This window comes from Thunnus albacares, chromosome 18, assembly GCF_914725855.1.
Source record: "Thunnus albacares chromosome 18, fThuAlb1.1, whole genome shotgun sequence".
Taxonomy (NCBI): domain Eukaryota; kingdom Metazoa; phylum Chordata; class Actinopteri; order Scombriformes; family Scombridae; genus Thunnus; species Thunnus albacares.
The window spans coordinates 23,718,770-23,840,665 of NC_058123.1; the positions used below are offsets into that span (position 1 = coordinate 23,718,770).

Consider the following 121,896-nt stretch of genomic DNA (forward strand, 5'->3'; position numbering starts at 1 on the left):
TCCTGCCATCAGCGGCCAGCTTCACGCTGCAGTCAGAGCCCTGGCGCAGGCCCCACAAGGAAATTAAAAGGGGATTAAGGCTGGCTGACACTTTGTGGCCGATTACTCATTTATTTTTCGTGTGAGTAGTGCGGTGTGGCAGGGTGGGGTGGCATCTTGTCTTGGCTGGGAGGAGCTGGGTGGGGCCTGGAGGTGGGTCAGTCTAAGGTAGCTAGCTGCACCCGATTTCACCCGATTTGACTGTATCAATAGGCTGATAACAGTTAAATCGGGTGCTAGCTGAAAGTGTGAGTGTGATAATATATAACTGAATCACATCCTTTGCAAGTGCATTAATGAACATATAAATCCATTATCTGAAAGTAGTGCTACCATTAAGTAAAGGTCCTGCTTTTAATATTCACTTACAAGTAGGCAGAGTATCAACTGTACAGGACAGGTACTCAAGTATCAAAAATAATGTACTGATTGAGACAAATGGTTCATGTCAGAAACTCATGTACATCACAAAAATTGTAGTCAACAAAATAATAAAAATGCCAAATTTGTTGTTAGCTATCATGCTGTCAGATCAGATACACGTCCTTCTATAAGTTGGGTAAAAGTCTAAAGCCACTTTCCCTTTAGAAAATTTTTCAGACCATGTCAAATATGTATTGTCATTAAGCTAAAAAATAAAATTACTTCCTGAAAAGGTTAGCCTCTCACCTGATGAAAGCACTATTTCACTATTTTATCATTCTACTAAATTACACATACCTCAAACTTGTACTCCAGTGGTACTTGAGTAAAAGTACTTAGCTTTGCTGATCTTACAACAGGTCATCTGAAATCTCATCCTCATGAAATTTGGATTTGCCCTTTATTTGACCTCTCTGGTGCATGATCCTGGCATTACGTATGCTTAGCAGCAAGTCCTGTTTGATTCTGATGCGCGTCAGGCAGCTCAGGTTTACTGCCTCTTTGTGTTAGAGCTCAATATCATCGCTGCAGGGAAAACAAACTGTACAGATGCCAGTGTTTGGTCTGCTAATTAGCAGTTTGTATTAGTAATTAATAGGCATTACCAGTCAACCGGGCTCCTGCTCGGCAGCCTCCAACAGCCTGTGAAGGAGATCCAGGCAGCGTGCTTCCCCTGCAGCGTCGCACCGCTGCGGCCCAAGGAGAAATTTCAGCATCATAGTCTTCAGTGAGAACCAGAGAGAGCTTGTGTGTCCTATGTAACTTTAATCAGTGTTTTTCAAAAGGAGAATGCAGCAAAAAGCCTAAAAAGCCTGGAAGCTAGGGCTAGGTATTGAACCTCATTACTGTTTGAGGACTGAATTGTGTCTATGGCACCAAGTATAGAAAGCTATAAAGTACTTAAAGCTGGCATTAAATTCCTAGTCTTGTTTACTTGTTTTTTGATCAGATATTTCCTGATTAACATTAATTAAATCAAAGTTCTTCTACAGATGTGAGGGTTAAGAACACAACATGAAGATATTTAAAAAGTATCTCATTAAATGAAAAAGAGTTTTGTAGAACAAGGTGTTTATAGTCCTAAAACTAAGGGTTCAAAAAGGTTACGTTACGTAAATTGTACCGAAACTTGCGTAGCCTATTATACTGGCACTAGTATCAAAAAATGTCAAACCATAACAAATCCTGACTGAAATACACAGTTAACTACATATGCACTTTTCACTTTTTCCACCCCTGCTTCTGGATTGAGAAATAATTTCCATAAAAAGTGCAAAACAACCTTACAAGCTCTAATATCTGTACTGTAATGTGTCCACCACTGATTTGGGTAGATGATGAGCCGGGTTGTGGTGGGCACGAGGTGAAGCGTGGTGTGGCGGGGTGGCAGAGTTATCAATTATCCAGAGCGCAGTGGCACTCTGGCTTCCTCCAGATCTGGTGTTAAATTAAGTTGTCAGCGCCGTCTCTCCGATTTCCCCCATCACATGAGCAGACGGTGATAGTGCGTGACGGCCGCTCGCTGGAGCTCCTCGCCGGCTGCCGCCCCGCATCTCGCCTGCAATTCATCAGCTTCTGAGCACACTGGCCCAGGCTCAGTCCACGCCAGCGCACGCCGTGTTGCAACGGAGCCAGCCAGCCCGCTAAGCACCGTGGCAGAGGAAAAAGGATCAGATCACCTTCCAAAAACCCGCCATAGAGGACGGGGTGCGATGGACTTTTGCCCCCGTGTCTAGGGCAGGAGTGGACTAGGTGCGCATTTGAACTTGAGGGTATTTGTGTGGGTGTGTTGGTTATGTTTGTGCAAAAAGAGAAGAAAAAGAGTGTGGAGTTGAAAGGTGTTGAGAACAGTGGAAGGGCATCGTCTTGGGAAGCGCATAGAGCACAATAAAGTCTCTGGCCCTGCTGTCTTGTAGGGGAAGGGCCTCAGGTGAGGGCAGAGAATATGGGACACAAAACAGGGGAGGCTTGGCACATAGGCACTAGCCACCAGCTCCCTCCCAGCACACTACTGAGTTGAAGGGCACCGGAACATTCAGTCACAAAAGGGAAAGAGAGGCAGAGAGGGGAGGAGACAGAAAAAGGACAACCAGGTGACAGAAATAATGGATAACTGTAAAGCAGCAGGGTGCTAAGCTCTCAGTGCTTAAGTATTTATTTGTGATGAATAGTAATGACGGCACACTTACAAAGCACTTGTATAATATGGAGAGGGCTCGAGAGGAGCGTGGATCGTTCCTGCGCTCCTTTAACAGGGCCGGCGTGCTCTGAGGCGGCCTCAGGGACATGCCAAACCCTGCCCAGCCCTCCACCTCCCTTCTGCATTCAAAAACACTTGCCGTCCCTTTACACTGTCCATGCCTCTGTGCTGAATAAAACATTAAACACCATTCTGAGATATTAACCTACTTATTGAAAAAAAAAAAGTCAGTGATTTATGTTGATTTGGTTGGCTTTCAATGCTGCCCAGCTGTCACCGCCGAGCCTGTAACCTAAATTATCCAGCGATGCTCTTTCACTCCGGTTAAGGGAATAAGCACTCCTTTAACACTTCAAAAGGCCTGACTGTGCTAACTCGGAGTTGTTGTTTTATTTTTTCTACACTTCTTAAGTTCAGTAATTATTCAATATGGGTGATAATGAGCGCCTGGTTGACCTTGAGTATAAAGAATATTTCCTTTTATGTTTATGCTTCATGTTTTCCAGGCTAATTTAAGAAAACAGTGCTTAATCTTTCACCAAAAGCAGCAAAATACTGGGCCCTCGCATCCTCAGCGCCGCGGTGGGAGGACCCCTCCGGTTAATAAACAGCATCCAGGCCCCGGTGAGTAACTGGCAACGGGTTCGGCGGCCATGGATCAAACAGTCATAACCTCCTGTTCCAAAGATAAGCTGCAATCAGATCTGTGGGGGATCTTTAACCAGGGAGGAGAGTGTGTTTGTGTGAAAAAGAGGCAGAACAGACGGGGGAAGTAAGCATGAAAAAGAATATGAGGGTGGGAGGAGTGCGTATATGTGAGTGTGTGTGTGTGTGTGTGTGTATGTGTGGTTCACAGGGAAGATGGCAGCCCGCTCATCGGTGACGTGCCTGAACGGAACCCAGAGGGGGGCGCGGACTGAGCCCCTGCGCTTAATTGGGCACTCAAATGTTACCAGGTCCCTTCCCAAACGACTTGGAGGTGACACATGGCCAAAAGTGGGAGTGGAGAGGAGCTTGTGGAGAGAGGAAATGGAGCAGAGGGTTTAGCACCTCCTGTGGCCAAGTTTTTTCTCTCCCTCTGGGTTTTTTCGGTCGGGACGGCGGACCGCGTGAGTGATAGTGCATTTGGCCTCTTGCTGTGCCAAGGATGACAGAGCAAAATTAACCCCTCAGTGGTGGGGACAGAGGGATATGAGGCTAGTTTCACTTTCAGTTTAGCGTTTGTCGCAGAGTGGACACGTTCATCTGTTGCAGAGGCATATGCAATTGTGGGAAAAAAATGAAATAATCTCATGACTACTTTAGAAGAACTCATAGCTGCCCTAAAAATATATTGTTGCTTTGAGACTGTGGGTGTAAAATAAAATTTAACACCCACACTCAATCGCTTGATCACACGGAAAAGAAGGAAATAAACAGTATTTTTCATTTACAAAGACGAGGACTTCAAACGTGCACTAGAGCAAGATGGGAGCAAATTCATAATTTTTTTCCAGTTCATCAAAGTCTCCACCAGCTAATCCCTTTCTTATATAAATAGCTCTTTTGGTGGAGAGGGTAGCTGCCGCATAGAGCTCTAACCCTTCTGTCCCTGAAGCTACAGCCAGGATAAGCTGTGTGTTGGATTGGCACATCGGGCTGCCTGGGGCCTGCTGCTGTGCTGGCCGCCAGTACAGATGGAGGGCAGGGCTGGGCAATGCCAGCTTGTCAGTCGGATTAAAACGACTCATTTATTCACTGAAGTATCGTGCAAAGCGACCGGGCCAAAGCGGGGTGAGGCGAAAGGGGGAGAGGAGGGTCGAACAGCGGCGAGATGGGGGCAGCTTGGATGTGAGAGAGGGTCCTCTGCTCTCTGGCCCTCGGCCCTCCCTCCCTCTTCATCCCGCTCTCCTGCCTTTTTGCCGGTTACTTATCTTTCTAGGGCTGCCAGAAGCCATTACTGCAGTGTACGGAAGGCGGCCGGCAGGGTGGCATCTCCTAGTGCCCGGGTGACAGATTGCCGCTCGGCATTGGCGGCGGAGGAGGTGAGGGGTGGAAAGTGATTGGCTCCGATGGTCAGGAAGTGGGCACCGAGGGCTGGAGAAGGAGGTGGAGGAGGAGGGCAGAGAGTCAGGGAGAGGATGACAAGACCCGGCTGCGTGACCTTTGGTATCAAGCGAGTTACTTAAAGGGGCACGGGCCTTGCTTTTAAGAGCATGCTTGGCAGTGGTGGCCGCCGTGGTGGTTGCAGGCCGAACACGGATGCCAGGTTAAGACGAGGTGGCCCCGATGCTGGCTTCTCTGGTCTTGCCCAGGACCCCGCTGGCCCTGCAAAACCTCAGTGAGGATAAGTAGAGGACGACTGGCAACGTCTGCAGATTCATCCAAGATAGTTCACTGTGGACGGACTCACCTCTGCAACTTCAGAGCCGCTGCCAGCATCGATCTTAGAGTCCTCAAAGTCATGAGGTGTTTTGGGGAAAGATGTCAGACTTTGACCCAAAAATAGAGAAGAGTGCTCAATATTTTACAAAGTATATAAGCCTCTAATCTCAGTTTAAATGTAAAAACAATTAAGACAAAGATCTACAAATTAAAACAATGATGTTTGAACAGAACAGCTCAGGGCCTGAAGTCTTCTAGCTCAAAATGGCACTCACTCAGGTCACTGACAGGCCAGAACTGTGTGTGTCTGTGTGTGTGTCACGGGGGGTGAGGCTTGGAAGGGTTTTATCGGGTCTAATTACTCCCGATAGCTGTAATTTACAGGTTGACAGCAGGGAGAAATCGGCAAGATTCACACTTCTGCGGGTCAGCATCTGTCGCCATTACTGCGCGGTGCACGCTGCCGGCCAGTCGGCGAGCGGGAGGAAACAGTAAACAACAAACGGCGTGTGACAGATTAGCAGCGCGGGCTAAAGGACCTTCCACTGACACATCATTTCTCTCGCTCTGCGAGTTTGTTTCGCGGCAGCTGTCACCAATAAAATGGAAAAGCAGGAGATGGGGAGGGGAGGTGGCGGCAGCGGAGGTGGCTTTTGTTCCAGATCCAGAGAGGTGGGTGGTGGAAGGAGAAGAAAGAGGAGGATGAAGACAGGGTGGTGGAGGAGGAGGAGAGAGAGAGAGAGAGGTGGAAGAAAATGGAGATGGGAGGGAGGGTTAGCGAGAGTGACCTGTTTTAAGTCTGGCCTCACTTTTTAATGGAGTATTAGCAGGAAAACCAGGGCAGGGCAACGTCAAACTGTATTTTTCCGCTGACTGTATTTACCCTCGTCATTTCTCTCTTTTTAGGTCTGCAGTACAAATTGCCAGTGTCACCCTGAAGTGGTAATTTTAGTTCCGTTTGCATCAGCCTGTGTGGTACAGTCAGCAAAGAGCACATAGTTATTCTAGAGAGTAAGCATTATCTCAGTATATACAGTATGTGGACACATTTGTTAACACTGCAGCATTGCAGACCGCTCCAATGCACTTTCCTCTCTCCTCCCATCCCATGTGGCTCTCCTTCCCCTGGTCCCACGCAGCTCAGAGAAGAGCCAGGTCGGTCCAGTGCCAGAGAGGGCTGGTGGGCTACACTGCTCTCTCCCGTCCACCTCATTGCATACACACAGGCTATCTGGCCAGCTCCTGTAAAAGGGGCTAACACAGTGTACATCCTGGCAAACCAATTTTTCCTTGACCTCCAACTAGAGGACGTTCTCAAAGTTGTTGGCTCGTTAACCTGACTGTTTTTGTCAAGAGACTCCGCAGAAACAAAAGTGAGGCCTTCTCAGAGTAGTTGCCGCAAATGAAACAGGAAGTCTGGTGGTGTTACTAAATAAAGCTGAGCTCTGTCCAGATAACTAGCATGTGGTTTGCATGTTTTGTACACAGTAACAATTTCCCGTTCAGTGTACCCAAGGACGCTTTACACATAGTGAAGCAGTCAAAACAAATAATACAAGAGCAGAAAATAATAATAATGCAGCATTTCTACGCAGCTTTTCTTTCAGTTCATGGAATTACAGTATGATAAATAACTTTGAGATAATCACAAAGAACATTTAGTCATCTTCATCTTTCTTGTATAATATTTACACTTCTGCCTTATGACATACAGCAGTCCTACCGTAGGTACCTCTGACACAATAACTGATTTATAGTTCCATATCAGATTTGCACTACAGCAACACTAGATCAATCCCATCGCCAGTTTTATCATATTGATAATGCAAAACCCTGGGTTAAGTTCAATGTCAATATTTTTTCTGTTCAATGCCAACATTTTTAAAGTTCTCCCTTTCTGCAATATCTGTGTATGGAAGCTGCAGTATGGTTAAGCTTGGGGAAAGGTTGTATTCATGGCAAATAAAATATGGTTAGGGTTAGGCAACTAAAACATTCAGTCAAAGTTAGAGAAGGATCATGATTACATGCAGTGACAAGCAACAGACTTCCTTCTCCTTGTTGATGGATTCAAACTTTGTATAGAAGAAATGACCATATTCACATTATTCTACTCACAATACTTATGTTTGGTTATTGTTTGTCTCCCAGTTTTGGTTTTCCCATAATATGCTTTTGTGGGTTGTTTTTCATACTGTAGTGAAATAAATGGAAACCAAAGGCTGCCTGGAAGGTAGGAAATCAATAAAAAAAACTTTAAGATGTTTTAATTTAGTAACAGTTGGCAATAACCAGAAATATTTTTGATTTGTAGTTAATGGAACAAAACATGCAAAAACAGCAGCATGGTCCTTGAAGGGCAGATGGAAGCCTCTGGTGCAGGTGTGTCTCCATCCCTATCAGCGAGCACATCTATAACACTGGGCGGGCGTGGGGTGATCACGTAGGTCTGGTCCTGTCCTGTTTAATATCTAACGGGAGACTGCCTGGTGGCTCCGCGTGTCAACCTCCAGAGCCCCCAGTTCTTCTCACAAGTGCCATATGGGCGGCCCAGCCCCGTTCCATTAGCGGGGCCCGAGCAGAGGCGAGAGCAGGCCTGGACCCCAGCCCTCCTGGCCTTCCCCTGGCACTGCCACAGGGCATGTCCTGCCCACTGCCAGCTGCCCACACTAGGTCAGAGGACACAACAGCCGCTGCCTACCTGAATCTGGCAGCAACCAGACACTACAGTGAGACAAAATCCATCAATGTGGAGGAAGGACCTTCCAAAGAATCTATTACAAAGACAAAACCAAAGCTGAGCGCGTTATTGGAGCCATCTCACACTATCAGCTTTGAACAGCTGTGGTTGAAGATTTGTCTTTTGCATTTATACACACACAACAAAACCTCAGGCTGGAGCAAACATAAGCACTCCCTGCTTCATGGACCAACCTGTAGCCACATAGTATAGTCGTCATACTCTGCTTCTATTCCTCCAAACAACCTTATGTCCCCTTTTAGCTCTCAGATATTAGTCCAGTAATACAAATTTTGTTGCCTTTTCTGTTTAAAAAAAAGGAAATCAAACATAAACAGATACTCATCAATGTAAAGAATAGGTAGAGGTATTGCTAAAATGTCCAAAGTAATAGTTAACTTAGGACCCTGTATAATGTTTACCAGCCTCTCTACAAAATGATGCACAGTAAAATTGAGCTTGTGGTGTGTTTACAAGCATGTCGCTGCAGCTCTGTGGAATATCTCTGTATCCACACAAACAAGTTCTACTTGTGTAGTGATTTTGTGTTGCAGACCCAATCCTATAATAAGTACTGCATGTTTAAATAACCATATAATTTATTTTAAACTAGAGTTGAAATGTCCAACTCATGCCAAAGCATTTAAAATCATAATCAGACAGTGGGATCCCCTTGAGTACCAAACTACAAAACCTCTTACACTGCTTTTTCAATTCAGAAATACATGGTAGAGTACTCACAAAATAGAAATATATTTTATATATTGTCTTGTATTAGATTCATACATGCTCCCATCTTATCTATATAAGTTAGAAACATCTATCAACGACCTTCGTGACAAGAATCATAAAAACTTTGAAAATGCAACTTGACCCTAGTCTGCTTTTACACATTATTATCGGACCCTAGTCTTTCACCTCATGTATTTGTGAATTGGGTTAAAGTGTTGGGTGCACAGGCATGTAATGAGTGTAAGGGCACCTTCCCTAAAGACGTGCAGAGGAAAGCAGGAGGAGGGCGGGAGGAGGCAGAGACATCCAGCACATCACATGGGAATGTCAGCGTGTGCCTCGGCAGCCTGTACCTGCCACAGGACCTGAGGCCTTTTTTAATTAATCATCACACAGGATGAATAATTCAGCCATTATCGCTAGGAATAAATAGAAAGGCTGGTTTTCCTCCTGAGTTGCACCCAATCAGTTTCCATGTTTCCCTTAATAACCTACAGATTGGGGCCTGGCCTCAGGTAAACACACCTTCTAACTAATAGGTAGTGGCAGGATTTTGTAAACTAAACAAATACTCCCTTGATTCAACAGTTCTAGAAAGTTACTTCCCCCATTAGTGTTCTGTGGATAAACATGATAAGGCAAATACCACAGGCTCATTTGGGAATACTATCCTGATTATTTTTTCCATTTGATATTTTTAATGAGGAAACAGAAAAACAGCTACTCCTTAGCTTAGTTTAAAGAAAGGTCTCTTTCGTCTGACTGAGTTTAAATTAAAAGGGTTGTCATGTGAAAACCTCACATTTTAGCCATGCTATGGTCATAGCTCTATGGATGGCATTGTCAGCCGGTCAGTCTGTTGACATTTTTGTTTTTTAATAAAATGTCTCAACAACTATTGGATTGATTGCCATGAAATTTGGTACTGATATCCATGGTGCTCAAAGATAAATCTAGTGCCACCAGGAAGCCAGAGTTTTCACTTATACTGACAACAATAAAATGCTCCCAAAAACTGTATTAGAATCCAGTTGTAGAGTCGCCCAGCAGCACTAACCACCATGTAGCCATTCCTCTACAAACACCTCCAAACAGTGCAGGGAATATATGCCCTCCAAACTCAGCAACCTGCCTAGTGTGCAGAAGGAGGGCTAAGATTTTTTTTAATCATATTTTGGAACACACACTCCTCTTGTTAAATGTTACGTAGTGATTATCAGCAGATAGCCATCAGTACATGAGTGTGGCTGATTGTAACAGCAGTTATAAACCATAGAACCGGAAGTTTAGATGATGTAAGGCAAGCTGACAGATAAACATGTTGATTTGAGTTGAAGTATTTCTGGAGTGTTTCGCTGAATGGAAAGTGTGAGGAGAAAATATGATGAATGCAACAAATAAAAGCCATGTTAAGCCAATATTACAGGCAATCAATCATTTGAATGTCCTCTGTGCAATTATATTTGTAATTAATACTAATTACTCTGAACTAGAGAGCTTACAGTGAGCTAACAGGAAGTCCCTCAAAACAACAAATAACCAAACCACTTTAGCTCAAACCACAAACACACAAACTGGAGTATTCATAATTCAACGCTAATGTAAATGACAGCACGAAAACATCGTAATGCTCCTTCAGCCACCTAATATCAATTAGAGTAGTAGGCTTTTCACACAGAAATTTGACTTGTCATTGTAGGAAAAGCTCAGGTGTTACTAATAACATTATGGCTTCCAGTAACTGTCCCAGTAAGCCATAACAGTGTGACAGTTAGCCAATACCAGGGCCTTGAAAACAAAGCAACATCGATTTCAGCCATCATTAAATGTATTATTTACACCTGTGCTTTTCCCACTAGGACATGTCAAAATGTCCTCTGTAAAAAAAGTCCTATGAGAGCAGAGATTAGCAACCAGTGAACAAGACTTCCTCTAGCTCAGTGGTTGCTAAGCTTTTTTGGCTTGTGACCCCTTTAAAATAAAGCAAATTCGACCCAGGACCCCTTGTTGCAGGTTGCATTGTTTATGAGTTAAATGAAAGAGGGCTTTTTTTTGTTTTATTTCAATAACTTTTAGAGGTTTGAGGAGATCAAATACAGTAATTCATAATAGATAAAGCAAAAATTTGAGAAAAGTTTTTCAAAAAGTCCTTTTCCAAATCGCTACCATGGCAACAACGTTAGTTCTGTATGTACATATGTATGTAATGTAATCCCAGATTAGAATATGAGTATAGGCGCAGCTATCCCTATTTTAGTGTGTTTTCAGTTCATGAAAATTAATTGTAACATTTTGGTTGCCTTGTTCAGCGTTTTGGTTGTACTAAAAGACCTTCTAAGGAGTCAGCTGTTCAGTTTTTCAGGTAAGTACAATTTGTTTTAAGTCTGTTTCTCGCTACCTAAAATTAGCATTAGCATTAGCAATATCACAGTTAACCATAGACTGTAAATGCACCATGCTAACCAAGCTAGCAGCTAATGCTAGCATTGGGGTCAGCTCCATCCTCTCGTCCAAATATGGTCATTTCTGGCTCCAAAAACCCAAGGTGGCAACGGTCAAAATACCGAACTCAAGGCTTCAAAATGGGAGTCCACAAACCAATGGATGATGTCGCGGTGGCTACGTCCATTATTTTTTTACAGTCTGTGGGCACATTCCAGCGAGAAGTGATGGCGAGCGGCGAGGGAGGAGCATATCTCTTAAATGAGGAAAAACATTTGCCGGCAGGAGGAGATGTGTTTGTATCAGCTATGTAGTTGAGGTAGGTGTTGCTTTCACTGCTTGAATTGAACAGGCCAACCACAGGCATACACTGGCATGGTAATGGTGCAGGCCAAGTGTCAGAAATATGTTTTTTTTCTGTTGTCCTATCCCATCCTATCATTTTGTGACCCCTTAGATTAATTCAATGACCCCTTGTGGGGGTCCTGACCCCCAGGTTGGGAACCACAGCTCTAGCTGATAGTAACAGGCACAGAAACCATGTGAACAGAACAAATATCCACTCAACATACATGTTAGCACATGCAGCAATTCACCTAGCTACTCACCTTGTTGAAGTGACGCATATCCCTCAAGTCAAAGCTAATTATAAATCCCTCTTTTACAAGACTCCCCTTCTATAGTTTTCCTGTCAAATCAGGAAACTCTGTCTTCCAGCTTAAAGCAGCATTTGAAAGCAATTAAAGCAAGATTATAGCAGAATTTCTAGCTTTTTTCCCGACATTTCTTAATGAGCAGAACTGACCAGGTGAGTGGGTGGGGCATTGGAAGGTTAAATAGTCCGCCAAATTGCGAGGGTGCATTGGATTTCTACTGCAGCCAGCTGACAATGTCATGAGAGAGAGAGTAGCAAATGCAGCTCAACCTACAACTGGACTAGCTTATGTCTTTCACACTGAAAATTTTAATTTAGAAAAATCAACAGCGGCATGTGTCTTTCCAGAAACAGTGCTGCCATTATGCTGCGTTATCCATAGAACAGGTGACTACTAGCATGATGCAACAAATATTTTTTTAGTAGAAAGTAGTTCCAAGGATATTGTTTACAACAATATTTTGCATGTTAAATTCCAGTTACTCTCATATGAAAACCAAGACATATACCTTAATTTCACATGTGGACTTTCATATGTGACTTTCTTGTTATCTGTGCTGATTTTGTCTGTTGACACTGTAAGTTGAGTAACCTGATTTAATGTGAAGTGGCCATTCTGTATTAACTGTATGAAATATGAATGTATGTTATTCTCTCACTAAGCATGTGGCCGATAGACGTCAGAGGTTTCTGTAGCAATTCAATATTAAATAGAACATTGCCGGAAACATGAATCCATTCTTATTCAGAAACAAATACACCCTTGGCCCCTGGTGTTATTTTTAACCTGTGATCATTGGTTTCTTTCTATCCTACAGTGTTACAACAGTTCACAGCATGTACTGTTATTCCTACACTGAAGCCTCCCCTCTGATCCTGACATCCTATCACCTTGACCTTTAACAGGTGACTGAACATCCCTGAGGGGAGCTAAATAAAAGGCCAGCACTGTGTTTCCTACCGATATCACTGATGTGATATCAGTGGTTTCTCATTGAGAGGGGGATTTGCTTTACTGGTGTATGAAGCCAAATACATCTCAGAGCATTGCCTGTTAGAAGCTGTCAGGATGTGTAAAGGGGGATGGGAGGTTTCCCTGCCCCAAGGACAGCATGGGAGGGCAGAGGAGCACTGATTGAGAGCAACACCTGTCAGGTGAGGCTTTCGCAGTTGACGGCGCAGAAGGAGCACCAAGTCGACTGCTATGACTGCTAATCTCTGACGTGGCAACCTGCCGGGCTCTGCCAGTCTCCAGAGGGAGAACGCCAGGAGCCTGAGCACTGAGCCTTTTCTAGGGCTGCAGTCCTGCTAATGTCTCCCCGAACAGAATAAACCACGCTGATATGCTCTAAATACATTTCATTATCATCATCATGATTATGTCACTAATTGTGTGTACTCGGTAATGCGCTGCAGCAGCCCTCTCCTGGGAGGTGTCTGAAAGACTGAATGATTAAAACATGTATGATGAACCATGCATCAAAACATCCCTGTGGGTTTCCTCACAGGATACATGTAAGCGGCTCCACTGACACTTGGAGCGAGCAAACAGAAGAGTATGTGGTCTACTGAGGGTTGAAAGGCTGAAGAGCAACCTGCAGGCAATAACAAGACAGCAGGTGGATATTAGAGATGGAGGGTATTGACCTGAGCTGACCCCATCCATATCCATAAACCCACACTACATAACCTATATACCTTCAGACATGACTCAAGCGCAGCCTAAATAATTCCACTACCAAACAATAAGTAAACCAAAGACTGAGGTTCAAATCATGGATGGGTTTCTTTGGCCTGCGCAGGGGCCTGTTTCCGTCTTTATGTGGTTGACAGGAGAGGATAAAGTTTTTGTGACAGCATTTGATGAATGTTTAATCCAACATTCATACATCCCAGGCTGGGATTGGGTCCCCAGTCAAAATCCACCAAAGACACACAGCAGGTGTCTGAAATATTCATTCACTACACGCTTCATTAAGAATGAAACATACCATGGTCCCCGTTCATTTATTCATTTCGATTATCGAAACAAAAGACAGAAAAATGAGAGATTAAAACATGGTGGGTGCGCTATTCTATATTTGTCTCACAGATTTGTAACAATTTGTTTTGTGACAAATAACTCTGCCTGTTGAAATCCCGCTGTCATCTTGCTGAGAGTCAGGCAGCTACTGCGAGAGGAGCTTTCATGTGAGGGCTGTGACAAATCACTATGTGCCTGGGAATCTCTAGCGCTGCATCCGACTGCAGCAGTTTGACCTTTGACCGGTCCAAGAGCGTCCACTGACTCACCGCATAAAACACGCTGATATATATCTGTGCCATCTACTGCAGACGGGATCGTTTTCATATTTTTATTAATTAACACTGAAATATGACAATTAATGATCTCTCTTGGTGACGAGTGACCACACTTGGACAGATGAAATGACTGATGTCGTACCTGTCAGGGACTGAATTCATTTTTTTTCTCTCTCAGACTGGTGAATATGTCATTGTGGAGTGTCAGTGCTGTTTCAACATAGGTCTAACCTCTTTGAATGAATGTGTCACATAGATTACTAAATTTCCCCATGGACATCATTAAAGTTTCATCTAATCTAATTTAATTAAAACAAGGATGTGCAAGTCCTGACACACTGTCCAAGTCTGAATGTGCTGTATTGTTCTGAGACATTGTGGCTTTGCCAAAGTCAAACAAACGAAAAACAAACAGACCTTATAGGCACATACATTACTATGATGTTAGAGAAAATGTGGTGTAAGCGTTCTATAAAGAAAAAAAATCTAATGTATGAAGACAAATATTTCAATAGAAATATTGCATGCATTGATTGTGATTCCTTTAGATGCATGCTGACAGTCTGAGGGGGAAAGTGATTGGCATTCAAGTGAAGTGAGGAGTTCAAAAGACAACATCTCAGAGATCAGTTATGGTATTTTCCACATTTGATCAGTGCTCATTGTTCTGACAGCTGGCAGGTCAAAAACTGCAATCATCATCTTGTAAATAGAAATGGTACACCTGCTTCACATTTTTACATTGAACTACTCTGTTTACTTATGGAGGCAGATGAAGCAGTCGTCCTACACATGTTCATCTGCTCCGTACATGTTAATGAGCTGAACTTCTGCTCTCAGACATAGTGTTTCCTGTTTGTTGTTTGCTAAAAAGGCTCAGTCTATTAAATGTTTGTTATCGTGAGTTGTGAGCAGGACCAAGGACTCAGAAAAAGGTTAAAGGTACATGTGATCAATGTGAATGGCAAGGTATATATTTGCATATATACTAAATTACATGCATATTCATAGCCTACATATGAATATACACATATGGCATTGGGACTGTAACTCATGTCGCTTGGTCTACAAAATGTAAGAAAACGGCACAAAATGTCTGTCACATTTTTTCAAAGGCCAGGCTGACATCACCAAGCTGCCTGTCTTGTTTGACCAATAGACCAAAACCCAAATTTATCTGGTTTATAATCACACAAGACAAAGAAAAGCATATTTTGACCCCACAGAATTATCTTGGGATGGGTTAAAAACCACTGAAATAAATTATAGCACCCAATTTATAATCCCTTTGTGGCCTTTGACAATACCCAACATTTTTCCTTTAACTATAATGAACTGACATTATGGATCATTCTGTACTCACATGTCTTAATAACTTCAGTCTGAGCTCTTTAGATCTGAGTTAACAATCAAAAGGAAAATCTCATTATTAATATTTGAGTGATTTGACTTGTGATTCAAAATAGAATAAAAATAAATACAATGTGACAATATGAGAGAAACCTATAGCTTTTTGAGTACATATAGAGACTGGGAACATATTTTCATATATGCAACATACAATAATATCCAAAAAATGAATATAAATTGATAATTTGGCATCTTTTGCAGGACATTTTAACATAGGTGTGGGTGTTTTTTGTTTTGCTTTGTTTTGTTTTTTGTTTTTACTTTTTACAATATATATATTACTCCTCCTAACAGCAGTGTTAAATGGATGTAAACTTGGTTGTTGACATCATCCACAGTGCACTATTTAACTCCGCGGAGGAAGTCCCTCCCTCCTCTCCTCCCGCGCGCGCCGACGTCACTTCCACCACACAGAAAACATGTCGGCTACCAGTCCGCCAGACTCGGCGGATTCACTTCCCAGAAATGTGGTCATAAAGACGGAGCCCGAGAACGACGGTGGGCTTGTCTTCGGGCCGGAGGATGTGCCGGTTAGGCGGGAGCCCGTCGTCCCGCTCATGGCCCCGGTCAGCGGGCTGCAGCCGCTCTCTTGGTCGCAGGACCACCGCCTGGCTGTGTGCACCACCAACTCCATGTCGCTGATGGAGCTGGTTTGTGACGTCCACAGCAACAAACAGGACCTGGCGCTACACAGGACCTCCATCCCCGTGCCCACTGAGGGGCACAGATTACGGGTAAATATCCACAAATATTGAACTCTCTAAATTAAGTAATATGCTGTATCAGGAAGCAATAACAACCTTACAGGCGTCTGCGCAGCTAGTTAGCACACCCCCTCCAGTTTACAGGTATGGAAGCAGTTAAAGGGAAACTTCACAGTTGTGATTATGATAATTTTTTAAAACTAGGTCACCTATGTAATAGAAATGTTCAATTATTTTCTAAATTGGTGCCTTTATGACTAGAGAAAACTGAGAAATAGGCTGCAGATTCCCAATATCACTCTTAAGGGGGAATCCCACCACAACCAGAATGCATTGCATGTGTTCTGGTCCAGTCTGCTACTGATGGTGTGTTCACCAAAGACAGGTGGATTTTCCAGCAGAGCGGCTGATAAGCAGCATCCCCCAGGAACAGTGCTAGGCTTTGAAGCCAATTTGACATAGTGGCCAAACCGTGTAATTACGGGTCCGTCGTGTGATGCACACTGGTCTAAAAATTATCTTTCCCGGACACAATCATGGGAAAAGGAGCAGCTGTAAAAACAGTGGATACTTTTTTTTTGGGCGTCACAACCCCACAACATGACTTGTTTCACTATCAGAATTTGATCCATTCAGTTCGATGACATTTGGAAAGTCTTGAAGAGCTGCACGATTGAATTTTTTTATCCTGTTCAAGTTAGCAGAGGGCTAAACCGGGAGTTAGCTGGCTTGTCTGGTGGAAGTCTCTGGTGTGCATGTTGTTGGGAAGCGAGGTTAAAGGAAACACTAGTGTGCTTGCTCTACGGGTGCAGAAAATCGGGGAAGTTTTATTCCGGAAAGTCGAACTTCATGCACCACTGAGCAACTTCCATTGGAATGAATGAGGCGCCACCTCCAATCCTATGTCCATTATCCATTACTTTATTTTTAAGTATTTAGTAGTATGATAATTTAGTGTCTGCTTTTCCTTCACTGGCGTAACTTGGTAGATGGAGTGTTTTTGGAGACCTGTCTTTGACCATCCTTGAAGGCACCCGACTGTCAGTCGGAACAAAAGAAGAAATTTGAGGATGTCATCTTGGGCTTTGGGAAACAATGATGGACATGTTTCACCATTTTCTGACATTTTATGGGCCAAACAACTAAACCATTAATCGAGAAAATAATCAACAGATTAATCAATAATGAAAATAATTGTTAGTTACAACCCTGATTGGTGTGGTTGATCATTTGTTTGGTTAATTGACAAATCAATTATTTTCACTAATTGATAAAAGTCTTAATTGACTGACAGATAATATTATTGTAAGAAATGCCCATAACAAGCTCCGAGAGTCCAAGGTGACGTCCTCAAATTGCACGTTTTCCCCGACCAAGAGTCCAAAACCTAAAGAAACAGCAAATCTGCACATTTGAGAAGCAGGAACCCATAAATATTTGGCATCTTTACCTGATGAACAATCAATCCACTAAGCATTTCAGTTCTACAGTTAGGTGTTAGTTTGATGATTTTATTAGATTGATATAGATAAGCACATTGTAGAAGAAATGACAACCTTAATACATGAGCTGAAACAATTAGTCATTTAATCAATTAGTTGATTGACAGAAAAATAAACTATTCTAGCCTCTCAAATGCAAAGATTTGTTGCTTTTCTTTGTCATATATCACTGTAAACTGAATATCTGCTGAAGATGTCATCTTGGGCTCTGGGACGTTACGATGGGGATTTTTTTCCCCCCAATTTTGTGACAATGCATAGACTAAACAATTGATCGATAAATCAAAAAAATATACGTCAGATTCATTGTTAATGAAAATGATTGTTAATTGCAGCCCTGCTTAATACTCTGGACATGCTATGGCAAATGATTGCTAAACCTTGATTCATTTGGTGCAAAAATCAGATGGTCAGACAGTATCTTACTTATCTGTGAACCACTGACAGATATTCTGACCTGCTAAAACACCAAATTAATTTTCATTTCTCCACCTATTATGGAAAAGGGGGCTCTTGTGATTTTAAGGAACAGTCCTGGGACACAAAAATAATTTTTTTAAATGGTTTTCACTCCCTTTAGATGAAGACGATGTGTCCACCACATTCCCAGTTGTCTGAAATGTTTAAAGCAGGACAGGAAAAAAAGTGAAGAAAGTTGAGCAAAATAAATCTCTGCTTCAGCCATCAGCTGTGTTTAATTTGCTTTTTGATTAATTTTGATTATTGATTACAATGGCAATTATTTTCTTGATGAATTGTTTTATTTGACAATAGTGGAAAATGTTCATTAATAACTCCACCTAGCCCAAGGTCATGGCTTCTAATGTCTTGTTGTGTCTGACCAACAGTCCAAAACCTAAATATCAAGTTTACCATTATGTATGACAAAGAAAAGCATCAAATCTTCCCATGTGAGAAACCAAATGTAGCTAATGTTTAAGATTTTTTCCTTAACAAAATACTAAAACAATTATTGGTTATCAAAATAGATTCTGATTAATTTTCTGTTGATAACTAGTTGATTAATTGTTGCAGCTGTAGTTGTGATTTTTGCAGTGAGTCTTGGTCAGCCAAAAATGATGATTTTAATCGGAGAGGAACAAGGGATTGATGTGACCTGATAGAGTTTAGTGCAGTGTTCCCCATATATGGCAAGTGAAGTCAGATTTTGGACATTATTTGCAACACAAGTGCCAGAACATTTTAAGTTACAGCCATTGTTAATAAGTTACATAGATGTGTCTAAAGAATACTCAGGTGATTAAAAATGACATCTGTGAGTTGTAGTAGTGTTTCTATTTGTGTACTTGCACAGCAACTTGTGTAAACATGCCTTAGAAACTCCGAGCTCAGCAATGATCAACCTGTGTGCTATTAGTTTGGCAGTGGTGGATGTTTCTGTATTTTCATTATTTACTTACTAAACTGGAAGTAAAATAATTATAGCTACGCAATACAAGTGTTGATGAAACGAGAGAGTGAAAAACTGACAAATGATTTTGCTGTGGGAAATTTGTCTCTGCGCAGCTGCTCTGGCGTACAAACATGATTGTTTATAGGTTCATCTTCTCTCCAAAAAAGGACTTGGCAGATAAACTGTTGGATGTAGCTGAATTTTATCATTCACAAGGCACAGTGACAGAAGGGAACATTTGTTTCCTGCTGTCATTTATACATATGATTAACTGCTCGTACATATGAGTGTTGCTGAACTGGGAGCAGTAAATGATGGCACTCAAAGCACAACTCGATTTTTAGAGACCACATATAATATGATGACACTGCTACATCACCCATCCAGGTGGTGGCTGTTGTGTTATCCTTGTTTAAGTGGCAGGATCTTCTGCCAAAACAGAGTGTTGGTAGTCATTTACCAAAACCATCCCACATGTGAATAGAAATCCCTGATACAGGAAATTAAAATACATTTTGCTACACTGCTATATTGTTATGTCAAATATCCATCTGATCCAGTTTATTTGTCGATGATGCACAATATCCATGAACCTGTAGTATCTTTCAGGTCATTATCACTTTACCTACAAAGAATACTTTGCAACTACTCTGGTTAATTTAGAATAATTACTTCTGCTGTCCAAAAAACACTTGTACTGATGTCAGTGTAACCCAAAATTAACAGAGGTTGACAATTAGTAGCAGAAATCAGAGATGCTTCTCAGACCTGAAGAATTGCAAGCATCACTTTTCAGGTTTTCTGCAATTTCTCAGTTTAAAACTATAACTCCCAAATACTACATGATTCTGAGTTTTTGTTCCATTTCAAAGTGTTTTGGGGTTCAAAAATGTGTCAGTGCAATCAAATGTTAATGTATGTTGCACATGTACAGTAGTTTGGATGACTTGCAAACTTTTCTTAAATCTGACCTTTAACCTTAATTATTGCTTTCTTTTGTGTTTTATAACTTTTAAGGTGGGAACACCCCAAGAGCAAACTGAAGCCATGGAGAAGTTTTCCTCACATCCCGACCCCACTGTAAGGCAAGTTTTTCTGGCGGACCGAGTGATGAACCCATCGTTAGGAGTGCACAAAGGAATAAAGTATGCCAGTTGGTCTCCGTTAGGTTGTGACTCTAGTGGACGCTGTCTGCTCGCTTGTCTAACACTTGACCATAGACTTACCATTCATAATAGCCACAAGCGTCTCGAGTGGAACATGCTCGTTGATCTCACCAAAAAGTACAGTGAGAGGGTGAAGGAGCGAGGCTACGCCAAAAAGGACAACAAGCCACCGCAGGCAAACCTGCTGGACTTTGACGAGCTGCAGCGGCGTTTCCGTATGCAGACTCCTCTGAGGATGGAGTGGTCGAGCGTTTACACGATCAAACAGGTTCAGTCAGACAACACATGCATAGACGTGGAGATGGTACTCCTCGCCATCTTAATGGAGAACGGTGACCTTGTTTTGTGGAAATTTGTGGTGCCCTTTTTAAACGGGGCAGATGTCGTGTTTTATGATATCATCGAATCAGGTGTGACTAGACCCAGTGACTTGGCGTGGTGGGAGTATGAAAGCGCAGATCGCCGGATGAGCGGCCTGATTGTTGGCAGTGAGGTGGGACCCGTCAAGATCATGCCGGTCAGCCTGTCGGGAGTGAAGGGCTACTTCACCCTCCGACATCCCGTCATCCTCTGGAAAGAGTGCGATGAGATCGCTGTTGAAAACATCAAATGTGTCCCAATGATCCACCCGATACATAAATCCAGCTGCAGCCTCATTGTCGCCTCACGCGGCTGCTACGTCTTTTGGTGTTTGCTCATGATTTCGCCAGCCGGATTAAATGTGTACAACTCTCATGTGGCAGGGCTCCACTCGCTCCCTGTGGTCTCACTAGCAGTCAGTCAACATGGCGTAGCAGTGTACACATGTTCCATAGATGGGTGGATAAAAAAGCTGACACCGACATTTACAGAGAACACTTTGATTTTCAATCAAGAGGACATGTTGCGACCTGAAAACCTAACAGGGAGGCGGATACATGGGATTGCAGTGAGCCACAATGGAGCGTATATTGCGCTTGCCAGCACACAAGGTATGGTTGGTGCCTATCACCCAGTTAACAGGACCTACCAGGTGCACTTTGTGACCCTGAAAACTCCAGAAACGGCAGCAGCAATGCTGCTCAAGTCCCCCATGCAGAACCTGTACAAACTGGCTGACCTGCTTGATATCGTGAGGTGGCAAATTTTGAAAAACAAGTGCATCCCTGCGTCGCTGCAGGAAGAGCTCGACCAAAAGATCCAGGAAGTAGACTCGCCCTACTTGTGGCGTTTCAAGCTCTTTTTAGTGCGTATACTTTACCAGTCACTACAGACACCTCCGACAGATCACCACTGGAAACCTACGCACGAGGACAACAAGGTGTTTGTCAGGGACGAGGAGGAGGAGGACGGAGAAAACGAAGAAGAAGCTGTGCAAGAGGAAGGCGAGTCCGGTGGAGTAAAACAGTTGAAGGAGGAGAATCTGGAGGAGCAGATGGCAGAGGTGCAGGCTTGGATCAATGCTGTGGAGACCCACCTGATGAGAGAGAACATGAAGAAGGTGCTGGGCGTGGTGTATCTCAACACCTGGATCGCTCAGAACACCAGCATACCTACCTGTGGCCTGGTGGAGTACCTCGCCAGAGACGCTAACGACAGAGCTGCAGAGGTAAAACTCACTGACTTACCTGATAGTTATTCACTTCTGCATCGTACCACAAATACTCTTATCAGAGCAATCCCAAAGTGATATTTATATAATGCAGCATATTAGCACAGTGTTCACTTAAAGCACATTAAAGTCAGTAAAGTTGGCTAACAAATGTTTAACGCCATTAAGCTCATTTAAGAAAATGGCCCGCATCACAATTTTACTTTAAAGTGAGACTACGTAACTTTTGATGTGTGTGTATGTATGTGTAATATATAATATACACACACACACACTTGTATAGATGTTGTTGTGTAACTGACATTTCATGAGTCAGTTTGCTGACGTTGAATCCTCACTATGCTACACTACATTGCCTTTCAGTATGTGAACAGCCATATGTCATTCCATAGCCATGAGCTTTATATGCTGATACAGCCTTCACTCCTTAGGGAAGGCTTTCCACAAGATGTGGGAGCCTGGCTGCAGAGATTTGCTCCCACTCATCCACAAGAGTGTTGGTGAGGTCAGGGCTCTGAGCAGGACAGTTAAGCTCTTCCACTCTCAACTGGGAAAACCATTTCTTTATAGACCTGGCTTTGTGTGTGGGAGCATTGTGATGTTGAAACAGGAAAAGGGTCTTCTTTAAAATGTTGCTACAAAGTTGAAAGCACACTATTTTTCAAAATATCAGTGTATGCTGTAGCAGTCAGATTTCCCTTCAGGGTCCCATGAAATGGTATCATTACTTCTTTAATGATGTAGTGATGTATTTCCTGCTGAAACAGGTCAGTGAGTGGTCAATCTTAAATATAAGCCAATGGGATTTCAGTTATTAAGAAAAAGGAGTTTGATTTGATAAGATGGGCAGATAGGTGGAATTGTTGAAAAATGTCTTATTACTTTACTGTTTTATTGGTACACTCAGTTGTGCAGCATGACATCCACACTGAATATGTACTGTTTCTTTAATAAGAACCAACTAAACCATGAAAACAACCCCAGGCCAAAAGTACAAAAATGTATGTGGACAGGGATCCATATAGTGTATGTTTCAGTATTTACAATTAAGCGCCTTTAATGCAACCCAAGGACACTGTATGCAGCAAAAAATACAAAATGTGTTGATTCACTTTGGCTTGGCTAAAAAAGGGAAACTTCAGTATTTTCCAACCCGGACCCTATTTTCCCATCTTTTTTGTCTAAGTGACTAATGGGAACACCAATTTTTTTGAAACTGGTCCAGTATTGAGTGAGAGCTCTTCAGCTGGCTGCTGCAAAACGGGCTGCAGTGTAATCTGACAGGGCCATTGCACCTCTTCAGTGTACATCTACTGAAAGTGCTTGTTTTGCCATTGAAAGGCTCAGATTGTTATTGTAAGTGTCTGACAACATTATGGAAAGGATCATACAGAGAACCAATTTAAAAAATTGTCCCCATTAGTCGCTTAGACACAAAAAGATTGGAAAATAGGGTCCAAGTTGAAAAATACAGAAGTTTCCCTTTAAGTCTTGTATAGTATATGTCATCAGGTGAAGATGCAGTGCATTTGGATCAAATAAACAAAGGACTGGATCTTGATATGGCTTTGCTCACCCAGAACTGAAAATATGACCAGATCAGCTCTGATATTAGTGTTTCAGATCAGCTCAAAATAAAAATGTTCCATTGAGCCTTTTATGAGATTAGAACTAAACTCACTTGTGTCTTCTCTACTGCCATCATGAAAGTTGGATTAAACTTCAGTGTTATATTTGCCTTCACTCACACCCTCTGGCTCCGTGTGTGTCATCCCTCTCAGGTCCTGATCGGCCACATCAAGAACAAGATGAACAAGCAGACGTTCTCGGAGCGCTGCAGCCTGTGTCAGGCCGTGCTGCCCTTCACGGACCACAAACAAGCAATCTGTAAAAACGGTCACATGTGGCTCAGGTATAGAGATTATCCTTGACTTCTGAACAACTTCCACAAGTTCAAATCTAATCCACTAAAGATGTTTTTTATTAGCTTCAGCCTCTGGTTCAGATAACACAGTTGAGCCTGACAGTCAAGACATGAATTGAATCTTAATGCCAAATGCCTTCTTTGACGGTTTATTTATCTTCACAGAGCTGTAATCAAGCCTCCCACCTTTTGATATTTACCCATGCGCCACTCTCATCGTCTTATAAATATCGTCTGTCAAACATTTCTACAGCCTTCTCGCTAGCTAGATCGTGGTGTGTCTGGTGGGCACTGAGAATGAAATCTGTGCCCGTCAGCTGTACCTCAGCGCTGTTTTTGCTCCACTTTTGTGAGTTTGTGTGTGTGTGTGTGTGTGCGTGTGCATGTCTCCGTCCCTGCCAGCTAGCTCACTAATGCCTTTCTCTCGGTCTCCTCCAGGTGTGTGTTGTCATACCAGGCCTGCCAGACGCTGACGTTTAGACGTTGCCTCTTGCTGGATAGCATCTCCAGACTGCCAGAGCCTGAAGGTAAGCGCCACTCTCCGTCTTCCTCCACCTCCATTTGACAGTCACGCTCTCGATCAGCCGTCTAGTCCTGAAACCTTCAACGTCAGCCCTCGTCCCGCTCCGCTGCTCAGATCACACACAAAACACAATATTTAACAAACATGAATGATTATTAGAATTAGTGGAGATTTTTTTTGTAAAACTGATCAGGAAGTTCAAAAACTGGTCAGAAAGTTCATCTCAGGTCCTCGGTTGAGACTTTGTTTTTGCCACATTCACAGAAAAAGAACAAAAAAACAACTTTGTCATGTCTCAAAGTTTTAAGTATGAGTGCACAATCAAGAATTTTTATTTTACAACAAACAAACTCACTTGAAACAGGTATGTAGCCTGTATTCAGTTATGCCATCTGGACAGATTAACAGAGATTATAATGTATTTCCCTAATCAGAAAGCTGTGTCCCTTATGTCTCAGTTTGTCCACATTTTTGATAAGTGGCGGATTTAAAATCTACTCAATTTACTGTAGTTTAGGAATTGTGAGTTCTGGTGCAGACATTCATTATCTTTGCATGACTTTATTCAGTTTGGTCCGGTGTAGCTCAGTGGTTGGCTGTGACACAAACACTCACATGTGCAATAACATGCACTGGTTTCTAATCGTGTTTTTACAGAACGTGTGTGTATGACAAAGACTTCTGACAGTGAAAGTATAGTATAGGTGTAACAGCAGAGCATTAATAATTTCCGCAGCCAATTAGCCCAATACTCATGTTTAATTGTTGGATTTAGAGATGAGCATGTATTGCTGTAATGTAAATATAGAAAATATGTAAAAATGTATTTTGCCAGATACATTTGACATGTTTTCAGACATCTTTTTGCAGCACATCTGTCTTTGACACACGGTTTTAAAGATGCAGTGTGTAGGATTTAGTGGCATCTAGCGATGAGGTTGCAGATTATAACAAACGGAATATGCCCCCCTCTCCCTGTCATGTGTGTAGGAGAAACTATGGTGGCCACGAAACTTGCAAAAGGCCCTCTCTAGAACCAGCTTTTGGTTTGTCCGTTCAGGGCTACTGTGGAAACATGGCGGTGTGGGACAGGACCCACTCCCTATGTAGATATAAAGGACTCATTTTAAAGAAATGAAAACACAATAATTCTTATTTTCAGGTGATTATACGTTAATTAAAAGATACTTATGAATATTATATTCCATTTCTGCCAAGTCCCTTTCACTAGATACCACTAAATTCTACACACTGCACCTTTAATGGATCATTACACCAGCACAACGTTGGGTCACATACAATCTTCTAAAGCAGTTATTATGATAAGATACTAATGAATCATGAGGCCGTGTGGTTTTGTTTGGTGCCTTTTTTAAAAATGCCAAATAAACAAGGGGTCTATTGCCAGCAATGTGGGTCCTGCAGTGGATACAGTTTGGAGGGAAAAACATCGCACTCTTCTCAGTGTTTGAGGATTGGCTTCATCTAGCTGCCCGATGCGTCCCAGGTCTTTATCGGTCCTGCCTGAGCGCCTGAGGCAGGGCTCTCCTGGTCATTCCAGCCTATCTGAGCTAAAGACTGACAGGTCTGTGCAGTTTTGGCATCTGTCAAAGTCAACATCATCGCAGCTCCTGTCTCTTAACAGTTTACCAATGTGAGGCAGGTATTATTTGCAGTTAATGATCATCATGAATGTGAGGGATGCTCGCCCTCACAGTGAATGCACTTCTGTAATTTCTCATTATTTATTAGAGAATTCTGCTGCCTGTTTCTAATGTCACTACTGTGTCCAAGCATAGACTGACAAAAATATTGGGACTCATTTCATCCCTATTTGCTCACACACTGTACAGTATGGGAAGCATTTTGCTGCATATTCACAATTGTTGAACAGTTAGGGAGGGAGACTGTTGGTCTTATGATTATTGTAGTTGTATGAGTTTGTTTTTAACCTCTTTCTCTCTGCATTGCAAGGGGGGAAAACATTTTTTTTTATGAAACAACAATAATGGCTCATTCAGTGTTTTGTGGATTGAGTTTTCTTTGTGCATAAGAAATTATAATTAATGAGTTAGTTAAGCTTTATTTATTCAGGAAGTCTCAATAAGATCAAGATCTCTTTTACACAAAAGTGCCTTAGCCTTTATGTCACTCAGACTTGTGCGGTACTGGCAGAGTTACAGAAACGTTACCAGGTCTGATCTAGTAAGACTGATATCCTGATGTTAACGGAGAAGTGACTGAGGCATCGACATGTGAAACTGCCATCATATTGATGTAGTAAAGTATGAATCTTAAAGGGGCCTTAAAAGTTTTTATAATGATTGCATATTTAGAAATCTTCAGTACAAACACGACTTTGTTTTGTATCTCCACAGATCCAGAGTGGATAAGGAAGATACTGCAGGCGCCCTGCACACTCTGCGACTCACCGATGATCTAGAGCTGAACGACCGGAGCAACCTCAGGGCTTCCCTGCGACCTTCAGAGCTCCCCGCTCTGACGCAGGGTCCAATTTTGTCAGACATCACTGCTACAACTTTTTTTATTTCATGTATTTTGTTCACAGTTTTATTACTTTATATTGGTATCTTAAAAGTGCAAATAAAAGGCTTTGATTATACATTCAAACTCTATTTCCTCTTGAGTGTAGCCTACAAAGTGTGCTGAGAAATTGCTCTCCCCTGCCATGGTTTGAAATGAATATTTTACTGAGGTAAAACATTTTGGACTCAAACTTTACAGACTTCTTTATTCCCCCTCCCCCTCAAATTTAATTCCCACCCAGACACAGTGTTTGCACAAGGGTGCAAAGAAACAAAGTTTAAAATGTGGTTATATATGGAGGTTTTTATTATTCAGTAGGACTTCAGGGCACCATAAATAAGCTCCCTCGTTTTCCTTATGTTGACTATATTTTCAAACCTTTGGTGTAGTTTTTATTGCAAGTAAGTGGAACTCACTCTGCTAGTTCTATTTTAGTGATTTTTCTTTTTTTCTTTTTTTTTTGAGCGCAACAAATAATACAGTCTGAATAATACATACTCTGGAAAAAACTCAACCTACCTACTTTAATTGGCACTGTAAAACAATTTCCAAGTGCAGGGAGGAGGAGGAGGAGGAGGATGAGGAGGGTGGTGGTGCTCAGTCATTCTCTCAGATGAGGACTTCCGCTAATGTAAACGCAGAATAGAAGGAGCGGCGAGGCAGATGAGATGAGCAAGAGGCAGGAAGAAAGCGAAAAGTGTGTTTAAAAACCCGGCGCGGTCCCTCCCACGGGAGCGGGTTGTAATGAGATTCAGCAGTAATGAGGGACAGAACATGGCGCCAGATGTGATTCTAATTCTAATCAAGGAGGGGAGGGTGGCGGCGGCAGTGGTGACGGTGGGGGTTAGAGAGCATATTGTTAAATACAATTAACCCTTTTTTTCATATTTGGAGAGAACAAGGGCTGCAGGGAGGGGATACAGGCTCAGCCGCATGTTCTCCGTCCCTCCCCTCAGCCCTGTTTCCTTGTTTTGGAGACATGGAGGTCGGCGGCCGGTGATCAAAGAGGAAGCTGGACCTGGGAGACCGGGCCAGCAGCAGAGCCTCTCTCCACTGAGGCCTCTCATCCCTTACATCCCCCCCCCCCCCCCCCCCCAGCCTAGCAGAGGTGGGGTGGGGTCTGTCCTCCCTCTGGTGTCACTGGAGATGATAGTCTGCCCCGGGGCGAGGAGAGGAGGCAGCTCTACTCCCAACACTCTGGACATCATGAAAAGGGACCTTTTATATATATATATTTATTTATATATTTATTTCTAAAGCCTGCATTTCTCAGCTCAGTGTTGGCATTTATTGGACCAAGAAGAAGATTCAGTCCATTTGGGGAAGAAGGGGGTGTCTCCCATTTTACTATAAAGTGAATCATTTATCACATTATCTTGAGCATGGCTGCAAGAGACTGAAATGTTTTGGGTTGGGTGGTACGATTAGTATAGTTTTAGGAACATAGCTGCAAAATCATTTATGTTTTGAATGAACAGGGGCATGGGTAAAAACAATAGTACTTTTGAAGTAGACTTACTATTACTACTATATGTATAATTATTACTTATATTGAAACTACTTACATTGGCCCTTTTAAAGACTATTAATCATTAGTTAAGCCTAATCTCACAGTTAATAAACTTCAATTTGAAATAGCAGATAATAACCAATATGACTACTGTCAGTATTTCTCTTCTGTCTGACTTATATGTTTGCTATGATAGAAATATATAAACTAAAAAGGAATAGCAGACCATGTGGATTCAAACAGCCTTTATATACTAAATACAACAAAAATTTACAAACCCACTGATCATGTTCAATGTTTATTCTTGACTGTAGAAGCACTAGTTTGACAAAAAGAAAGAAAAAAAAATCTCAGTTTGCTAGCTAGAGTTGGGTGAAGAATGCTCAGCTTGTGAGCTAATAAAAAGCTAGTAAGTGGACCTTGAGTTAAGGGTTTGTTTGTTTTTTGACAGATTACAAAACCTTTGTTTTCCTGCAGTCCTCTCCTGTGACGCCCTTCATGATTTCCTGGTTTTTAATTTAGGTTTTTAGGCATTTTTAGACAAAGGAGTAAAAGGATTTTCCACTTTTTTCAGGCAGGTTGAGGCAGCAGTTGTGTTGCTATTTGTCAAAGAGACATTTGCAGTTCTGTTATGTAAAAATAGAGCTGTCTCTTCTCATAGAAGACACGTAGGTATACTGCCTGTGAAAATGCAGTCTCAGTGATTTGATTAACTCACCAAAGTGGTGGCCATATTATCTTTAAAAGCAAACTTTCTCACAGATTTTCATTCAAAGGAAATGAAGTTCAAAGCGAACGCAAATCCTCCCTGATTGTGCCAAAACAGCAGAAGATAACCTTGCTTTTGTTAAACGAGCTGCGTTCAGCACTTCATTAAAACTGCTTAATTACAGATTTTAGTCAGCGCTCCAAAAAGTCTGAGCAAGTAAACTGAAAAGTTCTTCCATGGCAGCAACTAAAGCCTTGTGATGAGCTTTTCATCAGGCCTGGCTGCGGTAGGTTTGCAGTGTGTGGTGCCTTCATGGCTGCCGGGTTTGTTTCCTTGTTTTTCCAGCCTGGGGATTTGGTGCTCTAAGTGTTGTTTGTCAAGTGAAAGTGGCTCCTCAGGTTGTAATGTTCCTATCACTGATAGGTGGAGACCAGCACCGTTACAGAGGTTAGCTGTGTTTGGTTGATCCTCCTCCTGCTTTAATATAATAATCCGTCAAAGAGCATCTCCACCAGTAATTACCTGCTTCCCCTCCCTTTCTCTCCCACTGTCTTCCCTCTCAAGACTTCAAACGGGGGATTTTTCTCTTTGCATACAATATTTATATCCTTTATGTCAGTGGCTGGATGGCATAAAACATTCATGGCACCTTTTCACACCTTAATTTCATGTGATATTCCTTTTGTTTTGTTTAGACTAGATTTTGAACATGATATGCCCCACTGTATTCTCTCAAGAGTATCGATTCATTTTGTCGCCTCAGAATATTTCCAATTTACTCTGTAAAACATGGCAGCTGCTTCGCCGCCTCTGACTGCATCACCTGGGTGGATCACGACAATGTTTTTTTTAGACTCAGAGCTTTTATGAGTCTCCCGTTGATTCGTTTTACATTTTGTCACATTTCGGAGTATAGCTCAGGACATGTTTATGATGATATGATACCATGATATGTACCACATATGTGTCAGCTGTCAGAGGTTTTATTATACGGTCTATACTGTAGTAGCTTTCTTTAGGCCATTGTGTAATGCTTTATAGCGATGGTATTTTATCTATCCAACAGATGCTCAATTCATTTTCTAGACAATCTCACAATATAAAGTGATTTTATTTATATTGCCCACATTATAGAGTATGTTCTGTTATTTAAGGCTTTTCACAACAAGAATCGTAACAGTATTTTAGTCTATTTTTGAATCCTAAAAATTTGAATTTTGAGGAAATTTACATGATTAGGTGACATCACTTTGCCTGTTTCTTAAGCCAATCAACTTTTAAAGCCTTTTCTAGATTCAAGTGTAATTTTCTTGATAACCAGTGTGCAGCACTCCACCTTATTCTTTTTATTATGTCTTGTCTGAAACATGTTGTCAGCCCACTGGAAAGATTTTCCTCATCAAACATGAGTTTTGAGGGAAAAAAATAGTCTTGAAGTCACAATAAGACAGCAAATGACTTGTTGCCTGCTGAAAACCTTATTTTTTTCCTTGTTTGAATCACAGAATAGGCTTAATTATAATGATTATGCAATATATAAAAACAAAAAAATGAACATGTATGCCAGTAATTAACAGTGAATTTAGAAATAGGGCTGGCGGTGTATATCCAAGTCTAAACCTGTCTCCAAAGTTTGGTCTCAGATATTCACCACAGTAATCACTTCGGCAGAGCGATGATCCGGAGTTGCATCATTTCATTCCACGCCCTCGTGAGGCTTGTCTCTTCTGTTTCTAAAATCTTCTAAACTGAGCCGCATCCCCCCTCAACTTGTCAGCGCTAATGAAGTCAGTATGCAAGGTTGTCTTCTGCTCTCTCCGAGCTGATGGGGTGAACATGGATGTCTAACTGGTTGACTCCCCCGCTCTGCCCTCCCAGGGGGAGCCGAGGGTGGAGAAGGAGGGAGGGGTAGGGAGGGCAGTGACCCGAGACCAGCCGAGGGGCTGCGCGGGGAGGATAGAGGGGGGGGAGGTTGCATGTCCATCATTAGAGTCACTATTTGTTCCCGGCTTTGAGAGCACTGAAGTGGAACTAATACTGAACAGCAGAATGGACATGGAGAGGGAGGGCCACTTTTTACTGCTACATTAATTAAGTTCATTGTCAACATGCTCGCTGTCTCCTCTTGTTCTGCTGTAATTAAGTGGAGGGGCCGCATTGTGTGTACGGCTGGTTTAACCTTTTCTGATGTTAAGCACAACGTCCTCACTTTCAGAGGTGGGAAGTGAGGGAGTATGTTTACTCAAGTATTGTGATTTCAGAGACTTTTACTCACTACATTTCAGAACAAAATCAACTGTTTACTATGGCTGCAATTAAGGATTTTAATTATATATATATATATTTTTAAGTGATCAACCATTTGGTCTAAAGAATGCAAAAAAAAGAAAAAGAAAATAGTGAAAAATGTCCATCACAACCCATAAATGACATCTTCAAATTGACTGTTTGAGACGAGTCCAAAATCCAGATATTTGATTTCACATTCTCACATTTGAGAAGCTACGACCAGAGAATATTTCATTTTTGCTCAATAAATTACTTAAACAAGTCAATTGTCAAAATAGCTAATTAATCTGGTGTTAATCAACTCACACACTCACTCAACACTTTAAACTATTGTTTCGACACTACTTTTCTCCCACTACAATTCCCAATAGTTACTGTTTGTTTTGCAGTTTCAAGATTTGAAAGTACATGAAATATGAAATAAGATCAAAGTTCTAGTTTTAACTCAGTGACATAATACATGTTAGACATTTTCTTGATAGTTTTGAGGAATTTTCTCAGCCTGTAGAGGAGCACATGACTGATGGTGAAAAACCTTCCTGTCACCAATTTTGGGAATGTTCATGCTCGTGAATCTAAGCTACAACACAGTCTATGCACATCCCCATGTTTTATCATGTGTGAACCAACACTACTATAAAATTTACTGTGTACTACCAAGGTTGGATTACCAACTGGGAAAAGCAGGTAAAGTGGGCAGTTTCACCCTGTGGCAATTAGTTTGTGGTAATTTAATTAATTGCAATGTAAAGCACATAAAAAACTGAAGTGATACAGACCTTAAGACAACCCATTATTATCTTGTAGGGGGGGGCCTGATTTAAAATCTAGTTTTCAGGCCTTTGTTGTCTCAGTATATATTGTGCTCATATTGTGCATTTTAGTAAGTAAATTTGTGCTTAATCAAGGTACCACAAACTAATTACTAAATACTGACTAATATATTCATGTCAGCGGGGGTCAAAAGTCATTTTTGCACCAGGGCCCACTAGTGGCTCAATCCAGCCCTGGCTACAATACTACAGCTTTAATATCTCCATCACATGATTCACCATGTGACCAAGAGGGTCAACATACATTATGTACCTCACAGTCAACACAGGTGAGGGGTCCCACATTGAGCCCTACAATACTACAATACCATCAATTACTTCAGCATAATTATCCAAAATATTTACAATATACAGTACTTGAAATCCGAACATCAGTAGACATATTAATCAATGCAACAACAATACAACTAATTCATCTACCTAGAAAAATATTACTGAGAGATGTGGACACACAGATCAGTAACGTGTAAGTAGCAAACAGGCCCACATAGAGGAAATGCATTAAACTCACAGTTCTGCAAAACAATAGAGTTTCCCCTCCAGATATGTAATATCTTGAATAATAATTTGTGTCTGATACGGTTTTTCCACAAAAAAAGTTAAATTACTTGATTAAAAATTCTTTAAATGACACCAGCTCCTTCTCCCTTATTGACAAATCCAGAAATCTATGAATATGCAAATATTTAGCTGCCAAATATTTAACTGCTGGACACAAGACGTTTCCCACTTCACTGAAAAATGTTTATAACTCTGAGATGAACCATTTGTCTGGATCCAACCTGGGGGGTTGTGACCCCTACAAGGGGCCAGAAGACAAATCTAACAAGGGTTCACAACATGATTAAAAGGATAGAAAAGAAGAAAAAACATGTATGTTACACATCTACAACAAATCGTGTGATTTACTGGATAATTTTACCTTTAGAAATTATTTTAATAAAATATGTTTTTGTTTTGTTGTTTTTTTTTACTTGTCATAGACACACACAACTGGTGACAAGAGGTCACATGTAGATAAAGCTTTGTTTTATGAGGCCACAAGCCAAATAGATCAGGAACCACTGGTCTGCTAGGTTCACTTTGAAGAACATCTCATTACAACCAATATTGGGGATTTCTATCATCCCATAACATTATTTTAAACCTGTGACAGAAATGAGTGATTTTGATAGTTAAATGCATTTAACAGCTAACACTTGTTTTACTTTTACTTGTGTAGAATTCAAAATCAAGACTTATTGCTACTTTTTCTTCAGTAAAGGATTTAAGTACTTCTCCCTTTAATAAGATCTGTGTAATGTGGCTTTGAGTGTGATTGACGGACAGTTATTTCTTTATTGTGTGGCGATTAAAACATAGTATTTTCTCTTTTACTTTAAGATGACAGGGAAAAGATAACAGAAAGCATTCGTGCTTCTGCCCGGGCAGATCTTAAGTGAAACATACTGTTCAGCAGGCCTGCAAGACATCACGTATAGTGTGTTCGTAAATGCAGCGGATGATGGATGTCTGTCTCCATCAGCGCTGGCACTGGAAGTGACAGCTCTCTGTAACGGTGACAAGTTAGGCTCCAGCGGTGACAGATTGCCTTCAGGTGGCTCCATTTTCAAAATCTCACCAAGAATGTGCAGCGCTTAACTTTCCTTTTGAAGGCTGAAGGGCTCTCTGTGCCTTTTGTACTCCACATTTCAGCAGGAAGAGAAAGTGGGGAGGGAAGGGAAGGTTGGTGGGGGAGGAGGAGGAGGAGGAGGAGGAGGAGGGGATTGCTCATTTGAGAGTTTGCTTTAATATCTGTCTTTCAGAGATCAGAGGGTGTCATATTCTCACACCTCATATTTCATAGCATTTATCACAGGCCATGTAAAATTCCCTTAAAAGTGCATTATGCAATATAATAGCAGGTTTCAGTGACATTTATCTGCCACGGGGAGGAAGGTTGGTTACAGACCTATTGCCTTTTACAAAAAGGATTTCATCACTCAGGGAATCTTTGTGAATTTCTCTGGTTTATGTTGCGATTGCAGCCATTGACTGAAATTAGTGATTAACTTTACACCCCTTCCCATAGATAAATATGTTTTCGCACATGCAAATAATTACACCTTCAAGACGACATAAAGCAAACACCAGATTTTTGGGAACATTTTCAGAGCAGTTCCGGTGACTTCTTGTTGAAATACTGTCTGAGCAGTTGATCTAGATAATCTTGTGCAGTCCTCTGTGTATCTGCATGGGAGTGAGAGAAATTATTTCAGGGCCTGGTTATGCAGAATTTGTAATGAGTATTTTTGTTTAAAAAAAAAAAAAAAGAAAAAAAAAGGGAAATACCGGTAATAACTATGTGCAAAACCATTAGAATGAATATTTATGTTGCTCGTTATGAAATATTCATTAAGTCGGTATAAAAAAAGAACAACGAGTGAAACTGGGGAGAGAGATTGTGTGTTTACTTGTGTGTATTTGTGTGTGAAACGGGGGCGGTGGGGGCCTCATCACCTATTGCACAGGAGTACTGACAAAACCCTTGGATTGAATATCTGACATCTCTTAACAAAAGCAGCAGCAGCAGCAGCAGCCGCATCTTCTTCCCCTTCCTTTTTTTTTTTTTTTTTCCCCTCCGCCATCCCTCACTCTTTCTCTTTCTCTCCGCCTGAGGTGATACGAGGCCCTCTGTTCATCCGATCTCCACATCTTTCTCTCCTTCTCCACCTTTCATTCCCTCACTTCCCCTTCGTTCCATCTACCCAAATTAAGAAATTAATGAGGGATAGGTTCTTTACCAACTGCCCCCGCAATGTTTACCACTGATGAAATTATAATGTAGGCCCTGCTGTATTATTTATAAGCCAATTAGGGGAAGTGTTACTTGATTTGATGGGGAGCCGACACACAGAGTACATTTAACTAATGGAGACCAAGAGAGTAAAGGGAAGGAGGGGAGGGAGGACAGCTGAGGCGGACTATTCCGTACGATGCTCTAGGATTACGTGGCTAATTGCCCTGCTTTATCTGTCTGTCACGGATAGCCATGCATATTTTAGCGTTCCCAAAGACTTTGATTGTTTGCACTCGTGTTGGGGCTGTAACAAGTAGAGCAGAGGCCAGAGTGGAGTGTAGTTAAAAACTGGCAGCAGGGGAGGCAGGGGGGGGGGTGGGGGCGATGGAGAGGAGAAAGAGGAGGAGGTGGTGGGAGGAAGAGTGGGGGGCGGCCGTGCACAAAACTCAGACACTGTGACAGGTGGAGGAGAAGTTTTGACAAGGAGCAAAGGGGTGTCGAGGTGGGAAAATGTAACAGGGGGGGAAAAAAAAAAAAAAAACGTCTAAGCTGTTCATTGAGAGGCTGGAATTAGATGGCAGCCCAAACAATAATTAATTTCACTTATTGTAGCCTGTAGCCAAGCGCGGCACGCTGACCTCCTCTGCATATCGTTAAGAGACGATTTCATAATTCTGTTTTCTCATTTGCATGGCTTATTTGCAACAGCAGCCCAGTCTCTTCAATCTGCGTATAAATAACACGACTTTACACTTTCAAATTGCATGCAGTGCATACGCCAAAGTCCCAATTTTGCGTGCAGGTGATACATCGATCCTTCCCAGGGAAGTGACGTCAATATAATGCGTCTTTCTTTTATTTTATGAGGTGATTTTTTTTGGCTTATTAGGAAGAGGTGGGTTGGTTGGATGGCTAGAAAATTAGTTTGGCAAAAAAGTTGCAAAAGCAGCAGGAGAGCACTGTTCCAGACCACCAACCAGACATCTTTAACGTCATGTCAGGCATTTTAACCCAGATTTTTAACATCACGTGGGGTGTTTTAACTGGAGATTTTTAATCTCACAACAGGTATTTAACCAGGGATTTAATTCATTTTACTATTTTAACCCAAACCATGATCTTTCTCTGACCCTAACAAACGGCATTTAATGGCATGGGTAAAGGTTAAAAATGCAGTGTAAAATTGGTGTATGATCTGCAAAATTGGACTTTGGCATATGCACTGCATGCAATTTGAAAGTGTAAAGTTGTGAGACTGGGTTGGCATCCAAGGGTGGGATGAAAACCCTTGCCGTGAAATGCCGGCACTGACCAGGAGCTGGAGAACAAAATGGTGAAATGTGGCGAAAAAAATGTCTAGTGTGACTTAAAAAAAAACTGATTAACAACAGAGCAACTGGTCGATTAATCACTTATCTGATATGATAACACAGATTTATGTTTAAAATAATTCATTTTAAAATTTTAAAATGCTGAACATTAGCCAGCTCCTGCTTCTCAAAATTTGAAGATTTACAACTTTTCTGTTTCTCAGTGTGGAAATTATTGCTGAAACAATTAATCCATTAGTCGATCAGCACATGAAATGCCAAACATTTGCTGGTTGCAGTTCCTTCAATGTGAGGATTTGCTGTTTTTCTCTGGTTTATATCATTTTAAATTAAATATCTTTGGTTTTCAGAAAAAACAAGGAACCTGAAGACATTATCTTATGCTCTCAGAACTTGTGATGGGCATTTGCTATTATTTTATAGATTAAAAGGTGTCACTCATTGACTTTTTATAGAAAAATAGTCAATACATATTGTAAATTGATGATGGAAATATATGTTTGTATAATTGTATAGTTGCAGCCCTACAAAAGTTATTCACATATATTACAAAACAATACCTAGTATTGATCCTGGAACTGGCCATTCGCTGTTGGCTGTTTCTAGTGGAATAATTGATTTTCTGCTAATTTATTTGGGTCCTTCAGGGTGAGACCCCCTGATGCAGAGCTAGACTCACAGGCAGACAGGTTCTGGAGGAAACCTGGAGCAGAGCTCCGAGGAGCAACTCTGACTGATGAGCTTTTTGAAAGTTGATCAGACACTTATGCTAAGAAGGGGAAACTAGAGCAAAGGCATCCTTAATTATCTGATGAGGGGAAGCTTATCTGAACGGTTTCTTTTTCTCTCCTCTTTTATCCTGCCGGATCACATGGCAGATCTTTACATAACAAAAGAGCTACCTGGCTGGCCCGCTTCATTTAAAACTCCATCTTGATCCACAGACACTGCGTGTGTGAGTCCAGGTTCTGGTCTGAGGATCCACAATAAGTCTTTGTATCACTTTATGTACGGCAACACATTCTGGAGGTGTAATTTTCCTGAAATACTGTGTGATAAAGATTCAGGCCTGAGCATATTGGAACATTTATGGGTCTTCTCCCCGCAACGAGTGTGTAATTAATTCACGATTAAAAGTATTAGCACAGGCTTTGTGTGGTGATTTATTTAAAGGCTGGTACTAATGCTGGCTCGGTTTCCTCCTTTAGGAAATGGGTAATAAGATCTGATGCCAGGCTTCTTGAGCATTCCTCTACACACACACACACACGCACACATCCTCCATTAGAAGCCCACACATAAGCACAGGAGCACGGTCACCACCGCCGTCACAGCCACCATGTTAACTTATTCATCCCTGTTAAAGCCCATGTAACTGGATAGCTGTTAATTAATATAGCTGTCGGGTAAATGGTTGCTGCCGGACCATCGCCACCATCCATCAGTAACATAATCTCGGGCTTGTTTTCATGCCAGGCCTCGGGCTCAATTAAGATAATGCTATGCAAACGAGGTCTCTCGCCATTAGCCTCATCACTGAGGGGCCGTTAATGGCATAATTGGGACACTCCAAAGAACAATTACTGTGGCACCTCCTCCCCACCTATGAGATCAGCAATCATCTGCGAGCATGACTGAGGAGTCACAAGTCGTGACCACCGGGCGACGAGTCATGGCTGCAGATTGACCCGGGAGGTCCAACAGGAGCAGCTGGAGAGCGCAGACAGACGACTGCAGCCAAGACTGCCGACCTGTAATTATCAAGTGATGCATTTGTATTGAAATTGATGATAGTGTTTATATTATTAACTTAGCAGGAAATGACCTCCTATTACAGAGCAGTAAGCATGAGGGCAAGTATAAAGGCCCCTATACACTCTGCAATAACAGCAATTCTACATGTTTGTTAGCTGTCACACTGTGTAACATGGTCTAATGAAATCTTGTTATCAATCTGTGTTATCAATTTGAGGCATTTCAGGTTGTCAGGTTTCTGGTGAATCATAGCGCTTCAATGCAAACAGAAAAAAGAATGCGAGCAGAGACATGTCAGGATCTTTTGTCATCTGTCGGTGCAACTCATGTTCATAAAATGCAGCAAAAAGCAAGCTTTTGCCACAGCACTGGTAAAGCTCGTTCTAACTTAATTCCAAAATAGCACTTACGATAGAAAGATACATGCCGATATTGTAGAAAGACAAAATAAAAAGAGAACTTCTGAAACTTCTTTGTTCCAGAAGAATCTAATTCAAAATCGCATTTGAAATTACGTAAATAACTAAAAATCCAAAGTAAAGTAAATGAACTTGAAATCTTGAAGGTTTCAACTTGTAATAGCAAGTACAATAGAAGCACGCTTCATTTTTTCCCCCAGAAAGGCAGATGAAAGAAATGCTAACTAGTAAAACAGAGGCTATCCCTGATGGGCTTTCTATGTCTGTGGGTACTTATAAGTAACAAATGTAGCACAAATTTTAACCGATATTTCAGAAAATCCATAAAAGAAAATGCTAACGTACAAATTTGATCATTTGCATTTCAATGCAAGGGGGCTAAAAATGAAACATTCAAGGTGTGTGGCCATGCCAGAGCTGCCTGTTGTTGTCTTTAGTTATATTTTATTATTCCGGAATTTTACTGGGTCAAAACTTAGAACTTTAATGTTTTTGCTTTCAAGTCTTTAGGGAGTCAAATCTCGTCAAGTCTCAGTCATGTCCAGGTCAAGTCTCAAGTGCTCATTTAGTCTGACCGGAGTTCAACTATACAGCTCTGTATGTAGATGTCTAGGAAACAGTGGGCTGAATTTGGTTGTGTCTCCTATAGATTTCAGATAACATATTTGTCTCAACAGAATTTATATAAATAATCTAATTGCTGTTTGCTTCTCAACAAAATTTAGCCCAGTTTTAACCTAGATATTTTGCTGTCTTTCGAAACCTGAAAATCACCAAATCAAATTCTTACTGGGAGAGGCAGGGTACCGGGAGGTGGATATAAAAGTGAAAGTGACAGTGAAAGCAGTTTAAAAAGGTGAGGAGGGGGTGGCAGATGATGTTGGTCCTTGAGGGGGGAGACAGGAGGTTGGTGTTGGCAGAAGAGTGTGGTCATGGTGAAGGTCAGCGAGGTAGGGGGGGGAAATGTTTGTAGCAATGGATCGAGCAATGTTGAGTTGCAAAGTTGGAGGAGCCACTGGTTCCAGAGGTATTGACAAATGTAAAAGTGACACAAACAGTTGTGTCAAATATGAAAAGAGAGAGCTAGAGAGAGAGAAGTTAAAACCCTGGCTCCTATCTCATCTCTGTACAGCTTGCCAGTCACTGCATGCAGTGGGTGTGAATGTCAGTTCATCACTTTTGGAAAGTTACAGAATTGGACCTGCACAGCTGCCTAAAATCTGACGTTAGAAAGGTTTGGGGGGAAGTGGTTTCTGAAACTATTGGACTGTCTGACAAGCAGCTCTGACAGAGTATACTGGCACCTTAAACTGTGTAATCTTTAGCTTCCATCAGTCATTGTTGACACAACGCCCCTTGGAGTCATAGCTGACTTTTCTGCTTACTGTTTTTTTCCATGTCCACAGGCTTATATCTTTGACACCTTTGACCTTGTTAATCTATTATACTAATGATTTAACCAGGAGAGTTTCCATCCAAGGCTTGAAGTGCTCCAACTGTCAGTCACCTAACATTCTGTATGCAGAAAATCAAACTTTTTCTCCCACGCCCAGAATTACTCCTTCCACTTTCTACAACTTTATTACGCACAAAAATAGGAACATCTGCAACTTATAACAGACCAAGTTACCCTGAAAATGAGCAAAATTGTGAATTTTTAGTTGGATCATTGCTCTAAAGATATATAGCAAATATACCACTGTGAAGCTGCCATCCAAATCTATAAATTTCCAGGAGACTTTCTGTGTGCTGAGTCACACTCCCACACATTTTCCTTCACAGTGCATTTGTTGTTGGTTTGCAGGTTTTCTCCCTTCAGCAGGACAGACAAAAGCCACATCTCTGCAATACAGAGGCTCTTCCCATCTGTTGTCTGCTCACACCTCCACTTTGCTACATGACTCACACATTCTTACACACACACACACACACACACACACACAAACACACCATAGGCGGGCTTCAGCACTAGCACTAGCTATAATGATTCCTCTGACACACATTGGGGCACATCATTCCACAGCACAGCACAGCTTTGCAGCTCAAGGCCTCTAAACCTCACTCACACTTCTCACTAGCAAGATGCTTTCTGTGTATGTGTGTGTGTGTGTGTGTGTGTTCATGGCCATGTGGCTGAGCAGTGAGCGTCTCCTTGGGAATTTTAAGAGTCAAGCCCCCCTAAATCTTCTTGTTTCAACTTTAGAAAATCAATAGGATAAATATCCTGTTTGCCCCTCTTGTCCTCAGCCGCCCACCTCCAGCTTGCTCAGGTTACCGGAGCGGAGAATCTCGCTCTCACCTCAGGCTATGTTTAAAATAATCCCTGTTTTTTTTTTTTTTTTTAGCTCTGAATGGCCAAGGATCTCAGGTGCAGCTTCTTTTTTTTTTTCTTTAACAGTGAGCAAGAGGGAGAATCATGTTAACATATGCCATTGGAGAACGCCACTGGCTAAGTCCTCCAATCGACCTGCTCCGTGTGTGATTAGGCTAGTGAAGCTGAGCCCTGAACACAGATCGAAGAGGGTACACTCTCAATATGGATGCGAGCCGTGCCTGCCGCGGCCACATCCAGCTGCTTCTATTGATTTTTTTGTCCTCAATTATATAATAGAAGCTCTGTTCTGGATTTGAACTTAAATCACATAGTTTGGTGAGCGAGCATGTCCTATAAATCAAGAAAGCATTTTGACTCATATGAAATAGGATTTTTATCGACTGCGTTTGGCAGCCCCTCTGGAGAGATTTGCATGACCACTGTGCGCCAGCGTGTTCGTGTTCTGCGCGTGATACAAAAGTGTATGTCTGTAGTTTTTTTTTTCCCCCTTCTTCTTTTGTTCCAGGTGATTGGACTAAAGACAAAGAGGCACTGACACAAAACTTTGAGTGTGCAGTTCAGCAAGCCACAACTCAAGCTCTCACAAATCTGTTTTCAAAAGCCTTTGGATTAGTTCTCCCTGTACACAGTTGACTCTTCTAATTGGAAGACATCCACTTTTATAGCCATTTGATCCATTGGCAACTTTGTTGAAATACAGCCCTAAATTCTTTATCCTCGCAGGCATCTCGATACATTTTTTTTCTCTGCAGGTTAGGAGAATCATTGTGAGTGAAAACACAACGGGACACTTACCCGGTTTCATGGAAAAAATAATATTCAACTCAAGCCCAGCCATTTAAACTTCAGTCCAGTCCATGAAATGATCTACCAATGTGAAAACACAATTTATCTTCTAGTTCATCTCAACTTGATTAAAGAAATTCTGGTGACAAAATGTTGAAATGGGCAAAATCTTCATCTTCTTTCCTTCTGACTCTTGTTTAGATACTAATAATAAAAATAATTTTCATCTTTAAATAACCAGACTTTTTGAAGGAAACAGCTTGATAATTTGGGAAATTTGCTTAGATGAGAAAACAGACACTCTAATGTTGGTAGGCTATGAAGCAGGAGATGGTTAGCTTAGCTTAGCATAAAGACTGGACACAGGGGGGAATAACTATCCTGGCTCTTTCTAAAGATAACAAAATCCTCCTACTAGCACCTCTAACACTCATTAATTAACGCATTATATTGCATTTGCTTAATCTGTACAAATGAAAGTTACGGTTTTACAGAAAGTTATGTGCAGTATCAATCTTCTCATCTAACTCTCGGCAAGTAAGCATATTTCCCAAAATGTTTGAAAATTCTTTTAAATGTATTGCATTTGTTTTGTGAAATATCATCTCCCTCTTTTTTCCATGCAAGTTAATGTTTTATTTCATGTATTAACTTTTATGTTTAGCAGAGCTGAAAAAACACAAAGCCGGCAGTTTACAGTAAATGTCCTCTTATGATGGACTAAGCTCAACTATTTGATTTTTTTTCAATCAGATTTTTAGCCTTGTTTTAGTATTTAAAATGAGGAAGAAACAGCGACCCCATACAAATACAGTGTTACACTATATTTGCAGTCATTATTCACACATTTGACACACTGTAACATCACCTCATCTATTTCACAGACATCTTTCATCACTACGTTATATGACTGTCACTGTAACTGAAGTATTTCATGCCCTATAGACCTGGTAAACTGACCCATCGTGCTCTGCTCATGGAGCACAAATATCGACCTAATTTCAAGCGGCCAGTCCTTCCAGTAAACGAGAGCACTGTCATTATCACCGAGTGCCATCAGACACCTGGAGGGAGGAGGACGGTGAAGAGGTGGTGGCCGAGGATGGCCGGGAGTTCGGTTCGGTGGGGAGGGAGGGTAACCTGAGCCTCAGATGCTAATCTTGCTGCGCTCCGGCATTTTGGGGGATAATTGTAGCCCTGGCTGAGCTCAGGTGATGATGCAGGCGATCCGCTGGAGTTAAGCCCTGTCGTTCTTGCCAGTTTGCTCTTCTTCGCCTCACCTGTCCTTCCCCCTCTGCATGGTCTTAATCTCTTTTCCCTTCCTATATCCTCCCCTCCTCCCTCCATATGAATATTCCCCAGAATGCCTGACAAGCCCGCAGTAAGAGGCGGTGGGGAAGGGTCGTGGGCGTAACTTTAGCTGGAGTAATGAGGCCTAATCCCCTGCTGACTGGGGCCTGTTTAAACAGCTCCTGGCTGAGCCACCCAGTAATGGAGTAATTAACCCCAGCGCCCTCTTCTGCCCGGCAGTTCTGGTCCTCCACAATGAACGCCCCCCATATTCCACTCAGCCTACATTGCTGCTTTGTCATTGTTCTGGATGTGATGGGAAGGAAGATGGGAATTTATGGAAAAACACTGATGGGAAATAAGTTTGAGATAGAGTGCAGACTAATGCAATGCAACCCTTCACAGCCTAATGCTGCACCTCCCTGACATTGTCTTTGTAGTGACTGGTCTTTATGTGAGGAAGCATTATCATGTATGCTATGTGAGGAAACAGTAATGGGAACAGTTCAAGGTTCAAGGGTCATTATAAGTGCTGTGAATCACTCAACAGGCAGAGTATTCAGGTACGAAACATATCTCTCTCCACTGATCTGATTTCCAGACAATCATACACGGCAGATTCTTTGTATTTGCTTTTGGTGGCCTCACGAAAACAATCAGCACAATCAAACAGCATACACTACACACAGGCATCCCATCAAGCCAATAGGAAAAGCCTTGTGTGTTCATGTCCCGGCTCTTGCCGTCTCCAGCCAACTTAACGCGGAGAGGCGCTGAGGCGTTTGAAGTAAGCAGCCACCACACATTATGCCAGATGAAATGCTATCATGCGTGGTCGCTGAATGGTTTGTGTCATTAAGAGAATAAGGCAAACAGGGAGCCGAGCGCGCTCAGAACCTGCCTGCTCGCACGCCTTTCTGAGGGGAAGGCAAGATTAAGGGGATGTTCAGAGGCTCTCGTCTGTCAAGACTTCAAAGATGCCATCGACACTCCTTGTTTCTGCCGGCGCAGCGACCAAATCGCACACACTCTGCCGCCTCTGTGGCTGTCAAAGCTCCTCTGACATCCCCTTTATCAGGTATACAGGCTTTAATCCAGACACAGATAAATAAATCAACACACAGGGGTCCCGTTCTTTGCAGCACCTCCTGGTGGCAGGGTATCTGTACAGCCAAGAAACGGGGAAAAATATCAAGAAGTCATTAGTCTTCCGCTGGGGACAACAAAGAAAGGCCAATTTCACAGTACAGAAAGGATAATTAATGCACAATTGTCAAATACAGACAAGCTAAGAAGTGAATTAACCAATAAGCACTGCGTTTTTTCTCTTGGCAGTCACGTCAGATGATTCAGTGCAGATAACAAGCGAAAAAATTAAATCAGCAGTGGCATCAAGGCTTACACTCGCTGAATTGGGCTCATCTCCTGCATGCCTGAATTGAATTTCAAAGTGTCTCTATCAGTTTCTACAAACAGAGAAATGTGTTGCTTTCCACCTTTTTTTTTTTTTTTTTTGCAGGAGCAGAGATCCATTTTGACAACCAGTGCAACATCTGGAGCAGACAGATGAGAGGAGAACAGAGGAGTTTGAATTAGAGTTGACACGTCGACATGCAGGCAGACACGGCGCACATCAGAGCCAGCCCTGAGCGCTGGGATGGACACATCAGTCTGTTTGGATATCGGCGAATCCTGAGTGCGAAAAAACACAGCTGAGCGGGTACGGCGGGAAGCAATCTGAGATATCGACAATGAAATAAATACAGAGGAACAAACCAAAGAAGCAGCAGTGTGTACCCAATATGACTGCTTTAACTCGTAGAGAACTTCCCGGGAAGCAAGGAGAAAAAAAAAAAAAAAAAAAAAAGCACAAGCTGGAAAGGCAGAGTGTTGTACCTGTCTGGGTGTATTTCCGTTGGTTCTTTTCATTTTATTTTAACAGCAAAAGCAAGGCAGACAGAGATCACCACAACCGAAATATGATGTCTGAACTGAGAAGAGAGATCTGTTGTTCCATTGTTCTGTTTGTTTGTTTTGAAGACCGGTCTGGCAGCGGAAAGCACATCCCTTTCAGAATACAAAAGATGCCTTAGAGGCAACATAAGTGAAGTTTTATGCTGATGACTGACTGTTTGACAAACATCGGAGGCGAAACTGCAACTCCGTTCAGCGAGGAAGAGGAAGAAGGCAATGGAAAAAAAAAAAAATAACAGGGGTACCTGGATAATGTGTAAAAGAAATAGAGAAAAAACAGGTGCTTGAAAACTGAGGGAGTGAGAGGACAAAAAAAAACTAATTTATATCCTATAAGAGGAGTGTGAGGCACCCAGGGGGGCCCTGTAAATTGTGAAAAATTAAAGGAGACGGATTCAAACTGTCCAATTTCCACTTCAAACAAACCCTGGGCTCCATGCTCCTGGAGAGGCTGCCTCATAACCAACACATAGCTTTAGAAAGAGGTGCCCCCCCACCCACCCCCTTCCCTTAACGACCACCTCCTTCCCTCCTCATCCTCCCCCCCCGCCTCTTCATCCCCTCTACAAGTCCACTACTGCAACCGCCACGTTTTTTTTTGTGCTTTTTCTTTCTTTCTTTTTTTTTTTCTGGTACTCTCCATTTCCTCAATAACCCCGCTCTCTAATTCCCCTAAGCACTGTACTGGTTACACTAGCCACTGTCTCTCCCCTGCCTAATTATACCCTTGTGAGTCTATTAATCAACTTGTGAATTATTTAAGAAGGAGAGCTCCTCTGCCTGTAACTGGCTTTGACACTGAAGGAGAGATGGAGAAGAGAAGAGAAAGGCAGCGGGTTGGAAGAGGGGGGGGGGGGGGGGGGGGGGGGGGGGTGGAAGCTAAAGCGAGGGGGGACAAAGGAAAGGAGGAAGTCAGTAGGTGGGTGGGTGGAAGGAAGGAGAGAATAGAAAGGAAATTAAAAGAAAAGAAAAGGGAGATGGAATCGGGGTCTTCTTGCGTATGTCCCCTAAGGACTGGGCTGCCGGTGCAGCGCTGCACCTAGACAAGACAAAACCCCCATCAACATTCACCCTGTTTGGTTTTTTTTGTTGTTGTTGTTTTTGTTTTTTTTCCTTTCTCCCCCATCCCACCCTCTATTTTCATGCATAAGTTTTCATGATAAACAGGAAATTCATGAATATATGGAGTGATACAGTGAGAAATGGAGGAGGGGGGGAGACAGAGGGTGAGGTGAAGGAAGAGAAAGAAGAGTGAACAGTCGAAGCCAAGAAGAGTGAGCTGAGACTGGGAGGGAATTATGTAGACAGCAAGATGCTCACACATACACGAGCAGAAGCAGTCACATACATTTACACACACACACAACTTCACATTGCAGGCAAACCGGGGTCCTTCCACTGTTTGACAGGAGGCAACATCTCCCCAGAGCAGCAGATACACATGGCGATGGTGGTGGTGGTGATGATGATGATGATGGTTGTGGTTGTTAGTGTGCCGCAGTCTGTCCTCCTCCTGCTCCCCTGGTCCCTCCCGTTGCAGCCGCTACTCATCAGTCGAGAGGAGAGCCCGACCCTTCTAATGACTCCCATCGACACTGACGCCCACCATAAGCAGCCGGGGCAGGAAGAAACAAGCGTGAAAGTGAGATCATTATTATTTTCATAATGTTTTGTGCTCTCAGTCGGACCCCTGGCGCATCGCAGCGCTGCCCGCAGAATCATAATGAAGTTTGAGGAGTGTTTTGGGGGCCGAAGAGAAGTAGTTTATTTCAAAGTCAGCGTGCCAGTTTAAAGGGTCAGTTCACACAAATTACAAAAAAATGTGTATTTTCCCCATTTACCTGTAGTCATGTCTAATTATTAAGAGAATTTTTGTTTTATTTGCCCAAGTTTTGACAAATCTGCCTGCACCCAAATACACTGGAGGTAAATGGAATATAATTTGCTGTCCTCACAACACTTTCACTTTTCTTTGAAACTACTCTACCAAAGAAATAGTCCTTGTGAAAAAACTGTTGACAGTGTGTTCTATGAATTTTACAGTGTGCTACTGTTTCTTGAGAGAGACGTTACTGAATTTTTTAAATGCCAATTTTCAATTCTGTGAGCACCACAAATGAAATTCCAATCACCTCCATTGTACTGGTGTGGAGGCAGATATCTCAAGAGACGGATATCTCAAAACCTGGGCAAATAAACAAAAACTATCCTCATGGCTAGAAACCACAGGTAGGTAAGTGTGAAAATATGTTTTCTAGTCATTTGGGTGAACTGGCTCTAACACTTCACACTCACCCATGTTTACTGAGCAACCCCAGCCTGTGGGCTGCATGCTTGTGTGTTTTCAGAGAGGGTGGTGTGTGCACATCTTGTGTGTGCGTGAGTAGCACATCTCATTAGGCCTGAGCGGTGCTGTTGTCTGAGAGGGTACGAAAGTCCATACTGCTCCGTCTCTGTGGGATGTTTATTAAATTAATAAAAAGTTGCTCAAGGCGAGCTGTACCGGGGAATGCCCAGGGCTCGGCCGTGATTGGCACTCTCCGCCGCCCTGCGTTCTCTCTAGGGTCCGCCTGCGTTTGCTTTAACTAACTGGCCGTGACTGAGGAGAGCAGGCTGACATGAAGCCCCTCTCTGTCTCTGTACTCCCCCCTCCCCCCTCCTTCTCCTCCCATCCATCTCACCACTCCTCTGTCTGACTAGGCCCGGTTTGCTTTGAATCGGGGGGGGGGGGGGCAATCAGTGAAAATAGACAGTGAAACCTCCAGTCGTTTCTTGTTTTGACAACAAGGAACTGTTAAGCTAATCAATTTAGTATCAATTTAGTTATAAAGTATCAATTAACCAACGTGAAATTTCAGCTCAGTGGGCCGTGGACAAAGATCATATGAAGCAGGTAGTAGCCTACAACATATCTGTCCTAAACGGTCTGCTGTAATCAGTTTCTGAATACATTAGTGATGAAAAATGGGTCATTCTGTTGCTGAATCATGCTTTGTTTTAAATCCGCAAACCCCAGTTTAAATAGTTACTCAGTATGTTTTGGACTTTGAGGAGGCGGCAAATGTAATCATCTAAACCACTCCCTGTTGTTTGTTGATTGGTCTGGCTTCTTTGGTGGATGTTTTTCAGACTAAAAACAAAAGCTGAGCTCATGAGATTTAAGCTGGCTCAACGAGGCTACTGATCATATTTTCAACTTTCTGTTTTAGATCCACATGGTTTCACGCTCTGAACAGAATTGTTATTCAGCGTGGACTGGAAGTCCTTGCTTACCGGTGATTTCTGATTTATGTCTGTTGTTCTACTGTTTCTGTTAACCCTAATTTTTAGCTTGCAGCTTGTAACCTGAAAACCCACCAGGACAACTGAGCAGGAGGTTGAGGCCTGCGGACAAGAAAGGAGGGAAGCAGACAGGGCAGAGGTCATGGAGAGGAGACGGTATTTATATCGAAAGAGAATAATCAGACAGGCAGGGGTGGAGAAGACTCCAGAGGGGAAGATGAGTCTTGTTTGTTTGAGAAAAAAAACAGAAAAAATTTAGTCATTATACAACCATTTCTCACTTCACACAAACACTTTATTTAGACTACCGGCATTATGTTCCAATTAAACACAAAAGAAAAGTCTGGCATTTCAAACTCTTCAGAGAAATCTGCATATTGCCTTTCAGGAAAAAAAAAAAGAAACAAAGGGAAAAATTAAAATATATTATCATCTTTTAAAAATCCTTTTAAAAATAAACAAGACAAACACAAACAAAACACAACAAAAAAGCCCCACTCTGTCTCTTTCACTTTATATCTCTCTGTCTATCTCCCTCTCTCTAGCTCGGCTGGGCGACTCTCTGAGGAGGAGGAAGCTGAGAGAACTCATTTGCATATAAACTGTGAGAGGCAGGGATTGTCATCGGCGGCACATTAGACGCAAGGAGCGCGAAGGGAGAGGATTTTCATGTGCAAATTTCAGCCTTGCCAACTCTGTGCATTATTATTTCATCAGCGCCTGAGAAGGAAACCCCTCCGATCCCCAAACCCCGCCATCATCCCCACGGACACTTCAAGATTCAGACCAAATCCCCCCGCTGTGCCTCTTCCCCAGAAGGCCCCACTACTGAGTAGCTGTTTACACCGGGGCCCACGACGCAGGAGGAGACAATCTGCCTCCGAGAGGGGCACAAGATCAGATAAGAGGGAACCGCAGGAAGAGGGAACAGATATACACCAGTTGTGACCAGCAATATTGGTGTTCCTTGCATTAATTGCTTGTAAACTGCGAGGCTGGAGGCTTGCTGGCTTTCAAGTTTAAAAAGGAGATTACAGCCAATTAGCAGGGCCTCTGAAAACCCTTTACTGCCTGGGGAATAGCGGCTGATCCCTAATGTGGGACAGCTGTGAGCAACAAAGGAACAGTCGCAGTCCTGCTTTTGAAAAAACACACACTCGCAAGCAGAGCACTTTCAAAACACACACATATTGTATGCACTCACGTATAATCTCACATGCAAACAAACAAAAAAAAAACCCTTCATTGATAGCACTAGCTGCAAAGAAGTGCTATAACGGCATGAAAAATGAATGAGTACATGACTGTAACTATGCAAACAGACACAAACGCGCACAAAGTACGCACACGTTCCCAAAGTGACAAAATGGGAACAGACAGGGAGGTAAATATGTTTTAAAAAGTGAAGGGAAAACGTTTGTGGGTTGGGGAACGTATTTCATCCTTTTAAATCAATTTGTCAGGTTCTTCTTGGAGCCGCGTTACCAAAAGAGCCGAGTGTTTCCCTGTAAACTGCCATCTTTAATTTCTTTGTCTGACGTGCTCCACTGTACCACGACACACCAGAGACCGAGTGTGAGGTGAGCAAAAGGTTCAAAGCCCAGATGGGAGCAGCGCCTGTGTACCCCTGAGCACCGTGGATTACCTCATTCACTCTCATGTCAAACAGAAGGCAGGAAGAGGAGGAACACAAGTCGAAAGATCTCCACAGGCTCCGTAATCTACGACGATTTATGCCGAGCCCCGCGACTCCCACATTACGAGTCTCGCTGATTTCCTTTCTTCCTCTTTATCTTTTCTCCTCCTGTGTTTCATACCACTTTCTGTCTGTTTTCCGTCTGTGTACCTTTCTGTCATGTTCGCCGTGCACCTGCACATCCTCCGCTACACCCCGCCATCTTCCTCTGGCTCCCTCATCCCCGCACACACATTAGCAAAAACAGCTGTCTGCCAACTATTTCGACTTATGTGTAATGGGATTCAGATCCTCCATAAGTACCAAACAGCCGCTCCTAAAAGGGTCTGTGAAATGTAAGTGTCTAGGATAGCTTCTTAGTAAGGAGCTAAATAGTAACAAAAATGGGTTTGCGAAAGTACTTTGAAGGATTGTTCTCCACAGTGCCTCCACAAAATCTTTATGCTGTTATGAATTATCATCATTCAATTGTTTTTAAGTAATCTGTTAAAACTTTACCTTAACTGCTTCCCCATATGCAAAATAAAAGGATATACTCAGCCAAACTATACATGTGCGCTTGAATTTAAAAAAAAATACTGGTCCGCTGTTCAATTTATAACAGGAAATAAGTTAAGTTTTCAAAGGTGGCTAATTTAGCTAGGACCGTTCTTAAAGTGAGACTATGAAAACTTTCAGATGAAGAAACATTCTCTCTTTCAAAGTTGTATTCATAAATAATAAAACGCTTGCTCAATTCAATATACTTAGAGGTTTCGCTGCTCTAGTATTTGTTTGACCAGTAGCTAATGGTGGCTAATGTAAGCTAATGTTAGCTGATGTTAGCAAACTTTAGATAGATACTGCTGTTCACAGACTTTATGACTCTTCTTACTTATACTGCTGTTAAACTGTGTGTAGCTTGTCGCGGATAAACATTTCAACAGTTTTATCACAAAAGTAAAGTAAAATTGCCACATAGCCTATGTGTTCTTCCTCAGAGCTTAGAATCAATACACTGTTCTCAACAAAAAGTAACATAGCATTGGTTGTTTGTTCAAATTCTTAAATCAAACAGTGTTTACATGAGGTGTTCAGTACATGCAAGACTGAATCTTAAACACTGAATCCACAAACTAATCTGACTATACTGAATCACCATTGTCATTCACTGAGTAGCTTATAAACTCCCCTCACTGGTGACAGAAAGCACTGTTGTTGCTCAGCTGTGATATACAGTAAGCTATGTTATTTCATAGTTAAAAGTTTACTTAAAGCAGTGAAAGCCACAGAAAAATTATGATGTGGTAACTTGCAGGCCTAGAGCTGAATGATAAAATTCAAACCAGCAACAGACTAAACTTACTATTTAACAAAAGACAGCCAGAAGCACTGTAATGTCAAAGTTTTAAGAATGGTGATGTGATCACTTAGTAAAAAAGAAAGAACATAGTCGGTGAATACAAATCTTTAAACTGAACTGAGTAAAACCATTTGAATCAGTGACAGTGACTGGGTAGAGGGGAGTTTGGTTGTACTGTTCGAATTTATTTATTTATGTAAGATATTTATTGGTATTTATTAGGTTTATATTTGGGTGTGTAAACTCCCCTCTACCCACTTCCTGCTTGTTGCCCTCCTGGAACTATTAATAGATGTGCGAGCTGCTGGGGAATGCTTTTGCCTGAACATCCTGGGGGTAGGAGAACAGGCAGAGGTAAGTTTGTGCATGAAACCGACAGATTTCAATTTACTATTACAATTAGCTTATTTACTCGTTCAAAGACAAACGACCAGGTGCAACAGCTCAGCGTCCCCACCCTGGTACCCCAGACTCAAGCAAATTGCAATACACAAACAATCAATCAATAAATACCACGTGTGTTTATTTAACCTGGGTAATATATGCAAATCTGTGCATCAATTAACTATTTTTGTAATGCTACTTACTATTTACTAGAGATCTAGAAACGGCGACCCATCATTACACCAATACAGCTTTAATATGTTTTGGGTTAGGGTTAGATGCGTGATTTCACTTTAGTTTATGGTACAGCTGTTTTGTAATGTAAATACCCTCTAAGAAAGTCTAACAAGGGTAACAGTGGGAAACAAAGATGCAACGTCCTGGCAACTTCCATAATGTTACTGGGGTTAGATAGTAACACGGCATTAAATGGTCTGATGTTTAAGTAGCCTGCAGCATGTTACTAGACTACAGAGCACGGGACCAGCTGAAGACAGTGTTGGTATGTCTCAAGTGACAGATATGTGATTTCCCTTTAGTTTACAGTAAAGTTCTGTTGTAATGTGTCAGAAAATTACCAAACAGTGGGAAATAAAGATGCAATGTTCTGGCAGCTTCCATAGCATAATGTTACTGGGATTGGATGGTGACATGGCATTAAATGGTTTAACGTCTTAACTGGTATGGGAGTTGAGCGCTGAGGAAGGATGTATTACATTATGTATTACCTACAAACTCCACAGGACTCCGGAGAACATGCAGGCTATGAGGGAACGTGTCAAGTAGTGATGTGACCAGATGTGGTTTGACTTAAGTTTATGGTACAGTTTTCTTCATATGAGCAACAAATGACCCTGTAAGAACATTAAACTATGTAAGTAAAGGCCAAATAAATGTATTGTCCTCTGAGCCCTGTGTTTTGTCTATTATAAAGGCTATGCCCGACACAATATGGCATTAAATTCATCAGCCTATGTTGGTAGCATTACAATGTATTGTCTATTTATAACATAATTTTGTTGTATGGGTAGAATAGCATCTAACTGTAGTATATTGTGGATCTGATATGGAATTGTATTTGACTTCTTATTAGACTATGATCTTCTAAAATGGTGTCTAATAGTGTATTAGGATCTCTTATTTGGTTTCTGATTAGAGTATAATCTGGTCTTATAGTGTCTAAGTATAGTATATTTTGGGTCTAATACAGCATTATATGCAGTTTCTAATTACAGCATAATTTAGGTGTATGGTGTTTGTTTTTGTCTAATTTAATACAAAGTATGGCTTAATACGTCTTATTAGTGTACTGTAAAATAAAGTGCGACCCATTCTTGTGCCACACAGAAACCCTTTGGAGGTGTTTGTGTTGGATGGTGGTCCAACGAAGCGCAGGACTTTGACACGGGAGACACTGAAGATCTAGCATTGATCCAGGACTGTAGATATCACAGTCCTGCATAGCATGGTGGTTCTGCGCCATCTTTGATTTTACATGATTTGTAATATCAGGTGCCTGTTTTTCCCAGTTTATAGGTTGCAAAAAAGATTTCCTACCACAGCTGAGTTTGTATTTTTAGCATTCTGCTGAGACTGATGTCAGAGATCCAGGACAGTGATACAATACATAGTATCTTATCAGAGCTAAGAATGGTGGTGGTTTGGTTAAATATAGAAAAAGAGAACCTGATCTCACAGAAATACGTGAAATGAACACAACCTCTTAACATCACATTCTGTAGTGGTGGCATGTAATGTGTTAAAATTACATGTGTTAAGAGGTCATAGTCATTTCATGTATTTCTGTGAGATCAGCCTGCTTTTACAAATCACTGTTAAAAAATAATGATGTTTCATGGTGTGACAACACTGCAGTCAAGGTCTGGTTAGGTTTAGGCACAAAAATCACATTAGGGAGAGATCATGGTTTGGGTTAAAATGATCACTTGAAACGTGGTGTGGGTTAAAGTTACTACTTCCTTAAAGTTAGGCTACCTTTGTCATCATGGCAACAGTAAACACAACAACAATCATAGTTATGCTTTGTTTTTTTGTTTTTTTAAAGCTGTTTGCTCTCTGGTTGGAAATGGAAAGCAAACAGGAGTCTCCTGCATCTATCTATCTAGCCTGTGACCTCCAGTTATGGGACATTTGTCACCTTATATAGACATCATCTGAAGTACGTCACTTCTCTGTATCATATTTGTGTGTCTACCACAACAAAAGATCCTAATTGACTCTCCATTGGCATTATGTCCGCCGTACCAGCATGTAAGTTGTAACACATTATGTGCCATCACTACGTGATGCGGTGTTAAGAGGTTGTGGTCATTTCACGTATTTCTGTGAGGTTGGAGAAAGACATCTTATTTCATTTCACCTTCGATGTTTTTTTGTTTGTTTGTTTTGTTTTTTCTGTGTAAACTGTAAAAACATTTTAGTTGCCCCAGGAAGTTTTTGTGCTGAAAACCCAAATATAGAGAATATTATGCAGATTCATTCAATATGAACACATCACGAATGGTTCATTAAAAACATAATCAGGAGGAATTGTGTTTATTTTGAAATGTATTTGATGTAGCAAATTAGAATTATATAAATGTAATTTTTAGGAGACAGGGTTGAACAGAAGGTTACAATAAATAATTTTGTGGGCCTACACCTTACATACACCCATTATATATTCAAAAAATAAAATATAGAGACAGGCAGTACCATTTTTTTTTCAACTGCAGACTTCAATTACCTGCTTTTCTTAATGTTGCATGCCAATCATTTTGTTGAGTAGGTGTCCCATCTTCTCACTGTGCTCAGGGGAGTATTTGTTTATAGCGTGACCCTCTCAGGAAAGTCAACAGCTGTTTCCAGTCGGGCTTAGTGGCGACACCACCATCCTTCAACATGATGGGTTTCGCCTTTTAATGCATCGCAGTTAACCACATCCTAATTAGAACTAATGACTTGCTCGTTAAAGAGCTCTACAGCTAATTGGCATACTGAACTGCAAGCAGGGAAACACCACAAGGAGGTCAGGAATTAAAAAAATAATATGAAAGTTGTAAAACGGGGGGAGACTGACCAGAGAAAGCTGCTTACTTCTTATCAAACTGCATTTTTAATAAGAGATAATCAATATTCAAGGCAATGGATTTACCACAGTTTATATATCCATCAAGGATCATGAATACTTAATGCTTTAAAAAAATCAGAAACCCCAACACTCCAAAATTTTTATTCCCCAAGTTTATGGCAATCTGGCAAATCAGATATGATTAATTATAAATTGAACCATTACAGCGCGCTTCAGAAGCTCACGTTCACAAATTGCATCCACAACTGGGGTTGAACATGAATTTGTTCTCCTTGTATTCCTGCAGCTCGTATGCAAAGTCGCAGCTTCTGATTCACATGCAGGGTCCGTTCTGCACACTGTAGTTTCATTTAGATCAAAAAGACTCAAATAGACAGAATCACAGGATATCCAGAATATCTGATCATTTCCCCCACCACCTCACCTTGCCGCCGAGAATCTCAGTCGCTCCTGAGATGATCTCATTAAAGCAAAGATACAAGAGACACAGGGAGAACTATACAGCAGAAGTATACCCTGCTTTAGTGTTTGCTATGAGACACAGTGTATCCAGGTTAAGTGCTTCAACAATCCTCCATGTTGGACTGTTCAGGGGAGTGGTGGACACAGGTGGAAGCTTTGACAGTCATACCACATTAGTGCAGTTACTGTAAAAAGGCATTCCTGGGATTTGTTCCCTAAAAATACTCTCACACCACTGGAGGCCAGAGCCTCTCAGGAGCCTGATTTGAAACCTTGCAGCCTGAGGACAAGGCAAGCAAAGGCAGAAAAAATAAATTTGAAAAAAAAAAGAAAACACATGCCCCCAAACTGCTCCTATTACAGACACAACATGGCAAACAGTGGAAAACAATAGAGTTATTCCAGCTCAGAGCAGAGCAGGACAGAGAGCGATGGCATCTTGGGGCAGAGGGCTGCAGGGCTGGGTGGGGGCCGCCCAGGCGGCGTGGGAGGAGGGGTGCTCTAATGGGCTCAGGGAGGCTGGCGAGCTCTGCTGGAGGCCCACAGGAGGCCCTAGCCTGTGGTCTTGCCTTGGGCAGGCCTGCCACAGCAGCAGTCAGGTGGGCTGACAGACTGAGGGAGAAGAGGCCCTCCCCATGTGGCCTGCCATCAACCCCCTCCCCCCCACCTAAGCCCCTCCCACTGCACAGATGTTCAGGGTTTGGGGAGCAACAAGCTGTGCAGAAGCAAACAAAGCCGGGGATTCAACATCGCCACCTTACATGTTGAGAGATATCTTTCACTGGATTGGTCTAATTGAGTCAATCTGTGGTGGTTTTTAAAATCAGACTCGAGCATGTGTCGACATCTCTGCTCAGAGATTAAAAGTTAAACATTTGCTCATGCAACACGTTGGAGACTGAAGTATGAAGTTTATTAATTAATGGTCATTTACAGCGATTCATTAAATATCAACACGAGCCCTCAGCGTCGGCACATATTAGTACAAGGTTTGTTTTTGTTCCATGTGTCAAAAAGAGAAGAAAAGACAGGCGTCAGTGTGAATCTGCACATCAACACTAGCAAGTGTTTTCTCTCAGGTGTGTTATGGACTTGTGCGCCGTACTTTTACAGTTGACCTTTAGCCCCAAAGCTCCCTGAAGCCCCATCCATATAGCCCAGTGTAGGAGGTAAAGATCAGGGCAGCCCGGCCTGGACTCTCCCCTCCTGACCGGCGAGGCATGTGAAGCCTCTGGCACGACTCTCAGCATGGGAAAAGTGCAGCTTTATCACCGCTGCTCAAACATTCATCACACAACCTCTCCTGCAGCACGTTCCAATGGGAGACAATAGCACCTCCATCAACTCCCATCTGAAGCTGCCGACTTAGGCAGAAGGTGGCAGAGAGGCAACTTCAAAGTTTTTGGAGCCTGGGTCAACACACATCACACCGCAGAAGAAGAAGAAGAAGAGGAGAGGGGGGGGACGTACAGCCGAGGAGGAGCAGCTCTCCAGTCTGGAGGGAGGTCATTATCAGGCCATGTTTACACCGGCACAGAGCACACTGGTGTGTGCTGCTGTTTTAACGTTTGGAATATAATACTGCAGCCATCACTACAGGCAAAGTAGTTTATGTTCCTGTGTTTGTCTATGTATGCATGTGTGTATTTGTGTGTGTGCAGTTGTTCCAAAAGTCTACTGGGATGACACTTTAAAAGATATTTGCATTATTTCCTGCATGGATAGGTGAAGGTCAGTGTTCCCTCGGTGAATATCAACATCTTTGCACAATCAGCAAAATAAATACTTTATATAACATGGCATCAGGAGAATACACTGTAAATTTTTTTTAATTTTTTTTATCAGATTTAACAAGTCATTTGGTCTGGTTTGGTCTCCCAAAACTGTCGACAAACAAAAAAATCTGCCATTAAGGATTAATGGCATTCAAATTCTGAAGACAAGGAAAACTGCACTCTCCTGATGACAGTGTGTTTCTCATTTTAGAACACATTTTATGACTGAATATGAGGAGAGGGTAGTAGACTCCTGCACACTCTCAGCGTTCATTTGTTGAAAAAGCAACATTGCATTCATAGACCTTCATCAGGCATTAAACTATGAGAAGAGATTAATTGAGCATCACTCTTCTCATTTTATGTACGTATTTTATAATTGTCTCAGCTGTGTGTTATCCTATAACAAATGAAAAAATGCTGGCACACTGACAAAAAAAACTTCACATTCAAGGTTCTTCACATGCTAAAACAGTTCAATTCATAACATATCTGAAAGGTGAGAACGTGTGAGAGATGTAAAAGAGAAGTGATAAGTTTCCGTCATAGGACATGTCAGTCTAGAGACTTAAACAGGCTGTAAAACAACCTGTAGATATCTCAGCATTGACTTAAGACGGGCAGACACAGTACAGACTAAGCCTATCATTCAGTTTGAGGGGAATCATCACATCTGATTAATCACCCGAATAATTTGGATTTTGGATATGGATTTTTCTGACAGGTCCAACATTTTGGTCAGCTGTATTGCAGTTTGAGCAGTTCTGTGGTTCGATAATCCACATTTCCTCGGTCAGAAGATCAGTTACAAACGACTGAGTTTAGTCTTCACTGAGACCGTTCTGCGACACAAATAAGGTGATTTCACAGCTGACCTATTTGATTTTGTTAAAATTGAAGAATGGTGCGTTTCTTTCACACCCTAAAACTGAGTCCACATTCTTCTTATCTCCCTTTTTCTTTTTTTGGCATAATTTTCGAGGATACAGCAATGTGTTTGAGTTCATTGTGAGCTTCATAAGTTTTGGCCGTGCAAAAAGGCAGATTAAAACATGTACTGTGAGTAACTCAACACACATGAGAAATAAAGTAAATTGATTTGTTTTTGCACCATGTGGGCATTTAAAAAAACAAGTTGGAATCATTTTAATCACCAAGAACAATAAAGAACAATAAATATGCAGTTATTTGTCTTGGTGGCAGAGAGACTTTCACAGACCTGCTGTGCATCTCCTTACATCTACAGACCAGTTAACCCATATTTCATAAACATACAGTGTGACTGAAAATAGCAAAACAAAGTCAAACTATGCCATATCAGCAGTGTCAAGTGAAGTATGATAGCATATTTGAATTGGAAATCTGGCAAAGCGACGATAACAACCTCATGCACTCGCTCGGAAGGCGAGAAGAGGGTTAAATGAACAAAGCCTTGAAAAAGAGTCCAATTCTCCAGCTCCTGCCCCAATCCTCGCAGTTACCCCCACAAAGTACACAAGAAAAAAGAAAATAGTATCATGCATATCATTCATTAGCAGCAAATAAAAGAAATTCTCTCTAATAGTGCCCCCAAATCCCTGAGCTCCCTGCACCACGGAGCGGGGAACTAAAGAAATGGGGGAGAGAGAGATGCAAAAGGAAGCCGTCTCCCTCAAGTGCTTGTTAGGCCCAAATTATTATGGCGATGAATAATTTTAAAAATAAATAAGAAAATAAATAAATAAAAAAAGAAACATTTATAGATCTAAGTATTATCAGAGGAGCCGTGGGTCTGTTGCCAAGCTCTCTGGGCCCGTTTGAAATCCGCCTTTGTTTTTCACTTTGATCTTTAACTGCTAACCTATCCATCGCTTCACCTGATCCCCCCTGTTAGTGCTTCTTCATCCACTTCCTCCTGTTAAACTTTTTCATATCAGGCACGCCACTGCCCGCACTAAGCGGTAATCATAATCGCATCATCATCATCATCATCATCATCATCCTCCACGCCGTTGTCATTAACTTTCTGTTCTTTCACAACAATAATTAACATACTGCACAGGGAGCAAGATTAGGCAGAGAGATGCAGGAGTAAATGAGGGAATACAGAGGAACGCAGGGGAGGAAGCCATGTTGGGGGAAGAAAGAGATAAAGCTGCGACCAGCTCCTCTACTCTTGCTTCCTCTCCTCTTATCACGGTTTCTCTGATTTACTTTCCTTGCCTCCCCTTTTGTTTCGGCTCCCTTCATCTGAATTCCTCTCTTCTTGCTTCCTCTTCACTCATCTACTTGTATCTTTGCTTTTCGTCTTTGCTTTTCTCTCTCTTCTAATGTCGTTTCCTCTTGTCTCCTTTACTCGTCGTCTCCTCTCATCTGCTACCTCACCCCTCATTTCCTCTTCTCTTCTTCTCTTTCCTTTTCTCTAATTTTACTTCCTCTTCTCTCGTCTTGCTTCCTTGTCTCTCCCTCTGGTTTCCTCACCCTGTCTCCTGTCTCCTTCCCCCCCTCTCCTTTCATCTCTTACTTCCTGTCCTCTTCTTTCCTTTTCTTTCCTCTCACTTTGTCTCCTCTAGCTTCCTCCTCTACTCTCCATTTTCCTTCCTTTGCCTTCCTCTCCTCTTGTCTCCTTTCCTTTCTAAAATGTATTCTCTTCTCCCCTGGTTTCCTCTTTCCTCTCCTCTGGTTTCCTTTCCTTTCATCCCGTCTTCTCTTATCTACTTGTCTCTCCTCACCTTTTGTTTCCTTTCATTTCCTCTCCACTTGCTCCCTCTCCTCTCATTCCTTTTCTCTTATCTCCTATCCTTTCATCTACTTTCCTGTCATCCCATTTTGTTTCCTCTCATTTTATCTCAGTTCCTCTACACTTGCTTGCTCTTCTCTAATCTCAATTTTTCTCCTCTCATCTAGTTTACATTGCTTTTTTTCCTTGTTTCTTCTTCATGTCCTTTTGCTTTTCCTCTTACTCTGTCTCTTCATCTTTTCTTTCATCATCTCATATTCTTTACATTTTCATTTCCTCTAGTTTCCTCTTTTCTCATTCAATTGTCTCCACTCACCCACTTTCTTCTCTGCTTTCCTTTTTCCTCTTTCTTATCCTCTTGTTTCCTTAAATCTCATGATTTCTCTCATCTACTTTCCTTTCCTCCCTTTTTGTTTCATTTCATCTCTCCTGGTTTCTTCTCCTCTCACTTTATTTTTTCTCATCTCCTACAATTGAATCTCCCCTGATGTTTCCTTTCCTCTCATCTCATTTTCCCTTATCTATGTTCCTTCCCTCATCTGTCCTTTTTTCTCTCCTCATTTCTTATCTCCTCTTTCTTTCTCTCTCATCTCTGCTTTCCTTTCCTCTCACCATGTCTCATATCCTCCCCTTCTTGCTTTTTTCTCATCATCTCTTTTCTTTCATCCAATTTCTTTTTCTTTCATTTCACTTTGTATTCCCTCCTCTCCTCTGGTTTTTATTCCTCTCACAACATCTCCACTTTTTCTTCTCCTTATTTCTTCCCTCTCCTCTCCTTATCTCCTTTCCTTTCCTCTCCTCCTTCTCATCATCTTCCTCCTGAGGTTTTTGACCTCCAGTGCAGGGACATCCCAACCCTGTGCTCTATGCTCGGCCTCTGATTGATATTGTAATGAGACTCATCCCAACATCCCTTCCTCCCTGTAATCTTACCCCCTCCCTCCTCTCCTTCCTGGTACCCTTCCTCACCCCCTCTGCTCCCTGAGCCCCTGAGTGGCTCGCTCGATTCCGTTTCATCACACATCAAACGGGCCTGACGCTCTCCACGCAGGCAGGACCCAGGGACTGCAACATCTGCACGGGGAGACATGCGGGGGTGTGTGTGTGTGGGGGGACTCCGGCCTCCGAGGGGGGGGGGGGGGGGGAGGACACGCCGCGCTATGAGCAGATGTCACCGGGACCCGAACAGCAGGCTGGGGGGACGCCGCGGGGAAAGAGAGATGGAGCGAGGGACCCACCCTTGCAGCCCAGCCTGGGGAGGGAGGAGAGAGGATATGAACCCCAGTCTCTCCAAACACTCCACCTCTGCTCCCCTCTCCTCTCCTCACCTTGCAGCCCAGCTCCCCCGCCTGCTCCCCCTTTTGACAGTACAATTAGGTAATTAGTCACCTCAACGCTAATAACCTAATCATTACTTGTCTGTGTGTGTTTTCTTTCTACTTCGGAATCCTTGTCCTCCAAGGCACTCCCCTGAGTCCTGATGTGGAGGTGGAGGGGCAGAGGAGGCTTACAATTACCTTTGTCTGGTTACTCCCTGTGGCACAGAGAGAGCCAAGGCTCTGATCCAGACCAAAGCAAAGGCCCTTTTTAATGGAGACAGAGAGCCTGCTCTTTGGAGAGGGTCAACATTGCTCTCACATCCATTAACACCAGAGCTATTTCATCACTGCCTCGTTCTGGCAGGCGAGAGCTGTAGAGGGACTGTGATCAGCCGCCGCCGAGTGCAGACGCTGACATTTCCCCAGTTAGTGAAAGTGGCAATCGGGAGCTTCTGCTGTCAATGAGTCATCAAAGGGCTTGTTTGAGAACAGCTGTTGACGTCAGTGCACTGCCACAAGCATTAACCCTAGTTGAAAAGTGAGGTTTTTTTTCCGGTTTGTTGATGATCTTTTCATCTGCACGGGCAACATGCAAATCTCAAAAGGTCACAGAAATGTTATCTGTCATCCAAAAGGGATCATTTTTTGACAGTATGTTGAGAAGAATTGGGAAAGGTTGGGCAGAGCAATGAACGTTCATAATTTGGTTTTTGCATGTTTCATTCAATTATTACAAATCTCTGCATGGCCGCTGTGTACAACGACTTTGCCCTGACGGGAAAAAATGCAGCCCTCATTCATTTGAATGCGGCCGATCCACTGACACATCAGAGGTGCAAACGCAGAGAGCTCTGGCAAAAAAAACGTGGGGTCACCCAGTTGCTGCAATGCAATGCAGCGTCATCTGGCGAGGTGCTGCATTCTGCATTCCTAGTGGAATACTTTGTAACACGGACAGAGTGTTTCTGTTGTTTATCTCGCCATTGTCGCAATGAAAGATAAAATAGTTGCGGTCCTGATAACTTTCCAGAGCTGTAAAATCCTGTCTCTAAGTGCTATGAACCAGATTTTGGCATCCGATACTCCAATTGAACATCTTGTATTGTATTTTGTTGTCTCACTGGTATCTTTAACAACATGCCCTCACCAACTCAGGCCCCTTCACTGTTTTAATGCAGGGCTGTTTTTGGTCTTAATGCCCACATATACTTTAGATTTCACACTTTAAATCCAACATTTTCCAAAGCATATGTTGTTTTTAATATTTCAAAATGTTTTTCCATTTTCCAGGAAGCCATTAGATTCCATTAATTTAAGTGAAACTTGGATAATGCATCACAGAGAACAACTTTTACTTCTATGTCTACTTTTTTTTAAATGATCATCATCCTGGGTAATGCCATGTTTTTGTGCTCTCACTCAGAGCTGTACACTATAAGTTAAAAAAACAAAAAAGTTGTGACTTGGATTTGACTGCGGTGAGACATGAAAGCAAACAAGACTAAGAGTCAACAGCCATACTTTAGCATGCTAACATACTCATAATAACAATGCTAACATGCTAATGTTGAGCAGATACAATGTTACCATATTCACCTTCTTAATCTCCGGTAGCATGCTAATATTACATAATAAGCATTAAGCATAAGGTATAGATGAGGCTGATAGTTTTCAGGTATTTGGTCTTAAGGGTGGGAAAATTGAAATTTTGAATTGATGATTGCACTAGATGAAAAGTCAGAAGATCACATAAGTTATTACAAGTCATCCTGTGAGGGACATGAAGGTGTGTACCAAATTTCATAGCAATCCATCAAATAGTTGTCAAGATATTTGACTTAAAATCAAGAATGTCATCCTCTGAGAACCATGAGTGTGTACAACGTGTCATGCTGCAAGCATGGCTAAAAACATTCAGGTCTCAAGGTTTGACTTGGTAAAATTTCAAAACAAAAACAAAAAATTAATAAGACAGCTATGAAAGAACACTTAACACAGCTCTGAAAATAAAATGATCAAACATGGTGTATTTTAATAATCAGCATTCAGAGACCTGAAAGACTTCTACCTTGAATTCTAATTTGCTTTTGAAGACGTAAGACTTGACCTGGATTTGTCCCAAGAGACCTAAAAACAGCTCTGCTTTCAGCTGCACTACCCCACAAAGATAAGACATTAACAGAAATAAAAGGTGACATGATATTTCACTGTTTTGGATTATGTATCTCTCTAAAGCTAATTTGCAGCTTGCATTTTGACTTTAACACCTAAAAGGGGACCAACTTGGAAGGTAAGAAAAAGATTCAAAAATTCAAAAACATACAAAAATAAAAATTCAGCAGTAAGTTGATGTAAAGTTGCAAATGGACTAAAACATGCAGAAAAACTGGCACCGTCTTTCATCTGACCTTTCCTAGATTTTTTTAGGCAGCATCCACATCGTATTTTCCTGTTTGAATATTTTTCAAATCTCCACAGACTATAAATTTCCCAGCAGCACGGAGAAGCTGCTCATCTTTGCCATGAAACCAACCTCATCCATTCCTCATAATCTAGTCTCATGTTTTTGGTTTGTGGAGTTTGGATCCCCCGCTGTGCTCGCTGCGACAGCCGTCTTGTCATCCTCTTTATTATTCACATTTCTTGGAGGCAAACAGCTGTTTTGCATGGCAGATTGAATCAGAGTTCCTCCTGACTCCTGACACTCAGGTGACAGATAGAAGGACTGAAGTCTTGAGTTATGGCAGCAAGAAACAGATAGCCTAATGACAAGTTGGTGCTGAAAACTAACTGATATCGTATGAAGAACTGCGACAGACTACTTTTTAAGTGCTCTGTGGGGGTTGTTAGTGTGAAATCCTCACATACTGTAGTCTACATCCATAAATTAAATTTTACAATGAATAAAACATCCAGAGTTCATGTGCAGGGATTTTTAACTACGGAGACAAGCGTCAAAGCAGAGAGAGAAAATTAATCGCTATGGCCAGTAACAATATTTCTCCTCCGTAACAAACTGCTGCAAATGGATTTCACTGGCAAGTGCATCGTAGGCACTAGACTTTATTAGACGGAGCTGAATGCATTGCTTTAGCTTGACGGTGAAGTCAGTGCACTTTATCACGGTGCGGGTAATGAGAGATAACTTCCCTGCATCTGCGAGAAGCGAATCCAGCACCACAACCCCCATGCATTTTTTATCAGCCGCAATTACTCAGAGCTTGTTGATATTTCCCATTCATTTCATTTGGGAACATTTGCATCAGATAACCAGAGGCCTGCTGTAGGGCTAACTGAACCGTACTGCAGTAAATTATAGGTCTCCGACTGTCCGATAACATACGGAGGATTTGCTATGGCCAGGCTGCAGCACAAGAGGTCGGTCGGTTTCTTTTGATGTTTGGTGTGTTGTCAACTCTCCTGGCAGACTGGTTTATCCACTTCAGCAATTCTTGAGTCAAAACTTATAATATGTTGCAAACAGTTCAGATGATGTGATCATTATAAACACACAGGAGGTTCTGTTAAAAAGCAGAGTATCCCAAAACTACTCAATAGATTTTACTCAAATTTGGTGAAAAGTTGGACCATGGGCCAAGGAAGAACTGATTAGACTTTGGTTTGTAGTTTCCCCTGATTTTTTGGTGCTAGATGAATCTTCAAGTAGCCTATAGGGACCATGCCCATTTGCTAAAAGAAGTGCATAGCACTTTTACACTAAGCATTTTACAATGTGCCCCTCATTCCCCCTTGCACACAGCAATGATGGTGGATTGTTGGCCTGGCCATCCTGAGCAATATGTGGCTCCATGTTTTGCTAAAAGACACTTCCACATGTTGACAGGAGGAGCTGAGGATCAAACCACCAAACCACTGCCATTAATGGACGATCAATTCTTCCTTTATTCTACCTGATTTAATCAAATTTTTATCAGATTTCATCCAGCTTTTTAAAAAAATTATCCAATTTTCAGCAAATTTGGTCAGAAAAATAACTGGATGAGGCTCAAAAAGAGTAACTAATTTTTTACAATTTATTGTAATTACTGCAATTTGTAATTTATTTGGGTATGGCCTATTTTGCAGAAACTGCCATTACTCTTAGATACATTGTATAATTGCAACATAATTTACATGGCACATACACACATCTACTCCAAACGATCCTGCAAAATTTGATGGTTTACAGCGATATGCTACATACAATATGAATGGCCATAAATCAGAGGTCATGAGTCTGAATTATGTCATGTTGTTGTTTCTGGCTACATGTGAAATCACTATGATGATCACTTTGCAAAAGTATCTTTATTATCAGCAACGTGTAGCCTACTGTACTGTACTGAAAAACCACCATGCCCCTCCCAAAAACCCTAGATTGCCCATGGGCATGTGCTACGTCACATTAACATAACTTAATTACACCACATCTTCCCTTTTAAGTACACCAAAACAGTATTTACTTTGGTGTATTAGACCTATTATAGAACATAGCCATAAACTCAAACACTGCTTTTTCCAGGCCAATAAACAAACATTTCCCTTAGGCAACAAGCCTATCTGAGGCATTCTCACAAAACAGTAACATTAACATTGTTGCTTTTTTTTCCCTTTGCAAATTGTCTTTTGTTTACAAGTCCAGTCTATGTGGTTTCATTACTTCTCTGCCAAATCTGGTTCTGACTGTAATACAATCAGGTCTAGGTTTAGGTGTTGGTTGATTTGGGGAAGACACTGCTGTGTTTATTGGTGCGGGCGTCTGAGTGTCTTGTGTACTCTCAGGTCTTTCCATAGGGATAAGGTGATGGCAGTTCCTGCGAACAGTTCCATGAGGCACATCTACCATGTATGAACGTGGTGCTGAGTGTTCACCCACCATAGTTCCTGTTACCTTTGCATCGGTCACCCATACTTTTTTTCTAGGTGGGAGGTAGCTGAGCTCATGCTTTGGAGTCAAAGTGACCATATTTGGTGGAGAGGGTGGAGCTGACCCTAACGCTAGCTGCTAGTTTGGTTAGCATGGTGCATTTACAGTGTATGGTTAACTGTGATAATGCTAATACTAATGCTAATTCTGGCTAGTGAAAAAAACACACTCAAAACCATTAAAACAAAATGTACTTACTGGAAAAATTGACCAGCCAACTCCTTAGATGGTCTTTCAGTAAAACCAAACGTTGAACAAGACTTTTCTAGGTGACCAAAACGTTACAATTAACTTTCATGAATTGAAAACATACTAAAATAGCAACATCTACGCCTATACTCCTATTCTAATCTGGGGTTACATAGGCAGGCCTCCATTCTTCACTCCACTTTGGCAGCAAAACTGCATCTAATCCAAAAGAGGACGCATCTGCTGACACTTTGTTGTCCTTGTTTGGATTATAAAGGGCTAACACAGGTGTGTATAATAGCTCCTCCTTCAGGCTGCTAAAGGCTTTGTCTTGGTCAGCTCCCCAGAACCATTGGTTCCTCTTTGAGAGTAAGTTTCTGAGAGGTTTGTCTTTCTCTGCAAGCTGTGGGATGAACTTTCCTAGTTGGTTCACCATTCCTAGGAAGCTGCATAGGTCACTTGTTTTAGTTGGCTCTGCCATTTCTCTGATTGCTGCTGTTTTGGTTGGGTCTCATTTAACTCCTGCCTCTGACATAATGTGGCCCAGGATTTTAATTTCTCTTCGTGACAGCTCACATCTCTCCATGTTGAGGGTTATGCCTGCATTTTCTGCCTTTGTCAAGACTGCATGAAGACAGGAATCATGCTCTTCATGTGAGCTGCCCCAGATCAAGACTATGCCCTCTAGACACTCAGTAACCTCCGTCATCATCCTTTTCTGGAAATGTTCAGGTGGAGAAACTATCCTGACTGGCAGCTGGTTAAAGTGGTAACGCCGAAATGGTGTGATGAAGGTCGTTAGCTTGGCGGACTCCTCTGCTAGCAGGATTTGCCAGAAGCCCATATTGCAGTCAAGCTTGCTAAAGATACAAACACCAGCTAATGAGCAAAGAGTCGGTTCAACGGAATGGAGTATGCACTTTTCTCTATGTACTGACTTGTTGAGCTTATTCTCTGTGTGCCCTTGGCTAGACTTATCACCCTGGTTATGTTTCTTCTTTTTCTCAACCTATTTGCCTTTGCTCATAACTCTATCCACTCAGCATGTCTCGTTTTTGCTCGCTATGTCCTCATGCAGGTTGCTCTGCTTCCATCTTTCTTGCTTTCTCAATCGCATAAGATCCTTATCTAACTGCATGCGCTCCGACACGCAATCTGATAGCCCTACTACAAGTCTGTCTTTGATTAGCTCATCATGCAACGTTCCATAATTGCAATGTTCAGCCAATGTGTATGAAGCAGATAAAAATGAGTCCACAGTTTCATTTTCTCCCTGTTTTCTCCTGTTAAAATGTGCTTATTCCATATATCACATCACAACAGCGAAGAAGCCATGAAATCCATCCCTTACCGCAGCATATTGCTGTTGTTGCACTTCGGACAAGTTCAATCCTTTCAGTACGTCATCTGCTTTATCACCCATACAGTACACAAGGGTGTTTACCTGGTTTCCTTCATGGTCTTTTCTTTTCTTGACCAGGCTTCTATCAAATGCAGGTGACCTTCTCGGGATACACTATCCAACTTCTGACACCATGTCGTGTTATCGTTCCTGGCTACGTGGGAAATCACTATGACTGTGTATCTTTATTAACGTGTGGTGTACTGTTCTATACTGTAAAACTACCATGTCCCTCCTAAAAAACCCAGAATGCCCCTATGCTATGTCACTTTTATTTAACTTAATTATATCATATATTACTTGAAGGTTTGCAAAATTTATATTTGTACAAAGCTCTAATATTCCCAGACAGCATGCAAGTGCATTAAAGAAATCATAAACCAGTTATTCACAATGGGTTTTTTCATGCAGGTCCAGACATAGACTGAGATAAAAAAAAAATTATGCATTTCAAGAATTCACTTAACACAGTGATTCCCAACCCCAACAAGGAGTAGGAAATAGCAAGATTAACAGGATAGGAAAGCAGAAAAAACATTTATTTTTTAAAGGGTTATTTTTAAGGCTTTCCTCAAATCTTTCCATTTTTATTGTGAATTAACATACAGTTTTACCTTTTCAGACCTCTAAAAAGCATTCAGGCATATGCAAGATAAACCTATACTAATGCAACCAGTAATGAAGGGGTGCAAGTACACATTGCTTCATTTTAGGGGTTCACAAGCCAAAAAGGTTGGAAACCACTGCCTCAGAATAAAGAGAGAGCGTTGCATTGTGTGGTATTGTATTGTCTATTTCTATACAGTGCTGCACATTCCCTCATCAATCTTAATTAGCAGCAGTTCTGCTCAATTAATGCTGCAGACTTGAGGTAGAGATGAAGGGCTGAATATCAATATCTCCCTGACAGGACAAGGTGAATCAGGGCTGATTGACAGGCGGACTTCTACAATGATCAAGGTGCGGAGACCAGGGTGGGTGCTTCCTGGTGTCTCAGATTTGTTGTAATTGACAGGTGCAGAGACGTTCGGGGGTCCTGGTGGAGCTCTGCGCCGTTTATGCAGATTAACACGTCAAAAGTACAAATGAATAAATAAACTGGTAAGCACGAATCAGGCATTTAGCCTGAGGGGATGCCATCATTACCAGATTAAACAAAGTGACTAATCACAAAAACAATCCGCTACAGAAGTGGTGGAAGTCAAAAGAAGCCAAAGCTTGGGGGTAAAAAGCTAAGTCATCTTAATTATTCAGCTATAGGCAAACAAAGATATGAATTTATAATCAACAGAGCAGTGACAGATATTTTTATTTATTAACAGATACTGCACATTATGACGCTGAGAGGTGACTGTTTTGAAGAAAGAGAAAGTGCTTGTTTTTCTACCGAATTTACATGATGACATGGGAGAATCGCATATTTATGGCAATGACAATTGCAAAATCCAAAATGAGCCCTGAGGATGGGATCACAGGGATGGCACGAATTCCCAAAGCAGCCAGCCAGCGTGGGTACCTGAAGAAGAGGCCTTGTGGGAATACTGTGGGTCAGTCTAAAGAAGAAGGTGGGATAACAGATAACGAACAAACAGGACCCACATAGGGTGTTTTGACACTAAAAAGAAAATCCTGCTTCCTTTGAAACCCAAATGAGCTGACGCGAGGTCCTCATTCCAAACACAGACCCATACCACTGCCCATGAATTGGATCCTTAGATGTTTGAGTTTGAACCAGAAACTGATGTTTTTCGTGGTGTTTTTTTTTTTTTTTTTCCTTTCAGAGTAGCCGTAACCTCAGCTTGAACTGCCTTCATGCCTGGACACAACTCAGCTGTAAACACATCACTTCTCTTAAATTGACCCAAAAGTGCCCCTGGTTTCCAGACTTCCCTCCACGCACCGCGGACACCAGTCTCCTCTGACCTTCACACCAAGCTGTGGCCCAAACCTCTGCTATTGATTTTTCTAACTATCTGTTTACTCCTCGTCTGCACACTTTCCCAGCTGCTTGGAGAGCATCGTTTGCCCCGAGGCGATCAGCAGGGCTCAGCTTGTTCCAGTCTTTGATCATCGTTCAGCCAGCGGATTAACATATGCACACTCTCTTCCTCCCTTTTGTCGCTGAGCTTGATAATAAATCTACAGTCTTCCTCTATCTCTCTCTCTCTCTCTCTCCTCCCTCTCCCTCGCTCCAATATGGGACGAGCCATGAATCAATCACCCCGCTTTACGCCTCGTGTCCGACATGGATGCAAATCACAGAAGGATCTGCGGGTAAAGCTCTGCTTATTAAAACCCGATGCCTGACTCATTACAACCCGCTCATGCACATGCATGTCGCCAAGATGAACAGCAGGTAGCACGCATGAAATACAGCAACATTGGTGGAGATAAAACACAGACAGATGAGATTAACCGATTTCTGTGACTATCATCTCAACGGAGGCCAAAACTAAGCCTCACCCACTTTGCCAAAACTAAAAGAGAATCGAAAGCTAATGAAGTTAATTACCGCGTCATTGTGGGAGGTTACAGCCTCGTCTGAAAGAGGCTTAATCTGAGGGAAACTGCAGTGCGGAGGCTCGCCTTCATACCTGCCCTCGCTGTGCAGTAAGTGTACTAATTAAGGTTGGTTTGAGCCTACAATCACCCCGGTTAGCTCACTTAAAGGGCCAGGGCTTCTGGGGTTTAGAACAACACTGATAAGGACTCTGCAAGTAGGACACTGAGTAAATGAGTGCGAGACCGTGCTGGAAAAAGAGAAAGTGTGTATTTCCAGGTAGACAGGTGACTTTTTTTTCTTAAAAAGCAACCTATGTGGTTTCTCTAATGGCCAGTGCTGAGACACACCCTCACTCCCTGTTGCCTTTCTTATTTATTACGACCTAATTATATCAGTGTGTCAGCTACCGTAACCAGCTCCTTGCCCTAAATGCCATAATGCTCTCGTGGCTGAGCTCGTACGTGCAGACCTTATGTTTCCGAGCCGTGTACCATTTAACCACGGCTTCCTGAGGCACACGGGGTTGTTTAGCCTGCACTTTTTTCCCCCCGCTCAGCCCATCACAAATGCAATGGACGAGGCAGAGGATCACATGCGGTGAATAAAAATACAGTAACAACATGAGCTCAGGAATGGCAGGAGAAGGAGGAGTGAGTTTGGACGAGTTCCCCTCCTCCTCATCAGCGCGTCGGCCTGAGGAGGCCTGTGAGGTGCCGGAGCTGGGGCCCTATTAAAAAACCGAAGCCCAGCTTGCTGGAAAAAATCTGTCCTCTCACCTCGGAAAACAACAACCCCATTCGCTCCGACAGAGAGACAATCAGCCATGCGCTGCTCGGGGTGAGGCGGCGGTGACCCGGTGTGCCGAGATGAGGACGGTTCTACACACTGATGAGCACTTTCGCAGACATCAAACGAGGGCGGCGCAGACCTCCCCACGACCTGCCTGTGCTGCCTTGTCTCCTGCTCTCTGCTTTTATTTGAGGTTGATACGGGCAGACGGATCGGCAAATATCGATCATGGCGCGCTCGGTAAAATTCTCCCTCCAGGTTTGAGAGGTGATTACAGGCCCTGGACCCAGCTGATGCAGACTGGGTGTGTGTATGTGTGCACATTTAGGTTTTTCCTACCCCACCTGTCAGACAGGCCGAGGAGAGCAGCCCTATATTCTTTGGTTCGAGTGTCTCCAATCATCTGCAGAAGAGAGACATCTTTAAAAAAAAATAACACCCAGACAGGCAGGCAAGCTTGCAGGCACACTGTACAACACAGAAAATAGGTTATAAAGCATGGAGAATGATGCATGTGAATCCCAATCATCGAAATTCAAATGATTTGGATGCATCCCCAACCAGCCCTCCTCTCCTTGTCTGCCTTCTGTCGAGGCCTCAGAACTCACCAATAGGAACGGAGGGAAACAGGCTGCAGATTCAGAGGGTTTGCATTAGGAATGGCCCGTTATTAATTAAGCTTGTGGGGTAGAGTTTTTTGACAACGGCTCCCAAGGCGGCGAGCGGTGTGGATCTTGGCGCTGACCTGGCCCAGCAGGGGTAGGAGCTGTGTCTTTGAGGTGGTGGTGAGGGGGGTAGAGGGGTAGAATGGGTGGTGGGCGGGAGAGAAAGAGGAGGAAAAGGGGGGTGGAGTGGGGGGAGGCTGGCTCCATGCCGACAGCCAGGCCTGCCACGTCTGCGTGCCCACTTTGAAGTGTCACCTTGAGGGAAGAGCCGATGGCCGGGAAGCCGGGAGGGCGGGAGCCGCGGAGAGGAGTGGCACGGTTGGCATTGCCAGACATGGTACTTTAATATTGCATGGGCTCCCGTCCATCTCTCTACACACTCAGGACATTCCTTCTGCTTGATTTAGTTTGAAAGTAGATCTTTGTTTTCTTTTTTTTTTCTCCTTTCCCCTCCTCTCTCACCATGCTGTGGCTCAACACCTGTGCTGGTTTTGTGCTCATTCTTGCCTGAACAAATGTCAAGCTCTGCAGTCAGAGGAACTTTAACAACTCCCCACATTATGAAAGTTGACAGTGTTGCATTTGGCCTGCTGAGTGAGGTAGCCTAGAGTTGATACATATGGCTACTTATTAAATTATTACACTGCAAAATCATCTCTATCTTACCAGGTCGGTTCTATTTGAAATTGAATTAGACAGAAATATTAAAATTTTCTTTGAAAAATTAATTTTTTTTTCAGCTCAAATGAAAAAATATGCCAGTGCTGTACGAATATTTAAGCATGTTTCCATTAGACAGTAACCTAATTTTCAAGGAATTACTGTATCTTGAAATAAAAATAAGATTGTACACTGAAGAAGGCATAATAGAAACATCTGTTTACTTTCCTGTGCTGAACACAGAAACTGAACATAGAATTAAAAGGGCGTCCTAGCTGATCTGGCTGCAGGAACGTTTTGTACTTGCTGGGCTTTGACTGTAGTTACACCTACCAGGCAGTTCCACGGGAATCAAGAAAAATGATATATGATGTTACAGACAAGTTTGGAAACTGACAGACTTTCTTCATTTGTTATAAGAAAATAACACTTTAAGGAATAGGTTGGCAAAAATGACTTGAATAGAAGAGATTTATGATATGTGCGTAGACACTAGTTAAAGGTGCAGCGTGAAGAATTTAGTGGCATCTAGTGGAACGCACTTGGCAGAAATGGAATATAATATTCATAAGTATGTTTTAATAAGTGTATAATCACCTGAAAATAAGAATCGTTGTGTTTTTGTTACCTTAGAATGAGCCCTTTATATCTACAGAGGGAGCGGGTCCTCTTCCACGGAGCCCGTCAGGTTGCTACAGTAGCCCAGAACGGACAAACCAAACTGGCTCTAGAAAAGGCCTTTTGCATTTTTCGTGGCCACCATAGATTCTCCTACACGCTTGGAAAGGAAGGTGAGGACAGGGGTATTCAATTGGTTGCAGTCTGCAACCTCAGCGCTAGATGCCACTAAATCCTACACACTGGTCCTTTAATCAACAACCATGTACCTTATTGGCCGACTTTATGCAAAATATAAGAAATATCCACTCTTGTGTTGCTAATTGCTAATGTTGCTTTCATCATTTCCTCAAATGGCATCTGTCTGTAGGAAAACTAAACCATATCACTGGGGACTAAACTTAAACTTTTATTATTTTTTTCCAGTCGTGCCGCGTTTGCCTGACGTGCTGCCAGCACAGTTACAGAACGCGGCGGAGAATCAAACATGGCGTTAGTTTGAGGAGATGCATGAGAGGGAGTTTATCAACAGAGGCTGCAAAAAGGAGGTGTTTTGAAGTGAGGAAAAACGTATTTAAAAAAAAAAAAAAAAAAACACTCACACTGCACGCACTTTCTACCCACTTTAACAACCGTCCCAGTTCACAAATAGCAGTTTTAACTCCCCTGATTAGCACTGACATCTGCAGCCTTTCATCTCTCCCTCCATCTTGTTTTTTTAATCAGATTAACCCAAACGGGCATCCTTTAATGGCCTCTTTTTTAGGAAAGCTGAAAGAGGAGAGATAATTAAAATAATTAAACCGCTGGGACCGGTCTGTGCACGCTCATCTCCCGCTCTTTTCTTTTCTTCTTGCCTTTAAGTTTTGATTCTGCCTCGCTTACTGATTCAAGCAGCACAGAGAGAGAAAGACTCATCATCCTCACTTAATTGCATTAAGTTGACTCTCGGAGGTCCAATTTTTTCCCTCCAAAACCAACAGCCAATGTAGGATCAGATCTTTAGGTGCATGTCAGCCATCTAAATGTGGAAGTAGAGGGGGGAGGGCACATTTCTAAACAGCCTTTATGGAGCATATTTATTTAGTCAGTGAGTGTATTTTGCATAAGGCCGAAGATAAAAAAGGAGGAAAAAAAGTATCCTCTTTAATGATTACTTATTCATGGACTTTTAAGCTTTTAATGAGGACAAATGAAGCCGTTTTCCAGAGTGTCAGTATGTAGTATGCTTACCAAAAATATTCTTGTTTAGCATTTTCTTTTGCACTGCGTGTCCATGAGGAATAAACACTAACATTTAAATATAACTAGGATTTTGGAGCAAGACTTTTAAGCGATCAGTTTATCTTGATCTTGCATGAATATAAAATTTCCCTCAAGTTTTGATCAGACTCGATGATGATAATGATTTATTAATTTCCAGTAATCCTCGTAATTGAAGCTAAATTGATAAAAATGTAATTGTTGACCACTGCATAAAAATAAAGTGGTTCATGGATCTTCTAACTTCTTTTAAAGTAAAACATGCACAGCAACTTTATTAATCAATGACCTCCTGAACTTGACCAACATTTGCTCCTTTATATCAATTATTCACTTCTGTGGAATTTATTCTCATTCATATGAAAACATAACTTCTACACTGACACCCTAAGAAAAAAAAAAAAAAAAGTAGGCTATACAGCACGTCTGAGTTATACTTTGCATTATAGGTGTACATATCTTGAATATTATAATTACACGTCTTCAGATGAATTCAAACTTTGCTTCCTGTCAAAAAGAATCTAATGAATTCTTGCATGAGGATTTTACTGAGAGCAAGAGCCCCGACATCCTCCTCGGAGCGCAGCCCCAACTTTACACAAGCTCCGATGTCTTTTTCCCTCCTCATACACTTTCACTTCATTCAGATCATTTTCACAGGGTTTCATTTCAAGTTGGCACACACACACAAAAAAAAGGAAAGAATCCCTTTGCTGGAAATACTTAAGATTTATATTTAAATTTTCATGGAATCTTTGAGAACATTGAGGAGCAATTTCACATTTGCACTGACATCTAATTTCTCAAGTAGAGTCTGAAAGCACAAATTGCCAAGGATTCCCTATGTGCCCAATTATCCTGCATCAATTTCCTTGACCCTGCGGAATGTTGGTAAATTAATCATACCACTTTTTTTTTTTTCTTTTTTGGACTCTCTCTCGTGACATATGCACGCGTTTGATAAACTAATCATACTTGGTCGGTTATACTCACAAAAAATGATTCAGCCCCGAAAGCAGGATGAGCGTTAACAGCGAGACCCGGGGAATTGGGAGCTGATAAAACAAACACAGCCACATATGTACATACACAAACCACACACACACACACACAAGTACAAACACAAAATGACAAAACTGTCAAACTGTAACACTGTCCAATTCCTATTTTTTTTTCCAACTTGTTTATATTAAACAAAAGTCAAATAAATTCCCAAATGAATAAGACAGATTTAAATGTATAATTATGATTTGTTTTGAGCATCAGTAATGTTTCTGCTTTCAGTTTATTTGCTGTCTTTGTAGAGAGTGGCTCTGGTTTTTTAACAGTCATGATACAAATATTTTCTTATTGAGTTAACATCAAGTAAACCGAAGAAAAAAATACACGGAGTGGGGGGGGGGGGGGGGGGTCACATAACACCACTTCTTGTCAATATCATCAATACTGCTGTCACATATTGACCTTAACAACAGCGTTAACAGCCTAATGAGCTAAATCATCTTCAATCATCAACTGTGTAACACCGTATTTACCAGGCTGTCTTACCTGTTGATTCCAACATGGCTGCAGGCTCCAGTGTTAGTTTTTGGAGCAACAGTGTCCTCTGGTGGGAACAAGACAACAGACAGACAGAAGAATAGAAGTAAATACAAACATTTTGGAAAAACCTACAGTATCTGTGAGAATAAAAAATCTAACGTACTCGTCTTCTTCTTAGATAGAAGGCAGGAAAGATGTGATTTTAGAAATGTCAAACGATTAGGTTTAGGGGGAGAAAATGAAGGCAATAATTTGTCAGTATTGAGTCAGAGCAGGATTAAATAGATAGATTACACTAGGCAGACTGTATATTTCACCCCCCAGTGCACATTTTGATGTTTGGTAAACAAACAAAATGACTTTTAACCTGGTCTGGATTAACAGAGTGTGGTGCTCTAGGGTGACCACACTTGAAGTGACCCCCCTCCTGTGTGAAATTTACTATGGGTATATAAAGACTATAGAATTACATGAACTTGTTCTTGCAGTACAGGCTCAACACACAAACATCAGAAAAATGTAAGACAAAATCATAAACCCTGACACCTTAGATAAACATTGGCCTAATCCTTACACTGATGCTCCAATCTGAATGCAGCTCACATCCCAATGCAACACGTCATACTAAATATCATTATTTCCATCATAAATGGCCTGTATGAGGCCTACACGTAAAACCATTACAGAGTATGGCTAAAAAATAATCATTACACACACATATACCAAATAAGGCAAGCCCAATAACGACTGTTGCACGCAACTATTTCAACAGCAGAATGATCACAGAGCGCCAGGTGAGGTGATGTGAAGGTATCAGGAACAGCAAATAACGTTACCCAGACACAATGTATTGCAATGCGTATGCTATTAGAAATTATGGTTTTGTTTTTCCTGTTATTTTCACAACAATGTATTTGTGAGTCGTCTTCACACATGGATACATTGCAGTAAATTAGGTTTTACCGTCTTCCATAGTCTTGTCTTGTGATGTTGGTGCTGACGTTGTCCATCCTTATTACTTGTGGTCGTGTTTTTGTGTCGTCGAAGAGGACGCTGCTAATGTAACGTTGAGGCTAAAATCACCTGCCTCTGCCGCCGAGTCTCCGGTGTGAAGGGTGTTGCAGCACTTAACTGTAAGTTAACTGAGACTGGCTTGTGGGCTTTGAAATTCGAGAAACTTGTGTAAAACCCCTTTCTGTCGTTTTCTTTCTTAGTTTCCTCCTTTTTCTCCTTTTTTGCGCTTTGCTGCACCCGAAAGCGTGCCGACACTAAAACGCTGCTAGTTTGCTGCTAGCATACCAGCATGACCTCCACTGAACCGGAAATACTTTTTCCCGCACATTGGCGCCAAAATAACGTTGTATATGTTAAAATAAATAAATAAATATCTAAACGTTGAAATACAGTTTTAGATTGTATTTTTGTAATTAAATTTTTTTTTATGTTTATATATATATATATATATATATATATATATATATATATGTGTGTGTGTGTGTGTGTGTGTGTGTGTGTTAAACATTATTTAATGTAGGCAGTTATCCCTCAGGCCATTGACTGTATATAAAGATTTATTTATATTTACTTCACGGATGTTTTATAATACACCCATGATTTACTTACTTACAGTCAATGGTCTGGGCCCCCTAGTGGCAATGAGGCCCTAGGCATGTGTCTAGAATACCTGTGCATATATCCAGCTCTGAGTACAGGATTCCACATTTGGTTCTTAAACATGAAAAACACCACAGACGTCCTTCCTCAAAGCAGTAGATGCAATATTTTACTGCTGAAGTACAAAACTTTTCAGGTAAGGCAAAATGCAGGAAAAGCTGTGTCCAATTCTTAATGATAATCAATATAAAGGGCAGTTTTATTGAACCTAAATGAGACTCTGCCTCCTTTGCTATCTCTTATTTGTAATGACATTTTGGCTTTGAGAGCATTACAGACTCACCTCTGCAACATGTTGAAGGAACAGCTCGTCATAAGCTTTCTAGCCGAGAGTTAAAGGTTCAACATGTAAGAATCAGAAATTCCATCTCATCAGTGACACTGGTGGCCGTCAAGTGAGCTGCAGTCAGCATTCTGTTGCCTGAGCACATGCTCACACTTAGAGGTGCAAGACTATTGCCGGTGATGTCTTTTTCCTCACTTACACTTCTCATGACGTCATAAAAGATCTCCAACGTTGTGTTTTGCACCGTGCTTCAGCAAAGCATCTCTCACTCCCATTCAGTCAGTACGGTTTTGTTGTGAAATGTGTGATGGTCAATGGAGGCAGTTAGCCATCTCAACCCCTCAAAAAGCAAAGGTACTGTAGCCAGAAATGGTGATAGCTGGCATGGTTAGGCATATGGCCACCAGCCAACCTGATGGGTAACAGAGCTAGAGAGCTAGTATCTGCAGGGTGTTTCTAGTCCGATAAAGTTAGCACAATTTTTGTTGTGGTGTGTGCCGGTTGTTTGTTGATGTTAGCAGGAGAGAGGCACTTGGGAGTGCACAAAAACTTAACATCCTTTTGATTTTCATGGAAGAAACAGCTTGAGTCCTACACATAGAAATCAGTCCACATTCTGTAACAGGCAACCGAGAAAGTCAGGGAAGGTCTCATTTTTTAAGTTGCGTTACAACCTGTTCACTCATTGGCAATAAAAAACAATACATATAAATTGCTTCACAATTCTTACATACAGAACCTTTAAATAGATGAGAAGATTGATACCATCTTCTCATCTAACTCTTGGCAAGAAAAAAATATGGATATTTCCTAAAACTACACTGCAGTAATATTTTAGAAAATGTTATTTTATATATATATGATTACATGTCGGCATAACTACTTACCTGAGGTATCATATTTGTAATCATTTTTTACTACTTGCTAGTAGCATTTAGTGTGGTCAGGGTTTTTGTAATTGTTGGTTTTGTGGTGGGACAGGGCATTGTTTGATAAAACGTATTATCTGTGCCTATATGGTATCCAAGTCTTAGTACAGAAACCAAAACTTTTTTTAACTTCAGTTTGGGAAATAGAAACATGATTAACCATTTTAACAAAATATATCAAACTTCTCAATACATTAGTGTTGAACAAAAATAACTACATAAATAAAATATAATCTAAAATTATGAAGATTTTAGTGGTCTGGATTGGTAAACCAGTCTGGGAATCTGGCCAGGCAGTCAATACCACGGTGATCTTTTGATCTCATTAGGACAGAAAATGGTGAAAAATGTCAATCACAATTTCTCAGAGCCAAAAAGTGACATATTCTTGTTTTGTCTGACCAACAATCCAAACCTCAAAGCTATTTAGTGTACTATAATAAAAGACAGAGAAATGCAGAAAATCCTCACATTTTAAAATCTGGAAACAATTAATCAGTTATCAAAATAGTTGCTGATTAATTTTCTGTCAATTGACCATTCAGTTAATCAGCTAATGGATTGAGCTCTAGGGATCATACCTGTGCTTTCATATCCAGGTGGGTCTTCTACCACAGGGCTAACATCCAAAGAAAAACATCCTAGACACCATCAGACAGCCACCCATTAATTCTCTGCTCATCAGTTTTCTATTGAGCTGTAAACCTAACAACTCTCTTCAGTCTGCGAAAATCGGAAAGTGTGCCATAAACAAACTAAACCCTCAATGATCATAGCAACAAAACATCTTGATGCTGCATTTCCACAGAGGTACTAACCAAACAGAGGGAATTACATTCAACAGAAAAAAATAGCAAAACTCAGAATTGTAGTGCAAAACATTGAAGACGATCTTTATTGTTCACAGTTAAACACAAGCCACTGCTTTAAGAACTTCCTTTTTTGCCATTTCGTCCCAGATTCTCCAGCTCCGGTCAGAGTCCTGGTTTCTTCAGTTTGTGCTGATTGTACCTTCTGTCTTGGTTTGCTTTAGTTACTACGGTTGGCATTTAAAGTGGATTGTTGAACATGCTTTAGATAGCGAGGCAGAAGGAAATGACAGCAGGAGTTCCCAGTGGACAACAGGATTTAGACTTCTAATACTTAGAAGAAACGAGAAAAGTCTGTGTCTGTCAGACCTGCTTCCTGCAGGGAAACCGACTGGACCAGACGCTTTCGGCTGCGTTTCCCACGCTGTACGTAACAACTGAATGTACAATCAACACGAGAAACAACGCTTATGTTTAGAGATGTTTGAATTCAGCTGGAAACACAAATGTTTGCATGCATGGTAATCTTGAACAAAAAATTCTGATTTTTATAGCTTGGGCGTTGTGTCACTTGCCAGGTCTAATTCAAATTCAGTAATTGTGAGCATCCTTTATGGCTGAATAAATAAAAAATAAAGATGGGAAAATAATGAGGAATTAATAAAAATGCATAAAATTTCATCTGTTTCTAAATTTCATACACTTTCTGTGTTGCATCTTTGCTGAAATACAAGAACCAACATGACTCGTACATTCGCAAACAAACAAAGTTGCCTTCTGACTTCATTTGGACAAAAACTCAATGGAGTTTTGTATGGAAATGTTAGTTTTCCAGTTCAGTAAAGCAATGATATGGTCACACTTCCAAGGTTTCCCCTGAAAAAAAAAAAAAAACAACCACCCAAACATCTCACCTCCACCGCTCCGATGTAACATTCACTCACACATATTTCGGTCCATGGTCAACGCCAAAACATGCCTAATAGATGATCGTGACAAGTGTAACAGCTCCTGCTCTCCTGGTTTTCATGATTTGATTAGAAGTGGTTTTAAATTTTAAAGATTCAGTACACCTAAATTAGAAAAGAAAGAAAAAAGTATTTTCACATTTACACCTGGTGGTATCGACTAGAGCTGATAGTTTGGCTTTTTGAGATATTGGTCTCTGAGATTTTTGCCTCCACACCCAACACAGTGGAGGTGAATGGAACTTTATTTGTGGTCTCACGGTGTTGGAAAATGACAGCAACTTTAACAGCAATTTTAACAGCAACATTTCTTTCCTGAAACAGTTTCTCCATTATTCCACATAATTCAGACTTCACAGTGAACTTTTTTTTCAAAGGGACTATTTCAGTAGTTCCACTGAAAACTGTTCACTGTGAAGTCTGTGGATTGTCCAAACTACCTGGAACACTGTTTCTCTAGCTGAGTTTTTTTTATGTAATTGATCGATACTGTCTGTGAAGCCCACAAACAAAATCCCATTTACCTCCACTGTACTGGGGTGGAGGCAGACAGATATCTCAAAACCTGAACAGTACAACCAAATCTTTAAGCATGGCTAGATACAACTGGAGCCAAATGGGAAAATGTGCATTTTTGTAATTTTGGTGAACTGACCCTTTAAACCTCAGACTCACAGTGTCACATGTAAGTTATTAATATTAATCACATCCTGTCAGCGTATCTTTAAGCGCCTTCGTCTCATAACCAAATTCATAAGGTTAGTATCTCCACCGGTAACACACAGACTTTCTATCTCTGTCACCTTCACCTAAAGTCTTCAGGGGAATGAATCAGTATTTTTTTAAAAAGACAAAAAAAAAAAAAAAGAAAGAAACATTTTTGGGGAAATCCTGTTGTCCACTCAGAGGAATGGAACAAATAACACTGAATTGCAAAGAGTTGCTGACATGTTACTCTTTTGCTGATTTGTAGCTCTTCTTCATCGTTAAACTTCAGTCTCTCCTCCTTCGCCCTGCGTCCCGGCTCAGTTCTGTGTCTCTAACTGTGCTTGTGATGTGTTTCGTTGTAGTCCATGATCTTTAGCTGCTGCTGCCGGGGGCGCCCTGACCCCGCCTGACCCCGTCCTCCACCAGGCCCCGCCCCTGCCTTCCGACGAGGGCTTTCCTGGCTGGAGGCCCGCTGCTTGGGCTCAGAGGGGTGCTCCTTGGTGGGCACAGTGAGAGGAGTGGCGGGAGCAGGAGCAGGTGGGGGAGGCGGAGTCGGGATAGGGGAAGGGGCAGGGCCGATGGGGGCGATATAACCCTGGCAGGGCGGCTCCACACACAGCTCAGTCTTCAGGCCGTGAGCGAGGCCAGCCAGGCGCGGTGGCGGTTGCTCCTCGTCGCACTGGCTCTCGCTCTTGTTGCGGAACAGCTCGCGCGCCCTCATGCCCAGGAAGCTCTTGGCGCTGGGGTAAGAACCCACTGTGAGCGGCGCGTCAGAGGAGGGCACGGGTGCGAGCGGGTTGGTGTGGGGACAGGACAGGGAGGGCTCCACCAGTAGAGGCGGGGCCAGGTCTTGGCTGCCATTGATGGAGTTGGCTGTTGTCTTGGAAGAGTTGCTCGCCTTTGGTTGCCCTGGCGATAAAGTGCTGCCGTTACCCCGAGGGGAGTCGTGCGGTGGTCTACTGTCCACCTCCTCGTGGGTGTGAGTTTTACTTGGTCCATCTGGCACCATGACACTGCAGACGAGAAAATATTTACAGCAACATTTTCAAACTAGCAAAGCACTAATTTTTTTTAACTTTTAATAACTGATCAATATATCACAGTTTATAGCCAGTGGTAGTATCAACATTGGCTCTATGGCAGATAGCAATGTGAATAACTAATTGTGCATCTGTTATTTACCCATTTTTAAATTATCACAAAAAATGTATTCTTAGTTTGAAAAGGAAATAAGAACTATTCATACAATAACTGCCACAGCTTTAATTCATTACGTTAGACATGTTTAAAATGTACTTACTGACTTACTAGACACCTTCGGTCCAAGTTGCATTCTGTATTTTTATGGTCATCTTATTGCTTGTAAAGCAATTCCATACCACTGATATTCTTCTCTTACAGAATAAGATGTTTATTACTGTAAAGCCTTGAACTTTTAAAGTATTAGTCGTGATGTCTAAAACCATTTTTTTTGCAGATACTGTCTAGGTGTACTAAGGAGCTGTGAAATACAAAACGCTAATTTGAGAAATACAAAATGTACAGTCTCTTACAGACTCCTCACAAGCAAAATAAACACATTGTGACTGCATAATCAGAGCAAAAAGCCATCAGTTGAGTGCTTTTGTTGTGTTAATAAAAATGTGACTGACCTTCTTCTGTGTAGTTTATGTCTGACATAATATCATGCAATAGACTGCCTAAAAAAAAACAAACAAACCAGCAGATAAACCAGATAAAATAATCATCTGACTGCAGGTCGGAGCCTGACCTGGAGTCAGCAGGAGTGTGTGGGTCAGCTCTGCCCCCTGGTGGTGAGCTGGTGGCAGTGCCGGCAGGAGCCTCCATCTCCACTCGGCTGTAGAGCTGCAGGAGTTCAGTCTGCAGCAGCTGAGTGATTCTCCTCTGAGCCTGATACCTGCTGTCTGAGGCCTGCAGCTCCGCCCTGAAGAGAGCGATGGGAGAGAGGAAAAGAGAGACACAGAGAATATAAGAACAGTAAAAGTTCAAGTGGAGTGAGGGAAAGATGAATACCGAGAGAAGTGAGAGACGTGAGATGGGACAGGTCAATAGAGAATAAAAGACAAAGAAAGATACAATAATCGCACAAAGTGTTGATCACTGGTACCAAAGACAAAGTGTCTTTTTTCCAGTCCAAGCTTATTTTGAGGACATGGAGTTTCAGACTAACTCCTGACAAACAGATACTCACTTTGCTTGACATTTTACGTCCTCGAGAAACTTCTTCTGCTCTGCGATGAGGTGCTCCTTCTTGGAGAGGTGCGTCTCCAGCTCTGCGACTCTCTGCTGTGCTGCCTCCAGTTTCTGGCCCTGAACCAGCAGGCTCTGCCTCAGCGTCTCCACCTCTTTCCCATAAGACACCTGCAGCATCTGGGCCTCCTTGGGTGGTAGGGTCGTTGTCCACAGCGGCACAAAGGCCATGACGTAATGAGAAATGTACAAAAGAAAATGGGCAAAAAGAGACAGATGAAGGCTTGTGGAGCATTTTAATAATAGTTTTCAGCTATGTGAGAACAGGCTGTCCTACACTGTAGTCCTCTGGTGAGTGTGGCCTTGAACCTTTTGGATGAGTATTAGATTACTCTGTTTTTTTACTTACAGTGCTATAATACTTCTGAATGCAGTTCGACTCAGAGCTTTCCCTGTGTCTTCTGGTGCAGTCAATGAAAGCTGGACATTTAAAACATTAGTGTTAAGTGTTGAACGATACTGAAATTATGAGTGACACTGTCAGCAATTTCACTCAAGAAAACACTCTGGAAAAATCCTGTCAATGGAGCTAATTGAGCCAGTGTTACTCTAATTGAGCTGCTCTCTATAAAGTAGAGCTCAGAGTCGATTAATCAATTAGTCTAATGAAAACAATCGTTTGTTGCAGCACTACTTGATAGAACCAGTAAAAACATAAGATGCATGAAACAGACCTTTCTGTCATTTATTTGAAAACGTATATGAAATTATTATTGGTATATTATGAAAAGAAGCTAATAAAGCACAGGCTAGATGTGTATCAGTGGAAAACCTTGAGAATGAAGTTGCCCACATTCCATCAGCAATAAAACTCCTCTGCGCTGGCTGTGCCATTGTTTTCCTTTGGGGAGAGCAGTGTGTCCAACTAGGCAGAACCGTCACCCTTGGTGTGGTGCACCACTCGAAAATCAAATTATTTCAACTTTGACCTCAGTTGCCGCCAACCTTTCAAAGCGCAAGCAGTGAGATAACAGCTGTATGTGACGTAGCCAGAAGCGACACATGCAAGCAGGGGAGGCAGAGAGTGATGGAAGAAAAACTACACTATGCTCTGCACCCTACCTCCCAGTGAGCGAAGAGAAAATTTCTTCTCATCTGAAGGCAGCTTAAGGCTGATATTAAACATTAATTTCATGATCGACTATTTTCTAAACAGATAATTTATTCCCTTTGTTTTTATAAAATGTCATTAAATGGCAAAATCTGGTATCTTCAGTTTACTTCAGATGGACAAAGAAAAGGAACAAATCTTCACATTTGAGAAGCTGGAACGAGAGAATGTTTGGCATTTTTGCTTAAAATCACAGTAATAAAACTAGTTACTGATTAATTTTCTGTCAATTAGCTAAATGATTCAGATTACAGATGAGAGGAGATCACCGTCAGATGCTGAACCATTTGGCAGACAGTAATCACAGCTAGCAGCTAGCTTTATCATTTAACATGTGGCTCCAAGGCTGCACGGTTGGGCAGCTTTAACTTTTTGGATTTTCTTTCAATTTTAGATGACATCTGTTCATGGAGTTTATGAGATATGAGTATTCATTTTATGGTATGTTTTGTTTGTTGTTATTTAATGATTAAGACTATGATGATGTTTTCCGAAATAACTCATCTACAATTCTAACAAACTTCTGGCTACACTTCAGTGTATATTCATACTATAGATGAAGCTAGCTGCCTTTAATGTATCTACCATCGATGTTACAGAAAAGCTAAACCTTTCATTGGGACAGTTTCACCTCCATACATCGAATCTGCAGTTCTCTAGATCACACACACACACACATTTCTTTCCACCATACCTTTGTATTATCAGCGCCTGCATGGTGTAATTCCTGCATGGACAGCTTATGTGCCTCCCCGAGGAGCAGCAGCTGCTTGTTCAGGAAGCTCATCTGCTGCTGGGTGCTCTCACTGTTGCTCAGCTGAAGGACACACAAGACAAACAATGACGACGGAGGGCAAAACAGCAATTACGCTACAAATCTAACCTGTCCAAAAATATTTGGAAATACATCAACAAAAAGCACAGCAGAATGAGTCATTACAGATCTGGCTGAATCTGTTGAAGATCACATCACTCTAAGAAGCTAATTTAGCCCCTAACAAAGGCGCGTTTATGACAGAATTTTCACTTTGTGGTAAACTTAGAAGAGTAATGTTATGCTTTACAGCCAATCTATGAAAATTATCTTAAGAAATCAATCCCCAGGCCCTGACGTCATAGATAATTAGACCAGACAGTCTCTTCATTCTGTCTGAATATCATAAATAACGAACTCAAAGTCAACTGTGTTAATTTGAAATGCCCGTTTCCTGAATCAGTGGCTTATTGTTTGCCAGGATTTCGGTTCAGTCTGGGTCAGAAGAGGGAAACAGACCTCAGACAAACCCCCAGGAGGCAGAAAAACACCCAGACCCCCTGCTCTGCTGACCCAAAAATAGAGAGGGAGAGACAAAATCTCCAAGGCAACAGAGCCCTGGGACAGTCTGCAGTCTACATAGAGGTGGCAGGGCGGGGACGGGGGCAAGTCTGACCTGACTGTCTGCCAGCCTGCTCGCTGTCCTGCCCTATTACTCCATTAAGGAAAGCACGAGTGAGCACACAGAAATGTGTAGCTAAATTTTGATTCAGCATTTAGCCTGAATGAGCCAGAAGAGCAGCGACTAAACAATCTTGCTAATTTAAAAAGAGCACTCCACTGATTTAACTGAGATAACATTGTAAAACTGATAATGGACAGTTAAAGACAAGGATCAAAACTAATGCAGCCAAACCAGAGATTGTCTTTTTTCTTTTTTTTTAATTCCACAGTCCTCTTTGTCAAAACCTGGCCCCTACATTACCCACAATGCAACTCCACCGCCAACAGTTTGGTTGGGGCTTTGGTTCTGTTATGCTAGTAGCAGCTAATGTAGCTTCAAGCTGCTAGCCTAGAGGAGCAGATACAGAGGTCTCTTCTTTCTTACTCTGCATCCCCAAATTTCTTTTATGTACAAATTTTTAGTCTTCAGACTTTTTCACACTTTATACAGAGTGTTTCACACATGCAGTAACTGTAAGATTGCTGATTATAGTACCAGGCTTTGATATGTGTGAATAGTGGTCATACTGGTTTGTTAGCTGAGACATGTTCATCTCCTTATCAGCAACTGAGCACCAGCCCGGATGTGAAAGAAAAGATGTGTAAGTTGATATAAGAATGAAGTTGAAATGAGGCATCTTTCTTTTGGGTCAGGAAACTTTACCTACAGGTGATTGTCCAGGGCAGAAACACTGATTCAATTTAACTGTCGGTAAAGGAGCATTATATGCAAGTATCACTTTAAAAGTCACCATGGCAATCTAACCTGATCAAATTTGCAAAAAAAATGACACAAATCTGAATTAAATGATGTCAGGTTAACAGCTGGAGCAGCACAAAGTTAAATTCGCACAAAAAGAAATTTAACACGCCTTTTTCCACTCATGATGGTCATTTTTAAGGCTTCAGTGTCAAAATAAGTTTTAGAATCCATCACTGATGCAGCCTGTAGTGTTGTGTAGTAAACAGGAGTATTGTTGCTTTTTCCACAATGTCTAACTGACAAAAAGCCATTACAGAAACAGATAGATGAAGCCGGCAATGTTATTCATTCCACGTCTGAAAAGGGCTTTTAATTATATTCTGTAACCTTCCAAAAAGGAGAACATAATGTGTTAAATCAGCCTACGTAGCAGGTATTCCTTTACCTTGATGGTCATCTGGTTGAGGAGGTGACCAGTGTGACAGACTTTGTTGTTGGCCCTCTGAAGCTCTGCCTCCAGTTCATCCATCCTTTTCTGACACTCCTGTAGCTTGCTCTGGAGACATAAAACACATCCACATTAAAAAGAGTCACATCATATATTATACTGGTGTCTGCAGTGGAAAAATGTAACGTGACTAAAACTATCGTATTTGTATAAAAATGTATACGCTGTTGTATATCTAATCTTTGTGCATCTTTATATCAGTGTGAAGTATGAATGTTTGCATGTAAGTGTGTGTGTGTGTGTGTGTGTGTGTACCTGGAGCTCCTGGTTCTTGGTGTAGTAGTCGTCTCGTCCCTGCTGCAGCTGTCTGATCTGGTTGTGCAGCCTCGTCACCACCGTCTCCCGGTCGTCCCACAGCTGCCTGTACCGCTGCTGCTCCACCTGCAGACTCTCCCTCAGAGACAAGATGTCCACGCTCTGCAGGTTCAGCTGGTCCTTCTGCATGCACGCACACACACACACACACACACACAGATGCACAGGTTTAGTACAAAATGTACAGACATTTTTAAATGTCTAGATGTTTTAAGGCAGTTCGCGTCACTTTTTCTCTCAAAATCATTCCCAAGTTCAGCTTGACTTTCAGTGAGGGCAAACTCAATCAATATGCAACATTCTCCACATATTTGGAGAAAACTAATTATTCTTTCAGCTAATTCCTGCATGTATGTGCCAGTGTTCCTCCCTTATAGTTACATGTCATTCCTGGAGACAAAACAGCCTTCATGACTTCTTGTTGAAAAACAAAAACAGAACAACTTCAGTTACAGTTTCTCTGTTACCTGCAGTAGATGAGACCTGACTGAGCTGGCGTTGAAATGCTGAAATGCTACAAACGCCTCCATAATCAGTGGATGTCTCTGTGCTGCATTTTTATTTGTCGCAATGTCTGCCCCTCCTTTCTATTTTAAATACAGTTTTAGTTACTAGAAAAGTTCTTAAACAGTGCTAATCTGCGATATTGAGCACATGCAAACTCGCCATAGCACTGTTCTGCTCCTCCAGTGCAGTGGCGTTGATGATGCGTCGGAGGAGGCGTCGGTTGCGGACGGCGTGCTGCTCCCTCTTGTAGCGCTCGTACAGCAGCTGGTTGTGCAGCAGGAGCAGCTGGCTGCGCAGCGTGTGAAGCTCGTCCAGCGGAGCCGAGCCTGGGGAGGCCACGATAATAATAATGTAATTAACACGGTCACACACCTGACAAACACACACGCTACCAGAAATGAGATTAATTATTTTTTTTAAGTGTGGAACACCAGAAAAGCACAGGTAATGTCATGAAGATTAAAAAAAGACCAAATTGTTATATATAAATACCGAGCTCTGGCAGGAAAGCTGACAGGATTCAGATGAACCAGTCAATGTCGAACCATTATAATCGGTAATGAAATCAATCCGTAGAACCATGTATCAAAAGTAAATAATGAAAGTTGGCTGATATGACTCATAATCCTGTTTACTTATACTTCAATCAGATAGTTCCTGATTTAAATGAAAATTTTGCTGATTTAAACCGTTTTTATTTAGGAAACTTCCTCTACAGCAGCGTGTTTAGACATTTAACTTTCCAGAACTTTGGCATATTTAATTCAATGAAAAAACGGTTTTAAGTTATCGTTTGGTATCAGCATTGAAAGTTATCATAATGGCACTAGTGTTTTAACCATCACTACTGACATGTAGTAATTAAATAAAGTGAAAGCAAGTGGCTGACAGCACAAAACTCCTTATTAATCTTACTCTGGCCCTTTATGCAGCCCCTCAGTTCAGCCTCTGTCTCTAACAGGCAGTCTGAGCTCTTGTCTCTTTAAGGCCGCCCTCCTGATGTGGATCAGTTAGAGATAATGCAGGGAGAAATAGTACGAGCAAAAACAGCCACAGTGATGATGATGTTTGATGACTACCAGCATACCTCCAACAGATTAACTACTTATTTTACTTTGCCCAGCCGTGTAATGGAAAAACACTCACAGCGTGCCAGCTCAACTCGAGTCATTGCTTGGTGTGTCTACCCCCAAAACAATAGAAAAACTCCATAATGTTAGTGAAGCGGAGCAGTGAAAGATGACCATATAAAGAAATCTGTCATGAGCTGACATTGGCTTAGGTTGGAAACAGAAAAAAACATTGGAAACCAAGCGTTCAGAGCAGTCTGAAGCCAGTGCTTTTTGCTCACAGGGATTACTTCTACATACATTTACCTTATTATTTGACGCTTTGGTCACATTTACTATGAACATATGAGGAAAAGCATAATATGTCCCCTTTAAGTTTTCGAGATATCCTGATAAGTAACAAATAAACTGACAAACTGGATGGAAAACAGGAAGGGTAACAAGCACAGCCTTCTATTGGCTACCAGGCAGTTGCACTGCTTTATATCTTGATGGTACGAATTCAAGGATGAAAGAATATTAGCGATCCCTGTTCACCTGACAAAATCTTACTTGCAACACAACTCTGGATACAGAGCTTCATTTGTAAACACATAAGAGGAGGAAGAGAGCAGAGAGAGAACATTTAGAGAAAATTTATCTGGAAAATTTGATCCAAGACCTCAACAGTCAGCCTCCTGAGTGGAGTTTTGTCTCAGATGCAATCGAAATTACATGACTCCCATTAATCATCTCCCCAGTTAAACAGGGAAGATGATTCAATTCCAGAGCTGTAATTACACATTGGCCAGAGAGTTGTAACAAAAACACAGAGTGTTTCTATTCTGTTGTGAACTGCAGCTGGAGAAAATTAGATTCTTGTTCTGGTTGACTTAATTCGAGCAGGGAGTTAACTTAAGGGAGAAGACATCTCATACATTGATGTGAACAGTCACTCGACAGTCAGTTTTTAAATTTCTGAGTTGCATGAATCAACTCAATGTTGTTTCTGTGGGAACGATGAACAAATTCCCTGTTCAGCTGCATAACATTTTAACATGCTGTTCATGTCTCAGTGCTCGTGACGAATCACTAGTCATGCCTAAATAATGCTCGTCCGCAGTCTTTATAAGAGCTTCTTTTATCAGCGTACAACAGTGTTATGGTCTGAGTGATTTACCTCCAAAGTGCGTCCAGTCAGCTGACTTACTTGGCAAAGGTAATCTGTAGAGCGAGAGAATGAAAAAAACATTATATGAGAACGACCTCTTTGGGATATTTCCTTCTTAAGCTGCTCGTAAGTGTCTAAAGTGATTAATGGTGTGATAAATTTCAGAGGAGAGAAAAGAGACAAGACCAGTAACCATCAAAATATGGAATGTTTTGGAACAGCAACAGTCTGTGGTGCTGGGAATGGGAAAAGAAACATTTTATGTATCAACTTGTTGACTGGCTACACTAGTTTTTAGAGCACACATTGACCTCCATACAATGTTTGGTAGAGTAGATCATCCTACCATCTGTAGCCAAAGTCACTCACATTTAGTTAATGTTTTTATCTCAAACAACTATATCTCAAAGCTTTCGCCTGTTTACAACCACAGCTGCCAGAAATTCAGCTGGAAACACTGCAGTATTTGAGGTCAGCCTTAATTTTAAACATGCAATAACTGATTTTTTGGCCACTTAGAGACAGTAGAAAGAAGTTGTGAACACACCATTGACATTTAAGTTGATATGGCTAACTTGTTAGCAAAAAATTGGTTAGTCACACATCCAGCGGTTATGGAGCAACATTATAATTCATTTAGAGTTGTGTTTCTGGCCACCTGGCAAATGTAAAGTCCAAGATTCACTCTCCTTTAGCTGTTTTTGGTCTCCACAAAGTCCTGAGGGAAGTAGCCTAACTGGATCTTTAGCTGATAAACGTTACTTTCAGTTTGTTGTTTGGTGCTGAGCAAGTAGTATACAGAGGGTTTTAGAGCTTTTTCTCTGAAAACAGCTGCCTGCTGCTGCTGAAAATGACTCCATGAGAGTGGTGACAGTGAACCAAAACAGTTAAGTTGCAGTGTGTAAGCTACACAATGAACTGAAACTCACTATAAAGCTGAGAAGAGCTGCAGAGTCCAGTGATAATTCACTGTAGGTTCATCATAGCCCCGGTTTGCGCCATGTATTAGCATACATGTACACTAATACATGAGAGGGGCTAGTTTCATCACTACAGAGATGCCTCTCACGTCACACATTGTCATATCATACATTTCTATTATAAAAATATCAATTATAGCCACTTCAAATTAACAGACAACTTGTGTGACAGATATGGAAAGCACAGGGTAACATGAATGATATGTTATACATGATGGTGATTATGATGCAGAGTATATTTATCCAGATAATAATGTACACTTCTTTATGTATTTTAGGAGTGAGGATGTATATTTAAGAGAAAAATATAGTCTACTCCTAAAATTGAAAATAATTCACTACATTATGAAATATCTCAAATTCCACAAATTATACTTGCAACTCACAGAGATGAAGTGACATAACAAAATGTAAAATGTCTGAGCTTTTTAAACAAACACATACACTTCCCACATGTGCACGTATAGCATCATTTTAATGTCAAACGGCCTTAAACTAAAAAATAGGTTTAGTAGCAAACTCAAAAATTATTAGACAATTAGACAATTAAAATTTTCAAAATTCTCATATCAAGGGTTAGGGTAAGGTTATTGTGTTTTTAGTTCTCATGTCTAAATGACTGAAAAATTAAATTTGACATTTTTTTTAAGGAATGAAATACTTCAAAATAATGAAAATGACATTTTATTCTTCAATTCATCCCCTCCATCAGGCCATGTTTGGCTCTGGTGAGAATAGTAAACTGTGGGGGTGACAGGCGACTGAAATAAGCGAAGCCAGATTGTTCTGTGCCCAGCGCTGACTTTGCTGACACTGTCTCTGCTGTTGTATTATTGGCTTGGAGGAGCGGCTCGCTGTTTGTGAGTGTGTGTGTGCGAGAGTGGAGAAAGAAGGGGGGGGGCAGCGGGCAACTGAACAATGCTTGTGCTTGTTCTCAACTGGGTGTTTCCTTTGGGCCGCAGTAATAGACTGGAAACGACCCGGACAGGCTCTGCACAGTGAACAGCACATCAAAACACACTCCTGAGTTTCCTCAGTATGATCAACACTGATTTCATACAGACAACGTACCAACAGAAATAAAGAGCACTCGGAGAGCAAATACCCCCTCCAAGCTTCACCATCTTCTAAAGGGGTTATTTTATTAACAGAAAATGTTTAGAAGTGTTTAATCTGCATCTGGATCTGCTTTAAAACAGATGATCACTGGTAATGGCGGCACCTGTTCTGGGCTTCATACAAGTGACTCAGGATGGATGGAAATGCAGCTAAATTTGCAGGAATTTGCAATTCAATGTACTTAATCTATCCATCTGTACATTAAGAGAATTAAGACAAAATTAAAATATGGAACTGGGAAAAAAAAGCCTCTTTGGTAGAAGTACTAATAAAAGCCAGAAAACCTTGACAAAAAAATCTAAGTGCACAGATTTGAAGCTAAATCTAAACCTCACCTCTTGAGAACTTTATCGTGGGTGTCGCTCCCCTGCTGAACAAGGCGATCCAGCACCTCCAGTGGTGAAGCAGACACTACCCCTTCCTCCTCTCCGTCCTCCAGCCCCTCCTCCTGCTGCGAGAGCCTCTCCAGCGCCGCCTTGTGCACCGCCTCCGACGTTTTCTGGCCCACGAAGAGCGAGGCCGCCCTGGGCAAGGCCAGGTCGAAAAACGACTCGTAGGGCACCGGGGCCGGGGTCTTGCTGCACGGGCTCGGAGAGAACATCCCGAACTTTCCCACCTCGTCGTCCGGGGCGGAGGGGCTCCGGTGCAGGTGGTGATCGATGGGGGTGAAACCTGACTGGAAGGACCAGGACTGCTCGAGACCGAGGGCTGAACTCCTGCTGTCTCCTCCTGCTCCTCCACCTCTTTCACTCCCAACACCACTGGTGCTCGCAGTGTTCTCCGCTTTGTCAGGCGTCGACACAACATGGTGTGTGTCCCGGACGGGGCCTCCGGGCTGGGTGTTAGAGAGGGTCTTGTCTTGTGTCTGACAGCCGGTCAGAGTCTCAGTGGTGTGGTAGAAAGGGGAGTCAAAGCCCCTCAGGCCTGGCATCTCCTGTTTATCCTCAGTGATCTTCAGCAGCTCCTCTGTGATGGCAGCTGCAGCAGAAACAATTCACGCACACACACACACAAGAACATACGGAGGATTGTGGTGGAGTAAAACTTGGCTGTATGTTCTGAATGTCAATGTCTGCACTGAAATATTTCTGCATTCACAACAGGTGCCAAGAACCTACTATCCCACCGGCTTTCTGTTCCCCAATGAGAATGCAAATGTTTAAATCTAAGTGGCGAGCTTTAGCAACAGAGCTTGTGCCATTTGGCAGATGTGTTTATCCAAAGTGCTTCACAGAACTGTAGGTGCATTTATTTTTAGTGCAAGTGGCTCAAGTGGTATTTAAACTAATAACTGTGCAGAGCTAGCTCAACACACAGGGACATAAACAAGGATGTGTTATCATCCTGGATATTTAGTCAAGAGGTATGAACTACACAGGAGAATCCATGTATGTAATTAAATCTGATTCAATTCAAACTTTTTAGTTCAGTTAAAACTATTATTTCAATAAAATAAGCCATGTATGAGGTATAGCAAATATCTGTACAATATTTTCCCTTTCTTTCCTTGTTATTTAATATTAATGTGTTGTGTTTTTATACTGTGTCTATATAATTAGTATTAACGTTAGCAATGTTCTATATATATTAGTATCTGCTATCTTCTTAATAAAAAAGGTTTTAGTTTATTTTTACTAGAACTTGTAGATCTCTTCATGTTGAGGCAGATGCAGAAGAAAAAAAAAACACACACAGGAACCTCCAATACTTCAGTTATGAATCACAATCACATGAATGCACGCCTTCCTTTGCCAAACATTAAAAGCAATCAAGAAAGTTACAAGCTTGTTGGGCAACTTTTCTTTTTCAACATTTCTGCACACAAAGCAGTTTCTCTCTTTATGGTCTGCTAAAACAGAAATCAAAATATATTTTTTGGAGGGGGTCATTTTTCTGTTTCTGTGACCATCTTGTGCTCCGCATGATTTGGTCTTTGGTGGATTTTATTTTTTTGGAAGCCTATACCCACAATGTGACATGTACTTTCCATGTCAAGTCCCATATTGATCGGATCCGGTTCTGTAAGCTCTACTAAGTCAATACTCACCCTCTTCCTTCTCTTTCTCTGTTCTCAGCTGAAGCTCCAGCTCCTGTTTCTTCATGTAGACCGACAGTTCCGTCAGAGTCATAGAAACGTTCTCAGCAGCTCCCGCATCTGATGAGGAAATGTATGTATCACAACTGCCGGCGTGACGTGAGAAACAAAAAGTTTCCAAAAGGCAAAAACATCAAGAATACAAATACCCCTCTTATGGTCAGTCTTTTGGACGGCGCTCAGAAGTTTGCACCTGATTGAGATTAAGATTGATGATCCAATTATTCAACATTTGGCATCACTAAAAGATGTTTTTTCAGGTCCACTTGATTACTAGTAATCAAGACCAGATTTGAAACCCATTACATCGTCTTGCCAGGTCTCAGATCAGTGTGTAAATATGTAAAACATCACATGATGTGTCATAATGTGTTTTTTGAGACAGTGTTTTATATGTGAAGTGCAGGAAAAAGGATGTGTGTTTCTGTGGTTGAGAGAAATGGCAAACACATGACATCTGGAGAGACTGAGATTTTATAATGAAGATAGAGGATGTGTGTTCCATAAGATATAGAGTTAGGACTAATGTGTTGTGTCTAACATGAAACACCTTGCTGTGTATATTCCTTTTGTTTAACTATGTATATACTTTGTACTTTTAAAGAAGAACTGCGTTTGTATTTAGTTTAATTATTAATTAAGGGGGTTATTATCAGGTTTGGGTTGGTGTTTCAGGGTGTCTGATGCAGATTGCGTCCACAATTATGCACCCCTGAAGACATCTACTGTTTAACATGATTAAATCACAGTAATGACAATCATCAGAACTAACCCCTGTTTGTGGCTCCGTCTGCACTCTTTTCTGCATCTTTCACTGGTTCCTGTCTCACCAGTGCAGGCTTACCGCTTTCTCCTTGTCTGCGATCCTGAAAAGTCACATAGTTCATAGTTTTAGCACACGTATCAAGAAATTAAATTCTCTTTCCTGTAAGATGTTCAATTTAAAGACATGCAGGTCAGACGGATTAGGGAATCTATTCTCCACCTATCTGAATGTGAGTGACTGTTAAAACAACACAATGGTTTTTACATTTATATACCAGAATAAAGAACATTTGTCAGACAGGAATCCGAGCAAATCAGACTACTGCTGAGATCCAATTACATGACTGTAATGAATTCAACTCTTTTTCCCTGTTCCTTTACTTCTGAGTGCAAAACTATCAAAGGCTTAAACCACGTTTGATAAATCAATTTGCCTCCTGCTGTCAACGAAATTAGTTTTCAAGATAACACAAACAAGATTATTTGAATTGGCTGGTATTGTGTGTTGCCTAATTAGGCAAATTATAATGAACAAGAGCCAGATCAGTTAAGCTATCATGAAATTGTGAAAAACATACAGCATACTGTAGTCTCAGTGGAGTTTTGCAGTTCAGCTAGCTGAAAAAATAATCTAAAAAGTCCCAATGAGGATATTTGTCTTTTAATAAAATTAGTAATGAAGTCTACAGATAGACTGCTCATCATAAACTCACTGTTCTGAGGACATGTTTTTTTAAATTGGAGCAAACCTTTCTTGGTGGACTGGACTGGACTGTGTTGGCTGGTAAGGAGATTATGGGGAAGTCATCTGATAGGGTGGGAGGTGGGGAAGAGGTGGCTGGAGTGCTGGAGGCAGGCGTTCCTTTCCCTCCTGCTTGGATCAAAACAATCAGCATCAGCAGAAGAGAAAATTCCACTCAGTTAAAACTTTAAAAAGAAAAAGCTACAAAGCACTGACGGTCAAGTTGAAATCTGTTATAATGATGTAATACATGCACATCTGACCTGATGTGCAGTGGAAGCGGCTGGGAAGGTGTGAGGCACTGTGGGAGAGCTCTAAGTTGGGTGACATGCCCCTGGACGAGGGGGGCGTGGCCATGCCGCACAACGAGGAGGGGCTCCACAGAGGGTCCTTCCCCCCACAGGAAGAGTTCAGTTCACAGGTGGAGTTCTGTAAAGAAAGAGACCGGTCCGAGAAATTATTACAAATCTGACAGATAAACATCAGAACAAAGATAACAACAAATCTTTTGTGTTATAGTTCACTTAATTTCCACCTGGTTAAACACATGTGGACACCTGTGAAAGAAGGCACTAGCATGTAGTAAGCATTAAGTAAGCAAGTAATATGCATTCATGTATTCTTCTTTAAAGGGTTAGTTCACCTGAATTACAAAAAACAAATTTCACACCTTGCAGTGTCTGCCTATGCAAATAGTTTTTAGAGAACATCCAGAAACTTTTACGTGACACAATGGATGTAAATGGAATTGTGTTTGTGTTTTCCAAAACAACCACTCCTGCTCATCAGGGTGATACGCATCTTTAGGATAGCTTACTTAATTTGGTGAACTGACCCTTTAAAAGGGTGTGTGTAACACATGAGAAATCTTGCCACGACACATGCCCTTCATGTGACACATCTCTTCATTCACTGCTGACTTTTTCATACTTCAGCGCAGTTCACAGATGACTTGCAAAAATCTGCTGTAAACTAGAAGGAAATTCTAGTACTTAGGACGGCTACAGGGAAACATAATAAACAGAGTGAGTGACCCAAATTTAAATTACCTAAGAATTAGAAAGACAGAGCAGAAAAAAAGAGCAGAATTGCTTTTCCAGGGACACTCCAGTAGCCTACTGGTTACTGTTAATGCTGTATTTATTATAATTGAAGATTTCTACCTATTTATTATACTACAACTCAAAATTTAGCTAAATCTGTTAAATCCTGAATGTTTTCACCCTGTTGTTGCATTGTTTCAAAAGTATTTATTTGCAACTTCACTGAAAAACATAACTTTTAATATTAATTTACTCAGTAGTGACAGTGAATCAGATGGAGGCTTGTAGGTTTGCTGATTTAACAGTCAAGCGTGTCTCTTCTCTCCTTTCACACATGCAGTCTATCCATGAAGGAACATTTCCTGCATGAGGTCATGTGTGAAAGGGAGCAGGGATGGACATTCAGGGAAATCTGTACCACCAATTTCCCACCTCAAAACCCATTAACATTTCAGGGAAATGCCAGTACAGCTGTGTTGTGAATGAAAGCAGTAATATTGGAGGGACAAACACCTAAAGGGTTACATCTGTTTGACGAAAGATGCTTTTACGTGGAGCGAGCAAACCAATCACAAGACTTGACGTGTGGGTGACGTACTGAGAGTTGGGCGGTGATTGGTTTTTGATGTCTGTTTTCAACATGTCGGCAGTGTCACAATCTTTCTTATATTACGGCTAAACAGTACACTAAAATATGTTTCTGGAAACATTTGAGACAAGAAATAGGCAATGCAGTAACCTAATCTCGATTCATATTTGATCAGGACTGCCTAGTTTGAAAGTTTGCTCTGAGTTTGGTGAGTTTCGTCCTCTTCTGTTGAGTTTTATGACGGTTGGCATCCATGTGTTGCATTACCGCCACCTGCTGGATTGTCCTTTACCCCATCTATTCCGGCTTTGCCATGGCATGTGTGAAAGGGCGCAAGACGGAAATGTTCCTGAATGTAGCTGCATGTGTGAACAGTAAAAATCACTAGCAGTGCCTGAAAGGTTATCCGAGTAATTTACCGGGAACTATGTGTGAAAGAGGCTTAACTGCTGTGGCAGAATGAGTTTTCCTCTTCACACAGCTGTGTCTGGGGGCCGCACCACATGCCGACACTGAGTGTTGATGGTTCTCTTTTTAGTACCATTAACAAACATTCAAGTAATGACAGAACACATAGCCTTTTGTTTTCATACAGCACACACACTATTATTTTTTGACAGTTTGTTTTCTAATTTGAGTGCACACATTTTGGTTAAAATTCTGTCATTAATGTTTTTTGCTTGCTTTTTGTTTTTCCAGGAATCCAGCAAGTCCTCTCCTTGCCAAAAGAAGCGGCGCCAGTAAAGATGGCCTTCAGTACAGGTTGCTGTTTTTTTAGTTGACCTCAATTTGAGTTAAAGGGCCTTAGTTTTGAAATTACTTTTCTCTAGTTTCCCTACTTTTGTATTTTGAAAAATGAAGTTGTGAAAAAATTACTACTTTTTGTTTTACACACTGGTGTTCTTGAGCCTTACTGCTTGGTCCCCTGACAGTGTGATTATAAGACTATGAGTCACAAACACATCTCCAAAACACCCCCACTTTGATTTATTTGTAGAATTCAATACACAGTTGTTGATCATTTATAGTTTATCGTATTTCCTAAAACGGCGGGTCTCCCATTTACTCCAAATTTTCCATCTGCCTGGATCTGAGGAGGTGGAGTGTAACGCAGAGACAAATCCTCAGACAGACCCCAGGGGGCAGAAAAACACCCAGACCCCTCCCTTGTGCGGCTGGTCCAATAATAGAAAGGGGGAGACGGTATCTCCAAGGCAACCAACCCCCGGGAGCGTCTACAGAGAGGTGGCAGGACGAGGACGGGGGGTATGTGTTGTAATTTCTGAGACCTGACTGTCTGCCAGCTCGCTGACTTTGGCGACTCAAAAACTGTCTGTCCGCCCGCTTTTTCTCCATGTCTTTAAAAAACATCAAGGCTAGTCGCTGCTCTGACTGAGGGCATTGAGGGCTTTTTGAAGAAAAGCAAACAACTCTATAGATCTGACAGATGATATATAGAGTGTAAACATGACCCTGTGTACAACAGCTAGCAGCAAACAGAAGCTTAACAACGTAGTGCTCTGGTATTAGCCTCTGATCATTAGTTACAGAGCAATCATGTGTCCTAGACCAAGACTCTTGACAGTTTTTGACCATATTATGGATGATCTTACCTGGCGTCTGGAGGTCTGTGGGCTACGGTAGGAGGACTGTGTCCCTGAGAAGGGGGGCAAGGACAGGGGCGGGGGTAGCGGCTGCCGTGGAGTCGAGAACGGGGTCGAAGAAGAGCTTCCTGTTGTCAAGAAGACAAAGAGTCTGATCAATGTTCAAATGGATTCACCGAACAACCTCCAGTCTGTCTCTGCTTCAGTGTTTGTCCTTTAAACCATTACGAAAACTCAATGTTTAATATCGAAAATACAAGTCTATCACTGGAAAAAAAAAACATAATTGTCATCATTAGAGAAAAATCTTATTTGGAAATGTATACTTTCAATATTGATTAATTTGTATTATTTTCATTTATTAATTACTGGTTTAATAGTGAGATTCTATGTTCCCAGAGCACAATGTGACATCTTCAAATTACTTGTTCTGTTTGAACAACAGTCCAAACCCTAAAGATATTTAATTTACAGTAATATGAAACAGAAAGGCTCCGAACCATCACAATTGATAGGCTGAAATCAGAAAAACGTTTGGCTATTTTTTGTTGCTTGATAAATGACTGTAATGATTGTTGTCAATAAAAATTATTGTCAATTTTCTGTCAATTAACAAGCTGAGTAATCATCGAACCAATTGTTCAAAACCAGTAACACTCTCTTCATGACAAGTCAGTAATTGTGCTCCTGTCAAACAAAATAGGTCAAAAGACATCCTTCAATTAAAATAACTTAAAAATGTCAATTATACTTAGAAGGTTTTGACAGAGCAAACAAAAATGAGTTAGAGGTCAAACTAATTGAAAGAAAGAGAAAACGGTTCCTAACCCTAATATTATTCAGGATACTGTAGCATTGAATCAACATATAGCCTAATAAATGATACATCAGATACATTGCGTCATAGTCAGGGTGCAAAATAGTGAATGTTCAAATTTTACCAGCCACTCAATAGATTACCATTGTTTTTTTTTTTTACCATTGTTGCTGATGAGTGAAGCAAATCTACCAGCCACTTGCATGTTCTACCAGCATTTGGCTGATGGCTGGCGCTAATTTTGTGCCCTGGTGATAGTAAACAGGAAATCCCATCGTGTTTAATGATTGTGCATGCACACTGATGTTTTTGTCGATTGCAACTTCCTGTTATAACACTACACACACTGTCATCTTCCTGTTGTATCTTGTACATCGTGAAAAGGAAAGGGTAGACTGATAAAAAATACAAATCAACAGCTTTCTACCCTCGTTTCCAATTACTTATTAATCACTGGGTCACTTAGTAGACTGCACTGAGTCATCAGGCAGTGTGAACTGGTCAATACTTGTCAATATTATTGGTGTATGATTACAGATATATCAGTATCAACATGGTTTGTTGATTTTTTTTTTTTTTTAAAGTAACACGTCCAGAACAGTACAAGCTATGCATTTAAGTAAATAAAAATAAATATTTGCCATTATCAGTTTTTAAGTCTTTGTTTAACTGACCGTAGCTGCTGTGTAGGTCTGTGTAGGGGCTGGAAGTGCAGTCTTGTGGTCGCAGGTGGATTTGGGGATAAAAGTTCTCAGGCATGGTGGCGTATCCCTCCTCACAGGAGGCCTCCTTAGGGTCTAATGACACTTTGGCACATTCGATGACGATATCATGGATTTCATACTTTTTCCACCTGCAGCAAAACATTTTGACCATTAGTCAAAGTGATGCAGGAGACTAGGATGAGAATATTAAACACCAAATTGTTCCTTTGCCAGACAGAATAGTATGAGACTTACCTGGTGGGGTCAAGCTCATGGTCCTTGGTTCCTGTCACCAGTTCCGGGTGAATACGGACGTGTTCGAGCATCGGCTGAATAAAAAGTTTAAAATATTTTTTTTTTATTATCGTTTTACTACAAAGAGCTTAAGAAGGGCAACAGAGCACAGCAGCAGGAATAATATCCTCACCTTCACTACCTCCTCAAAGGTTTCCATGTTCTCCTTCATGCTGTAATGGGAGCGCAGGTAGGATACAAAGTTGCACGGGTACATGCCGTAGAGACGGTGGAAGAGTGAATAGACGCTGGCGTGCAGGTGGATTAGGTAAACCTCTGAAACATGCCCTGAATATGTCGAAAACATGAAAGAAACACACACATGAACTCCAGGCTAAATAACAGGTTTCACAGCAAATTAATCAGTAAACCAAGTTGCAGTATTTTGTCCATGCAGGCTTCCTCCCCTTTCACCAAGTTTGGATTTTCACGCTCCAGTTAATTGCCTAGACCAGTGGTTCTCAACCAGGGGTAAGGGGACCCCCAGGGCTCATGAAGGAGTTCCAGGGGGTCCCCAGAAAAATAGGGAATATTGTTTTTACCATTTCATTCACTATAGAAGTGAGCCCAATGTGAATAAGAGTCATAAGAGTCTTCTGGTCTGGTCTTAATCATATCTAACAACCAAAATCTTTTCAGATGGAGGTCCCTAAAGCAAAATCTTATCAAATGGGGGTCCATGACCTAATGTGTATCAATTTAGGGGTCCTTGATTCAAAAAAAGGTTGAGAACCACTGGTGTAGACGACTGTAAGAGTAAACATACATTTTCCTTTGCTTTACTAGAACTTAGTATGGGAGTATTTAGCACCCCAGGTTTTGTCAGCAAGCTGGGGCTGACTCATTCACAATGAACTCCTGAGTACAAACATATTGCATTGACGTGTTTTTTGGGACATGACAGGAAACTCCTACCGGGGTTCTTAAGATTCCAGGATGCAAGGCGGCCAAAGATGTCGAAATACTCCCACAGGTGTTGTTTCCCAGCTTGAGGGATCATGGGCAGCAGAGTGATCAGCACCAGTACTCCAGTTATCAGCACCACTACGTCCGTGTCCGTCTGCCAGGAAATTAAAGTTTTAGTATTAGAGTTTATGACAAAGCCAGAGATTAAACAGATGGTTAAAAGGCTGAAATTAAGCTTATTTAAGTGATGACCTGACAGTCGCCCTTGCCTGATGTTTCTAAATATTCTAAATATTGTGGAGGAACACTTTATCAAAACAGTTCTTTGTGTTAATCAGGCTTTAACCAGTGAAATAAAGAAATAAAGATTGATTGCAACAATTAAATGAATTTTTACAGTATAAACTCATGGTTTATACTGTAAAAGTTGGAGTTTTTACAATATATTCTTGCTATATCTCCTGGTAGGAGAACCTCCTTGGGTTTTATTTGTACTCATTTGAGTGTACAACACTGAAAGCTACGGTTTTCTTTTTCATTTACATTTATTTGTTGTTTTTTATAATATCAGGGTGATGATGCCTTTTAATTCAAAACTGTAACTTCTCAGACAATTTGAGCTTTTTGAGTTTGACATAATGTTACAGTTGTTTCAGCAAGAATGTGAGTAAAAAGCCTGGCTAGGGGCTCTGTGAGGCTGTACTCTGTTGCTTTGAGCTAAATGCTAACCTCAACATGCCATTAGCAGTAATACTGTTTAGGTTTACCAAAGTTACCATTTTAGTTTAGCATTTTAGCATGCTAACATGTTCTAATTAGCACTAAATGTCATGTCAATAGGAATGTCATTAGGTTTGTAAGTATTCAGTCATAAACCCAAGTTTGGCCATATTGAAATTTTGACCTTATGTTGGTGCTACAATAAAAGTTAAGCGATCAATTCATCCTCTGTGTACCATGAATGTCTGTACCAAATTTCATAGTGATCCATCCAATAGTTGTCAAAACATTTCAGCCTGAATGAAAGCAGGGGACCAAGAGACCAACGCTGCCGTCTTTGGAGGCCCGTCTCTAGTGTGGCTAAAACTTAATCTAATCGAGGATTTAATCAACAAACGTTTGAGCAACAACATTGTAAACCTCCCCTCTGTCCAGTTTGAGTAGACAAACACACAGTGTTTATCTAAGGAGCACTGACTGACAAAGCTGATCAATAACATACTGCATCAAATCTGTAAGGAATTGATTGTTGCAGTTCAAAATGCATTCAGTGCTAGCCAGTATTAAATCTTTGGTTTTGTAAAAACCACATCTACAATAATTTTACAAAGAGGCTTGAAAGCCAGCCTAAAGGATCAGTGATGAAATAAATCCAAACAAATAACCTTACCGAAACCAGAGTCACTGAATATCACAAACTACAGAAACAGCTCGATGAGAAATCTCTGATCCTCATCCATCCACACACCTCATCAGCGCCATCTCAGCGCCTTGACAAGGAGATGTCTTTGTTCACTGAGTCATAACTGGGTCGTTACCTTTAGGCATTTGAGCAGCGAGAGCAGCAGAGGGTATCGAGCAATCTTGTGGATCCAGGACGGCTGCTTGCGGATTACATGGCCGAGCAGGGTGAGGGTGGGCAGCCGGCAGGCCTGTTTGGTCATACACTCGTTCATCTTGTCCAGAAGGTGCTGCGAGGGAGGGACAGCAGGGTTAGATCTGTATTTAACACAATCAGTGTTGGTGAAAGCTAGCTGGAGTTTCTTTTTTTATGTTTAATTAAAAAAAAAGGTACAGGAGACTTTTTTTGTATTTTCCATATATGTATATAATACAGATGGAAAGGAATTCCAGAAGCCAGGATGGTTTGGACGTTTTGATTAGAGGCGAATAAAAATCATAGAAGACTGCAGAAATAATGATGATGACCTCAAAGCCCAACACCACAACAATACCACACTTGTTATGTTGCTACGGCAATATGCAAACACACAAAAAAACAACAACATGGAAGAAATTTCCTTCAGTCCTTAACCTTAAAGTCATTCCATAATGACACATTTTCTAATGGAAAATAAAGTGAAACAAATTGCTGATTACAGACTGCATACAGTCAACTTTATGTATCACCAGTGCTCTCTTTTCTCAAGTCTTTTTGTGTGTGTGTGTGTGTGTGTGTGTGTGTGTGTGTATTATAATAGAAAACATTTTATTAACTTCATTTGTCTGACTAAAAAGTCTCAAAGTTTTACAAGGTATTTACAAAGTGATGGTGGGAAATAGTGAGAACACTGGTTACAAATACTGAGGCTAAGCTTTCATGGGGGCGTTTCTCACCTTGTCATGTGGCTCTCTGACTGAGGAGAGGATATGCATGGCCTGGGCAGAGTTAGTTTCCAAAAAGTAGTCCACCAGCCCGTTCAGCAGCATGGACCCTCGCTCTTCAACGAGAACAGAAGGGATATTTTGAGAAGCTTTTAAATGAAAGGGTAGTAGGCATATTATTTCAGAAAAATGACACCAACAGGGGAAGTTTCACCACATACAACTGTTCAGATATCAAAAGGGAAATTATTAAAGCAATCTGGTGTGATCTTGACACACTGGCCAAACTTATAATTTCTCAAAGCTCACCAGAAAGCTGGACACAAACAGATAAACCATGCTGACGTAAAAACAAGCCAAGTGGCCCTACCAGTGCTGAGCTGCTCGTTGATAAGGCCTCTGATCTCTTCTAGCTGGTGGAGGTCGGAGGTCTCCAGGAGCGGGAGGAGGTCCCCCACGTTGGGCTGCTCCCTGGCCATGGTGGCAGTGGTGGAGGTGGAGGCAGCGTCTCTCTCGCGTTGTCCGTCCCTTCCTGCCTGGAGGACTCCTGGGGCCACCCACCAATACAGTCTCCAGGCAGCTCTACATCGCACCAAAGCCAATTCATAAACATTTCCCAGAATTAGTCCGAGCACAGATCTTGGATTAGTGGTCATGTGACCATGCCAACTGGAAGAGCAGGGCTTGTGTATTTCTTAAAAACTAAAAAAAAAATGAAATGTCTTTAATGAGTAAACTTCATCTCATTTACTCAGAATCACTAATGGCTCTAAAGAAAAAAATAAACTATATTTTTGGGCGACAGGGTGGCCTTGGGATGCCATCTTTGACAAGGCCTCATGAGGTCATACTGCTAAAAGACTTCATGTAATATCATAGACACTATGTCCACATTTCTCTGCAGTTTATGGTTGTAATACACATTTTAAGACAATGTTTTACTATAAAGTGTTACTGTGATTGTATAACAGTCCTGACTCACAAATAAGCAGTCTTTGCCCGATTTATTTTTAACCTCATTGATGAACTCCATATTTGTTCTGCCGTTAAATTTTTGGTTTTGAGTATTTATGCATGGTTTTTGTCTCATTTTACGCATCACTGTAGATTCTTATGAAGTATCTATTGGCGACATTTTGATGATGAACTATGATCACTAACAGACCTAAGGCTGTTGTTTGGCCAATATTACATCTTTGTGATGTCTTAATTTGTTATACAAGAGAGGCGAAAGAAAGTGAAAGAGCAGCTCTAGCCCCTTCCTTATTACTACCACTGAGGTGCCCTTGAGCAAGGCCCTTAAAAGATCAGGGTGCGTATTCATAAAGCTTCCTGGTACAAAGAGTTTCTCCTAGTGACGAAATTCTAATAAAATTCTTAGAATTACGACGTTTTCTAAGAATTTACCCTTACAGTTAAGGCTAGATCCTGGTAAAGATAAAAGTTATTCACAAAGCCCTTAAGAAAAAAGGGAGGACTTTTAAGAGGCTGAAGAGTTTCTTAGTCAGAGGAGAAAATGGCGGAAAGACAATGAGGTAAGAGAAATATTCTCCAAATGCTGAATGACAGTGAGTTCATGAAATGCTACAGATTAGATCATGCAGGGATAATGTTTGTGGTCGATCTCATTAGAGATACACTCACATCTTCCACCCAATGCAATAACACTATAATGCCAGAGATGAAAGTGATCACAACACTGAGATATTTGGCAACTGGAAAAATTTGGAATTTGCTGTAAGCTGAAAAAAAAAAGATTTACATGCCAACCATCACTACTACTTATATAGACTGGCCAGCAATCACAGAAACTGATGAAAGCTGAGCCATTTTTCCCTTGTTAATATCAAATAGATTAAGTATTAAAATGACCAGCATGGTAAATAAACGTAAGAAAATAGATATAACAACTATCAGCATGAGTACAGGCTACTTTTAAAGTATGGCTCACAATTTATTCAACAGAGATGTTCATTACATAAAATAGTATTTATAATTACACCATGTCTTAAGAGACACTAAATTCTACAATTAGGCTTATCGATTTCACTGTCCATTATGTGACCATTATCATTAAGAGTGCATTTTTATTAATTTTCTTTTTTTTTTTTGATCAATCAATCACACCTTCTAAAAGAATAAGTCATATATAGCAACGGGGTCAACCAAACCTCCCCACTACGGTAAAAGTTTCTGTCCCTTCCTTGCTCAGAGATGCTCTGAGAATTTTCCTAAATCACTCCTAAGCAAGGACTCCTTGCAAGAATTTTTTAGGTTAAGTTAGGAGCTTTCTGAGAATATTCTCAGAATGGTTGTGAATACAGTCCCGGGCTTGCAGTTTTCTATATTTTTCTAGTCAACAAATCAAAGACAAACCACTGAAGTTCTTTGAGAAATTTACGATGTAGCACAAAGTCAAGAGGTTGTGACATGTAGCACAACAAGCTTGCGAAGCTCTGTAAATGGAACCGCTCTCTCACACATGTGGAGCGGACTTCTGCTGTACACAGAACTACTCTCCGGAGATTGAAAATGTGATTGCTGTTATTAGTGTTTGGAGCCGTTTCTAAATAAACTACTGTAACCGTAGTCTTCATAGCGAAAGGAATATGTCACCCAGTGCAGCGGTGCGGCTCATTGATAGGTTTTTAATCGTTTTTGGACAACAGCAGAGGTCTATGGCACAGTGGAATAAGATATCAGGCTTTGGATACACACACAATACTTGTAAGTAGGATGAGTTCATTGATGGTTTGGCTCTGCACGTGAAATTTGCTGACAATAAGAAAAATATAGCAAATCGCCAGCCTTATCCTTTAAATCCCCATCTGCTACAGTGCAACTGCTCAGTGGCCGACAGGGTCTGAGGTTGTTCTAGGCAGCTTCAAGGTGTGAATGCATGCATCTGAGTGCACAGTAACTGCAAGCTGTGTGTTGGTCGTCATAGCGTAAACTGGCAGCAAAGGATAGCTAGCGACTGACTTGTTAACTGAACAGACACCTGAAAAAAATCATTAAAAGTAAGACTTGTGTTTAGGGATTTATTGTTAAAACATCTGGACAGATGAATGTGTTTGGCTGAAATGAACTCAGTGACTTGTGTCCATGAAAAATACTGTATATTTACTACAATTATTTATTGCCTGATAGAGAATTTTGGTATTTTACCATGTTTTAATTTTTTTGTCTAGTTACACTCTGAGTTAAACCTGCAATAACTGTTTTTTTGGCCACTTGGGGGCAGTGGAAATAAGTTGTCAACTCAACCAATTTAGTTTTTCTTTTATTTCTTCATCTTTTGTCTAAAGCTTCAACAAAGACCGTTACTGTGAGCGATATTTTTTCTTCCCAGAATGGCATAGTCACGACCCACCCTGCTCTTCCTCTGACTGGCTTGCACTTGTTACCTTTGTTGGTTGGGTTGGTTAGATTTAGGCATGAGGAGTGAGATTGGTTAGGGTTAGGGTAAGAATATCAGGGTAAGCCAATCAGAGGGAGAGTAAGACGAGTCATAACTTGGGGAAGAAAAAAAACAAAAAAACAAAACGTTAACTGTAAATACTTTTCTAGAGAAGGGTTGAATTCTCAATAAACCCACCACATATTCGAACTGAATTGCCCTGTTTTGCTACAGTTTGCATGACGTGTTTTCATGGATACTATGCAGTTGTCTGTTGGGGATATTTCACTATACTATTAAGTAGCACATCCAGCTGTTTATCCAACATTATCATCCATTTGGAGTCGTGTTTCTTTCCACCTGATGACTGTAAGTCAAATGTTCACTCCCATTTTAACTGTTTTTGGTCTCTACAAACTCTTGAGGGAAATATCTGGCTCTTACCTGCTAAATGCTCCACTATGTTCACCAGCTAGTCTACAGCTAACTGTGTCTATTTGCCGTTTGGTGCTGAGCAAGTAGTGTACAGTGGGTTTTTAGAGCTTGTTCTCTGAAAACAGTTGCTTTGTAGCAAAAAACGATACTTTGAGAGTAGTGAGAGTGAACCAAAAGAGTTCAGTTGTAGGCCATAAAACAAAAAAAATTAGCTTAAACTCGCTATGCGGGTTTTATTCACTGTCTCATTACATATTGTCATTTGATTCATTGTTATTAAAAATATTGATTATGGCCACTTTATGAATATTTTGTCAAATGACAATGTTAATTCAAGCCATGTTTTAAAATGTCACAATTGTCAAAAGTTGTGCTATGGGGAAGTTCATTCTTAATTAAGTTAATTTTTAATGAGTATAGGCCTTTTTCACAGCAGCTGTAACTAATAACATTAACGATGGCTCTGTTCTATTCAACTGACCCAGTAAACCATGACAGTGTGACAGTGAGCCAGCATGCACAATACCAGGAGCCTGAAACTGAAGCAGCTAAATGGAACTCAGCCATCATTAAACTGTATTATTTACACGTGTGCTTTTCCTACTTTGACGTGTCAAAATGTGAACACGAACGATCTTTTTTCAGGAAAGTACAAACTCAGCAGGCATTGATCATTTTCCCCATTGACAATGCAACATATCATTACCACATCCACACTTGACTGGCTGAGATTTAACTAGCCTAAATGTTACTCATTCACTTCCAGCAATCCTGGGGCTCAGTACACAGGAGTTGAGATTATAAATGAACTATACACAACCTCACAAACAAACATAAACCATGGCTGCCACGCTTACACAATGTAGCACGAAGCAAGAGAAGTTCAGTAGTAATCCAAGAAGTAATTAAGACAGTGTGATAGAAACCAAATGTATGACCTGCATCTTATTTGACCCTGCCAGAGAGAATCTGATCCTAGGCACCAGGATGAGGAGCTATATTTAACATTTGCAGAACTTTGCTTTAACAAAAACACAATGTGGCCTAACCCGTTTACTGTTTCAGGTTTTTGGTCTATTTAAGTTGTCTATAATATATTTAGGCTGGACCCTGAGTCAGTCATTCAAAGTTAAAGAGGCCAGAGGAGCCTTACAAATCTCCATTTGGAAAACGGGCATAAATAATCCTGATAGGCAAGTCATTATAGCCGGAGTGTCTGCAGCCAGCAGCTTAGTAATGAATCAGCAGCAGAGATCTCATCAGCTCTTCAGATCTCATTTCAACACTGAAGCCACATCACTAAGAGCGCTAAAAGACAATTAGAATCCTAATATGACCAAAATTGGTTGTTTTTTATGCATTTACAGGCTATAAACTATCCCATTACTGCAGAATATTGAATCTTTCAAAAATAGTCACATGCTAGCAAAAGCAAGATAACAGGAGCTATGTGGATGAGTGGAGAGTGAGACAAGAAGAAATGAATCAATATCCAGTGTATTTTATCTTATATGTTAGATAAAAGCATTGCCCTCTGGGAAGAAACATGACAGTATTAGTCTCCTCGAGCCTCTCTCATTCATAACAAATCAGAACAAGATGATAAAATGCTCGTAGAAGTTCCTGTTCATAAAAAGTCACAGTGCAATTGTCTCTCTGTTATTAATTAACTGCTCAGTCATGAGGTTGAGAGTCAGGGTGTGGACAGTGGATTCAAACGTGGCTGTTTTTTTCAACCGTCCAAGCGCACGTCTTGCAGGGACAGGTCAGTGGCATAAACACGAACCACCCTCGGTGTGATCTCAGGCAGCTTGGGAACGCTCAGGAGGACACAAAGAACCTTTATGCAGCCCGAGCACTTCCATGTACACACTGAAAATTACATTTGGCTGTGCGCAAGCTGTTAGCAACAGTCTCCTTTTCTCCCTGCATGAATATTTTAAAAAGCTGTTTCATAAAAACAGACAAAACAGCCTGCTTGGTTCATTTTGAAGAAAGGATTTTCATCAACCCAACTGCCCTGTACATTTTAGCAGACAGATGCAAGGAAACAGGGATATAATAACTAAAACATTATTTTCTTTATTGATTACTCTTAAATGTCCAAAAATAAAAGGAATAATGCCCATCACTTTTTCCCCTCAATGCAACATCTTGCAGTTGCTTGTTTTGACAGTCCAAAGATATTCAGTTTACGATGATATAAAACAGAGAAAAGCAGCAAATCCTCACATTTGAGAAGCTGGAACCAGAAAATATTTGGCATTTTGCTTGATAAAAGGACATAAACGATTAATAAATTTGATTATAGATAACAGAACCATTATTGGCAGTTATTTTTCTGTAGATTAGCTTATCAGTCCACACATATATTTAGGCTTCAAAGTAACTTGATAAAATGAGGATACAGATAAATAATTAAGTGTATCCAGAGACAATAGCCAAACAAGAACTATTACATAAACCGTTGATCAAATATACACAAAAACTCAAATATGATGAATTCTACGTATCTAATAGCTGCACGCCTGATGAGAAGCTGCAGAGCAGGTATGGGTAATATGCAAGAAAAATGATATCACAGTAAACAGAGGAAGGTCTCCTCTGATATTTATCACCAGTTAAAATCATGTCATGTTGCTTAGTTGATATTTATCGCATTAGGCTAACGCGGTAATGGCAAATCAAATTGTCATTTATCATGCGGCAGTCTCAAGAGTTTCAGTAATCATTTGGAAAGAAGTGATTCACAAAATTGCGGATCATGATTCATGACAAAACAAATAACCTGTCAACAAATAACGCCTGTCATAGCAAAATACTAAAAAAAAACTATTAACAGTCAGGGCTGGATAAGTTTTTCTATTCTAGTGTTGATTTGATGGCTAAGTTTCAGTACTGGATTCAAATCACTATATTACTTTCAATATTTCCCCTAATTGTATTCCTGCCAGTGTGGAAAAGGCTTTGAAGCCATCTTTGGAAAGTAAAATTTACAACAAAAAAAAATATAGCTTAATAAATAGAATATGACAATTCCAAATAATTGAAACGTTTCAAAGGCTCTATTATTCATATTCTGGCCATGGTCCTGGCTCTAAGATGCTGGAGTTTGCATGGATTAGGCAAAGTGACAAAGAGACATTAGACATGGTGACAGGGAAGGCAGTGAGTCCAGCACAATGTGACAGAGGAGGTCGAGGAGGTCAGAGACTGTCAAACTAGTGACCCATTTTGTCTCAATGTTGGCAGGAGAGCCTGAGTGATGACTGGTGAATGAACTCATGATAAAAAGGATATTATAATAGATATGATCATAGGGTGAAAAATCAGTTAAAGGATAGGTTCACATTTTTTCAAGCCTGTCTTAAAACAACAGTCAGGTGTCCATATGAACAGTGAAAGAGGTTTTCCTCGCTGTAATCATTCCTCCTGTTAATACTGGTTATTAAAATATCACCTTCTAATGTGCTTTCAATGTAAGTGATGGGGGCCAAAATCCACAGTGTGTCCACACAGTCATTTTGTGCAAAAATGCATTTAAAAGTTGATCTGGAGCATATATGAGGCTTCAGCAGTCTCAGTTAGTCATATTTACATACATTTACAGTCTTTTTAGCATCAAATTCTCTCTTTGTGTTCCTCGGACAATGTTTCCCTGTTGAGCTGCAGTGAGAGTATAGTAACAAAAAGGGGGACTTTGGCAATAAAAAGACTGTAATGTTTAAAGATATCTACTTGATTTGACTTACTTGGACATCTGAAGCTTCATATTCGCTTCAGATAAACTTTTAAATACATTTTGGCACAGAAGGCCTGTGGATTTTGTCCCCCATCACTTACACTGTAAGAGCATTATGAAGGGATCTTCTAATGATCAGTATGAACAGGAGGAATGATTATAGCAAGAAAAACATGTGTCAGTGCTCACCTGACTGTTGGTTTAGGACAGAACTGAAAGATTGTGAACATACCCTTTAAGCTGTATTCAAGTGTGACTGCAGCTGAAAGAGAAAAGCAAGAAAGATGCAGAAAGCTGCAGGATATGTTGCACTGAGGTGCATCAAACAAGAGGCTTCAAATGCAAACAGGCCGTGATGTTATTGTGTTATACTGACATGCACACAGAGAGACAGCTGCGGTGTGTGTGTGTCGTAAACAACTCGCAGAGAACAATGGGCAGGGTTGGGTTTACTTTATCCGATTATACAAATATGTAGGCACCTTTTCTCTGGTAAACTGGACACCGCCTGCAACCCCACAGAAAACGCAGATAAAATGATGATGAAATCATGAACATGCAATGAACCATCTGCGGGTCCGTGCGGGAACAGGTCGGTCCCGGCGGCCACAGCTAACGCTAGCTGGCAGCAGCGACCCGCACTCGCCCCGGGGATTCATCCCGCCTGTCAGCCGCGTTTAATCGGCGGGGGAGCGAGCCATACAGCGAGTGTTTAGTCAAACAAGTCATGTGCGTTGAGCTTCGCTGTAAGAGAAACACAGAAGATGTCAATAATAGGACCTGTTTACCTGTTAGAGTAGCTGCACTCCACAGGGCGCCGCCATCTTGAACACCTCACAGCCCATCCCACCGCAGTCAGCCTCCGCTGTCAGGCTGCATGCAAACTAATCCCGCAAGTTAGCGCTCCCCGCAAGTCGCAACCGCAGCTTTTACGACTCATTCACTCTGCACAACATCTAAAATAAAGTTTGTGGAATTGTCTAATGATTTAGAGGTCGCGTTTTCATCCGTAGTCCGCACAAGTCGTGGCTTTCTGCTGGGAAGCTGAAGAGTGTTTGTCCCAGCTGATGATTGGTGGAGGGATGGAGTGCGTGTAATGCGGTTTCGCGTGACCCACATGTACAGAGCGCACGCGCAGATTCTTGTTTTTTTTAACCAGGTATTTAAGAGATCAATATGTATGGAAGTTTATATCTGCCAGGAAAAGAAAAGTAACATGATAAAAAATAAAAAATACTCATGGTAAGTCAAAACAAAAGTCAACACTAAAGTCAAAATAAAAGTAATATTCTACATAAAATGTGACTTTCTAAGTAAAAATCAAGATATCAAAACATTTTTATTTGTCATATATGCATACAAGTACATACAGTGAAATGTTGTTGAGTCAAACTCCCAGGCAGTGCACAAGTACAAGAAATTATAAAAGCTAAACTAATATTCACAAAATCTATGTCTATATCTATGAATGGAAGAGCCAACATTAAAACAATGAAAAACAAAACTATTAATAAGAGCAAAAGTCTAAAAATGCTTGTAAAGTGAACAGTAGATAAGCTGACAACAGTATTTAAATAGCAGTTGTGCAAAATATACAAAATACATAACTACTGATAAGAGCAAAATGTTAGAGGAGTAAGCATGGTTATAAAGTGAACAGTGCAGATAAGATGATAACAAATCATATGATACTGAATCTAAATTTTGACTTTTTGTAGGGGCATTTTATTGGGGATTCTTACAGTAGAGATTAGGGGGAAATGAGGGGAGAGAAGAGGGGAATGACATGCAACAAAGGTCCCTGTTGGCATCTTAATCCGTACAGCACTTAGTAAGACAAAATGTTGAAGTAATACTTTTTTTACGAGGCTAAATCAGACTCTTGATTTTTATTTTTGCCATTTCTAACATTTCATCTTTTTTTGTTTGTTTGTTTGTCTTGTTTTCCTCGCATGGGCTTCCATACACTCATTACAAATGCTACAGCATGTAATGACTTTGCATCTTTGCCATTGGCAAAATGTGCCTCTCTCTATCAAAATTATTCTGATTAAGCTGCTGGCCTGACAGTGTTACTGAATGATTTTTGTTTTGGCTCAAATCCTGCAGAAAGCTTTACGTACAAGATCAACAGCAGGTGAAGAAAACAGGACTAACAGTACAGCAAGTTAAAGGTGATTAAAAGTTCACTTTAATGTGTTCCATTGAAGTTGCTTGGGTGTTGCTCTGAAATAAAAAATTTTTTTAAAAAATAGACAGTTGGTTTATGTGGGCCTACAGAGTGAACAATAAGTTAATATGCAGTATTTACAGTATAAAAGTAAAAAATTATGTACAGATTATACAAATATGTTATAGATTGTCTTGCCAAATAATAATAAGTTACCGAAGGCATGGTATCTCTCAAGGCGCTTTACTCGGCCCACTACTTTTCTGTATCTATTTTCTCATGCCTCAATATAAATTTCACTCCTATGCAGATGATACACATCTCCATGTTGCCATCAATCTTATGTTCAGTGCTTTAACTTTACAGTCATGGTGAATATTTTAAAGGTGTTATGGACTTTTCTCCCCCTGAGGCAATTTTTTGATTTGTGATTTTGAGCTATACAAATAAAATTGACTTGACTTGACTTCTCTTTTGTATCCCATTCTTGTGTGTAAATTTCAGTTATTTAACCGTAATAATTTCAGGGTAAGTTGGCTAAGCATACATGCTCTTTTACAGCCACACTTATCATTAAAATACAGATAACAACAGCAAATAGAGTCACAAACATAACAGAATAATAAAAAGGTGAAGGCAGAGTGATCACGCATGGTGAAGTTTCAGAGGCCCTCAACCCTTACTGTATACTGGCCTCATTTTAGACAAAATCAACTCCATCTAAGCTAGAGTTATCATATCATATCATATCATATCATATCATATCATATCATATCATATCATATAGCATAGCATAGCATAGCATAGCATAGCATAGCATAGCATAGCATAGCATAGTATAGCATATCATAATACAACTAATATATGTTTTGATAAAATTAAGTTATTTCCTGAAGAGTTGAAGCTTTATCAGGACCTTATCATTTGGGTAAATGAGTACATAATACATATATAAAATAAAGTACATATGTAATGCAGGCAGTAAACACACATTACATAACATGATTTAAAAAGCTAAAAACAGGTTTAAGTTAAATTTTAATAGTGTGAATAGTCACTCAACCTTTTGGCACTTACTGAGAGATCTTTTAATACTTGGACTAACATTGCTGTCTGTTGCTGTTGAAGGTTTGTTTACATCAGTAATGTTTACATCTATAAGTGAATTCTATATATTTAGGCTGCAGAAACATATCAAGAAACGCCCTCCCAGCCAGTGTTAGATTAATAGGCACCCATAAGTGACACTGACTGTACATGACTGAGCCACTGCATTATCAAACCACGTTTACAAGGTGATTGATGTTTATATCTCCATGTGGAAAGTCTGGTGACTTAATTTGATTTTTGTCTCTTAAAATGGTACAAAAATTGTATTTATTTAATATCATAAATATATTTCTTTCATCAACGTCCAAGTAAAATCTGAAGTCTTAAACAAACCAATTCAAGTCTCAAGAGTCAAGATAGATATAAACACTGTCCACAAGGTGTCGCGCTTGCACTTCTTCCCACATGTAAATCCTCTCCTCCTCCTCCTCGTAGTGTTTCTTTCCCCCATGAAAGTCTTCAACTTAATGTTTTTAACATGATTTGACAAGTTGACATACCTCTTTAAAAACCCTTTCACAAATCTTATTTTTTAAATTGTCTAATTTTGTCATATCACCAGCTATCTTGCCTTTCGGTAGGCTACATGTATGACACCAAAGCATCCTGTGAAGAAATCTGTCGTGATAAATATTGGTATGCTTCAATGAACACAGAAGAACAGAGTCAACACTAATAATCTTCCAGACTGGTTTGGTGTGTGTGTCTTTGGAGGTGCAACAGCCTCATATGATCTTTTGGACACTTAAATCCTGCACACAACACAGTCACACGCAGCATTACTTCAAGTAAATCCTGTAAATCAAACATTGAGAAGTGGAAATATTTAGTCGGATTTTTGGGGGGTTAAAATTCTAACTTTTCTTTCTGTTTTTTTATTTTTAAATTGAATATTTTAATGCTTAAATATCTTTCTAGGAACAGCGCAAACACGCAGTTGGATAAAAAATTATTATCATCCGTTTAAGGCACTGACGCATTACTAAACCACTCTGCATGAAAATTATATTTATTAACTTACACTTTAGCTTTTCTCCCTAACATTTATTTTCCTTGGAGCACTGGGTGTTTTGTGTAACTGTTCCAGGGACAGCAAAGGCCCCTGTGTTTTTTTACGCAAATTTCCACCTGCAGCATGGCCTTTTCATTGGCTGAAAACCACAGTCAGATTCCCCTGCGAAATTATCTGATTGAAAATCAGGGAGGGGAGAAAAGAAAGAGCAACAAGTGTGATGGTTTTACACTGGTTTGCTTTTCTGACTTTTAGGAAAGGATTTTTGCGACGCTCTTTCATCCCTCCGCCGAGCTGAGCTGATTGACTTCCAAAGGACAAGGAAATTATTATTACTGCACGTTTCATTTCTACGGGAACCTGTTAAGTTAACGGTGAGTAGCTGCTGCATATTTAATAAAGTCTTCACCCAGCTAGAAGGAAACTTTTACCGAGTTTTATTTCTTGTTTAAGGGCTAATGGAAACTATCAAAATATCTCAAATGTGCTAATTAAACTATTTTTTAACTGTTGGCATGTTGAGCAAGTACAAAAGAAAAAATAATTTCTATTAAACGATTAGCGCGTGACTTTAATAGTTTATGATCAATTTAATTATAACAGAGTAACCTGCCTGCAATTAAAGGCTGAAATGATGTAAACGAGAGTGGTAGATCTTACATTTCTGTGCTTGAAATAGCAGTTTTGTCCAATTTTGACTCGATCTATGTTTTATTGACATCTATAGGCTACTATATTCCAAAATATTTTTAAGTGATACTGTGTCGCTAACAAAATCTTTGTGGTATAGGATCAACATGCCCCGGTCATTTCTGGTGAAAAACAAAAGATGCACGTCATATAACGTGCACCGATCGTATGAAGAGGAGCCGAAGGCCCTCAGAAATACAGGTAAGACTATAAAAATGTGACATTTTCTGAAAATGTTCTTGAGGGAAACAACAGTTTATGTCGCTGTTGTCCACTTAGAGCACGATTACTGCATTATATAACGATGAGCGGCCAGTTTGAAAAATGTAAATGGATATCGATTTCTACGCAAAAAAATGGATAAGCTTTTACTACTATTGATGAACTTTAATTTTAACATATTAACTAAAATATCATTCTCCAGTTGAACATGCCAGATGTTGGTACTGAATAGATGTTTTATATTTAAACAAAATGTTTTCCAAGAGGAATTGTACTTCAGGGTTTTGTTTTTATAGAATATTTACTTTCATTTTAATCACACAGGGCCACATCTTTTGCTTTAATCACACTTTTATTTGTTGTGGATTTGCAGAAGTCCCACCAGAGGTTGAGAGCAGAGACTCCCCAGACAGGCCTCAGTCAGAAGGGCAGCTTTCCCCCCCAGACAGCTGCACATTTAAAACCGAGGAGGCAAAGCTTGAATGCCCCTTGCCTGTTCACCCAGAGCCAACCAGACCCACTGTGGCTCCCACACAGCCATACTACCTAACTGGTGAGCTGCCATTGCAACTATCCTCATCTTTTTTTCAGCATAGTCTCCAATATAACTTGTAATCACAGAATTTTTTTTGTGCCTGTATGTGTGCACCTTCAGAACCTCCAATGGCAGAATTCCCTCCTTACTACAAGCCAACGTACGCCTGGGAGCCAGTGCCCTCCTCCCTCGAGCTTCGTCAGATGAGTTTCAGCCCCACGGTGTTACAGCATGCCAGCAATCTCTACGGCACTCACATCAGCCGCAGTCCACAGCGCCAGCAGCCTCTAGACTGCAGCACACATTACTCCCCCACCTCCAACACCTACCACTGTATCACCTGTGACAAGGTACACACCACATGTTAGCCTCACACCATACATCCTATAGTTAAAGGTTAAAATATCTTTAACCTTCTTATACGTACTACAGCATATCCACTTCAAGAATATTTTGATTTCAAAATGAAAATGTATTTTAGAGTTTTTTCACGTTGTCATTTGCTTCTATTGATGGACAAACTCTGTTTTAGGTGTTCTCAACGCCCCACGGACTGGAGGTTCATGTCAGGAGGTCGCACAGTGGAACGCGACCTTTTGGCTGCAGCATCTGCAGAAAAACGTTCGGCCATGCTGTCAGTCTAGAGCAACATATGAATGTCCACTCTCAGGTATATCAGTGAAAAATGCTGCACAATTAAAAACATTATGAGCTACTCCATTTTAAAGGGGCACTTCTGTGCTTTAATAATTAATTTGCAAAGCAGGCTTTCTGTTAAAAATTTGTCTTGTCCAAGCCCATACTGTGATAACCCTGATGACATCATTGTGACATCATCAGGGTTATTTTTTCAGTCTTGTCAAAGCTCCTCCAGACCAACAGTTCTTCACATGCCACATAAATCCGTAATGTTTTTTTTTTGAGTAAATGTAGGAGCCAATATCACGTGTGTTATTGTACAAGGACAAACATCTGAAACATATGCTGTAGAGTGCAGTATGAATTAGTTATCTGAACTTAATGAGCTTATAATGGATGCTCAACAGGACACCCAACTTATCATGTCAAGTCATGAAATTTAAGTAAAAAGAACAACTGGTTCAAGGTTCTGACACTGGTCGGAGCTGGAATAGTACTCAAAGTTAATTAAATGATCAGTTGATGTCATTAAATCCCAGGATGGGTTTTAAAAACAAAACCTTTTCTGATGCTAACAAATCAATCTTATTACAAAGTATGTTTTGTAACTGTTCTGGAGCTTTCGATCACATTACATGGTTTTCCTCAGCAGATGGAGTGTGCCCGGTTGTCATAGAATTGAAATGTTAAAATGTCCATTTTTTTCTGAGCACTTCAAGGACTTCTTAATTGTTGTTGCCTTAATAGTTGTAATGTAATATGATCAAAAGCTTCAGAATAGCTACTAAATGGACCTTGAGGTGAAATTATTTTGTCAACTAGTTTTTCAAGATTAAGACGGAGCTTTGATGCTCAACTTTTCTGACATAGTAGTCAACCGTTGATGATTGTGTAACACTTTTTGTGTGTTTGTCTTTTATCAGGAAAAAAGCTTCGAGTGCAAGATGTGTGGGAAGTCATTTAAACGCTCCTCCACTCTCTCCACACACTTGCTCATCCACTCGGACACGAGGCCTTACCCCTGCCAGTACTGCGGCAAGAGGTTCCACCAGAAGTCTGATATGAAGAAACACACGTACATTCACACTGGTATGTAGATTATTTTACATTGCGTGACCATATTTTCATGATACTAAAAAAACTATAACTGCCCCTTACTCCTGTTGCTGTAATCATCTGCTTTCCAGGTGCTGCATGCAGGAATTGTTTCCAAGAGTAATATAACTGCTGATAAATCAGAAAAAGAAACTTAAACAAATATCCTGTGGATTTGCATATCTGGTTTTCCTGCTTCACACACAGCTCTGTAAAAGGAACTATATGCAGTCGCCATGTGTCGCCAATAAATGTTTAACAAATCTGAACAATGGCAGGATTCATTCCCCATAGTTATTAATACAAGGTTTATGGTAAACACTCTTGCTGCCGCTTTTTGGAACAGATGACAAACCTGATTTTCCAGAAGCAGCGGAAAGGAAACGGCAACTCTTTTACACAAATAACTAGAAAATGATCCAAGATTTGATTACATAGATTTCTCACTGGTGTTTGTGTGTGTTTTATGTTGTAGGTGAAAAACCCCACAAATGCCAAGTGTGTGGCAAAGCGTTCAGCCAGAGCTCCAACCTGATCACACACAGCAGGAAACACACGGGCTTCAAACCGTTTGGATGTGATGTTTGTTCTAAGGGCTTCCAGCGCAAGGTGGATCTCCGCAGGCACCACGAGAGTCAGCACGGCATGAAGTGAAGGACAACAACATGTATAGGAAAATACTCCTAAACTTAACAGAAGCAAGTGTTTATAAATGTACTTTCTTTTTTAAATTAAAAAAAATAAGCTAATATTCATACTATGTAGATCTGGTATATTTTGGGTGGCCTTTACAGATACATGTACAAGAATGAGGGAGTTGTGAAATCAAATTCAGTTCGAAGGAGATTTAACTTCAGAATAATATCTTCTGTATGAAGAAATCAAGTAGTTAATTAAAATATGTTTACTTAATATATTGGAAGTAATTTCAAGATGTGTTTACATGTGGATGAGTGGGAGATGTGCTGTCACTTAGATTTGAAATATGTTTTTTGGCTTTTGTTATAAAAAAAAATAAGAAGAGCGTTACTTTTAGTTCCCTTTAATTTATTTAAAATGTGCTTGAGGAATGTAGATTGGCTAAAGCCTGTACAGTACGTGAGGTGATAAATGTTTTCAGCTGAAATAAAGAGTGACCTGAATGAGAAAATCTTTGGCTGTTCTGTTAGAATAAAGACATGCAGAGTGAAATACAAGATACAATCCTTTGTACCTGCCAGGCAAAACACACGTGTACTGTTTGTCTAGTAAGGTGACATGATGAGCACTGTAAACACACTTTTTCTCCCAGTTTGGCTCTTTCTGTGTGTTTTTCTCAGTCACTTTCCTGTTGGAGCAGATTGTAGAATAAGAACAAGAACATGACTGCTTCCGTCAGGTGAAAATCTCTTGAGATAGTGTGTAATGGAGTAATCATGCATTCAAATAGCAGACAGGAACACCATGCAAATCCGAGGCCGGTGAGCTATTCATTCCTGAAAGGAATGAAGGAAAGTTTAACAGTTGTCGAGTGAGATATTTCATTGTATTTAATGCTCAGAAGCTCCCTCGATATTACTGGAGAGGCAAAACCAACTCTCAGTAGAAAATCAGAATTGCACAAACTGTTAGGTTATGAACTATGTGTGGCCACACACCCTTGCATACATCCAGTGTAGCTGCTCGGCCTTTACAGTGCATTGAGTCGAATGGGATACAGGGATTAATAAGAGGCAGTGGAAAAGGGATTGATTACTTAGTCAACTGTCACCACACCCAGCCTGCCTGTTGGATTTACCTCAACAAACAAATGGTAGCTCTAACGAAGACTCGAAACACCTTCCTCAAACACCAAACCTGTTAGGATGTTAAGCTGCTCAAGGCAAATCAGATCATCACCTGACCTTGTTAAATCTGACAAGAGCTGGATGAAGCATCATCAGAGTTTGTAGATATGGTTTTTAAATATAAGAAGTTAGATCAACTGCTGAGCATCATGACAACAACACATTTTTACAGCTTAATGGATCCTAATATGGATCTAAAAATGATTTACATCGTTCAATATCATAACAAGAAGTTGACAGATGGGATAGTAAAAGTGCAAAAGTTTATTCCCCTATGTTGTCCAATGTATGTCAGAGGGATTTCTGCAGAAATCAGTGTCTGCAGGGAACAGAGCAGACATGAAGGCTTACTGTCTGGCAAACAAATCTGAGGTCTTTATGCAAAATTTGTTGATATTACCAGGGCAACAGGGTCCGTTGTGATCCTGCATAACAGTTAAACCTGCTGCTGCTGCTGCTGCTGCATCCTGGTGTGAGGACACAGAGCAAATCAAAATCATGCACAGGTAACCAACAGGAGAGAGAGAGAGAGACAGAGGATCATCTTGGGTAGGACTAAACAAACAGGACATGGGTCCTGAAAGGGGAGGGGCAGTGCTGCGGGGGTAGCCTGGGGAAAAACGGGAGAAAAGGAAGAAAGCACGCATGTCCACATGCACCTGAAACATTCCTTCAGCATACAAGTGTACAGGTGTGAAAAGCTTTATGCAGTAGAGTCATATTGATTTTTTTTAATTTCTTTTTTCACGGATGACAGGCATAGTATCATATCCAGCCCTTATTCATTTGCATATCTGTGTTGCCTGGGGTGTTGTGGTAACCTGAAAGTTGCAAATTTACTTGATTTTTTTCCTAACTGTTCCGCTCTCATAAAAGTTTCACCTGAGAATGGGCAGGGGAAAAGGTTCCAAAGGTTTTTCAACTACATGAAAAGGTATATTGAGCCAACAACATAAAAATATAGGCTATATTTGAATGTATATATTATATAAGATATATATTAAGTGTAGCAGATATCCAGGAAATTTCTGCAAGTTGCTGCCTGACCAGTGGGAGTAACAGCCTCAGTGCTAACAAACACAGTGACAGGAAACACAGACAGACACTACCAAATCTGTTCCATTAAACAAAGACCAACAAACACATTTTCAAAAAATCAAGACTTAACATTTGTGCTATTTCTCAAAATGGACACACTTCAAACCAAATGCAGCTCTGCCTGCCTCTTTATCTCAC

The 121,896-nt window shown here is 41.1% G+C and overlaps 3 protein-coding genes and 1 long non-coding RNA gene across 10 annotated transcripts; 2 read left to right on the forward strand and 2 right to left on the reverse strand.

Annotated features, from left to right (window-relative positions):
* The first annotated feature begins 15,684 nt into the window (after positions 1–15,684).
* gtf3c4 (general transcription factor IIIC, polypeptide 4) lies at positions 15,685–26,753 on the forward strand. Its single transcript, XM_044332720.1, has 5 exons — positions 15,685–16,040; positions 19,944–21,680; positions 23,465–23,595; positions 24,046–24,134; positions 26,509–26,753. Exons 1-5 carry the CDS (start codon positions 15,726–15,728, stop codon positions 26,571–26,573), a joined length of 2,337 nt encoding a protein of 778 aa, XP_044188655.1. The 5' UTR covers positions 15,685–15,725; the 3' UTR covers positions 26,574–26,753.
* LOC122967923 lies at positions 24,141–76,658 on the reverse strand. Of its 7 annotated transcripts, XR_006398717.1 has the most exons (5): positions 76,279–76,658; positions 75,322–75,379; positions 74,767–74,828; positions 46,983–48,071; positions 45,241–46,282 (listed from the first exon to the last, which is right to left on the reverse strand). It is a non-coding gene; the product is annotated as an uncharacterized LOC122967923 (long non-coding RNA). The 7 variants fall into 7 exon arrangements; XR_006398715.1 differs by lacking the exons at positions 45,241–46,282; positions 46,983–48,071 and adding an exon at positions 24,141–24,236 and having other exon boundaries at positions 76,279–76,651; XR_006398720.1 differs by lacking the exons at positions 45,241–46,282; positions 46,983–48,071 and adding an exon at positions 32,928–34,247 and having other exon boundaries at positions 76,279–76,652.
* Positions 76,659–79,070: 2,412 nt separating this feature from the next.
* Positions 79,071–112,461, reverse strand: tsc1b (TSC complex subunit 1b). Its single transcript, XM_044333334.1, has 22 exons — positions 112,150–112,461; positions 104,155–104,366; positions 103,797–103,900; positions 102,998–103,150; positions 101,469–101,613; positions 100,687–100,841; positions 100,515–100,588; positions 100,230–100,408; positions 98,748–98,866; positions 95,766–95,931; positions 95,510–95,631; positions 94,768–94,861; positions 93,948–94,055; positions 92,236–92,878; positions 89,811–89,854; positions 87,741–87,907; positions 87,015–87,197; positions 86,697–86,807; positions 84,766–84,888; positions 82,902–83,089; positions 82,461–82,634; positions 79,071–81,702 (listed from the first exon to the last, which is right to left on the reverse strand). The coding sequence occupies exons 2-22, from the start codon at positions 104,261–104,263 to the stop codon at positions 81,021–81,023; spliced, it is 3,843 nt and encodes a 1,280-aa protein (XP_044189269.1). The 5' UTR covers positions 104,264–104,366; positions 112,150–112,461; the 3' UTR covers positions 79,071–81,020.
* A 2,871-nt stretch (positions 112,462–115,332) lies between these two features.
* On the forward strand, positions 115,333–120,001 carry gfi1b (growth factor independent 1B transcription repressor). The gene is made up of 7 exons (XM_044333871.1): positions 115,333–116,027; positions 116,444–116,544; positions 116,939–117,118; positions 117,221–117,450; positions 117,633–117,770; positions 118,663–118,828; positions 119,310–120,001. The coding sequence occupies exons 2-7, from the start codon at positions 116,451–116,453 to the stop codon at positions 119,486–119,488; spliced, it is 987 nt and encodes a 328-aa protein (XP_044189806.1). The 5' UTR covers positions 115,333–116,027; positions 116,444–116,450; the 3' UTR covers positions 119,489–120,001.
* The last annotated feature ends 1,895 nt before the right edge of the window (positions 120,002–121,896 follow it).

Coding starts and splice junctions, on each gene's coding strand:
- gtf3c4 (XM_044332720.1), top strand. CDS start 15,726: ATGTCGGCTACCAGTCCGCCAGACTCGGCGGATTCACTTCCCAGAAAT. Junction 16,041..19,943: donor CTGAGGGGCACAGATTACGG/GTAAATATCCAC, acceptor ATAACTTTTAAG/GTGGGAACACCCCAAGAGCA. Junction 21,681..23,464: donor CTAACGACAGAGCTGCAGAG/GTAAAACTCACT, acceptor CATCCCTCTCAG/GTCCTGATCGGCCACATCAA.
- tsc1b (XM_044333334.1), bottom strand. CDS start 104,263: ATGGCCAGGGAGCAGCCCAACGTGGGGGACCTCCTCCCGCTCCTGGAG. Junction 94,862..95,509: donor AGTCCAGTCCACCAAGAAAG/GTTTGCTCCAAT, acceptor GTGACTTTTCAG/GATCGCAGACAAGGAGAAAG. Junction 82,635..82,901: donor GACGTAAAATGTCAAGCAAA/GTGAGTATCTGT, acceptor CGCTCTCTTCAG/GGCGGAGCTGCAGGCCTCAG.
- gfi1b (XM_044333871.1), top strand. CDS start 116,451: ATGCCCCGGTCATTTCTGGTGAAAAACAAAAGATGCACGTCATATAAC. Junction 116,545..116,938: donor GAAGGCCCTCAGAAATACAG/GTAAGACTATAA, acceptor GTGGATTTGCAG/AAGTCCCACCAGAGGTTGAG. Junction 117,451..117,632: donor ACTGTATCACCTGTGACAAG/GTACACACCACA, acceptor ACTCTGTTTTAG/GTGTTCTCAACGCCCCACGG.